Source organism: Poecilia mexicana, unplaced genomic scaffold (genome assembly GCF_051168715.1).
Source record: "Poecilia mexicana isolate PSO_F unplaced genomic scaffold, ASM5116871v1 scaffold_13, whole genome shotgun sequence".
NCBI classification, from domain to species: Eukaryota; Metazoa; Chordata; class Actinopteri; order Cyprinodontiformes; family Poeciliidae; genus Poecilia; species Poecilia mexicana.
This window is the reverse complement of record NW_028263382.1, coordinates 13,189,479-13,292,888: the sequence shown is the minus strand read 5'-3', so window position 1 is coordinate 13,292,888 and position 103,410 is coordinate 13,189,479. Positions and strand designations below refer to the sequence as shown.

Genomic DNA, 103,410 nt, shown 5'->3' with positions numbered 1-103,410 from the left:
TCAACCCGCTAGACATGGAACTAGTGATGTTTTTCTTTACCTTTGTAAAAAGATTTGTTTTGTTACTTTATCATTCACCTGGTGGGTTACAAAAGAAAATAGCATATTTATTGTTCTCAGGCGGTCTGGCATTTCAACAAAACAAGAGCATTTTGCTTGTTAGAGGACAATCATGTCAGTGTTCATTCAAATAAAAGTCAATGTTCAATATACGCCATTCCTAACTGTGCTGGTCCCAAGATGTTCTATAAAAACGGTGTTTGCTTTAATTATTTCACGTTGCCAAAAGTTCTGACTGGTGCTGGGAGCAGAAAAAAAATTAATGTTCCTGAATTCATTAAGAAGGTGTTACTGTGATTAGTTTGGCAATCCCAAGCTAATAACAAAACTGCCTGCTGCAGCGAAAGCAAAGCCAGTCAGCCAGAACTAAAACAAACACCCAACAAAAATACCCAGACTGTTTGCTTTGGGGAGAGCAGCCAGGTTTATAGGCTGGGAACGTTGGCCCAGCTGCTCCCAGTCTGCAGCTAGATCCAGGTTTTCAATTTACCTACATAAACAAATTTACCAATTAAAACCTTTTTAAACAATCCAGATTGGAGTCCCTGTCTAAACTCAACTACAAACTTTTGTTCATATCTGTAGTTCTAATGTCTAAAGCTTTAATTACACAGATCAACATCACCAAGTTAAGGACGTCCATGTCTTAAAGTGGAAGTCATGGACATTTTTAAGAACTACAATTTGATTTTTTTTTTCCACTTTCAGTAGCTCAAAACAAACAAAGCAAAGCACTTTGTAAAACATCCAAAAGATTTGCTAATATTTTGAAATATATATTTTCTATTCCACTGGCCTAAAAATAATTTTTAATTCCTTCTCAGCAGCTTGAACACGGAAATTATTGCTATATTTAGGTGTAAAGGTGTACTGGTAAGATGGGAGGTAAAACATAACTATCTAAGAATTACATCTTTAGAAGCAAGGCCTTAAAAGGTACACATTGGGCACTAATTACGCTCCATATAGTACCCATTACAATAACCCAGAATCCACTGCACAGTGAACCTTATAGATGGTGTTTCCCATCCATAAGGCAGAAACACTCACTCACTACACTCACCAGAAAAAGCTCCCACAACTTCATTCAAAAACAAGTTTTTATTGGCCAATTTACAGAAAGTGCTGTAGTGACCATCCAAAGAAAAACAGAACAAAGAGTCCAAAAAACAAAAACAAAAAGCAAAAAAAATGTACACGTTATACAAGGTTTCAATGTTAATTCCAATGTCCTCTTCTAAAACAAACGTCAGGACAACACTGGGGATCGGGCCGATGCAAAATCCACCAAAGCTTTAAGTTGGGGGTGCGGGAGGGGAGGTGATATCACAAGACCAGGTTTCAAGGCAGATGAGGAAAATTCCTAAACAACATATGAGAGCTTTACATGGAGATACAATAGAGCTTATGGTACACACATACAGTAGATCTGCCCTCAAGAGAAGACCTTGAGACTCACCAGGTTAGAAGAGGCCAAAAAAAAAAAAAAAAAGAAGCTTCGATTTGTCCTCATCAGGCTGGTTTCTCTGCTATCAAACAGTACAACCAGACTGGATCAGGATGGCCGCAGTCAGAGAGTAATGCCCTTTCACTTTGATATGAAACAACTCTCATCTGAGGTCTTTGAGCAAGTGAAAAGTGACTCATGAAATGTGTATTCATTTTGTTTCCACTTCTCCCACAGCTGGACCAGACTATCTCTCCATTTTGTAGATTTAAGTGTAGGCAAATGCACTGGGATTACATATTCCTGCAGCATATACTGCAAAAATATTTATGACAAATAACACGTTTAGATGACTGAATTGACTTTAAATGACTTTGGACCATATGCAGTTGATTTGATAAACGTATAAGAAATAGAACAATTACTTGACAAGTTTAAAATTTCTCTCTCTGATGTCATTTTATTGCAGTTATAATTTAACTTCATGTGTTATATTTCTGTATTTAAGTTTGCCATTTGGTAAGGAAATGTGTAGTGAAATAGGATTCTTCAATTGGACAATTATTTTTATGGCCACCAGGTGTCATACTAGAGCTGCAGATCTTTGGTTCAGAAACGAGAGTCAAAACTAACACCACAATCCGGACGATTCAAGGTTGTAAAATTTTGTCAGAACAAGATTGACTCAAGTTTAATCTTTCTCATAATCTGTTTCAGCTTCCCAACCTCTGAAAGAACATGCGTTTCCCCACCCTATGCTTACAGATCCCCTGCAATGACCCCAAGTCAACATCAGCTTAAAACATACAAATAAAGTTTAACACCAAACAATTCTACTCAAAATGTTCCGTCCTTTGTATTTAGTTACTTGGATCAGTATTCCCTGATCATGCTAATCTCAAGTAGAAGTTAATGGAAAGAAGACTCAGAGTTAGCTATTTTAAGTATCGGTGAGGCGTTAGATAAATGTCACAGGAAGCAAAATAAGAATCTATTAGAAAGGCAACTGTATGTTCAGCCAATGTTTCCAAGCTTTTTCTTCAAATTTCATCAACATAGAGTTAGTCTGCTGGTTGTTTCCCTTCTATTGATGTTTTGTACTTAATCAGTTTTAGGAATCAAACCCAACTTTTTTGCGGCTGCGAAACCCGTAGCTGCCTACCACAGGATGTCATTTGTACCTCAGTGGAATCGTTTTTGAAATGGCAAATAGAGCCAACTTTAGGCTTAAGTTGATCATTTCTTTAACTTCTGACCTTTCAACCTCTGTCTCTATGGTGAATATGCTAGAGACAGCTTAAAACGTCAACTTCAAATCCTTTAGCTTGGGATGTCGCCTAGTATAATTCAAGAAGACTCACAGCTGTAAGATTACATTTTTTTTCCTGAAAGTTGTTGATAATGGCGGCTATAATCTGTATTTTTGAGAGAACATTTCTCAAAACGACAGCTTGAAAATCCTTGACTAGTACAACAAAAGTGCAGCACCTACAGAAGCACTCGCACATACATTTGAATTACCATCAATGTCAGATGCAATGGCCTTGTCCTGGAGCTAAACCATAAAAAAGTATAAAATGCCTCAGCATTCTGCACAAAGCAGGATTTGTAAAGACCAGTTGGTAGCAATTTATTTATATCAATGTGTAAATGGGATTTAAATTTGCAATACCGAGTCTAACTGCAAAGCCTTGACATACATTACTTACTGGTGATACTAAGACAGGATGAAGAGGATAGATAACAATATTGTGTCATTCTAGTGCTAATTCTGATTTCTTAATACTGGTAAAGCTTGGTGTTTTGCTGCTTTTGTCTTGAATTAAGGAGATGTGAGGAAAAGTTTCAGACAAAATGGTCACTTTATTTCACTTGTTTCTCTGAGGTCTCTCCATCTTAGGCCAGTAAAGAGGTTTCTAGATGCTTCACCATTTCAAACATAAAGAAATTCTGCTGTAGATTCCAGTTAGTCTTGGAACCGGTTTGGTGGGGGGGGAAAAAAAAAAGACTTGGGGTTGTATTCCTGCAGGCTAAGGGATCAGAGTGTGTCCGTACATATGAACAGGTGACGTGTGCTGTGTACAGGTGAAGAGAGGAGGGTTGTTGAACATTTCGGGACGGTGATAAAGGAGGAAGATGAGGAGGGCTCACTTACTATACTTGATATTTACAAGAAGGGAGCGTATAAAAATGTACAAGGAGACTCCTCTTCTTTTCTCAAAAACCCAGAACGTAGAGCTGGCTGCTAATTCGACATGACATCTGAAACAGCACATTGATCTTTTTTTTTCTTTGTTTTTTTAAAATACCATTGAAAATATGCTTTTTCTGTAAAATCACCTGGCTTTGCCATATTGGCTAGAATAAAGACAGATAAATAATAAGTATACAAAACAAAAAATAGTCTCATTTTCTTTACTTTTGCGACTCATTTTTTTTTCTTAAATAAAGGCTGTTTTGCATTTTTAATGTGGGGACATCAGAAATCTTACTGTGGAATTTTACACATCAAACTGGATAGATGGGACCGAGTCGACAAAAAATGGGTTTCTTACAACTTGTTCTCACAGAAGACAGTAGAAATGAGGGAGAGCTATCATCTCTCCGAGAATGACCCAGATTTGTGGAGCTTTGTTGTTTGAGAAGCAGTTCTAGCGCCCCATTGTTTCTCTGATCTGCATTTGTTTGTGTTTTCATACAATCTTCCACTAGGGGGCAACAATACTTTATTTTTCAAGCACGAGAAGTCCCTTTTTGTTGTTTACAGCCATCTCATGTGGGATTTCAGCGAGGATGTGTTATAGAATGCGTGCGTGCGTGTGTGTGTGTGTGTGTGTGTGTGTGTGTGTGTGTGTGTGGGAGTGAGCAAATGAGTGTGTGAATGTGTGTTTTCAATAGCATATTGTTGGTTTGTCCCATCTTTGGGGCTTCTCACTCGAGCGTTGCATCCTGGGTAGCTGGACGTCCACTTCCTCCTCGCTGTCATCTGATTCATCGCTGGTGACTTCTTCGTCCTCTTCATCCTCATCATCTTCCTCCTCCTCTTCATCCTCTTCCTCCTCCTCACTGGCCTCTTCCTCCCCTGCAGTGTGGTTCTTCAAATTCTGTGGTGACAAAAATACAACCCTTTTTTTTTTCTTAATGTCCCAGATTAAAGAAGACTAAACTTTCTTGTTTAGGTGAGAGTCATATAAATTATTATATCAGAACAATGAGAGAGATAATATTAATATATATATGTTTACATAAATTAAATTAGTATTTGGTCAAAAACTTTTTTAATTGTAAGAATTGGGTCAAATGTTTTGGGTTTCCTTAAACAATCTTCTCAGAATAGTTTGCTAGATTTGTGACTCATTCCTTGTTTAGGGCTTTGAAAACATGGACCTTGTTGTTTTTAACCACATACTGTTCCGCCCTCATGATGATGGCATCTATTGTGGCGAACACCCCCACACCATGATGCTGCCACCTTCGTACCTCACTATTGGAATGGTGCTCTCAGGCGTTCACCTGGTCTTTTTTTTTTTTATTCAAATGGTCAAAAAACACAATTTTAGTTTCCTTGGACCATAGTGGATGTCAAAATTAACATCCTGGTCCTTTAGTGCCTTTCTAATTAACTGACAATTTCCCCCCTGATATTTTTTGATGCCATTTTATTTTTGCAAGATTTAACTCAACAAAGCAGTGTACTTGTTCTGAATAAATCAATCAGAAGACATATTTATAATCTAAATATTAGCTTCAGACTTTAAAAACAGAAAACTTTTCTGAAAAATATTGTGCTTATAATTCTTGCATTTTTCAAACAGACAATTCTGGCAGTCCTAACTGGCCTAAAATTTAAAAAATTTAGTCTAAATTAAAGTTCACGTGTCGCTTGATACAGTGTGTGTAAATATCTGGGTTTGGGTTGTATTTGTCACACACTTCAGGGAAGATGTACTTCACAGATCAAAGCGGGTAGGGCAGCAATTAAAAAGAAGTCCTGAAGTGAGGGGTTAGTAGTTGAAGTCCTCTGTTTGTCAGACACATGAAACGTGACTGAGTCTTACATTTTTGTGGTGTAATGACTTTCTTTTGTATCCCAAAACAAACAGAAGGGGTGCTTTCTTGTTAGCCAAAAGAAGGTCTGCCAAACTGTTGTGGCATGCTTGCATGCTTCACAACTGCTTGCCAAAGATGAGCCAGGCAGCTGGGTTTTGATCAAAAGACTTTTTCCCAAAATGTTTTTACCAAGTTTTCAGAGACATCGCAAAGCTTCAGGTATGAGCATTCATAATCATACAGAGGAATTGTACTTTTTAGCCCAGATACCCTGAAGAAATCTTTGATGCTCCTTCTCTTTTTATTGGATTGTTACCAAATACCAAATACGGACAAAATTTAAGAAACACAAATGCAGAAAGATGCAATTAATAGACAACAGCATTTTATCCAGATGAATGTCGGGTATTGGCTCAGGCTACTACAGCAGAGACTGAACTTCAGCAGCTCCTGGACATTTTGGTCCTTTCACTGTTGAAAAAGAGCCATCTGCCATAGTACGTACAAGTTAGTATAAGTTTCGTCTGATTGGTGAAGGAGAGGCTTTATCTGGATCCCACTTCAGCAGAAACCAGGAAGGCTGAAAAGCTGCTTTGTTTTATCCTAATTTTCTTCCTCAGTCTATGATGAAACATGCAGGATTTGAACATTTTGGAAGTTTTCAAAGTCTAAGAGTTAAGGTAAGGGGCTACATGTCCTAGGAAGCGTGCATTGATACTGACATCCATAGTTAATAATAATTACTGTGCTTACTATATCGCTAATGTGCAATAGACAGTCTAAAAAGTCAACTCTGCAGTCTTTACGTTTTTGTTATGCAATCTCAGAAAACATGCTGCATTAAGAAAATTGACAACTTACTGCTGGAAGGATTCAGATAAATATTTTGCGCACTGTAAATCAAAATCGTCCAAACTTAAATCAGCAGGTAAAAATGTTATAAAATCTGGAGAATCTGACTGGTGCATCTTGGCTCAGCAACACAGACCAAAGGACATATGCTGAAGTTAGATTTCCCTTACAGCTAAAACACTGGAGGAAGCCTCATTTATCTTGCAGACATTCTGATCATCAACACGCTCTTCACTCCTACCTCCATGGGGTTGACTGTAATCGTCAGAGCCGAGTCGTCCCAGTTTGTGTCTGCCTCCTTCGCCGTTTCCCCCTGCTTCACCTCCTGCTGGTGGGTCACGTGGATGCGGTATATGCCCAGCACCACCACCACCACCAGGGCGGCGATGCACATGACGATCACCACCGTGGCGGCGCTCGGAACACCTGAGGACAGGAGGAGAGGAAGCAGATGAGGTTGATGGGATGCAGAAGCAGCTTCTCTGTTGTAGCTGGACATCATTGAGTCTGGATTTATGTTGCTGTTAGTTAAGAAGAACATTAGGTTAGTTGGAGATTTTTATGATTAATTATAAACACAGAGAGAATCAAGATAAGTCCCAAGTTCTCTCCCCCTGCCAACCCTCCAAGTCTTAAATCAAATCCCAAGTTAACATATGAAGGTTCCGAGCTCAGTCCAAAGTCCAAAGCATGTTCTGGGTCAACTCCAAGTCAGAAACTGAACCTTTCTAGGCTCCATGATTAGAAGTTGTTAAGAAAGCATTACCCATACATTAGTCACTTTGTGACCTTTGACTCATGAAGTGACCTTTCACTTTCTCTACAACTTCTGATGTTGCAGAGAGACAACATCAGCTGTTGTTGCCTCTCTATGGTGGTTGGCAGTCTACATGTTTAGCAAACTAAGATTCATTAATTCATCATATAGAATAATATTTTTCTGTCTAGTGTTATATATTGGGTTATGAAAAATTATCATAAACTGCCTGGCAATTAATAAAGCTATCCTTAATGGATTCTAAAAAAATGTGTTCCTCTTTATTAGTGACATATTAATTAAAGAACCTTTCCACCAGTGTAATTGTCTCTGTTTCATTGAAGGGTGCAGAAGAAAAGCAGGTACAACAGCAGCATGCAGGATGAGGAAACACTAACAAATGGTCAGAACCGCATAGTGGTACTATTGAAATAGTTCAAGCTCAAAATAAATCATAAATCACATGTGTGAAAGTCCAAGTCAAGCCCAAAGAGTTTAATTCTTTTATCTAGTCAAGTCTTAAGTTATTAAATTTGTGACTTGAGTACACACCTCTTCTCTTAAGATATTTTGTTTCAGGTTATGCATCCATTACTCTGTGACCGTTAATCGTCTCCCTAAATCAAATTAGATCGTTATATGTCAGAATGGGCTTCTTTAATAATTCAGATTTTTCTTCTCTACTTTTTTTTTTTTTTTCCGGTAAATTTTAGGCTCTTCCTGAAAAGAATATGTCAAAACTTATCTGATTTTTTGCTTTATAATTGCATTTGTCTGTGAACTCTTCATAAACTCCCTCAGGTGAGTTAAAACATTTATTGCTCTTGTCAGAATTGGGTTGGTGTGTGAATCTTCAATAATCTGTATTCTCTCCTTCTAATTATCCGCGTTCAAACTGTAAGCAGCACATGAAGGTATTTCTCTCTTCTTTTTTTAAATCCATGCCTGAACTGAAGAGTGATGGTAAACGAATCATAAGAAAACCTTAATAGAGCCCCGAATTTCCTACCTGAGCTCGAACTGCCTCCTAATCCTGACCTTTACTGCTTTAGTTGATTCTCATGATAAACATTATGAGATGAACGCTGGTGAAAAAGCTCAGAGAGATGGAAAGCACAATGTAAATCATCCATATAGCAGCTGAAAATATCTTTCAATTGTGACTTTTTAGATATGTTTAGATTGTTCAGCTTGAAAGTATATATATATATATATATATATATATATATATATATATATATATATATAGGCAGAAAAATATCATAGGCTCTTACATTACATTTTTTCCCCTTTACATCACATTACAAACTAAACACACAATGTATTAAACTGGGATTTCATGTAAAAGAAAAGAAATCACTTAAATGTGAAGTGCAAGTAAAAAGATGTATAACTGAAGTTCTCATGACTCAAATTGGTTTAATTTGCTCTCATATATTATTTTGCACTTTGTAATTGTTTATTTTATTTTTTGCTTTTTCTACTGTTAATTTTTAATATATCAGCAATTTATTAAGGTCTAAATTCTGCCCTAGAGTTGAACAAAACAACTGAAGGAAACACAAAAGAAAACAAAAAGCACCTAAAAGTCAGAAGTTTGACGATATGTCAAGCTTAAACTAAAAATATTGTTATTGGCATTGGCAATACCGTCCTTGTATTTAATTGGTATTATATCAATACCAAAATATGCAGTATCGCATATAGGGCTGAAACGATTCCTCGAATGATTCGAGTACCTCGATTACTAAAATTCCTCGAGGAAAATTTACCTGCCTCGAAGCTTCGTTAATTTATGTTTTATTAGTTAGCGCACCGTGTTCCGGGGGACTTCATTTGCGTTGCGCGGAGCTCTCACTTCCGCCTCTGAGTTGTTGACAAAAGCTAAGTCTCAGCGGCATAAAGTCCAATCTTCAAGATTGGCCCGTGGGGATTTTATTGATTGATGATAATGCCCGACTTTTTATCGTTTTTGGGGAACCAATAAGCATCCTTAACATGACTGGGGGAATGCCTGGAGTACGGCAGCATTTCTCCTCCGGGGCTGCTGGTTGAAAGCGAACGGCGGGAAGAGCGCTGAGGTGAGCGGATAGCCTGAACAGGGCGGGCGGCTGAGTAGCTGATGCTTACCGTGTAGCTTTACCGACGAACCGCACAATAAATTTCATATCCCGGTCTGAAGAAACGGGTGGCGGAGCGCATCGTACATGGCTGGTAGATGAGTTTCTGAGTGTGACCAGTGAAGGTGTCGTAAATATCCCGTATTGCTTCCCCCCGTGTTCGTCCCCCGGTCTAACGGTTCGTCAGTCCGCTGGTCTATTTCCTCCCCTCCACCCCATGTTCGTTCATTCGCCCTCTCCTCCCACTCCAGGCGGCATTTCCCGTATTTTCAAACCCAAAGCGTGACAGGTTAGGTGGCAAGGTGAGTTTAATTAATCTATTAAACTCACTGAAGATGAATACATAAACTAAAAGCTGCATTGTAGACATTTTTTATAAGCATATTTATGAGCCTGCCTCTTTGTTATTAAATTCAATAGAATTTCAGATTTTTCTATAACTTTTCTTCTGGTTAACTTAGAAAGTGAGCTATTATTGTTACAGGTTAGTTTTCTAAACTACAAAAAAGCAACTGTTAGGGATGCTCAAATATGAAAAATTGGACTGACATTGATATCTGATAGTAACACCGGTATTATGCCAGATTTACCAATATTTCATTTTAGAAATTTTTTTTATCCGATTACTCGATTAATCGTAAGAATAATCGATAGATTACTCGATTACTAAAATATTCGTTTACAACAGCCCTAATCGCATACCTCTACTAATAGCCCTTTTAGACAAACTTGATGAATCAGATTTTAAGGTTAAAGTCTAGAATTAAACATTCTGAATGAAGTGTGTACAGTGTGTACAGTTCTCATGGTGAGCATGCCAGTACAACTCACCATGTTTGATATTAATGAGGTGACATGATAAACAGCTGAGTGCAAAATATCTTATTCTGAAAATAGACCAGATACTCTTCAGACTGTGTATTTTTGCATCCTGAAAAAAAAACAAAAAACTTTTGTTAAATCAGATCAGGCTGTACCCAAATCTAAACACTGCAAATAGATCTATTGTCTAGAAGAGTTGCTTTTTGCCTCATACAAAAACAATCATATTTAATCTACATTAGACTTATCTCTACTTATGGAAAGCCTGTGACGGAGGGCTACAAAGGCACATCATCATGCTGCAGCACATGCTGAGGCATGGCTCCGGTACTGAAGTTGTTTATTTGGTTCACTCTGATCTCCAGCCGCCTGGAAGATGCGTGACTCCTCTGTGCCGGCCCTCTCTCCAGCAGTCCTTCCTGGTGAGTGGAAGCGTGCGGTTAATGAGACTACGGCTCACAGAGCACTCTTCAACTGATCATTTGATTCAGTCTAGTTTGTAGATTTTCACACCAAATTCAGGGCCTTTGATCCTCTGAGTAGTGCTTCATGCAGAAACTCGAAAGTCTCCATTCGCACAAGAGCATCACCACCTCCTCCAAGTACTCAACATACGGCGAGTCCACAGCAGCAGGCACATGTGCCTAAAGAGTTGGGGATCTCTCTTTGTTGAGTATTTATACGCTGATTGCTCAGCCGCTCTCCGCCCTCTTTGTTCTTCTGACCTCCTTCCAACGACACACACACACACACGCACACACACGCACACGCACACACTCCAGCTATCTGCTCCGTTAACAGCCTCAGCCACTGAACTCTCCAGGACTCTAAGTAGAATCCATTAGAGTCTGATGAATAATTAAATCACATGTGGTAGATTAAGACCGGCTCCCCTCCGCCAACCCGCGCTCTTTTTACCTCGGATCACTCGGATGCTCAGAGGGAAGAGCAAGAGTGGCGTTCGAAAGCAGCCCCTTGAGCAACAGAGTCATAAACAAACTTAGAAAAAGGAATTGAGCATTCTCTTGGATCTCTACAGTTTTACCCCACAACAGACAGCTGACATGATTTTTGATTTATTTGCCTTTTTAGTCAGGCTTTCAGAATTACTTTGATTTCAATTTTCTAAAGATCAAGTGTGGTTTCCCCCCCTCCCCCATTTCATAGCAATGCAATGCTTTGTGTTGCTCACACAAATCCCAATAAAATACATTGAAAATGGAAATCGGAACAAAACTGAAATCCTGCAACCGGCGCTTGCTTTGCTGTTTGGCACTGAAATCTTACAAACGTGTTTTCCTACCTGAAGCATGGTTGGGGTAAAGGTCGCTGATCATGGATGGGTGGTGGACCACCTGCATGTACTGAGGTGGGGCCACCATGTGACTGATGTGTTCCTCTGTTTCTGAGCTGTGCCAGACGCTCACCTGGTGGAAGGACAAACAAAATCAGGTTGAACCAGGATTCCTGGCTTTAAATGTTTAAACCATTCAACCCAAACAGAGGTTTCCTCCAGGCAAACTAGAAGAAAGTGAATTTTTGTTCCAGTCAGGAAGACAAACTGTGACTCACTCATCAGGTAAGAGCCGACAGCTATCATGTGCAAATGTTTTTTGCTGCTAGAAAAGGCTGCCTGAGTGCAGCATTTTGTGCACCTTGAGTTTTTGGAAACGTGTTATATAAATAAATGTGATCTTGACCTGGTGTAGAATGCTTCAGAGGAAAAAGATGTACAAGCTGATGCTCCGTTTCCTTTCTTTATTACATGAAACAGCTGTCTGACTACTGTTGAATATGCAACAAACTCATTTTCTCTTTTTTTCTTAAACTGCCAATTTGCCCAGTTTATGTGACAAAGAAAATATTGTGGATGCCCTTTAGTGCAGTTTGCAAGAAAAATGATACACGTGAGAACTTGCTGTTACTATTAATTTTACATTTACTATTTCAAATTTACCATAATGTTTCCTTGACTATATCATGTCATAAGAAAATGTGTGGATTCTGATGTTTCCTCTCAATGACAAAAAAAGTTAAAAACTCAGAACAAATGGCTTGATTCAGATCTCCAGTAATTCAGTTCACATATTGATCATTGATCTGTATGTTAACAGCTCAATTTGCAAGAAATTAAAGACGAATGGCCCCTGAAATTGAAAAGTCGGACCTCTCCAAGCTTCTCCAAGGTTTATGTCTAACATGGCAACCATAGATAGAAACGTAATGAAGGTCGCAGACAGCGCTCTTTGTGAGAATGTCACTTTAGTTTTCCGTTCTCTGCACCTTGGAACATTGACTCAAGGTGCTTGCTTGACTTATCCACAGGGACTACATGTTGTTATCCTTATATGGTGGCTAAAACCAAAGCACTCAGTAAAATTGTAATAATGCTGGTTTGGACATGACAACTTTTTATTTTGATTAAGACTTACTTGTACCAACAGATTATCTAACATTGACCTTTCTGCTTTCTGGCTTAGTTGCAGATGTCAAACAATGTGATGAAAAGAGAAAACAAATATTTGGTTTCTTGTTATTTTTGCAGATGGCGAACAGCAGCAAATTCTGAAAATCTGTTTTGCTGCAGCCGGTGAAAGTCATGTTCATGTCCTATTTGATGCTTGTGTAACTGCCATTATTGAGCCTATTATATTGCAGTGAGCCATTCAGACCTGCACTCTTTTTTACCTCAGCGATAGAGATTCAAAAGAAGCAGGGAATGAAGCTGTCCTCTAAAAGCGGATTCTTAAAATCAGCATTGTAGTCCTCAAAATGTCTGCCGCGAGCAGCTTCGTTTCTGAGGCTATTTTCATTTAGACCTAAAGCAAACATTTAGTCGTATTTATGTTAAATTAGATTCAAACTATGTACCCCATTTTTGCTGCTTGTTATTGCCTCGGCTATCAACAAATTGATGATTTCAAGTCAAAATGACCCACAGGGGCACAATAACGGCAGGTGAAAAGCATATAAACAATAAAAAGTCTAACAAGCTACAAAGAAAGCAAAAATAATATAGAAAAAAAACTCTATTAAGCTGCTGGATGGCTGACCTCAAGGGTAAACTCGTTGCTGGTGTAGCGGCCGTTGAGCTCTGAGCAGGTCAGGCGAAACCTCCTCTCCGTCAGCTGTCCGGGCTGCAGGTGGTAGTAATGTACCTTTCTGATCACCTGCTCGTAGTTTGTCATGGAGTCCACGCCTGTGGACAGGGACAGTAGAGGTGTTGTTGCTTACAGGTATTCTAAACATGCAGCAGACACAACAGGGTGGTTCTGATGTTGGTCACCTACCATATATGGACATGCCGGACGTGGAGTTGGTTGCGTCGAGGTGTTTTCCCAGAAGCGAGCTCAGCTGCAGCTGGAGGGATTCTTGCTTTGGGTTTAGCTCCTCCCCCAACACAAGAATATCGCAGTAGTCCAAGTTATGGATGATCTCCTCCAGGATGCCGGGTTGATGAGCTTTGCAAACAGAAACATCACGATAAGGTCTTACTGTCTGGCGCTTAAGCATGCAGAAGAGATATTACGCTGGCAGATACCTTTGTTATGAATTGTTCCTTTACAACGCCGGTCAAAAATATTCAGTTAGGATTTTTGAAGATTGTTTTGAACCATTTTTCAAAAGTGGAGAGATTATGTAACATCATTTTGAATTTACTTTTGGAATAGTCCACAAAAAGTCAAAATCATACATAAAAGTTCAGGTATGTATAGTTGCATAATATATTATGAATAAATCAGAATTACATTATTAGTGTGTGGAATATTCATATTGTTAATGTGTGGAGTGCATTAATTGTTGGCTAAAATAGCCCAAAGGTTATGAACTTGCATTTTTCATGCTAATGCAATAATTAAGCCAGTTGGCCAGAGTCTCACGGCAGCAAATAATCACACATGCAAATGATTTTGAACAAATTAGTAAATGGTCAAAGAGGAACTGGAAGCACAAAGAAGAGAATAAGAATAAAAAAAAATCTATCCTCCATGTCTAATCCACATTACATTTTGGAGAAATTCCCCATTTCCAAACACAACTTTCATACACATTTCCACTCAGGTGTTTGTAGCTATTGGACAGTCTTTGTACACTGAAAAAAGAAAGAGCGGAGCGCCAACTTTAAAAAAAACTGTGATAATTTATTAATTATATTCAAATTAAGTTTGTCAAACTTACTTTACTTATGTTACTTATGTTTGTTTAGCATGAAAACTAAATAAACTTAATAAATCTGCGTGGGCAAACCATTTTTGTCAGTGTAGTTATTTAATGGAGCAGCATGTAAATGTACTTTAAGGATCTTATTTTAATCTATACATTCTGGAAATAAATTTCATTTTGATATGTTGGTTCATAAGAGAAAAATAAACATATAGTTTATGATTTATTGACTCTGAACAACAAGAGCCACTCGTGAAAAAATGATATACGTACTGCCATGAAAATATGCTGAAAACCTGACAAAGTTAGCAGCTACTTTTCCAGTTATTTTAGAAGAAAAGCCAATGTTCTACAGCATAAGCACCTGAGTACTACTACTGACTAATACAAACAGCAATTTAGGACTAAAAATAAAACTGCAGGGATTTCTCAGACTAAACCTGAGAGAAAGAAAATATGGAAACAAAATGTAATGCTGGGAATGTTGAAGCAAAAATATGCATCATTGCACCCAATAATTATTCCTTTAATAAACAAAAGTGAAACAAAATAAACTTGGTCAATCAAAATTCCAACAGAACATGACTCCATCTTCCACACACCCTTCAACAGTGGAATCTAGCATAATATAAAGCTGATTGTGGAAAGGATCACAAAGAAAAGAGTTCAGATAAAAAGAGCCTGAGAGAGCAGCTGAACACCAAAGGAACAAGGAAACAGTGACCTCTATAGCAAAGCAGGACATTTGAGACAAGACAGATGGCTGGGGAAATAGTGCCAAAGTATTGAGGATAAAAGACGGTGCCTTTCAGAATCATCTGAATCAGTCTGGAAATAGACATCTTGGGGAATTAGTGGGAGGAAGACGCAACAGAGTGCTGTGTCAGGTCAAGTAGAAGACAAACCAATGGCAAAGAGACAAAGTGTCATAAACATCCGCAGAAAAGAAACTTAGAGCATGTCACGCAAAAGAGATCCGCAGTTTTTCTTAAATCCTTTAAGCTTTGACAGAGCACAAAATCTACCCTTTGTGACACTTTAATGTAACTCCTCCCTGACAAATTCCTATAAACTCTTCCCATCCATCCGTCTTCCGTCCTTTCCATTCTCTGGTTTGCTGCTAATCTTTCCCTCCCAGCCGAAGTTTCCATTTCACTTGCAAAAAGAGTTCCTCTGACTCCCTGAAAGCAATGCCCCTTTCCGCTCCTCTTCCTTCACACATTACGCACAATGGAGGGATAAAATTTCCCTCCCGCCCGCTTATCTGTTCCTAATTGACTGCCAGCGGCAGGGCTGCGAGGCGAGGCGGGTGGTTTCTTGCCTCTGTGGTCTGATCGTTGGACAGAACAGGAGCTGGTGAGATTTAACAGTTGCACTCGTTTGCCACTGGTCAAGGCAGCGCAAGTGAAAGAATCAGCCCTCAGGCAGCTACAGGCCGTATTTAGCAGCAGGAGGTCTGCAGTTGCTGAGTGATAAAGAGGAACTGGAGGGACTAATACCTGCAGACTGGTGTAGAGAGGGATGGACTCTGCTGCAGGTGAATGACTCAACATGGTGGGGAGTAATCAGAACAAAAGGCTCTCGCTTTCACTGCAGCTACTGCTGCTGAGAAGAGCTGCGCTCACCCTTAAAGGGGCATCGTTTAGGTTACAGCTCTCTCAGGCTTGTGTTTGGATGTCATTGTGTTTCCATTTTATGCAGGTTTAAGCCTCTGTGAGCAATCGCAGCGGGACTTTAACGGGAGATAAATTGTTTCGGGTGAATTATGTTTGACTTGCAGAAGAGGTGGAATCAAATAAGTTGTACTTCTTTCCACTTCCTTTCCAATCACATATCCAGCGGATATGTGATTGACTTCATGTTGTTCTTTATGCTTTTGATATTTGTCTTTATTATTTTGTTAACATTTGCATTATAATAACCAATTTGCTGGATCCAATACTAAGAAACGGATCTTCATATTTGTAGTAAAGTTTACAACAACCACTAATAATGGTAGTAACTCACACCCATACTTTTTATTGTCAAAAGGTATATTTACAAAAACGTAGTCTCAGAATAAATCCAGCTGTTCTCTAAAGGCCTCGGACGTTTATTAGAGAACAAATGGCATCATGGAGGCCAAGGATCGTAGCAGATAAGTTAGTGAGAAAGTTCTGAAGACGTTTACAGCTGGGTTTGGTTAGAACGTAATATTCCAATCTTTAAACGTCTCACAGTGCTCCTAGATAACACAGTCTCTCCCCAGACAATCTGAGTTTGAGTTATTCTGCAAACAACTAGCAGAACATTTTGTCTCTAGATGTACTAAACTGGTGGTTACACATCTCCAAAGCCAAAGTTGGTTTTATATTAACTCAGAGGGTCTAAATATGAACGCATACCAAACATTTCACATTTTATTTCCAAATAACACGTATTTGGAAATAAAACAAAGTCAAAGTCATGACTTTGTATTTTTCCCTCATCTCAAAAAACATGCAGCCTGGTCTATTGCAGTAAAAGTCTTACTAAAAAACATTAAAGTTTGTGTTTGTGGCATAATGGGGAAAAGTTCAAAGGGTGTGAATATTTTTTTTTACAAAGTACCGTACATGAGCAGAAACTTGTATCCCAAGTTGGAGAATTTGCCATTGTGAGAGTGAGAGCACGATGGTTTGATGCTTTGACTTGACGGATTGTGCAGATGCGGCGGATGAAAGCAGCATCTGCTTATCCACGGTCTCAGGAGGTGTTATGAAATGTTTATCTTTCTCTGAAGGTTTGCTTAGCGAGACAGGTGATATGTGAATGTGCTGGTGGGCTTCATGAATGAGCGAACACACCATGAATATGAAAAACACTTGCTGAAATATTTACCCAAGACAGATTTCCACCTAGAGGGAGGTACACACTCAATCTAAAAACTTTGTGAGATAGTCAGACCCTGTTGTATGAGAGATTGGAATGCTTGTGTTCACAATGTGAACTTCAGGGGCTTACAAAACAGGAAATGTAACCTTAAGAAATCGTAGTACAAGTGTGTGGTCCTACCTGTGTGACGGGGGGCGGTGTCTGCCCTGGTGACTGTGCTGATAATGTGGAGGTCCTGAAATAGAGAGACGCCTCCTGCCGCTCTGAAATCTGAGGCCGACTGGCTGAGTCTCTCCACCCCACTGATGGTGATCCTGGGCTCACTGGGCTGCAGCACCATCACCACCGCCTCGATGATGGGGATGGTGATACATGTGTCTTCACCAAAACACCTAGAGCAAACAGAGGGGAACAAAGGAGTGAGACGAAGAAGAAAAGAACAGCGGGCTGAATCACCAAGCACAGGTTGGTCGAAATGACATCAAAACTGCGCTTCTTTGTGCTGTGTCACAGTGAGGTTTTAGTTTGTGACTATTATTTGATAAGCGACAGGGGTTCAGGGTCACAGACACTTCAACAAAGCTTGGACCACAGGCAGAGTAAAATAAGAGGACAGTAGGATGCTCCCTCTCTTTTGTCCCCAAATAAAAACAGTAGAGTTAAAAAATCAGTGCTGAAGGAAATGGTTTTGAACTAATATTAGCAATCGGTTTGAGAATAGAAATATTCTGTATTGTCCCCAAATGGGGGCAATAAAGACACATTTTATTGTCCCCCAAATTCAGCCGTGACAGCAGCTTTGGAGCTTTCAGGTTCACACGAGATAAAGAAGCAGCATCCATAAAACCCCTTTAGTGTTCTGGTCGTTAAAACTTTTTACTGGGTTATTTTCAGACTCCAGATTTGGGAAGTTGTTCAATACAGTTCACTAAACTGTCTCCCTCTTTTTCATTTTGCAAAATCAAAGAGGGGGAAAAAACTCACAATCAGTAATGGCAGCAAGAGAACAAACCAAAACAAACAATTATGGCACCAAATCGTACAACTCCTTGCAAAAGTATGGAATCACCGGTCATGGAGATCACACAGTGAGTTGTTTCCTATGGGGAAACATGCCACTAAAAATGCTTGATATTGTTGCATTGATTGGCACATCATTTTTCAGATTATGTGCATGAACAGACAAAAAAAAAAAAAAAAAAAAAAAAAACAGAAACAAATACATTAGTACTTCATCTGAGTTTTATATCAGCTTGAATATTTGGATTCTTCAATTTCACCAAAGACAAACAATATTCTGCATGGTTTTGTTTTTTGTGCTTCATTTCTTGCCATTCCACATGTTAATTTGCCCTCCTAAAGGAGCTTTGTAACCTTTCCACTGTGTAAACTGTTGAGGGCTTGTTTCCTGTCAATCATCTCAGAGTCACAGCTCAATAAGGTCCACAAATTACAGGATGATGATGATTAATGTGAATACATATTTGCAATTGATTGCCACATTAAGGGATGTTTAATTTTTATGAACAGTGCTGCCCAACATTTGCCGGGACCTCTGGTTAAGAATTGTAAAAGCATTGAAATGAGTTATTCTCTCATTGCAGTTTTGAATATTTTAGTAAAACTAAAATGGATAAATATTTATATCCCTAAAACTCTCTTTCAGATAGATAAGACTGAAGCAGTTTTTTAAATGCAGACTTTCCTTCTTTGCTTTTAAGAACATCTCATAAGTAATCTGCAGCTTTCTGTTTATATTGAGCGTATGACATAAAACCCAGGCCTGTTTTTTCTGGGTCTGGCCACTAGCCTGGATAAAAACCCATATGTATCTTATCTTATCATGTCCATATTTAGTATGGTGGGGGATCTGTCATGCTGTGGGCCTACTACTTCAAAAGTTAAGGGAATCTTGAGTCCACGGATTCTTAGAAATCTGGTAGCTTATACCAAAACAGGATAATGGTCCACAAGAAATGGAAAAAGCAACCCAAACGTGGCTCATCAGGTACACAACTAAACCATCTTTCACAGCAATCTATGACTCAAAACTCCAAAGATCCATCTCTGAATGCTCCGAACTTTTTGAGCTCTACCAGTGGGGAAGCATTAACAGCAAGGTTACCACTAGTTGTGTAATCTTTCCTTGTTGAATAAATATACTCAATGTTCGAGTTTATTAGTGTTTCAAAGCATGCTGCTGAAGTTAAATTATGAATATATTTCAATTCTTTGAACCCATCTTTGCCAGGGGTGCCAATAAATGTTGCCTACACATTATATTTTACATTTTACAAACCCAGAAGATAATTTGCAGTCACATTTCAGAGGGTTATTTTGTTACAACAGACTACATTTCATCCAAGAGCTGCAACTCTGCGTTTATTTTTTTGCCAGAGGGTGTAGTAAACCTCCTATCAAACCTCTGATAGTTCACAGAAAAAAAAAAACAAACATCCTAGAGAGATCTGTGCTGTAATTACTACAGTTATTTAGAGGGTAATACATTCTGTCACGTTAGTTTTTATTGAGTAGAATCAGAGCTGCAGGACTATACTTGTTTTCGATACCCGCCTCATAAACACACAGCTTCCACTGGCAACATTTAATGGGTGGGAGCTCGTTGAGAGCTTAGAATTAGCTGTGATCTTACAATGAAGCCTGGGTAAGCGTTATCCGTACCCCACACAGACATACATCTGCCATGTTCACACATGTATGCGTACAGAAACGATGCGAAGCCTGACGGATGCACTGGTTGAAGACTGCAGGTTGAACATCAATCACATGGAAAACAGGAGATATTAAAATGAGAATGGAAGCTGGTGGGCGGGGCGAGGGATGGATGCTGCAGCTGGTGGTGATGCTGTGGTGGGAGCTGAACAAACATGCCGGGTTTTTGTTTTTTCATTTCACCAAAGGCCTTTCAAGCACACAGACGTGTCGGTGGGAGGGACATCAGAGCTTTCCCTCCATACTGTGCCTCTGCGGCAGCTACAGGAAACGATAACATGTTTTCTTTCCTGGATTGGAAACCTGGAACGTACAGTTTACGCTGCAAGGCATTATCTGTCTTTTCCCACCTACGTCCTGATGTAAATTATGCTGCAATACGCCAATCCATGACACACATCAGCATAATGTTTTCCCCATCTCAAGCTGGGATGTTTCTTAGTTGTTTTTAAAAAATGCTTTAAATTTGCATTTAAACTCAAAAATGATTTACAAGAACTTCAAAGCTTTACTTTTTATTTCATCATTCAGAGTTCAGTCAGTTGTTTTTTTTTTAATATAATTACATAAACTAAACCCATAGATTCAAATTTTACATGTAAAATGCCCCAATTTTCTGATTTTTGAAGAAAAACATCTCACACTGATTCCACCTTTACATCAGAACAGAAATGAAATGCTGGGAAAAGGAGTAAATGCCTGGATTATGTTTAAATTTCCCTTCGAAAAAACTAAATATTTTTTGATTGATTTGAAATTTACTGAAATTGAGAAGGTGGTAAAGCCTTTATAAAACCACTGAGGGACTTTAAAAAGGAAAAGCCAGCCTTGTACTTACACCCTCAATCGGAATGACTGTTGCAATAACTTTGAGATTTTAATCATGCATTGTACTTGGCCTTCTTTCAGTTTAACATTATTATGGAGCAAACATATTTAATAAACTGCAAAAACAAGAATTGGGTGACCAATTTAAAATAATACATATATAACATTCACCAACTATATATCATTGTCATATCTTTATTATAGTTGTGTGTTTAAACATATGAGAAAATATGTTAACTGGAATCTTTCAAACCTGAAACTGGTTTAAGATCCAAAATTAGTAGTTTCTGTAATCTCTTTAGATGTTTTCTCTGCTTGGTGCTTGGCAATGATCTGACCCTTCCTACCATAATAACATCTTTTCCACAACTACAGCATGTAGTTGTGGGAAAGAACCATGTGGTTCTTAAACAACCACATGGCTGTTTAAGAAATGAGAAGTTACTCATCGCATCAGTTGGGGTTAAATAACTTGCTGCCAGCTGAAAGGCAGTTGGCCATGCAGTAATTATCCAATAGGATGCTTCGTTAGATCCAGGTGGCGAGGCAATGCATTACATATTAAAATTATTTTGTAAAAAAAACAACAACAAAAAAACATATTCAAGTAAGAACAGAATATATGATAAAATAAAAATCTGGTGGAAAATTAAGTTTGTGCTGATATTGCAGAGGACAAGCAAAAAACCCCCACAAAAATAACAGTTTATGCTGCTTTTTTCTGCTCTTTATGCCTTTTTCTTGGCAAGAAATGAATTAATGTGTATTGTTAGGTTTTGAGATGTGGAAGCCTTAGAATACTTTTGACTAACTTCAGTCAGAAAGCTTCTGTGCATCCGTCATCATCTCCTTCCTCACCAGGTACACTCGCTCACACAAATCTCTATTACAAACAAGCAGAGCACTGAAGCAGCTTGAAGGCAGTTGTGGCATCATTTTGGGAATGGAGCAAGAAAGCTGTGCTGGACCCGTGGAGTCATAATTTGATGTGTGCTGTTGCTCTGCAGCTCCATTAGCTCCATCTGCATGTACAGGCACCTCTCTGCATCAGAAGCGAAGCGGATTATGAAAGAGTTCCAGATTAAGTTTTGCCCATGATATCTTTAAAATGTGCACAAGCCAAGGCTGACTGAGTTTTTCCATTGCTTGGCTACATAGAAAGTCTGCCAAGTTTCCTTGCTGCATCTGATTCTCACACAAGCTTGATGGACCCATGGCTGGAACTGTGAGCAGCTATTCTGTGCATTATGGGATATGTAGTGTGATTAGATGGAGCTCTACAGAACTAATTGGTAGGCCGATACAAAATGAATTTAACTGCACTGAGGTGCGAAAGCATATATTTTTAAAAAGTATTATTTCCTCAATCTCCAAATGTTTTTGTAAATATTCGAAGAAGCTGCGTTTTGTATGACTATTTTATGTTGCAGACAGAAAGGTTGACTTGCATTATTAAAAGAGGGAAAACATGACATCATGCACATGGTGAGTAAACATTTTACTGGCATAAGATACTAAAAAGAAGCTACGTGAATTTTCTGAGAGTTGGTTAAAAAACTATTGTCTCTAATCCTGCAAAATTAATTGTTTGGATTTACAGTAGAAGTGTCCAAAGTGCAGACCAAGGACATTATTTTGTCTTTTTTTTTAATGTAAAACCTCTTTCAATGGAAAATGTCTGCTACAACAAAATGTTCTTTTTTCAATAAAGCATTTTGAGATTAAAGAATGATCCATACCTGCCATACTGTTGATGACAATTGACTAAATCCATCTCCAGACTAACAACACAGAAAACAGCTCACTCAAAATAATAATAATAAATAATAAGGCACACATTAAGAACCATTTTTGTTTCAGGTCTGTAATGATTTACAAGTCCCCTTTTTTATACAAAAATCAAAGTACTTTGCTTTATTAAAATATTCAGTTTTGTTTATAGAGAAGTTTTTTTTAATTGCTTTTTTATTTGGAAATAAAAAAGATGGAGTGTAAGTACTTAAACTTTGCAGTTTAGTTCGGACACAACTGATTCACAGCCAGTAATCTTATTTTGTGGTCAGCCTATTTCCAAATTCAATTGTGTTTACAGTTATTTTGTTTACATCATGCCTCTAATAGTTACTGACAATAAATGGTAGGGGCCAGTGTTTCTGCTGGTCGTTCTTCTGGATGGAGCAGTAAAACCGCTAGCTAAAAATTAGATCAGCAGAAGGATCCAGAACACGCTTAACACACATTTGCTGTTGTTAACTCAAAGTAGATGAAACAGTAACAGAACTATGGCGAGAGGGAAAGTGTTTAGTGGTCTAAGGTTGATAAATATGTAGAATTAAAGGTCATTAGCAAAGCCCCTCTAGGTTTATTAAATACTCAATACAGATGCTCGCCTTTTAAATGTAAGAGCAAAAAAAAAAAAAAAAAAAAGTTCGCCAAATGATGTTAAACCATTTTATTAAAATATTCACTGCCGTTAATAAGAGTTTATGCATTTGTGGGTAGTATAATTTTTCTATCTATCCTAAGGTTCTAATTTCATCATCTGCAGGAGAAAAATTGCAACTGGAGCAGAAGAATATTAGAGGCAGTCTATTCTCATCAAGACGTTAAACCCTAAGGCCACGATTACATGAGACCGCTGTCTGGAAACTGCTGGTATTTCCAGATACAGACCACTAAGACACTCTGAATCCAATATAGTTGTCATGCCGGGCACTATATGGGGCAGTGGTCAGAGAATGTCGTTGGCACTTTTGACCTGTAGCTTCCACCTCATTTAGAAAGCAGTCGCCCTGACACGCCCTATTATTGGGCACTCACATATTAGCTAGTTTATTTTTATTGGACGCTCTCTGGTCATGATAGAAAAAAAATCATCATATTTTGATTACCAACTGATTTTCTTATGTTTCCCTAATATCAGCAACAAAGTTGATGGAATGTCCATGCTTCTGTGCTTTTTTAGAAAAACCTAGTAAAAATAAGCCGCTTGCTTATTTTTACTATGCATTAATGCAATTCTGACACATCAGCAAGAAACCTGCTTAATTGCCAAAAATCCTTCAGCATCTCAACTTATTTCTGCCAAACAATCCTCACCAGACAGGCTTTGTCATGCAGTTGCCAACATTTTCTGACAGGAAGCCAAGTTCCAAGTTTAAATTTGCTTGTTTATAGAGCCATGGCAGCTTTGTCCAGGATCTGCAAGCAAAATTTCATTTGAGCAAAATTTGCCAATGCAATGATGCAAGCTTATTTGCGTTTGCATAATGTATTCCTTAACAACTGCTATGCCTCCAGCTTCAATGGCTTTGGTTTATCACCAGCCACCCATGCAGCGTGCACACACAGTCCTCGGGTCCGTGTCCGCGCAAAGACCCTGACGGGAGGGAAGAGAGATGGAACCCAGGGCTGTGCTGCAGGGGTCTACATATATTTAAAACAATCATGAATTTTAATAGTTACCCGCTGAGGGAGACTGTTTTACAAGCCACTCGCTCTTTCTCCCCCTCCCTCCCTCGCACATACAGATTCACGTTCAGTTTTTTCATCTTTATTTCCCGACTCCTCCAGCAAAACCCGCCTGGAATTATTAATACATGACATGAGGATGTTAAAACTAGCCCCCGGTGGCGACAGCAAACTCAATTTGGTGTGTTAACAGGAAGTGACAGCCAAAGGAATGGCAGCACGGGGACAGGGCTGAGAGAAAGACGTGTGGAAATCGATGTGTGAAAAGAGAGTTACATTAGTCAAGGCCGTCTTCTGTGTTGTTGTTACACTTAACAGAAGTGTTGAGGTGGAATAACATTCATAAGAGAGCCGCAGAGACCCAGAAACAATACGAGGCATGCCAAATATGAAGGAATCCACAGGGAAGACGGGGACACATTGGATGGAAGTCAAAATAACTGTAAGAACAAGTCGGCGACACACTTACTGGACGGTGGTGGAGATCTGCAGGCGGCGGATGCCCGGTGTGGGAAACTGGCGGGAGTTTATGTAGGAAACTTTCCTCACAGCTGTGTTAATGTTCTCCAGATTCTCTCCCTCCATCACCAGAATGGACTGAGCTGGATTGAAGTGGAACTGGGAGATGGAAGAAACGAGAAACAAGTAGATGTTAAATGAACTGATGGACATTTATACAGTGGATCAGTCTGGTTTCTGTTTTGGAAACCATCACTATCCGTCTGTTAGTCACGAACAGGCCAACCTGCCGGAGGACAAAGAGTGATCTGAGTTGTCATATTCTCCTGATGGTAACTTGTCTGCCATTTTCTGAGTTCAAAACTGATTTCAGGTCAGAATCTCCTGGATCAATTAATAAAACAGAAAACAGCGTAAAACTGTAATATTCTGAACACCTGGGGGCGGTGTAGCGAGATGGAAGAACTACGAACCTTGCGTAAAACTGTTGGTGAACATGTTTACGGTCAATTACAAATTCAGCAGGTGCAGAGCAGCATCATTAATCACTTGGAGAGGTATCTGTGGCCACTTTGTACAGAAGAGTCCAATAATCACTCTCCTCTTAACTCTGCAGCAACTCCGGTGGGAAATTTGTGGCTATTTAGCAGCTAAGTGCTCCACTTTGTTCACCAAATAGCTTTGTCTGTCAGTTATCTGATTGCAGCATGGTTAGTGTACAGATGTTTTTCTTCTCTTTCGGATTAACAACTTCTTGAGGCTGCAGAAAAGAAGACTGAAGTTATTCAACAACTTTAAAGTAGCTTGTACTGGTCATTTGTATGTGCCAGAGTTGTGTAAACTATTTATGAGCATAGGGTAGTACCTACAGATAATGCATTTAATTGGTATTGACTATGTAGTCTTTCGAACTCTAACAGCTAGGAGCAGTTCAGTGGCAATAAATGGATATACTGTATATTCAAAAATGAAAGCAGCATTTAGATGGCATACGGATGAATTTTGGAAAATGTTTGGAGTCAGGATTTGGATTTAAAGTTACAATTCAGCTTTCATAGTAATAATGTTTGTCTGATCAGTGTCATTAGACAGGCCATTCTGATTTAGCCAAGTAAAAAAATATGAAATGAAAAAAACAAAACCAAAAAAACCAAAAAAAAACCAATCCTATTAATATTCCTATGCCTGGTTTAAAAAGTACAGGCTGTCCTTATCTAATAAATTTTGGTTTGTTCTACAAAGTTTCCAATTTTTTTCTAGACATTACAGCAACTCTCAATGAGAAGGAGGTGAAAAACCATCAATCAGTGATCATTGTTGGTACCACTGTATGTGTGTCAATATGGATAAAACAGAAAAAACTGGAAAAAGAAATCTATACAATCTCATCCTATTTGTGCAGTCCTTTGACATTTGATGACAGGACCTTCTTGCCCCAAGATGCTTTTGTGTGTTCCTGCTGCAACAGCACTGATTGCTACCCATTCCTTCAAACTGGATCTTGGCGACAAGGTGACACTCCCCAGAGCTCTCCCCTGTCATTTTCCCATCCACATTACCCTTTCTCTTGCTGACTCCACTCAACATCCTGTTTTCTGTCACCACTCTTACTGCCTACCTCCCTCAGACTCCCTCTAAGCAGGATATTATCCTCTGATTGCAAAGTGCCAGCCCTCCACCTCCCTGGATAAACTCTTTCCCCAAGTTCCTGCGCTCTTATTGGAACCACATGAGTGTGGCTAAGAAGAAGATATAATGGTACTCTAAAGATAAACTGCACTGGCCCTTAAGAGGATATCCTCCCCTGCTCTCATATCCCAGCACCTCGTTCCACTGAGTCGTCTCAAAAGGTTGTATCTCTTCACTCCATCGCAGCACAAGGAGACCTATGCAAAGAGTGGGCTTTAGGAGAGAGCAAGACTGAAGAGGGGAAGATGAAAAAGAGAGTTAAAGGAGCTGATGGTGGGTGGTTAAGGGGGGGACAGCTTCGGGTGTGCACAAACCCCCATTTATCTTGTCTGCCCCCTGTCTTCCACAGCACAGGGAGATGGATTAGCCAGGCCGGTGCAAAGGGAAATTTGGGGGGAGAGAAAGAGAAAAGCATTTAAGTTTCATGAAAACCAGCTGGTGATTCTGCTGGTGATTTAAAGCTAAAAATTTCTCTCAAAGCGGAGATCAAAAATGTGTGCTTCTCTTTGTACACGTTCAAGAAGAATGTATGCAAAACTTTGTCTCGGTGGAGACAGGATAGGTTCTGAACGGGAACAAGCTGTAAAGCATCCACGGCTGCAGAAAAAGCTCAAGTTAAAGAAGCAGTTTTTTTTTTTTTTACAAAAGAGAAGGAGGGGGAAGATGAGTGATGCGATTCTCAGGTCTGCTCGCCGCTGGTTCTTTCTGTGTGAGAGTGTGAAAAATAGAAACGGTAGCAGCAACTAGAAAATGATGAATGAGGCCCAGTCGACACAAGCCATTAAAAACAGAGATTCACTATGCATGTTTCAATTACATTTACACTTGTTGCATGTATGTCTTGTAGGTACTGCCTTTTTTACAACTGGGAGCAGCTGATAAGCATCTCAAAAGCTCAAATAACACCTGAATTATGACCCCAAGTCTCAGAGGGGTAAAAACAGAGGCCCTGCTGTCAGACAGAGATTTAAAAAGTATAAAAGCAAATGAGATGGATTAGCAGTGTCATCCAAGACATTTTACTGTGGAATATTGTCTCTGCTTTTTAGGAACCGAGCTTTAAGCATGTCATGTCTGTCATAAAACATTATATTTTCAACTGGATATAATATCATCAATTGAATGTCTTTTTATTTCATAATTATCAGCTGTTCACTGATAGTTTTAATGAAATGTCATCAGTGATTATATAATACTGAAACATGCCAAACATAATCCCTACAATAACTATAAAACATTTAGCCATGGCAAAAACAAAACAGCATTTCATAAGATAAAGTCACACAAAATTTACAATAAATACTATTTTTAAAGTGCTTCTCATTTCCTGTAGCAGCTTTCAGAACAGCTTGTACACAAGAAGTTAGTATTTGGTGTTAGATGTGCTATTGTTCTATCTCTGTCTTAACTCTGCTACAGCTAACATATGTGTTTAAATTTCTACTGGACAGTTTCAGTGATTTAATCTGCCAATAAAAGGAGATTTGTGGTGCTTTCTGTGCTATTTACGCCTGTTCTCTTCACACCAGCTTAAGAACTGTTTCTATGCCAACACCATAAGGTTATTAAACAATAATCACTCAAACGTTTTAGAATAATAAACCATTATTTAAAAAGATATTTAGTTTATTATGGAATGAACTACCTCATATATTGTTATGTCTACCTTTTTAGCACATGGAACTTCATTCATTTATTTAATTTCTACTAACCTAAGTGTAATGTTTACTCACTACACTCTTTTGTAACATGATTAGATGGAGCCATGTGAAGTCTGCAATCAACAAATCAAACAGTTAGAAGATTATTACCGTATCTGGAGGGATCATAGTTTTCAATACTGGATCTGCCAATCATTGTTCAGAGTTGATCAATGGAAAATTGGCGAGTTTCCACCTCTATTCAATCAGATTATACAGTCTCCTTTTTATAATTTGGGTTAGAACGGGAAGTGGAGAGAACTTAAAAGTGAACATGTTCGATTGTTTTAGATCATGTAGCTAAGAATTGAACTTTTCTCCTACTTGGTATCTAAGACTTAACATGATATGAAATATTTGATTATCTGACTTGTGAGTCATGAAGCTCTCATACTGTATTTGTCCCTCATGACAATAATTCTGTGGCACAACAACAGTAAAATACTATCACGACAAACAAGAGCCTAGACTTTTGATTGTCCTTAATGTCCACTAGTTTCTGTTTCAGATACTAAGAAGGCATTAAAGTAAGTAAAAGTGCCTTTGTGAAGCTGTGCAAGGTATAAAACCCCTGAAGGATTCAGGAAACTGAAATTGATGGTTCTAAAGTTTCAGTCTGGTTCAGTTGGGTCGGGCTTTAGGGGAAGGACACAGTAAAAGTCCCATCATTCTTATTCTCATCCAACCATTCTGTGACTGCTAATGTTCAATGGACAAAGGCACCTTAAAGACAGAAAGTCTAATTACAGAATAAGATTTAATACTGTAATTTAGAATAACTATGTGTTCATCTGTATTGGTCCAGTCACGAAAAAGACAAACGCAGTATGAAACATTTATTTAAAATGAATCTGGGCTATAATATTTGTGACAAAAAAATTATTCCTTCAATTAATTTTTTTGAAGATATTTTTATATATTTTTTTCACCATATTATTCCCCAATTACTACTGGCTTCTTTTTCTTTATTCTCAAAGTGTTTTGTGTACCTTTATACTCTTATCCAAGCTCTCCAGGGAGTTAATGTCCAGTCCCTCTTTGCAGGCCTGCAGACAGGAAATGACTTTCTGACTCTCGATCTTCCCTGGTCGGATGGTCAGTCCAGATAAGCTTCCCCGGAAGTACTGAGTGAACCAGGGCTTGGTAACTTCTCCACCTACAAGCACAAATAATAAACATAAGTATCCACATAATTAGGTTATTAGGAAAACCCTAACATTCACTTTGTTTTGAAGAAATATTTTAAGAAATAAGTTTCTTAAAATATTTTTGTATTTTAAGAAACTTAAAATACAAAAGTATTTTAAGTATAAAAAAGTTTTTTATTTTCTTAAAATAAAAAACTTATTTTAAGAAAACTTATTTCTTAAAATAAGTTTTAAGAAACTTATTTTAAGTTTCTTAAAACTTAAAATAAGTTTTAAGAAACTGGGCTATAATATTTGTGACAAAAAATGATCAGAATGAGACAACAGAAGTTCATCTTTTCTGGAAGGTGTGCATGGGAACCTTTGCTCCCTAAAAAACATCACAGTCAGAATAAGGTTTGTCAGAAAGAATCTAAGACCAGAGCATCTGAAAAAAGCTTCTTTGTACTGATGAGTCTAAAGTCTGAGCAACACAGCAGAGGATATGCATGTTCTCTTATCAGGTAAATGTGTGCATGTTTCCTACAGAAGGAGCTGCTGCCCAATTCCACCTTGTATCAAATACTGCTTGAAATAAATCTGTATTTACAAGACCATTGGTAAGCATATAAGGAAAATGATGCTGTGTGTTTTGATCAGTAAAGTTATGGCAAATATTTAACTGATTTTAGTGAGTTAACCTTAACAGTAGCATAGTGACTGCTAACCCCAAACAAGATGTTGGTATACATAAACACATTTGATTCCCTTTTGTCCTTTTCCTCTGATGACATTTATACAAAAACCATCAATTTAAAATGATGAGAACAAGATAACAGGGTTAGGCACAAGAAGAAATGAGCAAAACTACCAGGTATGTTGTTGAGCCTTTTGATCCCAAAGACCAAATAGCAGTTATGCCTCTCCATGTGGCGATAAAGCAGCAGGGCGCTGCAGTAAGTGATATTCAGCCTCCCTATTCAGGCTAAATAAAGGGAAGGAAAAAGTCAATACATTTAAAGTCTGTCCTCTGAACCCCATAAAGGCCAGAACCAGCAATAAGGGCCTCCAAGCCATTCATTAGCTAAAAGGTTACTGTAGCTATGCCTATCAAACTTCACCTTTGCATTCCTTTCATTTATTCCCTCTGTCTTTCTCTGCTGTTCTTTAATTCTGGAAGTAATCCAATGGAGAACTACAAATAACGAACATTTCTTTCATTTGTTATCTGCCTGGCAAAAAGCAGATAACAAATCCTGTCTCACGCATCAAAATAAATAAATTAATTAATTAAACCAAGGGAAGATGAAGCGAAGCAATGACTGATAAGCTAGGTGAAACCAACTTCCTGTATTGTATCTTGTCTCCAAGCAAATCTTTGTGATCTTCAGTCTGATGGTAAACTTCCTCCCACATCGATTGATGTTTGAATTTGTTTGTGATTAGTTTGCAAGTTTAGATGTAAAAAAATCAGAGAATATAATGTACCAGTCAGTGTACATGGCTATAGATTTGTCTGTTTTATAAGACATATTTGACTTTATTTCTAAAATAATGCGTGATGACCACAGACTATGTATGTGTTTTATGTGATAATGTTGGTTAAAAACTAATGTTATTTGATTTCTTTAATACAGTGTGTAAAAGAGATATTGTTTTAGAATCCAATCTTCGTGGCTTATGTTTATAATTAAATAGCGGTCATAAATTATGACCTGGGTGTAAAACTATAAAAAAGCTGAACACTATCCAGCTTTTTCACTTTTTCCAAATCTATCATGCATAGAAACATTGCACAGAAGTGGAAACTGTAGTGCGAATATCCATTTCGTACAGCTGAAACTCAGCAACTCTGGCAATTGCTTCCTGAATTCAAAACATTAGTCTCTACACTGCAGTTGCTGGGATCCTGTATTGTATGGCTATTTGCAGAATCATGTGTGTGTTTCTGCTGCAATAGCGGAAGAATTGTTTTCCATAGAGCAGCTACATGAAAACATGACTATCTCTATCTTTCCTGTGAAGCGGCTGCTGATATCCCACCTCGGTGCTTATGGGAATGTGGGAAGAATAGATTCCGTCCACATGTTTATAAAATCCCATGACCACATATTGAATCCCATATATTAAACACATTCTTTCGGTTATTGTCACGCTTCACCTGCTTCCTCTTCTAGACTCACTTTTTAGCAGTCCTTTATCTTAAGACATCCAACTGTCCCTTAGTCCCACCCTGACAGATGTTATCAATTTACGATGCAGTCAGGGAAGCTATTAAGGTCCCCAACAGCAGATTAAAAGACAGAAAGTTGAGGTGAGGGTATTAGTAAGACACTGCAGAGAGAGAGGGAGAGGGAGCATGATAAGGATGATGAAGGTGATGATCATCCCACTTGAGTGAGAGCTATTTTATTGCTCTGCAGATCTCCACTCTATTATTTTTATTCATCTCCAAAACAGAAGCAGATAAGAGTGAAAAGGCACGGCAGAGCTGGAAACAGGACTGTTACTTAGGTAAGTGAGAAATGGGAGTTCACATTCACTGTGATTTAGAGTATGTGGATAAATGCATCCATGGCTGTGGGCCTATATTTATTCAATTTACTTTGTATAAAGGTATATCAGTTTCAATTTGTGCTCAAGTGCAATCACCAGCAGATCTTGGCTGCATGCTTGCTGCTGGCGGTGGGAAGTTAGGAGGCCAGGCAGCGGCGTGTGATTTCACACTAAGAAAGCAAAGAAGGTGCCAAGATGATTGTGCTACTCTAAATATCAAACACTTCTGAGAAAGAACTCTTCAGAGAATAAATACAGGTGAAAGAGGCAGATTGTGAGAGAAGAGCACAGCCAGCACCTGCTCTCTGGTTTTAGAGGAAGCCCAAGTGGGACGAAGAAACTTTTCAAAAAAGTAGAAACAGGTGAAAGGGTGAAAATGCATTTTCAGAAGGAGCTGCTGTTGTACAAGATAAATTAAAACTTTGCAAGGGAAAGCGTTAAATCAAATTTGTGGCAATCAAAGTTTGTTGAAGTAATGTGTTTATGTTTATGCATGAACACGTTTCAAATATAGTTATGTAAAACAATTAGCACGCCCTGCGACAGCCAGTGTGTTTTCTAACATATTCGAGCACAATACGGATATTTAATATCACTTTTACAATTACTGAGAAAAGTAAAGTGAAGAAAATTACTTTTGAGTACAATAAAAGAAAATTTTTGGCAAGGAATAAATTACCACATGACATGCATAAAGTCACATAATATGCTCATGATAGGAACCTAGTCACCATTTTTCAGGATATTTGCCCTGTTTAAACCTCAAAGATTTAGTCTGATGTGCTCCTGACTGTTGACGTCAAAGTAAACACCATGGTGAGATTAAAAGAGCTATTTGAGGCCTTCAGAAAGAAGATTACAGCGGCTCATGAGTCTGGTATGGGACTTAAAGAATATGAAATCAGCTATTCCACTGTAGGGGAAATAGTCCACAGGGGAAAGACATTTAAAACAACTGCCAACATACTGATGTATGACCAATCCATGCAAGTTCAATCCCGAAAGCAAGCTACAAGCTTATAACAGACTCCAAAACACCCAGAAATGTCTAATAAATCCTTACTCCAACCTCAGGAATATTGTTTTCTGGATATATTAATCTAAAACTGAACACCAGAGCTAGAGACATAATTGGTGTAAACCAAATTGAGCATACCAAGAAAGAAAACCTCACACCAACAGTGAAGCAAAAGTGAGAAAGTGTTATGTTTTAAGGAAGCCCTATTGCAACAAGACCTGGTCAGCTCACCATTATTAATCCTGGATGCTTTAAAGGGTGATAGAGCAAAATATGAGCATAGTCCTTAAAAAATAGAAATAAAGATAAATAAAAAGCTCAAGACAAGCTCAAGACAAAGCATAAATGAGCCTTGCACACCTAAAACATACCAGCAAATCCACCAGGAACTGACTGAGTCCTGGGCTTTCTTTGCTCACACATGCTTCATTTCTGTCTATCTATGTTAGTCAACTATAGGCTTCAAATGTGAGAATGCAAATAAAATTCCAGTTTTCTTCACGTCAGAAAATACGTTTTTTTGAACACACGAATTATCATGGTGCTAAACATGAAATCCCAAATGCTAGCGTCTGCTAATATTGTCAACAGCAGGCTTAATTGCAAATTTTACACACTCAGAACCCTGTCACAATAAACCAGAATGGCTCCTTTGGGTAAACACATGAAATGCAATAATTCCACATGAAATGTATTTGCTATGGTCCAAACAGAATCTGTTCTCATTAGACAATGCTCACTCGCCATTTGTGTGTTATGAACCATGAAATTAAATCATTAAATTGAATTAAATACAGCAGACTATCACGGAACTGTTTAGAGCTGACAAATCTTTTATTTACTCCGCCATCACACTCCATCAAGCGATTTATCGAGAGAACTTTATATCGGTCTCTGAATCCTTTTTTTTTTTTTTTTATATATATAAACCCAACCAGTAAGCTAGAAAATGCAGATAATCACTCCAGCAATTCTACTCTGAAAATGGGTTCAGAGCAGAAGCTTCAGAAGTCAGTCAGACAACAGATGAGCTCATCTTTGCAATCAATATGGCAGATACAAACAGCTTAGTGCTTTGAAAAGGCAATCTGCTGTGGCTAATGGCTTATGTTAAGATTTCGGTAGCGCCTTTATGACTCTTAACTGAGGCTTAGCCTCAATTGTAAAACAGCTGCAATACTCTCTTAACTCGCTTTTCAATTCAAGCCCCTTTTAATCCTCCCAAAAGCACGTCGTGCTGTGTTCACTTAAAGAAAGGGGAGGGGATGGAGGAGGAAGAGGAGGGAGGTGCGGTGGGGCGGTTTCTGCCACAGATGAAAGTGACAAAAGATGACCCTCTCTCGCTCTCACATAGAGGGATATCTTCATCTAAGGCAGAGCATCGCTGAGCAGCTCTTTGGTCTGTCAGATCAATAGTGGGGTGCACCAGGGGTAAAAAGTCCCTTTTCTTCTTCTGTGTCCAATTAGCGGCAGCTATCAGTTTAGAGGACACTTTAATTCGGGGCCTTCATTCAGACTGGGTCAGTCGCTTGTCAAAGACAGACTAAGGGTTCTTCTTAATTACATTGTGCATTCAAGGCCAAAGAGCATGTTCGGCACTCAGTGTCTCTCTGAAAGTAATACTTATTCTGGAGTTTCGATAAGAGGAAGCAGCAGATTCCTTAAAACCCAAATAATGACTTTGACTTTTACTGCGATTAGATTCAACGACTTAATACGTCTTAAAACTTCTAACAGCGTCACACCTTGCCAGCAGGCACCAACTGTGAGCTGCACATCAATCTGCGATGGATGGATGGGCCAGTCATCCGTCACCAGGTAGGGATCGTAGGTGACTCCGTCCACATAGAGCGCCACCACCGGGAACTCCACGTTGATGACGTAGTAATGCCACTCCTTGTCACATATCTGAAAGGAAGGAAGAACATGAAAAGGGTCTATTAATGCGTGGGCTCTGTACCCTAAAGATGTAGTTCATGAAAGTGCCACAAATTCACTCAACTTACTGTACATTTCAAATGCAAATATCAGCCACTTTTTAGGAGACTAACTTCTTTTTTCCTGAAATATATTGTTAAATGTATCAACTTTAACTCGACTGTGACTTTATTGTCTTCAAGGGGAATTCATTTTCATTCTCAGGTTACCATTTGTATAAGAACATCAATATTGTGCAAAAAGGTGTCATCTCTTTTTCTTTCAGTATAATACAGATGGTCTGAATATCTTTTAGGTTTTGAACCATTTTGTTCAATCCGTGGTACTGGGTTTGAATTTTGGCTGGGGATCTTTCTGAATGGAAATGAAAGTTCTTTCTGTGCTGGAGTTGGTTTGGAAAATCCCTTCACTGTATGTAACCACTGTTCTACTGGTGTATGTACTTATGTAAATAATTATTTATTTTTTTTAAATATGAAGTTTTTTGATTCAATGTTTCATAATCAGAATATATGCTCAGAAATGAACATTTCTACAATTATACTTAAGTTAATTAGGTATAACTGTAATACTTTATCAGTATTACTCATTTCCATTCCTTGGTTGCTGAAAAGCTTCATGCCTAAAATTAAACTGTTAGAATTTTCGTCACATATCATCAATTTTAACAATTTAGTCATTAGTAAGCATTCATATATTTTTTTATTGCACAACTTAGCTCAGGGTTAAGACTTTATACTGAGTTTATTGGCGAGTTTATTATGCATCCTGTGTGTCGCAGTTCACACTCTCACCACTAGATAGGCATCAAAGCACTTTTAGTAGTGGATTAGGATAAGAGGCATATGTAGAAGCTAACATTTATAGAATAGACACACCCATTGACTCCATTAATAAGCAAACAGGTATGAAGCTAATTAACTTCACCAGTGCATGGGGGGTTATACTTTACTTAACCTTCTCCTTCTACAGATAGCTGGCTTTGTCTTTCAGCATTTAGCCCTGTCTCACTACTAGACAAAGCTATTGCCTTAGCTTTTGTTACAACAAACTGTATGTGCTGTCTTTCATCCTATACCCTTTCAAACTGTTGCAACATGCTCATCCAGGAGCAGTGAATGCTGAAAGTCAGTGACTCAATGCAGTCTGCTAGATGGAAAGCCTTTAAAAAAATTGGAATAATAACTACATTGTTTGGTAATTAGGATCAACTGCAATTTGCTTATGACTGAAGTGACTTTTTATAGATAAATTAGACAGAAGTATAAGAAGCAAATACTGACTCACCAGCATGACAAACATGAGAATAATAAAGGAAATGTTGCTGAGTGAATTCCAATGCACTGCTGCAATTATAATATGGGAGTTGCTGATTTATTTTTCTTTATTGCAATGGCAATTTTTAATTTTTATTGATTTATTTATTTATTTATTTTTACAAATTCTGAAGCTAAATACAACACATCCCTTCTATTGAGGTAGTTCTAGTTGACATATTTAGAAGTTAAGGCCTAGGTGAGAACATAAAGTTGTGAGAAATAAAACTTATACTCGATCAGAACTGTAAATGAAGAAGCTTGTTTTCCTGGTGTTTTATGGTTGTTTTTACTGTGTCTATTAGTTTTTAAGAAAAGTTTTTTTGCGTGTTCACAAAACAACTATTTTATTTCTCTTTAATGTTGACTATTAATGAATAAAAATCTAGATAAATATAAACCGATCAAAGGCCGTACTGGCCATTTGCTTTTTGATATCGTTAAACTTTCAACCCATTTAAACATATAAATAAATTGGATGAGCTTTGAAGCTTCTCTCAGCAGGCGTTTGCTTTTCATGTTTAAATTGCTAAGTTCAGCTTTACTATTCACTCAGAAATCCTTCAAAGTTGAAAAAAAAAATCAGAGGCTTCTGCCAAGATTGTTTTTGGACACTGTAGTGAAAAAATAAAACAAAACATTAATACCTCAGTGGTTACACCTCTTAGGGGAAATACAACACTGAATGGCTCTCCAGCATGTTTGACCGTTTACCCGGCCTCGCTCTAAGTTTTAATTGCAGCGGCTTGGCCACACCTCCTTCCTCTCTTTTCTACTTATGGAGCTGTACTTCAGCTGTGGCAACACTTATCAGGGCACGCCTCTCCTCTTTCAGCTCCTCTGATGTAACCTGGGACAGCCTTTGAACACACAGCCTTGGGTAACCTCGCTCTCTAATGAGGAGCGCTCGGCAGCCTGCTTATTAACACCATGCTAGCACGGCAGATGGGAGTTCTAATCAATGCGGTTGATTTTTTTCAGTGATGGAGGAGTGAGGTACAACATCTGGCCTATTGATAATCATTCTGCACAGCTGCTTCACACACTCGCAGTGTGTGGATCTGATAAGACGGTTGTGAGGGTAGTCAAGAGGGATAATCCTGTTAAGGTTTTTATGGTGCTACAGATGTGATCGAAACTAATGGGATTGACTTTAAGTAGCTATTTAGGATGTTACGATACCATCTAATACAGAGAAAGCACAACACATACAATTTTTTCGCTTCGTTTCACCGTGATATAATAATTTTTTCAAATTCTTTTGATATGGAGCACATCCTGGATACAGGTAATTCTTTTTAATCCTCAATGTTTCCATAATAAGGATCTTCGTGCCCTTTCTTTTAAATCTGTAAAATCCTATTACTCAGCTCCCGGGTGTAATGCAACTATGTACACTGACATGCACAAATACTAATTCCTCTGACATTTAGACTATCCTATCCTCATGCGTTAACACTTTTAGCTTCTCAGCATTTCAAAGAGATCTCGAACCCATCTGGGATGCGAGGCCCTAGCGGGTGACTTCTTCTTGAAGGCTTCAAAGGAGAAATGGTGCGGCAATATTGCCCAAGAGGCTGTTGCCTGAGCAGGCTTTTGATGACAGCTTGGATAGCTCTCTCTAGAAGGAGGAAGAGAATAGTACGGCCGCATGTGTCAACAGAAAGCAGAAGACCCAAGGGCAAAATAAAAACTAAAATTGAAGAAGCTAAGAAAAAAAAAATCTCGCTATCCAGATATTGCTGATTTTCTGTTCAGACAAGTGTTTACAAGTTGGTTAGTGAAAGAGGTTTTAAGAAGTTTCGACTACTATATGCAATTAGACCATCATTTGCCAATTCATTTTTGCATGGAAAATGTTATCTTAATTTGTACAATAATGTCTAACTTCCTCAGACAAGGATCTTGAGTACCTCTAGATCTTGAGGATCTTGAGTAAGAATGTCGGAAACTGTTTGTAGACATACTGCAGGATGTCTTAGGATAACCTAAGTAATGATGTCATGGAATTAGATTCTTCCTGTTTCACCTGTGGATGTGTTTTAACACGACACATGAAACACACTGCTTCTTTGAATGACATGACGTGAAAAATAAGAAATCGATAAATACGTCAGGGAGAGAATTGTGAATCTTCACAACTTTGTTTATCTTTAATTACACGTCACAGCTGCCTGAAGGTGCCACATTTATCTGTTCAAACAATTACACACAGGCATAAACACCATGAGAACATCCTGCCATTATGGTGTTCAGCAAATGTGAAAATGTGCGTCAATGCCAGAACAAAAGAAAATGACCTTGTGAAGATTTTTCTGAAGCTGGTAGGAGAATGTTATTCCCCTCGATGAAACATTTCCTGTTACAATGGGTTGAAAGGCCACTTAGTGAGAAAGAAGTCCAAAGGCGATACAAAAAGAAAGCTTAATGTTTTCGAACTAACAAAGAAGCAAAAATGGTCTAGAGAAACTCAGAAATGTTTGGCCATAATGATCCTCATTTTCTTTGAAGGAAAAAGAGGAAAAATGTAAAACATGAAAACACAATCCCAACTGTGAAACATAGCATCATGCTGTGGAACTGTTTTGGTTCTGGAGGAACTGGTACACTTTATAATATCAATGGTGTGATAATTAAACGATATATGGAAATACTGAAGCAAAACCTAAAGAATTCAGCCAGGAAGTTAAAGCTCAGAAGCATGAGTACATTTTATCCCCCACCACAAATATTCCTTAGACAGACCCGCAAAACAGCTAACCTGTCAAATAAAACTGGAAACAGCACTTAGCCCATTAAATTTTGTATTTTGTACTCCTTAAAAGATTAATTCATATTTTGCATTCTGAAGTTTTCCTGTTTAAACTGAAGATTTTTATTGCTTATGTGTGAAAGAAATTCCAATAATAATTGCAACCTCAAACTTTTATAGTAAAACTACTGTCCATTTTTGCATGTACACATGCATCCTGCCCTCATCCAACTGCAAAATGTAGAAGAAATACAGAGATAATACTTGTAGCGACATACATCTGCTAACACATTAGTCCAACTCTATTAAGTGTTCGCTTCAAAAACCTAAAAGGTGAAGCTCAGCTTCAGTAGAGCACTCCTCTCGCTCTGCCTGCTTGTGGAAAAAAACAAAGAAATTTCCTGTTCCCCAAGGCCTCCACTTCCCCATGTCTCTGTTTGATGCAAATTGACAGATGGAAGAAATGAATGAAAAGAAAATAACCACACAAACATGGGAGTGAGAGAACTCGAAGCAACCAGAAGACAATGAATAGAAGTGATAGAGGTGGAGAATGAAGACAGCACACATCAAAGGACCCTCCATCATCTCTTGGGGCACTTGTCGGGCGAGACGAAAACAAAAGTTCTATTGCCTCTCTCTGTCTCACTCTTTCTCTCTGCGGTTTATTTGCACTCCTCTTTGTTGCCTGTCTCTCCATTAGAACTTGACTGTGGGAGTTGTTGCCTCAAGTTCTTTGGAGTTGAAAGGCTCTTGGAGATCTGTCGCCCAAACCATCGTCTTAACTTCAAATAGGAGATGGAAAATGAGATAATAGGATGAAGATAAGGTGGTGCGAGATAGGAAACTGGCCCATGGATGAAGGTGGTGGAATCACAGCTGGAGCAAAAGAGAAGGATGAAAAAATAAAATCAAGCAAAGCTTACAGGGAAAAGCAAAGGCAAGAGAAAAAGAAAAGCTTCATTTTAGAAAAGAGAGTTCTATGCAGCTCATAATAAAAAATAATGACATTTTAAGCCTAATTATTATTTTTAGAATGCACAAAACAGAAAATAAATATGTAGCAGGAAAATGAGAAAAGAACTGCATTGCTAAGACTTCTGCAGCTCATAACAGCCTTTTAAAAACGAAACTATTCCTGTCCCTCATAAGATAAACGTTTGCTAGGGATGCAACTGTGAATTTATATCATGATATTGGATTTGACAGATTGACGATTGATGCAGGAAAAGATTTCAGAAAAAAAATGTTTGAAAACACAAAGTGTGTTCCCTTCAAAAACATTTCATCACCATAGGTTAAACCTGGAGATCAACTATTTGATTGGTTCCAATACTGGCTAAAACATAATAGAATTATAACATATACGAACCAATATTTTACATCTATATCCGATGAGGGCATTTCAAACAGATGTATTTGTTTTACCAGTCAAGTACCTTGAGATAAAAATGTCTCTCAATCTCCTCCTTAGTAGCTTTTAGAGCTTCATTTTCTTGTACCCAGTGAAAAAGCAATCTAAAAGCCATGCTAATAAAAAAGAATCTAATTTATAAACAACATTTGTCTCCAGGAATTCATATTTATTTCTTTGCTGTAAACAAGAACAAAATAATAAAGAATAATGGTGCTGAAGGATGGTTTGGGTTCGGAATGAGAAAAATTACATCCCTATATGAGACTACAAAGATTGGTTCACCAGAACAATTTGACAAAAAGATGAACAATTTGTGATTTACGTCTTTAAATATGAGCTCACTTTTAGAAACTGAGGAAAAGGGTGGAGGAAATGGAGGTAAAAGAGAAGTACGGACAGAGCTAAGAGGGGAGTTGGGCCTGTGGGGTGTGCTGCAGAAGAGAGCCACAACAGAGATTGATGAGCATTAGAAACAAGGTGACTTTACTCAGAGGTGGAAAGGAAAAGGAACTAGAAAAAAAAAAGGTGCATTTTTTAGGTTACAGGCGAAATGGAAGCAGAAATTTAAAGCTGAGTGCCAAATTAATCTAAAAACACAAAAAAATCTAAAATAAATAGACCTTATTTTTGACTGGATCACACTAAATGTACATTTAAGAGTAAACTATGATTTTATTGCCTTTGTCAGTCTTTTCAATGACTCTTGGTGAGCACTATATTTTTGCTTAATGAATTAGAAATAGTAAATCAGAACACTTGGTTAAAAATTATTTGCAAAAACAATGTTTTTTCTTATTTGACAATACGGCTTCCCACTCAAGGTGATTTTGCCAAAAGACAAAAAAACATTTCAGTTTGCTATGAATGGCTGCTCTGTGGTTTATTTTCATGTCCCCCTGTCTGGTTTTGAAAATGCTGGTGTCCATTGTGGATGGCTCTAGTTCACAGCTGGTCAGATTTCCACCAAGTTTATTCTACACTGAACACATATTTGCTAAAACATCATTACAGACATTTTCTTGGTACTGGAAACGTAGATCCATCCATAAATCCTTCACATTTTTAATTCATGCTTTTATTTATTTTTGAAGAATCTACTGTGTCAGAAACGTGTGTGTGTGAGTGTGTATGTATTTTTGGCATTAAAAGGAACAGTTTGCACAGAGCATTATCAATGCAACAACCATCACCAAGAACAAAAGTTATTTTGAGAACAAATAATTCCATTAAAATCAGTGTCAGTACAACATGTACAATCTGTCTGGTGTCAGACATACACAGCTATTCTAGATTAATTAAATGTATTGTTTGTTAACACCAAAGTGCCATAAACCATTGCCAGCTCAGTGTCAGTGTCGACACCGTTATCATGTTAAACACTGGAAGCTTGAGAAATCGGAGGTTTAAGAGTCTATAATTACAAAACTAGAAGGAACAACTAAAATAGAAGAGTGATAGGGAAATAATGGTTTCTGATCAGTGTGTATAAATGTGCACAGCATGATTGTCTATGTGTTAAATGAGGACTATCCTTGAAGGTGACTATAAATTACTGGCTGGCTAAAGTGACTAATTAGAGAAGCAATTATACAAGCACTCTAGGCAGAAACCCAGAGTCAACAGCAGAATGACCTCTCTACAAGCTCTTAATGGGCCACACATAAATAGACACACACATGCACTGTACTCATGATACAGTAAGTCCTACACAATGATGTACTCTATGGTTTCGATTTATGCAAAACAGAGCAGCTTAAATAATGTGACATGTTGGACTTTTGTTTTTTTGGTTATTGGTTTTGGTTCTGTGATAAGTAGATGGCATGCATCAGCTTTACATCCAGAAACACTGAAACAACATCAAATAAAGAATCTTTTTTGTTTTGCTGAATTTCACAGTGGTGCATTACTTATGGAGAATCTAAATGGGTGTTCTGACTTTTCTGAAGCTTACAGGAAAGGCATCTTCATTTTTCCCTGAATATTTTTTTATACATCTCAAAATAAGCCACAAAAAGTTTTTTTTTTTTAAATCACTCATTCTCGTGTAACCAAGAAGCAAAATCTGTATTGAAATTTTAAATGGGTTATAGCTAGTGAGGTCTTGGCACTAATCATGATTTCACTTTGCTTAAAATGAGTAGCAAGTCTTATTTTGTACAAGTTTGTCTGACCACATTTAGGGAAAATTTATTGTGACTGAAAATGTTCAAGTTGGCAGTTTGACTCCCAGCTTCAGCAGCTGATGAGTGAGACTGTAAGGATAAACAGTTCTTCTTAAAGCACCCTACAAAATTGCTGGCATTCCTGGTAAAGATGTGCACAAAATGTTAAAAGTAATTAAAAAGATAGTACTCTATGCTTCACATCTCTAACAGTGAGCTTTTGAGTTTTTTTTCCTTTTGTTGCCTCCATTAGCATCCTATTTACTTTGAAAAATGTCTTCATCCATACATCAATTTTAGTTATTTTAAACACTTCAATCGTTGCTCAGACTGTAGATATGTTTATCCAAAATTTAATTTCTTCTTGTAGCCATTTTTTGACTTATGGCCAGTGGACTAGTAGACTTCTATTGAACTTTTCTCACTGACCCCTCCAAGTATTTTAACCTACATATCACATTCATCCTCCATAATCATAAATGTTCCAACATTCTTACACCTGAGAAGATGGAAATTAATTGGGGCCAAATTAGAAGTACATTTTATTCAGTTATCTCTGTTGGACATTTTGCACTCAGAATGAATGGTTAATTTATCTTAAGAGCTTTAATATATAAAAATATTTAATATTGTTGGTGCCAATGAATTTGGAATGTGCTTTGCAAAACTTCAGATAAAAACTCCTACACCAGTCAGTTTAATATAAATTAGATGTTGTAAAGTACTTCAACATTGATTTTATGACCACAGATTATATTTATGTGTATAGATTATTTTTCAGTATTCTGGACCAAAAACGGCAAACATCCAGCTGTAAGGTTAGTGAGAACAGAATAAATTCCAAGGGCTCTAAAAAGAAAGAAACATTTGAGAGATTTCTATTTCTCCTTAGTGACATGCATGTTTAGTCTCATAGGAATACCTCAAGTCTATTCTAGCTGGGAAATGAGAGGCAACAAAGATGGACGTATCAAGCCAATTAGATGACGATACAAAAAAAATCAAGGACCATAAGGTTTATATACAAGACAGATGAAAGAGGAAATATTGTGTAGGGAATCTGAAAAACAACATACCACTATCAAAGAAGACGTTTCACTTTCACCTACGCTGTTTTAGATGGAAAATAAGATGACGCACACACAAATATATACAACTCTTTTCCTTTAAGTCGTTACTTTTCTAAACACCCACTCCCATAATAACAGTATTTCTTGTTTTAGAAACACTTTGGCCCACTTTTGATTCCAACTCTCCCCACAGCATTTTCCGTTGGCTCAGTGAGCAAAGAGAGAACATTCAGTTGCAGAAACTGGGACTGCCTTATTTCACCCCAGTGAGAAACTCTGGGTTTTTGGCGGCTAAAGCACAACCTCATGCTGTGCTGCAGCTTTAGCTGCAAATTACAATGCTCTGCATCAGTATCCACCAATTCAGCCATTATAAAGATGTTTTTGGGAAGCAGGTTGTGAAAAGATTATATCTTGGATTTGGACTCAGTCTTAGATTTGCGTCTTAATGTGTTGCATGAAGGACTTCCTGACTCATCGCAGAGCTTGAAGGATTTGAACCAGACACCATGCAGCCAATAATATGTTAAATATGTCTTTGCCCTCACAGTATCCCACTTCCTTTTATCTCCCTCTTCCTCTGTTCTCAAATCTGAGTGATATGCAAACACAGTAAAACACTTAAGTCTACTTCAAATTCAAACGAGGCAGAAGCTTTCTGATCTGAGATTGGAGCAAAAGGAGAAGGAAATAGCTAAAATGAGCACCAGAGGCTCAGTGTGAATATATAGTGTGCTCAGGTTTAAATGGGGTTTGAAAAGAGGGAGAATTTAAGCCTTGAAGGTTCAGAACGTAGAGGCCACATTCGAATTAAATGCACCTTTTGCTTCCATTTAGAGCAAACTAAATATGTGGTTGGGTTCAAAAATGAAGGAGAGGCAACCTCAGTCCACCGGCTTACACTCACTAGCCACTTTATTAGGTACACTCGATCAGCTGCCTGTTAAAGATATTGGTGAATCAGCCAAACCATGGCACCAACTGAAGTTTAACCTGAATGCCACAATGGGGTGGAGAGTAGGTAATTAAGAAATTAAATGAAAAATGTGGCATTGTTGTTAAGTAAATATTGTGATTTTCACACACAACTGTCCGTCAGGTTTACAGAGTGGTCAAAAAAAAAAAAAATCAAGCAATGCTGATGTCAGAGGAAAATGTGCAGGCTAGTTCCAGATTAGGAAACCGGCCTGTCCAAAGGTTACTCCCAGTAGAATAATGTACCATGTCACAATGCACAATGAGTTCACTGGACTTCAATGGCCTCCACAGTGACAAGATGTCAATCCAACACAGCTCCTTTGGGATGTGGAGATTCACATCATGGATGTGCAGCTGACAAATCTGAAGCAACTGTGTGATGCATTTATGTTGATATGGACTAAAATCTCTAAAGAATGTTTCAAATACTCTCTGGTGTTGTTCCACACTTTGGAATTAAGGCGATTCTGAAGGAAAAGGGGTGTCGGCTGTTACAAGCAAAGTATTTACATAAGAAGTGCTTATATATATATATATATATATATATATATATATATATATATATATATATATATATATAAAAAGAGCCCAGTGAGTGCAGTTCCACTGGTGATGTAAATGTGTTTCCTCATTCTGAGGATAATCGAGAAATAAAACCCCTGGTAATTTTGGGAACGGTTCTGTGTGACTCATTATTTAACACCTGGCCACATATGACATGTTTCTAATTTAAATCTAAAAAGTGAGATATGCACATTTATTTAGTGCTTTTCTGTCAGTCTCACCTGCTCTGGTGTTTTGTCTCTACCACTCCCTACATAGAAAGACAGACATTTCTACACATTCTTTCCAAAAGAGGTCAAGTTCAGTCAATGATTGAGCTTATTAAAATTCACCACAGATGTAGGGTGGATTTAGGCCACATAAATATAATTTAAACTATTTTATCATACCTCTGACTTATCCTTATTTTCTTGCTAGAAAATATATACTTCTCATTAGTCATTGCTTTAGTCTTTGAGTCTTGGCATTCTGTTGAAACAGACCTGTATGCTCCACACCAAAAAAATTGCTAACACTGCCTATTGTTTTAGTTACACCATCTTAATTTTGCCTTCTTTAGTTGATAAACAGTTGGAATGAGATATCTGGTTCAAATACTTTAGGTCAAATCCGAATAATGTTATCACCGAGTAACTGGGACTGCCTTATTTCACATATTTTGTGCTATTAAACCCTGAAATGAAAGGTCTATATATGTAAATATTAGTGCAACCCATGTGAATAGTTTTTCCATAAGGTTGGATGGCGGTTCATCCGTCACGCTGTCTGGTGATTTTGATGAATTTATTAGTAAAGTAACAGGAACTGGAAGCATCGTAGTTTGCTAGAGTTAAAATTACATTTTCTGCAAGGCAGGAATTCATTATTAATGAAAGCATGATGTTAGACTTGGTAATGTCTCTTTCTGGCCGACATACTGAGTGGTGCATGCTGATGCAACGTGTTGGCTGCTGTTTACTGTGAGTGACTGAGGTAAAGCCGATGTCTGAAAACAGGAGAGAGGCGGGTCAAGTCACAAAGCAAAGAGATTGTGAAAGAACTGTGGATGGAGAAAACAGACAGGATGGTCAACATGAACCGAGCGCTGCGGAACCGCAGCAGAGAGACAGAACAAGATGTGCTGCGAGAAGAATCCTCATGCCATCTCTCCTCCTGCCACACCGCATTCATCACACGCCCCCTTTTGATTATTTAAACCCGCACAACAAGTGCATCACTGTTACTCCTACAACAGATTTACCTGCCTTCCACCAGGCTCCCTCACTCCTCTCTGCCTCTCTGTCTTGTCGCTCCTACAATTCATCTTTTCTCACCCATACCTTTCTCCTGTAACACTTAAGGTCAGGATGGGATGTAAACAATAAATCTTTGGTGCACGCTCTGACAGGAGCTCTCAATCCAGGTAGTGCTTTGGCTCGTTGGACACAAGAGCAGCACTTCACCTAAACACTCCCCTCTTAAAAATGATTTGAGTAGGCAGAAAGTCTGGATGGAAAGTTTGGAGAGTGCTATTTGGTGTGAAAGTAAGATAAATTGGTGGAGGGAAGAAATGAGGAGAGGAATAAGTGCAGGAGGGCGAAGGGTAAAGGGACAGATTTTCTGTAAGAGGAGTGGATCCGGCGGGCCCAAGTTGTCGAGATTAATATGACAAATGGCACAGAACAGCTGCTCTAACTGCACTATTATTTTCTTTTATTTGACTTAGGTGCTCCCTTTTACCACAAAACGATATCAAAGGTATTCGATTTCTCACCCTCAAACTCACAAACACCTACACATACTGGAGGCATGACAATGTGCGAACAGAAGCTGTTGTATAGGTGCAGATGGTGCTGTTATAAAGCACTGGAAACACTCGACAATACTTATCCCTATAGTGCCATTTTTGTTTTGCACATCTTCAAACATAAATAAAGACTTACCTTTCACTTTTTCCACATTCACTTTACTTGTGCATGGAAATGTCTGTCTAAATATTTAATTTATACAAAAGTTCCTGCAGGACTTACTCTTTTCTTAATCCAAGCTAGACATCTTGGATTAAGAATCACATATATACAATAATGTAAAGTTGTATATATGTTGTCTAAAATTATGTATATCTTTGTTGAAAATGATGATAAAGGTAAAGCCTGTTAATGCAGTTCTTTTCATCATTTTCAAGTGATACAAGGTTTTTGGGTGTTCTTGTTGAACGCCTGAATCTTTTTAGGAATGCCAGGTGATTAAGTCTTAGTTTTGCTCAGCTCTGCCATGTCTATAAACAAACACTTTCAAACACTCTTCTTGCCAGGAGCAGGCTCCTGGTTGGTGCAAAAGAACCGAGCATGCATACATAACTTGGCCCATTTGTTCAGCTCTGATGGAAAAGTTATAGAACTTCATTTGTTAATGTGAAGGTTAAAGCAATTGAGTAGAATATGTTTTCATAAAAGTTAATCCATTGGTGACAGCTATCATTATGATAATATCAATATAATAATCAATATGCTCAAGCCCAGAATAGTCTAAAAAGTTTTCCATCACAGGTTACTAGTTTTTACAAAACTAGTAACCTGTTTTTTGTACATTCTGACTCAAAATTGTGTCAGAATGTACTTCGGCATAAATCTGTAATTTCTGTATTAACTTCGTATTTTACCTTCACCAATAAGTTGACCGAGGAAGTAATTGGGTCTGTACATAAACATCCTCCCAATGCACAGGACATGCTCTTATACCCCTGAGCACAACAGTAAAAATGCACACCCACCTTACTCTGAGATCACTGCCACTCAGTGACCCACACACACCGGGCGACATAATAAAAGCTATTTCTCCTCTGCTCTGTCATTTAGTGGCCTCTCCAGCACCATTTCCACCCATCTAAGACCCACAGTACTTCCCACGCTCATAAAGGAGAAGGTAATATCATCCTGGGATCCCTGTGTGTGATGGAGATAAAAATAATGGAAAAGAGCATGGATCTGGCTTTCGGAATATGTTTTTGTAATAAAGGTTGATTTCATTTGTGAAAGAGGCTGTGCTTGCAAAGGTTGAGAGATGCCTCGGCACACTATGATAATGCTGACTGATGAATGCGTGATATCTTATGATGAGGTGTGCTGCAAAAACACATGCTCATTACAAATACATTTATAAAATTATCACTGTGCATAATTTTGCCTCTTTATCTAATTTGTTATGTTTTTATGTTGATGCAATGAATATCCATCTACCCTTTGTACATAATATTATGGTCCTCACCCAAACTAAAGGGAACATTTTTAGTAGCACATCAGGTCCTGTTCACACATGGTATATTTTTAGAAATACAATTAAGAAAAATGTGCGTCTACATGACCACTGAAATGGTGTTTTCCAACCTGCTAATATTTCAGTGTTTCAGTCCTGCTTACCTGGTATTTCTGATGTCTTTTAGATATATCACCTTTTCTTTCTCTTAAACAGTTTTTCTCTTTTAACCTTCATCCCCTGAGGTTTTCCTTTCCTCCACTTTCCTTTTATTGTTTCTTTCTTCCCTGTTCTCTGTCTCTCTCCCCTCATCTCCCATGGTTATTGATTGCTGTGTCAATAGAAACATCCACCTGAATTCAAAAAAGGCCATCTACATGCCTCACAATCAATCTCCAAAATCCAGCAGTGGGCACTCTTTATTTAAGAGCAGATCTAACGTTATATTTTTTAGTGCTACTTGACTATTAAAGAGAGGATGGAGATTGCATTGACAAGGGGGGAATTTTTGCTCTGCTTGGTGAAACTTCACAGACAGAGTGGCATGGACTGTTGAGTCTCACTTCTAAGGAGACTCCAAACAGCGTTTTTTAGTAAATAAAGTTCATCTTGGCCGTGTGCAGGGTAAATGGATCCCTGTCCTACCCACTGAGCAAACAGACGGCTGTAAGTGCACAGGCAAACACATTTTGGAGTGACAGTTAAAGATTTTCTCAAGAGCAGTTGTGTTAAAACCTCCAGTGATTAACTCTCTTGGATCTTCATTAGAATAAATCCAGGCAGGTTGCTCCCGGAGGGCGGAGATAAGAGCTAATCAGAGAGGGGCAAAGACAAAGCAGACCTCTACTCTCTTGAAGAACCTATTTTATCGGCTATTTTACTAACCTTTAAACTGTTGTCACATTTGCATTGGGTTGCTATTTACAAAGAAGGCGGTTATTTACATGGGATATGGAGGGTGGTGGTGGCGTGGTGCATGTTATGCAACATGAGTCACAAACTGGACTGGATTCCTGCACCTTTTAGATGCGCCATGGCTCAACACACCTGAAACAAAAGGCCAAATTATCCCTTCAGCATGCAGTCACTGCACTGCTGATGACCTAATATTCGGTTCAAGTGTTGAAGCAGAGGTAGAGTTTAGATCGGGCTTAGAAAATCCAGCCAAATTAAGTTCTGCACTTCCCTTTCTTTCTATACTCAACAGGGTAAACTGCCAACTCTTCCATTTATACTATGATAAGTAGATTAAAACTTTATATTTTGCATTCTCGTTTGCTTTTCTCTGTGCTGTATTTATTGCAGGCTTATTAAATGCACCATACAAGCTCAAGCCCAACCTGACCCGATCATCAAGAAAATAATTTGGGCTCGATCTGGTCTGAATTTCGGGTCCAGTTTGGGCCATAAATCTAAACTCTAAGCAGAGACACATCTAATAGCAGGACACAGGCGCTTGAGGAGTGGAGTTTAAGATCCCTGAGGTAAAAAAGGACCGAAATGAAAGTGGGATAGAAAAATTTGCCTTATAGTGTCCAAGTGAATGCTTATTGATTTTTACAGCTCTTTCCCTTCATGTTAGACAATTACTCTTACTTGATATGCATTAAATTCTCTGCTCTCATTATCTATGTCACACAAAAAGAATCCTGGTGGTGCACTTCCTTCTACCTCCAATTTCTTTTGTAAATCTGCTTCCCTGCCAATGAAAACATGACATAATATATAACAAATACTATGAAAAAAAAAAGTTGTTTTAAGATAGTAAAAGTGTGCTCGGGTCTGTGGCTTCTCCCAGACTAGACTTTAGGTCTACCTAATGAGGTGAATCAAAATGCAAAGAGTTACGTAGTGTTGGTAAGATATTAACTGCTTACAACGAGCCTATAATGAAACTCTGACTTCAAAAGCCATGAAACCGTATCCCTTTAAAGTGTTTCTGCTTTAGAAAAATAAGGAGCGGCAGCTCTATGTAGGCATGGCGACTAAAGTTTATAGACAGAAACAGAATTGGGGCTTAACATACCTGGTTCAAAATGCATGAAGACAGACGCAAAGATGCTTCAAGTGTATGTGTGAATCTCTGCGTGCGTGCGTGCGTGCGTGTTTGTTTGTTTGTAATACCTTGTGGGGACGATTTTCCTGACACATACTACATTGTGGGGACCAATTGCTCCTTGTGGGGACTGGAGCCTGGTCCCCACGAGGGGAAACCCTGTTTTTGGGTCAGGGGTCAGATTTAGGGCTAAGGTATGAATTGAGTTTTGGTTAGGATTAGGTATGTGATGGTTAGGGTTAGAAAAAGGGTAAAGGTAAGGTTTAGGCTGTAGAAATGAATGGAAGTCAATGGAAAGTCCCCACAAAGATAGCAAAACAAACATGTGTGTGTGTGTTTGTTTGTAATACCTTGTGGGGACGATTTTCCTGACATATACTACATTGTGGGGACCAATCGCTCCTCGTGGGGACCGGAGCCTGGTCCCCACGAGGGGAAACCCTGTTTTTGGGTCAGGGGTCAGAGTTAGGGCTAAGGTATGAATTGAGTTTTGGTTAGGGTTAGGTATGTGATGGTTAGGGTTAGGAAAAGGGTAAAGGTAAGGTTTAGGCTGTAGAAATGAATGGAAGTCAATGGAAAGTCCCCACAAAGATAGCAACACAAACGTGTGTGTGTGTGTGTGTGTGTGTGTGTGTGTGTGTGTGTGTGTGTGTGTATGTCCATCAAGCTCGTTGGAGACAGTTGGTGCAGTGGAGCTCTAAATTTAGCAGGCCCTTTAGAAGGAGTCATCTATCATTCAACATGACCCCTCCCATGAGGAGTGAGGTGCTGTGTGAGTGTGTGCATGTCTCACACACTAAGAGATACACATAGAAACAGTAAGATATTTCAAGGCCTGCTGAAAGCTGGAAATAAAAGGTTCAGTCTTTTTTTTTTGTATAAATGCTGCTCAAATGAAATACCATGAGCTTTTGTGCTCACAAATTAGGTGAAAAATTTTTATTTATCCTTTACCAAACTATTACTGGAAAACATGTTTTTAAACATCTGACTGCTCACGATTGTGAATTTTATTCTCATAGCTTCAAATTAAAGTCCCCAGCATAAAATGAAGCATATGGAACAAACCTGCAGAAGACCCTTCAATGCAGATGGGTTTAGTAAAAAACAGAGGCCAGCTGCATGTGCTGCTCTTGGAGCCTTTGGTAATGGTCTGTGCACCTCACACAGGATCTGAGCCTGAGGGTGAGGCTGCGCCATGGTGGAAGAAAGCTGGACGCCTTTCTTTTCCTGTTCGTAATCTCCTTCTTGTCTGAGCCCCACAGATGGCTCTCCACTTCTTGCAACTTTTGGGGCTTTTTTTTCTGCTCTATGACTTTCAGTGTGAAAAATAGCATAATTTCACAACCTTATCAGGTAGGGTGGTCCCATTGCAGCCCATAATTTGTTAACAAGCTGTTTCAAATGATAGCAGTCAACGGTAACACAAAAAGTACCAGATGCTGCACATTCAAATAGCACTCAGGAGATCCTTGTTTTGACAAAGAGTATGAACTACTTTGTGGGAAACTGTGGGGAGGGATAATGGCAAATGGGTTAAGACTTTTCCCAGTTTGCCATGTTCCATTCTTTAGACTATTTGGCTAGTAACCAGGTTTACGCAGGTATTTAACAGTTTTATAGATCAATATTCTTATATTATTTTGGTCATTAGGCATGTAAAACCTCCTTTTGGTGATTTAAATATAAAATAAGTTAACCTCTCAACTGTCACCCCAAAACCCTTAGATCACTGCGGTGTCCCTGAGGACACCGGTGCCCTCGTGAATCAAGATCAGTGGGGCAACTGATGTAGTCATCGTCCAACATCTAAACATGTTGGATGTTTAGGAGACAAAGCCAGGTTGGGATTGTTTGGACATGTTCAGAGGAGAGAAAATTGTCAAATTGATATAAGGATGCTGAGATTGGAGCCACAGGGCAGGAGGACATGACTGAGACCAAAACATAGATTTATGGACATGATAAAAGAGGACAGAAAGTTAGTCAGGGTGAGGGTAGAGGATGCAGAGGACATGAGTAAATGGAGACAGATGATTTTCTGTGGTGACCTCTGAAGGGAAAAGCTAGAAGAGAAGAAGAAGAAAAAGGTTGAGTCAAATTTCATACCTAACTGTAATGAAGAATCTGTGGCAAGACCTAAAAACTAATATTCACAAACTCACTGAATCTGAGTGAATTGGAAATAAGAATCTAAAGCCATCCTGTAAAGGACCAGTACCTTGCATAGCAGGAAATGAGGGTTCTACAAAGAATTGCATTTGGGGACTGAGGTCAAATGTAGGCAACACTTTTCACACTTTATAAATATAAAAAATGCTAAAAAAACAATAAATCATTTTCTTTCTATTAGTTATGAGCAACTTTGCAGACCTGGTCTGTCACATAAAATACTTGTAAACTGCATTATGGTTGCAATGTTGCAAACATGAAAAATGTACAGTACTCACTAAAGTAGTAAGTAATCAGCACACGACTTTTGCTTCAAATATTAGTTACCAAGAGCAATGTTTAATGGGCGTCAGGGAAACCACATAACCATTTAATTTGTATCCAAATATACAAATGTCACGGTACAATTAGTTTTATTCTGCAAAAATACAAAAATTATAGTTATGAGGAACAGTAGAGCTGTGCTGCTATTGCACAACAGGACTTGTTGCTGATTGAATTTGAATATTTTCACAGATGAAGTCAGAGAATATCCCCCCTGGAGTGTTTTTCTGATTGCTTTTGGTTTCTATGGGAGCAGCTGACGGTAATGATATCCTTACCACATTCAATTTAGACTCCTGTTGCAAACATCATTGAGATCTCAATTATCCCAGTTGTCTTTTTGTGTTCGGTTTTTCCATCTGAGCGGGTCGAGGTGACTTCTTATAGATTTCTGCTTTGTGCTGAAAGTACACTAAAGAGACAAATGATGATAACGCTCCAATTTTCTAACTTGAAAGCAAAGACTTCCACTTGTCCTTCTAATTGGTTTGCATTATCCTACTCAACACAAACTTTGCAGCAAAGAAAGAGTATTTATTTGTAAATTAGGATTGTTGGATATTCCCATCAAGTTTTTGCAATATGTAGCTTAACAGATGACTGCTTTTTTTTTTTTTCCAACAGCATATATGGAGTCTCAGAGATGGTAAAAGTATCTACTGGTTTTCACCCAATGTTTCCTCCCATTAGTTCGGACTACCCTCCCTCCTGCACAGGCTACGCAGGAGAAAAACATCAGTCATGGAGGTCAACTCAGTGCCAGCTTCCCTTCTAATCCATAGCTTTGACTGGGTTGGTACTAAATTACACATTGTTCTGGTTTTGGAAACAGAATTTATTGCATGTTTGAAATTTCAAGTGTTTTTGCTGTAACCTTACAACAGAGAAGACACTGCAGCTTTAAATGAATCGTATATCTAAGATATTCATGATAAGTGCTTTTGAGATATCAAAGAGAATTAAATTCAAATGACTTGTTTTTCCAAGTGAACAGAATAATAATATATCAAAAAGCTCTTACAATGTGGATGAACTACAACATGAATCTGGCGTGGTTTCAGGCGATGCATTTCTGTTGCTATTGTGCTTTCCAAATTTAAATTCCCTTTGAGGCTGAAAAACTTGCAGGGCCTATAATTGCTAATGCAGGAAACATTTGAAGACCGACAGCCTTCTTCTTTGAAATGCTTGAGATTGGATCTGTGCTGAAAGAATATGGAACTATGCACAAAAGTTATGATGAATGCCACCTCATTGCAACAATTGTCAGTGATGTCAATTAAAACTTCAGGCGCCAGCTGCTAACAATGCAGACAACAGAGATAAAACTAGTGAAAATATGGACCAGCACTGAACACAATGGACCACAGTGTGCAGAAAGCCACCCTGCCTCCGAATAAGGCATCTGTTATTAAGAAACTGAACTCTCATTTTGTCAGTAGGTAAAATGAATATCTATAACCCTCTCTCTCCGGTTCCACTCATTATGTACCAGCTCACTATGCCTGATTGCATTGTAAGAAAAATTAATTGGGCCTCTGTGATAAACCAATGTAGCGAAAGATTCTTTAGTGGAAGGCTTCGCTGAGTTTGAGGTATTCAGATGTTGTTAAAAAGACATTAGAGGCACAGGAAGTAAAGAAGCCATTAAGGCAAAAGGAGATACCAACTTAATGGAAATCTTCTCCTACACCTCCAAGTTGGAGAAAACCTTTAACAAAAGAGAAAAAAGATGGAAACAAATAAATTATAAAAACTAAAAAGGAATGCAGACGTTCTCTCAGCAATCGCTGTAGAGGTTATTACAATAGCAGCATGGTCTTTATTAATGTTTTCTTGATTGCAGATAAGAGAATATAGTTGGAGATAAAACAATTGGCCCATAAAATACTGGTAATTTGCTCTACAAAGCATTTTATTTCTATCAAATTAAAGATATAATTATGTTTAAGGAGATGCAAGTTGAGGAAATACCACTTTCATACATATCTCACCAAATAAAAAAAAAGTTAAATAGATATGGAAAATTTCTCAGTTTAAGACAAAACGTTGTTGAACCTCAAAAGATGAAAAAATGTCTACACAAACACGTCCATTATTGTTGTAAAGTGGTGCTCAGGTTGTTAAATAGCTCTAAATAGATCTGAATCTCAAATTCTTTTTGACAAAATTAGGAAGAGATCTATAAGGCCATAAATGTCCAAATTACAACATATTTTTCCGTTGTAAAAAAGAAAATCGCTGGGTAACCTTTAAATAACCATAAAAAATTTCCATAGGTACCCAGTTTCTGCAGGGATATTTGTTTTTATTATAGTTCAAATGTTATTTCATGAAATTGGAATAAAATATTACTTTCCAAAGGTTTCAAGACCTCTAAGAAGCATGCCAAAATTAATGCATGTCTCTATATCTTTATACTCTGATTTGTATCTTTGTTCATTGTTTAATTATTTTAATACTTCTTAATGTAGCTTAGCAGACAAAATTTTATTCAGTGTATTTTGTTCTTATCATTACGCTGTATCATCAGCAGTTGTAATAATTGTTGCTTATAAGTTAAAGCAGTTGGACCATTAACACATTAAGTTTTTTGCAGAGGAAACGGAGGTTATCATACATTAAGAAACTTTTACAAACTAGCTTTTTGCAGTGTATTTGACAAAATAAGAAATAACCACACTGTGTTTTGTTCTATGTGTAAGATTTATCCGCTGTAGTAAAATTGGGTTATATTCGATGAGCTAAGTCTCTCAGTTTATTTGGTGTTTGTTTGCAACAGTCATTGTATGCATTTCTTTTTGTTAAGATTGCAAAAAGAATTAAAAAAAAAGAACCTTTATTTCAGAGGAAATAATTTTCTCACAACTTTTGAAGGTTGTTATTTAAAACTTCCTCTCAGAGAAAATATGGAGTCAGAATACTAAAAAAACACAGATAGTCTGAGCTCTTTGTCTAAAAAGCATCCAAAAGATGACTCACACACACTTTACTGTCTGTCAGGTGTGTGACGGATGACCTCGTTCATGCTTTCTCCCCAATCAAGACCAGTGATCCGTCTGATCAAATTAGCTTATGGTTCTCCATCTGGACGTCCAGGCTCAGCTGTGTGTCTCTAGCCTGAATCCAATGTCCTTGTTGGGTGCAAGTGTGGGGTCTGTGGAGTCGAGGTCACCTGTCATACATTTGGACAGCCTCCTTGAGCAAAAGACAGCTGCTGCTGTTAATACACAACACACACACACACAGCTACAAGCCTCTGGAGTGACCATGTCTACTTCTGCAATGCCACCCTGTTAAATATAACTTAAAAGCAGAAGTATGTTAAACAAAATGATAAAAAGTAAGTGTTGGAAATGAAAGATAAAAGGTATATATTTTATCAGCATTTAATTAGCTGTCTTGAAAATCATTCATTATTTTCAATCACATATAAGTTGACATGTAGCTTGAGTTCAGGGCATACAGCAGCTGTTTAAAAATGGATGGAATGGCAGAGGCAACAGATAACTACAAAATAATGCAAGAGCTATGGGAAAAGTCCTTACAGGTATGAAATGTTACCACCTCCCAGTGAATGAATCCCAACTAACAGTACCCTTAACAAGAACTTGCTCAAAGTTCAGTTCATAGGAATTCGTTAACTCATCATCTCTCTTCCATGCTGACAAATTTACACTCCAATCATTTACTACTTTAGGTTCATTTACTAGTTTTTACAACATGGAGTCTTCTCAAGGTAGCTGTATTTGAAATTATGTTTTTTTCCCTAGAGTTTCTCAGTTCATACATGTTGTATTTTACTATAGCAATAATTATATTAGACCAAAGCTAATTTACAGTTTTTTTGTCTTGCTTTGTTACGACAAAGAAAAGAAATCAGAGACTACAACAAATAGGTTCTTTGATGTTATATTAGCAACAGTGAGACACAGAGTTGTTTATCGGACCTAGCAGCTCTTTCTATAACCATAAATTCCATATTATGAATAAACTTGTCCTTTTATATCACATAAGTTCATTTGCCAGAACCACAGGCAGCAGGTTTATGGAGTCAAGATTGTCAGGATAATAGCTCAGCATTCACCTGAGCAAAATGGATGAGATATATGTGGGGGATTGATCCTTTCTGGTTGATTCCTGTCATAGGCCTCATTGTCTTTAATAATAATAAAAAAGATAAAAAAAAACTTGTCCATCATCCTCCAGATTTTACAATTGCCTCATTTGGAGTGAGTCATTCAGTCGTAGGTCCATAGGACAATGGTACAGTATGATTATGGTGGAGTTGGAGGATCACACAAACAACTCATTGGTTGAAGTACAGAAAAACGTCACTTCCTCCCCAGTGAGAGTCCAACTGGTGGTGGAAACATTCTATTGTACCAAACTGCACCAACCCATGTCGTACTGTTCAGAGGAAATGAGTCATATGTGTATCAGGTTCTGCTAGATCCACAGACAATGATGAATGTTGTCTGCCTGTGTGTTGGTGAACAGCTGCAGTTTTTGCCTTATGAAATAATCATGTCATTAGTCAGAAATGGTTTTAGATTTCACACCTTAAGACATGAGTTTGGAACAATGCTGTTTGAAAGTGATGGGGAATGAAAAATGTTATGAATTAAAGGCTTCCACAAACAGAGCTAGATAGATGTGCCACAGTGAAATTTCACAACAAGCAACCAAATCCTTCCCTTAAAGAAACCTTTGCCATCTTTTGCTGAACAATAACCAAGGTTTGACCTGAAGGTTTTCTAGTTTATTGCAGCCATCCATTCTGCTATAGGAAATAAACTTAAATATAGAATATTGCAGTAAATCATAACACACCAGAAAGAAAGTATGTTTTTATGTCCTGTGTCATCTTGAAACAGCACAGTCACATTTTCACATGGCTATTTTCGCACAGCAGTGCAACAACAGCAGGAGTTGAGGTTATTTACCTTGTTTTTCAAGAAGTATAATGGTCTGAGACTTTAAAAAACTAAGAGATTAACTTTTGTTTGACACATTTTAGCAAATTAAATTTTGGTTTTGTTCAAAAAACTGAAAAAAGAAAGAAAATAAAAGCTTTTTCCAAACATCAATACAGATTGAGTGATTTCTTTAGTGTTAAAAGCAGACAAAGATGGATTAAGTGAAAAAAAAAAAAAATAAAACCCCAAAGGATGTCTAGTAAACTACATGCTTAATCCAGGATAGAAGCTTCACATCTCTGTGACAGTGCCCTGTGACCTACTTATTTAATCCACAAAGGGACGATGAGGACACACAGGTTCTTCTGTCTGTCCTTTAAATCTTAACATCAGCTTCTTACCTGCTCCAATTTCCAGTGGAACTCAGCTGGTCTGAAGGTGTCCACCTGAGTAAAGTCCCTCCTCAGCAGGAATACCAGCCGGCAATTATGGACATACAACGAGTAGTGATGACGATTCATCTCTGTAGGAGAAAGACAGATGAGTAGGCACCAGGGAGCAAATCTCACCACACCTACTCACAACTGTCAGGTAAAGTCAGTCTGACATCTGACTTCCTGAATCCACAGGAAACTGGGACAGTGGTGCTTTCACTGACTGAGGCCACCTGTCAGATATTCATTCCCACTTTAAGTGCAAATATTAATATGGAACTAATGCCAATTGCATTGCTGCATAAATGTATTACTAAAAATTAAATAATAATTTTCAAAAAAACATTTCTCATTTGCTGGCTAGACAAAAACTGCAAATGAAAAGAAAATAGCAGTGAAGTATCAAAAATGTAGTTGCTATTTGAAAATCATCAGAAGCGTCACGTTTTTGCCCAGGAAAATTAAAATAGATGGGTTTTATGTATCCAGAGTGTTTATAGTAAAAGTCTATGTAGTGTTAATTTTTTTTTCCAAAATAGAGCAACAAATTCTTGCTGCTGTAACTAAAATCTGGAGTCCGCTAAGGTTGAATATACGTTTCCTGGAGATGGCCCCTAACTTTAGCTCACAGTGCAGATCTTTGTCACAGGCACCTGAGCTAGATGGGCACAATCAATTTGTTGTCTATCCCTGTCTCTTCCAGGCATTTGCCAGGAAGAAACTTCAGAAAAGACAAACGACTCACCGGTTTTGTCAGAGTTACAGAGCAGCGTCTCCTTCTCAGCTCTGAGCCCGGGGCTCGGTCCGTGCTTCATCCACGTTGCGATTGTGAACTGGTCGGTCAGATTCTGGGGAACCACCCAGTCGGGGATTTTGGCTGCCTGACGCCCGTCAAACCTGAAGATCAGGTCGCTGTCCCGTCCATCGTCAGACACGAGGGAAGCTGTCCAGTTGGTGGCGGCGCTGGGGGCCGGGAGGAGGTCGGTGCTACCCGATGAGGCGCCTGGAGGTCACAGCAGTGGGAATGAAGAAAGAGAGCAACACAAGATGTGTCAATAACAATCATGGAAGATACGTAGTGTATATTGCCTTAACCTTGGGTATGATTACTTATGAGTAAGGAAGATGACAGGGCTTAATATGTAATCAATAGAGCAAGATGGATAGAGGATGCAAGTATTGATTCATGGCAGATGAAACTAACTTTAAAAAGAAGAGCGATGCGAGTCATTGTCCATAAATTTGGAGCATAGCTAACAGCTGAACTGTGCCTCTATGGAAGCCAGAGAGGACACCGACTGAGCACTGTGGTTACACAATGAGAGGAGACGCAGCAGGCACTTGCTGAGGAGGACAAAAGTGTGGGATGAATTGTTTACAGCTGACACTTTTGGTATATGATCCCCACAAGTCCTGACAAAATACACCGATCATCACTGCACAGCATTAAGTCATTCCATTCCTTTTCCCTCTGCGAACAGCTCCATCATTCCTTTTACACAATAACCTTAGTGTCTTGAGATCAGAGAGGTCTTTCTTTCTAAGCTGTCACCTTGAAAAAAATATTTTTGCCACATTGCTCATCTTGTGCCTTGACATATTTGACATGCTCTTCAGTGATCTGTCATTTCCTTTCAAGATGTTGCCCTCAATAAATGTTCTGAAGATTTCTTTTTTTTAAATTGTCAATAATGATAGTGCTCCTGTTGCCTTTTATTTCTGCTGTTCTAATGTTGATATTTGGTTGATATCATAGTGTTTGCTGGATCCAAACAAGGAGGAGCTGACGTTTTCTGGCTCAGATACTTCAGCTTTCATATCTGTAACATTTTGCAGATGCCTGTGGAGTGATTTCAGCAGAATGAAGTCCTTGGGATTTCTGGGTTAACTTTATTTTTTGATATTTTCATCCTAATTTAGTCGATTAAAGTGGGAAGGCCTGAGCTGTCTGAATGACCAAATGTAGCGTGAAGTGCTTTGGGGTCCTCTGAACCATAAAGCACTGGCTTGTACTTGCACTATACAAGAACAAGTCATTTACCATTTACCATATGTGACACAGCACACTGAAGTTCAACGTGTCTATTGTGGGCACACGTTATATCTTTGTGTTACAATACTATATTAAGATAAAAAAAAAGTATCCTCCTGATTTTTTAGCCTGTGTACTCTGCCTCATCTCAAGTGTCTCTGTTCAACTACATATTTTAATAATTACAATTTCTACAAACACATAATCATTCATGATTCTAACCAAAATGGGAGTGAGAGTTATCAATTAATCTGTCAGTTTAACAAAGAATCACATTCCTGTTGAGCTATCAGTATTTAATATTCTCTTTATTTTTCCTTGGGCTCTGTCTGGTGGCAAACCCTCGTCTTCCTCAGCGTCTGTAGCTACTTCTGCATTCTTATCTCCATGGACACTACAACAAGTCTACCGCAGTCCTTCATTCCCCCAGGGACGTCTGCATGCACTGTCCCTCAAAACAGTGCTCAACTGACTACATATCAAATTCCCTACACTGTGTAGGTCTTTGCACACTTTGTCTAAACAAAAGAAAAAGGTTACTACCTGTTACTGATACAATTTATTTAACTTCCAATAATTTTCATAAAAGAAATTATGTATTTTCAAGAATAGTTTATTACAGAAGGAGAATTTCTTCCCCACATTCTCCCAAATGTTAACTAATACACAAGACCTTAATTGTTATTTGATGTTAGGGTCTCACACAACAAAGCACTTGGCAAGTTATTTCAGAGGTGTTCAGCATTTTGGGTGACTGCCAGCCATGTGTGTTTGATGTTTTAACGCACTTACACTGGTTGGCTAGTAGATGGCAGTGTTTGGAGTGGCATACGCTAAACCAATCAAGATGCTTTTGACTAGCTGCCCACTCAGCATGAAAGGGACAACAAGGGAGTTATGCACTGCAGGTAAGATATTAACTACTTACAACATTTTTAACAGAACCTCACTTGAAAAATCCCAGACAGTCCCTTTAAAGCAAATTTTTAAATGTTTCTCCACTGATGAATGCTAATGCAGCCCAATGATACAGAAACCACAGCACTGGTTAGAGATGATATTGGACACTGTTGTCCAAATGCCACAGGCATCTGCTCATTTGTGCTAAAAGCACATTAGCACATTAATTGGTGTTTTCCTCCATCTCTAAAGGTCTGATTTTCCTCCCCTGCCTTCTTATGGCACCAGCAATGTTTCAACTCAACTAATTAAATTCCCTCAGTAAATAAAAACTGATCGACTTCTCCAACACCCAGCTGCAAATGCCGCTTTGCCCAATGTCTCTGTACATTATCTGAAATTGATTGTGCTTTAAAAAAGCAATTACAATTTATTCTATTTGCTATCAGATAACGATTATGAGGTGCCAGAAAAGAGCTCTTTTGTGGTAAACCATGCATGGACTGGGAGCCGAGGGGGGGAGGCAGGAGAACGGGGGGTGGGGTTTATGCATTCAGATGAGCTGGAGTGGGGCTTGTGTGAAGGCCGTTAGTCAAAGATGATGACTCCTGCTCCCCTGCTGGCAGTGCGGTGTGGGTGGGGCAGAGGAGACGGGGAACCTGGCTGCTTTGTTTGGACTCTGGGGACTGACACGGCGACTCTGCTGCTCATCAGTCACTGAGGAGGGAGCGTGGCTGCATCTAGGGCGGCTAATGCCCTCTCTCCGTCACATCATTAGTGACACAGCTTTAAGTTGCCTTTCTGGTGCCTTCATTTAGCACAGGGGTTTACCAGGGACATTAAGTGGAGATAAGACTGCAACACAGGCTGAGAGCTTTTAGATGTTAATTTAAAAAGGGCAAAAGGAAGGCGCCTCAGGCCCTGTCTGACCCTGCTTCTCTGAGTGTTGACTTTAAGCAGAAAGCATAATCCTAATTTCATGCTCTAGTCTGCTGCTTCGCTTCTCACGACAACATCAGCTGACATACACAACAAAACCTTCTGTCAGGATGATTTGAAATCTCCAGATGATGTGCACATATATAAGGTTTTGCTAAAGGACTCATAGACGTTGAACCTTTGCATGTTTAGTCACGTTTCAACCACAAAGTAGTGCAAGATTGTGAAGTGGAAGGAAAAGTATGGAAAGTTTTCCACTACAAATCTGAAAAGTGTGGGGTGAATTTGAATTTAAACCACTTTAGTCGGATACACTAAAATGAAATTGTGTACAACCAACAGTTTTCAGAAGTAATCTACTTTTACAAATAGAGCCTACTTGTGTGAAATGTAGGGTGCTCCGGGTGCACCAGAGTTAGTTTTCTCAGAAAGTTCACTTCAGTTGGGGAGGTGGGCAAGCTTTTTAATTCATGTTTTGACAAATCAAGAATTGCCTGAAGACAAAGCTCACTTATAAATAGTCTGTTGACATACAAAGGGGGCTGCACAGTGGTGCAGTTGGTAGGACTGTTGCTTGCAGCAAGAAGATTCTGGGTTCAATTCCCGGCCCTGGTCTTTCTGCATGGAGTTTGCATGTTCTCCCTGTGCATGCGTGGGTTCTCTCTGGATACTCTGGCTTCCTCTCACAGTCCAGAAACATGACTGTCAGATTAATTTGCCTCTCTAAATTCTCCCTAGGTGTGAGTGTGTATGTGCATGGTTGTTTGTCCTGTCTGTATCTGTGTTGACCTGCAACAGACTGGCGTCCTGTCCAGGTGACCCTGCCTCTCGCCTGAAATGTCTTGCTGGAGACAGGCACCAGCACCTCCCAACCCCGCTAGGGACAAGGGTGTACAGAAATGGATGGACATACAGAAGAGAAATAAACTATCTTGTGAACTAAAAAGAGGAACTGAACCAAACAAAGACAGTTATGCATATGATTTACATTTTAATCTTATTTTAACTTCTGCATCTGTGAAAACATGTTAAAACCTCTCACTTTCTACCGTTTGTCCTGGACTGTTGCATTTGTTTCATATATAGTATTGTGCAGTAGAATGTAATACAAAATATGGAGTATAAAAGGGATTTAGTCAATATTTTTCACTTACAGTCTTCAGAAAGTTGGGCATAGGCCCACCTGCATTCAGCTACTTTGGGTACAAACACAATCAAAATACGTTTCTAAAACTGCTACACATTTTTATATACTATATAAAAATACATTATTTATATTTCATTTAATAGTGTGCAGTACATATAATATGTTTTGTAAATTGCTTTTGGGACATTCTTAGTTCATATTAACTGATCCATCAAGGTGAACTGGCTGAAATTTTTATTGAAAACACCAGAGCACCTGCTAAAAGTGTTTGGCATTTATTTAAATGCAGAGAATCTAGTGCAAAGTGGAGGTGCCTTCTCCTCACCCTGAAATATCATTATATATTTATGAATGGATTGTTTAATTCAGGGGTTTGCATGAGGCTCCAGAGACCCAATGTGCCTCGTTGGGCCCTCCACTGTGGTTGTTAAAAAACCAAATAAGAAATGTTTGTAATTATAAAGGTAATTAGAAAGGGTGGTATTAGCAGTTCTTCTGTGTGTTTATATGCACTATCCACATATAATAGCTACACTAAAAGGATCAAGGCTTGTAATTTTTTTTTTTTTTTTGCTTCAAACAATTTTATTTTTTATTTGTGCTACCAATTTTCTTTATTTTCCTTGTTCTACAAAATTTGTTTTTGTTTATTTGTAAAACTTGGATCCTTTGTTTCATTCTGAAATCTGAAAATATAGTTTGATTTTCTTAGTTTTCAAAATAGAACATTTCATTTAGTAAATAGTTATGAAGGTAAGTGTTAGGGTTAGCCTATAGAAATGAATTAAAAATTGATAGAATTCAATGCAAAGTCCCTGTGAAGACAGAAAGACAGACTGTGTGTTCATGTGTAGCACTCAAAGTTTAAATGTTACCAGTGTTTTGAGTGTTCTGTTCAAAAATAAGATAAGTTTAGTAACCTGTACATTATGGATTTTGAAGTAAACTCCTGGCAGCCACCAACAGTTGTGTTCACTAAAAAGGGAGATGCTGCTGCCAACTGGCTTGGTTAGCTGGCCTCTCTGTTGGGCATGTTACCAAAGGAAGCAGGACAACCAGTTTAAAATGCCAAATACAAATTATTTTGGCTTTGTTTGAGGCTCTGTCCACTCAGAATTTTATTATTTATTTCTCTTTTTGAAAAAAAGAGGAATGTTTTTTGCACTGCATCCACACTGAAACAGTGTTTTATGGGATCCAAAGAGGCTGACCAGGTGCTTTGTGAGCTTTGTCAGAAGGAAATGATAGAACACAAACAGCCAGGCAAAAGAAGAAACCAACCACAAAGTTTCTGTAGAGATTTCTCTGAGTAGGTCTCTCGGTCGCAGCCCTTCCCGATGTGGCTGGTCTGCAGCTCCACGGTGACCCTCAACGAAGACAGCGGCTCACCACAGGTCTCAAGGTGCATATTGGGAAACAGCTGCTTACTGCCAGTTCCTGGCTCATAGTCCACTCGTTTATTCCAGCCTGAGAGAAGGAAGAGATGGAAGGACAGAGCTGTAAATAAAAGGGACAGTCTGCTCTTAAATGGTAAATTATCAATAATCACAATGATATGCTGTGCTTTTGCTATGGCACATTTTATGACCCCTTCTCTTGATTTTAGAAGCCTGTCAAAAAACCCCAAAACAAAACATGATTTTCAATTTTTCCTGTTCGTGGTTGTTTTGTTATGACAAGTCAGTATCTTCCTAGGACAAAATAGCTGGCTTATGAAATTGTGCCTCTATTTTTGGAGTGCAGTGCCTGTCTCAGCAGCAACAGTCATTATGCTGTCACTGTCCTGTCAGATGTGAAGATATCATTCTGGTTTGGAAATTATTTTTCATGTTTGATGTCCAATCTTTTCCTCCAGTCTTTGTAGTGTGCATTTGTGTTCAGTTTGCAGCTTGTACTGAAATTAAAACCAGTTCTGTCAGAAGGAAACTGCAGAATTTTAGCCACATCACTGAGCTAACTAACAAATATTGGGAAATTGCATGCAAACCTTTGAATTTGGGGAAAGTGGAAAAAAAAAAAAAGGTATCTAAATAATTTAGTATTTTTGGTCATTCTAACTGACCTAAAACAGAAAGAATTGTTTTGCAAGAGAAAATAAGCATTGAAACATCCTTTTTCACCTGCATGAGTTATATAATCATTGATGAAAGTTTTTCTTCACAATTCTTTCATTTGCAAATCAGAATGAAAAAAAACAAAAAAACTTTCAACTTGCTTGTGGAAGTGAATGGCTGCCAATTCACCAATCAGTATGAACAGAACATGTAAGGAGCTAAAGGCAAACACATGGAGTCTAGATAAAAGCAGCAGGAGGGGATGAAACCAATTCTGTTGTTCAGCAGCCTGTTAAATCTGCCATGTTCGCTTCCTCACACAATCACCATGTCATGCTCAAACACATAGGAACACACCGCATCTGTTTTGTTGCTGATTTACCTCCTCGAGTCTGCAACCACTGTGGGCTGCAGCAGCACTGTTACGACGGGATTGTCTGTGATTGTGATAAAAATGTGCACACACCGTGGGGCATGCTTAACAAGAACAAAAAAACTAAAAAAATAAGTGAGAAAAGGACCGAAGGCATAAACAGGCTTTATTGATTTATTATGGTTTATACCTTTCTCTCCCACATATGTTTTTCTCGCCACAGTGGCGCTGTGTTGTTCTTGGATTTATGGCCCAGCTTCTCACCTTTAGATCACTTCTTTATGTGTCATCTCTTTCTGTAGTCTGCTCTGGGAATTCACAGCTCAAAGGTGGTCAGGTACCGAAAGTAACAATTGGGATGTTACTAGTACGCCGTAGTGTGAAGAAGAAACATCAGGGCAACTGACCTTAGTTTAATGAGATACCAAAACGGATGCAACTAACATTGCAATGAAACAATTTGAATTATATTTTTGATTGTTTTCCATAAAATATCTCATTATTACATTAACAATAATGCACAACAGGCTCTTCAACTGGGTTTACTCTTGTACAGTTCAGGGAATTTTACAAAGGTTTTGTTTTGTGACTTTATTGTGGATTTGCTCCAACAGTGTACACATTTTTACATGCAAATCAGATTTACATATAATCCACCACTACTATTTGGTTAAATGTATCTTAACCCCACACATTTTGCAATTGTCCACAAGCTTCTAGCATAGTTATGGCTGGATATTTTTGTCTATTCCAGAAAAAAAAATAAATAAATAAATAATGGACAGACAAGATGAAAATACGACAGGAATACGCCAATGGCTCCAATGGCTTAGCCTGCATATTGGTAAGGACGGTCATCCTCTTTGTTAATAGCACCCAATAAGCAAAAATTATTTTTACGTTTTTGTTTGCCATTGACATAAGATGAGGTGAATATGCTTAAAAAGTTCATGTTCTGAGTGGTACCAGTCATTTAAATGTTGCCCCTAAATTGTGTTTTTACACTTAGCTTAGCTCAGTACAATAACTTGAAAAGTGGTTTAAAACAGTTACAAAAACTGCCTTTACCAGTGTTGAATAGTCACCTAAAGGAAATGTCTCTAAGCTAAGCTACTGTGCAAAAGTCAATCCCTAAACTAAAAGGAAAATAAAAAGATTTGATTAAAAAACATGGTTTTGCTATAGTTTTCTGCCCTATATCTCTCTTTTTTATTTTGCTGTGTCATACTGGGACTGGGACTGCATCATTAAGCAGTTTCAAGATGGAGTAAGGGCATAGCAGGTTATTTAGCAATAACTTACTCGCCAGAAAACAGAGAAATGACCTGTCTGTGACTCGGCTTTAACTCAATATGGGGCCGGCTTTATATCGTGAGAAATGGAGGAGAATGAGGCAGCACCTGGTTAAGGATTCATGGTGAGGAGTCGGTGAAGGTGGAAGGAAACATGAGCTGTAATGAGCTCAGGATGGAGGCTGCATATAGAAAGCCACGAAAGGCTTGGGGTGTACTTGAACATGAATCATTTAAGGTTTCTGGGTTAGAGAGCAGTGGACAAACAAGAGGTAAGGTCTGCAAAGACAGATAAAGATTATTCTATACCTGTTTGAGTGCCATTGTCATTACAGAGTTGGCTTATTATTGACAGCCAATTTAACTGTCTTGAATTATTATTATGAGAACCTGAGATAAATACAAAGTTTCTCAAATAGTTTCTTGATACAAGATTCTAATACCTTCATCACTCTAATGTACATCATTAATTTATGGAAATATACTGCATATGCACTTCATTATGGCTTTTCCAATAATCTGATACTGCACTAGACATTTTTTGATCTCCAGCTAAATCAGGCAGCCACAAATGTTTTTTAGTCCCACATCACAGAGCTGCCACACAAAACATGAGAAGAAAACATAAAAGAAACTCTTTAGTTGATTATAAATTAACAAAGCCACAAGCCAATCATATGCAAATTTGTAGATTATTCCTAGGAAATACTGCTTTAGCTGAAATTAAAAACAATCATTCATAAGAACACTTTTTTTTTTTTAGAATTTTTAGTGACTTCTCAAAGTCAAAAGTTTACATATATTTGATTTAGCAAAAAGGAATCATTTTGGTAATTCTAACTAAGCTAAAACAAGAAAAGCTTCATCTGATTCAACTTCAGGTAGTGAGAAAAAAAATATTTGTGTCTTTTTTTATTCATGTATATAAATATCTGGTTTAAACTGTATGTAAAAGCCTGAGCCGCAAGTGAGCAACTAGTAGGCTGTGTGGGAACTGACAGAGAACTATTGAGCAAGCGTTTGTGTAATGTAAATGCACATGAATCAAGTTATTGTTTGTTCACATAGATATATACGCAGAGATCACTCTCACTGCTTGCACAGATTGGCTGCTGCTTGCTCAACTTGGAGACACAAAAATCGCGCAATATATTCCTACTCTCAAACCGTCTCATGACAAATATTCACCTTCAGATCTTTCCAGAGTTATGCTTATATAAACAGGAGACGGGTCCAAAACAAACCAGAAGGGACAAGTTGTAGATTGCACTGATTTCCTGTGAGTTAGAAGTCAAATGATGAATTGTGTGCACAGGGTGTGATGTGAACTGCTATCCAATGCGTTGAAGACGTTAACATTAAGAGAACAAAGGACCAACGGTCACGGTAGCATGGACAGCAGTAGATCAGCAGATGTTCTCCCACACTAAAGGGCACATCACTTTCTGAGAGACCAGAGTCAGTGAGTTAGAAAGCAAAACAATGTGAGGCTGAAATGTAAGCTGTTAGAGGAAGGAGAAGGGAGAGGCATTTTCTGCACAAAGATAAAAGCTATTTATTCTTTCACACAAAAACAACCTTGTATCAGTGACTAATATTTAGCTCTGACATTTATCTTTAATAAAGGAGACACTGCTGTAATAAAAATAAAGATTTTTTGCCAAGAACTCAGTGGGGAAAAATAAACTAATTTACCTTCAACATATTTGTTTTTTAAACACTACTGTGTTTACCCTTCACTAATGTGGAGAGTAAAACCAAGCCAAACAAAATGAAAAAAAAAAAACAAAACAAAAAAAAACCTGGTTATAATTAAAATGCAGAAATCTGTTGTAATTTGTCACTATGCACTTGTAGAATTTTCTTACTTAGGAATATAAAGCATTTCCACCCTCAGTGGATTAATTATCTACTCACAATTTTTAGATCAGTCATTGCAAGATAACATGCTTGTAGTAATGGTTTGCAAAGAAAAGGGTAAAAAAATAAGTAATTACTCTACTTTGTTCAATAGTAGTAAAATGAAGTTTTCTGTGTTGCCAAGGAATAATAGTGGGAGCCAGAACCTGAATCCTAGAACAAGACAGGAGCTCTGACTTTGAGCTGTCATGGATTTCTTTACAATGTGCTCTGAACGGAAAAACAGACACAAAGTCAAGTAACAGATCTTGAAGTGTCGATGTTGACCTGTTGTCCTTGGATCAACCTTCCACACAACTCGGGTTCTTTGGTTCAAGTTTACTCTGCATCACCAAAATCGGAACCAAACATGGAGAAGCAGCATTCAGTTTCAATGCTCCAAAAATCTAGAACCAATTTCAGAAAACTGCAGAACAGCCGAAACACTGAGTTTCAAGACTATTCCTTGCTGTGAAATGTAACCCTGTGCACTACGGTTAATCACATAAATTTGAAAGGCTTTGCAGTCGACACCCACTCATCTAGTCCAAGATATTCTTCAATTACATAAGAAGGGCATCAATGAAATTAAGCTCTCTGGAACAGGTGGGATTCATTATCAATACAAGCCTACTCAATGGCTTCTGACCCTTTGATGCACAAGGAAAATTGGAATGAAAGTTTAATAATGACTCAGTCAGGAACCAGAAACTTGTATTGTAAATTGAAGGACAGTTACCACACAAATATCCGCAGATGAAAGGATGTGTGGTTATAAAAAGACAAATGAAAGAAAATGCATTCAAAGTAAAAAATAAGTTACGAGTTCAAATATCTCAAGAAAAATCCATTCATAAAAATTTTCCATGACATCCAAAAATCTTCCAATAGACATCCTGCAGCATCAAATAGAAAACCAAACAGCAACCAAAAATCCTAGCTGACAAGCACCGAGTGAACATTAATGTTTTAATCTTTTGTATGAGTAGATATGAATGATTAACATCAAAAGGGGTTGCAGAGAATTTTAAGAAAATGAGGGCAGAGTCTCTGAGCAGAAGAAGATGTGTTTCCATCCCGATCCACTGCATGCCTTATAAGGAGTTCCTTTCCATCTCTTCTGGCTGTATGTCACTTCCACACATCTCCTTGGAGTTGTGGGAAGCTCCTCCATCAACGACTCCACCGCATGCTCAACCTTGACAGTGTCAGGCGAATCCCTTTCTCTGGCGTCTGCTTGACCTGAAATAGCTGCATCAAATGGTCTGAAGGACACCTCTGGGTCCCAGTCTGGACTGTCTTTTCATTTCAGACTGAGTGGTGACCTCACGTCTGTGTGTGTTTGTGTGTGAGAGTTAACAAAAGCATTTCAACAGATGTTTTGAATAAAATGGCCAGTGAATGTAGTCTCAGAGGAGGAAAATGGGCTCAACTAAATGCAATCTCATTCTCTGGTGAGTTCTTGCTTACACCAACTATTATTTCACAAAGCAAAAACGTATCTGACGTTAAATTGATATTAAGGATATTGCACCTCATATCTTTGGGGGTACTGTGCTGTCAGCTGTGTAAACTTTCCTTCCAGTGAAAGGCATATTAAACATTTAAACATTTAAAATGCTCTCACACTTAAATGTTGATCTATATTCTTTTTAAAGATGTTTCATTAGTTGCTTGTAGACATTAATTTCTGTTAAACTCTTTCAATGAATTTAGCTCATTGATTTGACACTGTAATTTACATTAAAATGTATTAAAATTGAAACAGGTAAAATGAACAAGACATATAACATTCTGCCTTTAGTCATTATAAAAAGAGATTTGTTTTGATCGCTTATCTATAGAACTCTGATTCTTTTCATCCAGATCAACTGCTGACTTGTTTTTATGTGGTCTCTGAATTATTTAGCCCTAGCCAAGTCTCTGAAGGAAGATGCTGATATCAGGAGAAACAGGTACGTTATGCGTGAAAAACAAACAAAATGCTACAAACAGCAGAAGTACAAATACTACAGAGACATACATCTAAAAGTAATGTAGGAAGTACTTTGAAAATGCAAATTTGAAGCATAGATGGCATACCACAGAGCTCTGAGCTGCAGCTCAGCTCCCTTTAAAACTGTGTGGGTTTATTATGAAGCTATTAGGTCTCTACTGAGATGTGTGCATGAACACAGCACAGAACTCACATGGTGGGCCCAAGAGCTCTGCTCTTTGTGAATCTAAGACGAAGATGAGAGAGAGAGAAGAAGCAGGGAAAAATGAAACAACCATGTGGAGTCATTTTATTATTGCAGGAGAACAAAGTCCTCACTGGAGTTGTAATGGTACAAAAAAATGTACTTTCTTGTGTTTCTTCCAGTTTTCTCATTACAGTTTTTGTTGAATCTTACATATGGCAAGACAGAAAGATATATCTAAACTAAGTTAGTTTTGAAGACTCGGTTGTTTTGAATGGAGGACTGAAACTAAAATGGTTAAAAACAAAAGCACAAATATGTAAATGGCCCAACAAATAAATCAGTGCACTTAAAAAATAACTTTTCCTAAAATGTTATAATTTAATAGACCTTTATAATTATTTTTTTCAGGTTAGTTTTAGGAACTTGGAAGCTCATATTAAAAATTTTACCTTTTAATTTTTTTTTTCTTCGTAGTGTAATTACGAGTCCAGCTAATTCAACATATCAACTTATATCAAATGGTAATCGGACTTGTGGTTGAGAAAGCTTCAGCTTTAAAGCAAGAATCTTAGTTTGCATCCCGATTAGCTAGTGTAGCATTAGCGCTTCTGCTAACGTTAAATGTTCTTGGTAGCTGAGCCTCAGTGTTCCAAGGCAGATGATGGATATTAACAGCACAACTTGGTTGTGGTTATTAAAGAAAAGGCTTACGTTATCAGTTAGATTTGATTTAATTTCTACTACATTTTATGCATATCACTAAAAATGTTTGTTAAATTGCAGTATCATACAGTACAAATTTTAAACATCTTCCTTTTTCAAAATAATAATAAAAAAAGCCTTTGTTTGCTTCAAAGTGAAGCTGCACAGATTGTAAATCTTGTGGAGCACCCTGTACAGAGTGCTCTCACTTATTTGCCTATTTAAATTAAGGAAAGTGACAGATGTTCACATGAGAAAATACACAGGTGGATTTATGGTGGCTGTGTTCCACATTGGGGAGCACCTGCTGCTGTTCATGCTGGTTGGTTCCTGTGGTAAACTGGAACACCACAGGGAACAGAACTCTCATTAATTTTATTAATTCAACTCGGGATGTTCCTGCTGTGGTGTGTTAAAAGTTCTGCCCTGAAAAACGTCTGTAAGTTCGCAAACGAGTGCCTTAAATTGGGAAATATGACTAATGCTATTGAGCCAACATTATTTTTTTTTAACTTTAATAAATTATCTCATAAATACAACATAGTAAGACTTATTTTTCTGGAAATTTGAGCGGTTTATTTATTTCTAAAAGCACCTTAAATATGTACCAAATCATGCTTGCTAGTCTCCATGACATACTGTAGAAGTAAAGTATTATCACACCATGAATCAAAAAGTAAACTAGCCACAGGTGTCCTTGCATTTCAAATGACAGAGTTCCAAATGCATGCTGTGTTATGTGAATGCCTGTCCAAAACGCAAAAGCAGAGACTAAAACTTGTCTGCAAATTAGATTTAAGTTTCAAAAACAAAGAGGTGTCGTGTTTTTTGACAAAAAATAATATACTTACAGATATAACTAAATGTAGGAATACCATCAGTGGATCAGAGTTTGTTCGCTGTTTGAGCTACTTATCTCTACAGTTATATCTAAAGACAAATTTTTAGTTATCCACTCCCTCGGACATTGCTACATCTGTACTATATATATACAAGTTTGAGCGTGAGTGGGGTTTCAAATTTATCTGTAATTATGGTAAACTTATGATTTATGTATATATATAAATAAACAAAACAAATAACCAAAGCAAAACAAACAAAATAAAAACCTCATCAACTATCCTGATTCCCATTAAAATGCTCGGCTTCTGAATCAAAGCAAATCAGTTTTTTACTTGACTGTATAACAACAAAATTACATAAATAATCCAATTGAGTAATGCAAAACTCTAAAAACATCTAAAAACTGAAGTTGGATAAAACAAATTAACTCCAATGGCATAAAGTGCTTAATCTTAACAGCGGTTCAGGATTCGAACAGCTTGAGGCTAAAAGTGTATTAGCGCAGTGGATAAGGACTGCTCAGATTTGACCTTTCATGTATTTTAAATGTTTTCCTTTCGGTCATTTTCAAAATGTCCTCCATTAGATTCCAGATCTATTCAAAACAGTTATAAACGTGGCCATGGAGTTATGCAGTCTTCAGCGTTCAAGAGCATAAAACTTTGGGTACGATAGGATTAAAGAAGGAAGAAATCATGCCTCCAGTTATTAATTTTGATTTATTTTAACTGAGTAATTTGATATTATATGAGACTAATCCACATTGATCCAGTTTAACATAGCATAATCTCCCCAATGACAAGTGGTTTGTTTGATGGAAACAGCTCAAAAGGTTTCTGAAGGTGGAAACAGTCTTCCATGTTCTCACCTCTGTTCTTCACTGACCCACTCAGCTCCTTTCACTATCCATCTGCAGGGCCCTCTTGTCTGTCATACTGCAACTGTGGTACCGTGCTAAAACAGAAGTCACTCTCAACGTCATCCCTGTAGCATGACGGGAGTATACTGGTAGGTAGAGTGGTTTGTTTCAATTTCTTCAGAACATGCCGTCTCTGAATGGCACATTTAATGATCTCTGTGGTGTTCCTGAACTAATTTATTATCCACTCTCTCTGTGGCATGATTGTTGATGCTAAAGGACGTGTGTTTAGGTTGTGACCTCCACGACACTGCTATATTGAGTAATGACATATCTATTACAAAATTGGTAACAGGAAGGGGTACATTTCTTTTTATTTCTTATTTTGCAAATCGTTGTGGAAAACAAGAGACCGGTCGGCAGATGTGACTAGAATAGTGGTATGTTGGTTATCTCATGGAATATTTTCTTGTGTGCACACAATTCAAACGCCCCGATAGTTTCAAAGCCCATCTGCTCCTGTAGGCACAAACTCTGAACTGAGGTGAGCTGCCATCATCCTCCTTAAACTTAAGGATGTTAAGCAGAGACAAAGATACATGGTGAGGAAGGGAAGATGGATAGAAGTGCTTAAGAAAATGATGCATCATCACACTTTCACACAGCTCCTCATCTCTGGACGCTTTGGACGAGTGTGTGAGTCAGTGTATCATCAGTTAGTTTTTGCAGACCTTTAAATGTGTATGTAGATGTGTGGAGGTCTGGCATGATGGTTGTGTGAGTATTGCAAGTGTATCTGTGTGTGGAGTCCATGTAAAAATGCTGACACCACATTTAAGTTCGGGGGCGAGGGGGTGTCATCATTACTCATCCCCGCCATCGGTGGAGAGAGCCAATTTTGACTCTTCTCCTCTTTTTCCTCCTTTCCTCTGCACCTCATCCTCCTTCATCTCCCTCCACTTCAGAGAGTGCCATCTCTCCGATTTCTCCTGCTCCAAATTGCCCCTAAAACATTCATTCTAATGCTTTCATGCTCTCTGAGAGCCTTACAGCCCACTTTGTTTCCCTTCTTGAGTTCATTTAACCAGCTCTTCCTTGCTGAGCTGGAGGACTTGAAAAAGATTTTTTTAAAAGTAAGGCTTCTATAAGGGGGTGCTAGAAGACAAACATTTTAAGCAAGATAATAGAGTACATGAATTTTCTTTCGTGAAGGTACAATAACAGAAGATTTTATGTAGCCACCTCATACAGTGCATGAATAAAATGATTATAAGGGTGGCATAAAGTGGAGCTTGTGTACAATAACAAGTTTACTCATTGCTGCTGTTGAGATATGAGTAGTTTATTGCAAAAGTTCGACTGTCAAGCAACTTAACCAACATGTATTCCTTCTTTTTATTAAACATTACATGCTGATCATGTAATGTCTTTGGCTTGTCAATTTTACCCTTCCCCTCCCATTTTCACTTTGTCAGTCTATTTTACTTTGTAGATTAGGTTTTAATTATTAATGGAGAAACATTACAGGTTAATACAAGCCAAACATCTTGATCCTTTTTGATTTGGATTTTGGGATGTGCCATCTGCAAGATCAGAGTTTGCTTTTACTACTGACTTTCAGATCAAATGGATCGGTTCGCACGAATACATGAGGTGACAAAAATATTTTTATTACAGTGTTGTCATTTTGTGAAGAGAATTAGGAAAAAAGTCACAAAATAGCACCGCCCATCATTTCATAGAATTGCCTTCTGATTCATGACCGAAGAATATCGTTGCTTTTTTTGAGGAGCAGATAAAAATGTGTAGACTGAGAAACTTTTCAATAACAACAAGCTAATGCTCAACTATCTACTTTCCCATATTTTTACCTCTTCAGTGTAGTTAATTTCAAGTTCTTCAGCTTAAGAACTAAAGTTCAAAAGCTGCCTAAAAACTATATGTAAAGTCAATTTTCATATGAGTGCTGACAAACTTAAAAACAGAACAATTTACAAGTATTGGAAAAACAGAAACGTTATGTTTAAAAAAATAAAAAATAAAAAATCATAATAAACAGAGTTTAGACATAAAATCAGTGCATTTAACTTAACGGGGTGTCAGTTTTTACAGCGTTCTTTGCCCACACCACTATAATAGTACACTAAACAGACTATTCCATGCGTTCTACACACTCTGTCTCCTCCGAGGGGTCCCGAGGGAACCCAAAGCTTTTTGGGATATATGCTGTGATCTTTGCAGCATATCTGCCTCAGGGTCTGATCTCTCCAGAATGAGGCATTCCAGCCTATGCCTTTTTAGCTGCTATCCAAGCCTAAATGTGTACAAGACGGAGTCAGAATTTCAACATAGTGGATAGTGGTGGAGGAAAAGGTAAGAGGATCTTACAACTTGCTACTAGATTCACTGTTTTATCTCATCTGTTAATGGCAGACACTTTTTTGTTTCCCTTGTCATCACCCTGTGCGTTTTTAGTCAATGTCCCCCTCTCTCTCTAAGTGCATTTCTAAGACTGAATGCTGAATGTTGTCTTGACAATGAATTGCCACAATAAAGAAAACAACAGTCTAAATTGGGAAGAGGCGAGGACTTAGGCAATGCCTCAGAAAATGATTATTGGAAAGAATGCTGCCCAATTGCTCAAAAAAGGATGTACAAGGTTTTGACAGTTGGGCTATTTATTATTCCTCCGCTGGTGTTTCCATTTGTTTTCCATAGTCAACAAAAGGTTGGCTTTTCTTTTATATTTACAGAGTGAGATAATGCCACTGCAATTCATTATAAATTTCTTTTGGCTTTTCATACATATTTAAAAGGGGAGCCAATAATAACTATATGGTGTTTGCTTCTTGATCAAAATAAATCATCTTTATCAATACAACTTTATCACACTACCCACAAAGCAAAATCATGTCTATGATGTAGCAAGGCTGGACGTCTGATTTAAAAATTTAATTCAAAAATCTCTATTTAGTACAAATTCCTACATTGGACTTACTTAAAAATGTATGAGGCCCGGTTATATGGTCTTCTGTTTGATTATTTTACTGATCAACAAACTGTCTACAAGAGTTGCAATCAAAAAGAATCAGTTTGATCACAAAGTTTTCTTGGTTCTCAGGAAGTTAACTTGAACTTTACATTTTTCTGTAGGTCGTCATTTCATATACTTTCCAAAAGCGTTGCATTTATTTTCAGAATGTGGTCTCCTAATTGCTGGAACTAGGTTTTAGACTTAATTAATGATGACTAAACGAGTTACAACCCAAAACGTAACTTGGCCTGTAACTTGTTAGTTAAGATACCACAGGTTATCTGTGATATCTTAATTAACCACGTCTTTACAATGTGCTCCTCTCCTATTTTCAATCTAACTCAAATAAGGCCATGCTACAATTAAAAAACACTTCCAAATGTAATCTAATTATAAACTAGTGGAATGAATAGAGGTCATCAAAGGCTTAATTTAGGAGAGTGTTCTACTCTTGCTTGTTGTGGCGTTTAGCAGTAAATATGCCAGCCTGTTAGGGTGTCAACTGGGTGAGTATTTTCACAAAAAATAATACAAATATTTTGAATAAATTATTAAGTTTGCCCTGACAACAGAGTCTAGGTTAGGGGTCTGCACACGTGCAGAAAATCAGCGTCACAAAAATAGCAGTTACATTTACCAAATGTGAAACCCTTTAAGAAAAATAAACTGGCTATTCGATTTATTAACAAGCATCTTTACAACTAAAACAAAAATGTCCTTGTGTTCTTTGCTCGGTTTGTTTGTTTTTTTCTCTGCCAATCTTGAATATGAGCTTTTACCAGTTTCCATCAGGCAAAGGATTTGTTGTACTGACAGATAAATATACAATGCTTAGATGTAACTAAAGATTCAATGTTGTAGTCCTCAACAAACAGGACTTGTGTAGCTGATGCAGACACGAGATCACTTCAAGTTTTTTATGACATGTAACTTATGTTTGAAATATCATCTCTTCCAAAGCTGCTAAATGGAATATATCAGTTGTCCTTACAAGTTAGCTACAGACTATATGCATTTGTGCCAAAGACCCAAGAGGAATACTATGCTGCTAGAAGTAGACAGCAATTTACATCTCAGAACTTTTACTCAACACCCTCATTAGGGCCTTGAGGTCCCATGATCAAGATCTGTGATTGTCCCCATACAAAACTAAAAACGAAAGGAGACAGAGAGTTTTCTTCTGTGGCTACAAAACTTTGGAACTCCCTTCCTCCAACTCTCAGATCAGTGGACTCAGTGGCTTCCTTTAAAGGAAAAGAAAACGTATCTTTTTAAATCAGTTTTTGCTTAAATTTGTTCTGCGTATTTGCCATTTTGTTTGTTGAAGCACTTTGTGATTTTTATCTTGAAATGTGCCATATAAATAAAGCTTTACTTATTTTAAGGTCTTTTGTATGCTGGTGTTCCAATGGACAGCTCTCAAAACTGCTGGTTTCAACATCAACATATGAGAGCATAATAAAACAAAACAAAAGAAATAAAAGTAGCCTGACTTCTCTACTATTGTTAATACAGAATGTAGAAGTATGTCATAAATTAATAATATGCTGGAATGAAGACTTTGCTTACAGTGACTGTGCTCAGTCTAAAAGTAAAATCAAAGATTTAGCAACATATAACATTTTCCATAACTTCCTTTCACTTTTAAAGTGCCGTCTTAATTGTTTTTGGATGGCTTCACCCCTACAGCATCTTGTCACAGTTTCAGAGTTTGGTAGGATTGTCATAAGATGTTTTTGGGCAATCACCAGTCACTATCAGACGTCTTAAAAGGATGAGTTCAGACAAAGTTCGACAATCCTTCACAGCCAGAAAGTGCTTTCTATTTTCTCTCTTTTCCTGGGCCTGCTTTTGATGTTGTCAGTCACTGTCACAGTTAAACACCATACTTTAAACAATTTTTCCCATTGAATGCATACTTTTCTATATCCTACAACAAAGATCACATAGCAAACCTGAAAAAATGCATTTTATAGTGATTTGAGGCTTTTAAATTTCCTCATGAATTCTTAAACTAAAGAAATATTTTTAAATGATGATTTATTTTATTACTGGATTATTTTTGATAAAATATGTCAGATGGAAAAATAACTGAAAGGAAAAGGGAAAAGGAAACAGAAAAGTGGGCTCAGTCCCGCAAAGGTAAGCAAGATGCAAGACAGACATCCCTGCAAAAACGGATGGAGGAAGTAACGATTGTAATAAGGGAAAACAAGCTAATACCAGAGCGGGGATGAAAAGTGCTAAAACAGCATTCAGACTGAGATTAGAGTATGAGCCAGAGAGGAGGAAATGGGAAAGGGAAGTGCCAAGCCATTTATTTTTCTTCTCTCCTCATTCATTCCTCTACTTTTTCTTCTTATCGCAGATCGGGCTGCTGACTGCCAATACGCACACACACACGGACACGCACACACATTTGTACTTCTACCTATATTAAGACTTCCATTAATTTTAGTAACTGCATTTATGCCTAGCCCAGACATTTTCCCTAAACCAAACCAGTACTATTATTTTCCTAACCTTAACAATAATCTAGCCTGTAGGCATAAGGATGTGTCAGAAATTGTCTTAAATAGGATAATTAAACAAGCGCACACACACACCCAAGATTTGCTGGGGTATGCCAATCAGCAGCAGTTTTCAAGCATGCAGTACATCCAAGTTTCCGATGAAGAGATCACAAAAACGAGATTGTGAAAATAAATATCCTAAGAAGTTGGAAAAACATCGCAAAGACATAAATTGGCTTAAACAAAAACCAGAAGCAAGTCTGATAAATTGAGAGTTTTCTGGAGCTTCTGCAGGGCAGCTGGAGCTACAATCCAGTAGCTTGCCATCATCAGAATGTGAATATGGATTGAGATTGCAATTTGAGACATAAAGGGCATTATAAATAAAATTTATTATTATAAATTCAATCATGAGAAGTTAGTCTGGACCAACTCAAAAGATTTTGATGCAGTTCCTTCGCCTCCTTTATACTCCAATGCAATTCACACAGAAACAGCACCCTAAGTGGTAGAAGGAAATATTTTTTTTTGGTGCTGTCTAAAATATAGTTTCCCATTGGTTCTTTGACCTCTAATACAGTATGCGCCGTCATTGCTTTAGGTGTTAAAGTAAAGGTGTAAATCACAACTGACAAAACACAGGAGGGCTCACTTTGTTACATTTATAGGAAACGCTAGCTGTTGTAGGAGCTGCCACATTACTTGTTAGATTTAAGATTTAAGCTTCGGGTATAGCTGAGCTGTCAGATAGACAACTCCTTCAGACGGAGGGGTGCTGTGTACCACTGTGCTAACACAGCACTACAAGTTCAGATTTGAAGGATGAAAGGCAAATGCCTATCTTTACATTTACAGTTTAATGTAACTTTCACCAAGCTTCTTATTGGCTCAGATTGCAGATTAGAGGTATAACCCAGTTTTTAAAAGTTGCAGCTTCAGTGCAGATACCATTCAGCGTTGCATTTAGATACAGTTACGGTGGCTTTACAATGAATGTTTGTTATGATGCTCACAGACGGTGGTAATTATTGCCAGTTCATAGAGAACCTTTGTTGCGAGTTGGCGGTCACTTGTATATGCTAATCAAAGGATGGAAATTTGTCAACACAGTTCCTCTTTTTAAAAAGAAAAGTCAACATTAAATGTGTAAAGGAATTGATCAGAGTGTCACTGATCATTACTTTTTTAAGGTAATACTGTTTTGAAACATTTACAAACTCTGCTGGCAAAATAAACTCCCAGGCATTTTTTTTTTTACCAGAGTACTGTCAAAACATTCATTCTTTTGACAGTGATCATCATCATTGATGAAAATAAATATAAGAAATACAAGAACAAACTGACTGCTGTTTTAAGAAAAGCAAAACAAGATTACTATAGTAAACAGTTGGACAGAAATAAAAATAATATTAAAGGTATTTGGAATATTTTAAACATTGTTATTAGAAAAAATTTCAAACATGTTAGTTATCCACAAAACTTCACAAACAATGAAGATAAACAATTAAATAATATGGAAGAGATAGTTCATAATTTTAACAAATATTTTGTGAGTGTGGGCCCAAAATTGGCTGAGGAAATACCGCAGCCCACAGGACATGAAACACTAAATGACGCATTAGTTAGAAATCCAGATTCCATGTTTCTTATAGCTGTGGAAGAAAACGAAATTATAGATATAGTAAATAAATGTGAAAATAAAAGGTCAACTGATTATGACGGCATCGACATGATAATAATTAAGAAGGTGATTGTGGAAATTATTAAACCGCTAACATATATCTGTAATCTGTCTTTTCAAACAGGAATATTTCCAAAAAAAATGAAAATTGCAAAAGTTATCCCACTATACAAATCGGGGAATAGACATGACTTCACAAATTATAGGCCTGTTTCATTACTTCCACAATTTTCTAAAATTGTGGAAAAAATATTTGTTGTCAGACTAGAAAGTTTTATTAGTAAACATCATCTACTGACGGACAGTCAGTATGGATTTAGGTCACAAAGATCCACAGCAATGGCAGTTCTGCATTTAATGGAAGAGGTGACCAGTGCTTTAGATAAAAAGAAACATGCTGTTGGGGTATTCATTGATTTGAAAAAAGCATTTGACACAATTGATCATGATATACTACTCAGAAAACTTGAGTGTTATGGTCTAAGAGGAGTAGTGTTGCATTGGATGAAAAATTATCTCAGCAATAGGCAACAATTTGTGCAGTTGGGTGATTTCCAATCCTCATGCTTGGATATTGTTTGTGGTGTCCCCCAGGGCTCGGTATTGGGGCCAAAATTGTTTATTTTGTATATAAATGATATATGTAAGGTATCTAAGAGACTTAACTTTGTACTATTTGCTGATGATACAACCATTTTTGGCACGGGTGAAGATTTACGAAAGCTGTTGCTTGAAATGAATCAAGATTTATGTAAATTGAAGGAGTGGTTTAATATAAACAAATTGTCACTAAACTTAGATAAAACAAAGTTTATGTTGTTCGGTAAGTGTAAAGAGAAGAGTGACTTAATAATACAAATTGATAATATGACTGTGGAAAGAGTGACTGAAATTAGGTTTTTGGGAGTACTGATTCAAAACAAGATCTGTTGGAAACCTCATATAAGATATGTCCAATCTAAAATGGTAAGAAGTATTGCAGTTCTTGCTAATGCTAGAAAATATTTAAACTCCTCTGCCCTATACATTCTGTACTGCTCACTTATTTTACCTTACCTAAGTTACTGTGTGGAAATTTGGGGCAACACTTACAGAACGTTACTACAACCATTATGCACATTACAGAAAAGAGCCATTCGTTTAGTTCATAAGGTTGATTTTTACTGTCATACCCACAATCTATTTATAGATTCTTATTTATTGAAATTTACTGATCTAGTAGAGTTTCAAACTGCACAGATCATGTTTAAAGTCAGAAACAAAATATTGCCAGAAAAGATTCAACAATTATTTTCCGATAGAGTGGGGGGATATGACTATAGAGAAAACCTTAACTTCAGAACTTTGAAGGCTCGTACAACAATGAAAACATTGTGCATTTCTGGTGTTGGTGTGAGGATCTGGAATAAACTTTCTAAAGAGCTGAAGCAAAGTCCAAGTATGAGACATTTTAAGAAAGGTCTCAAGACAGCTATTATTCAAAGTTATAAGGAAGAACAAGGGGGATAATCCTGGTTGGAAATTAAAACTTTAAGTATGATGTCATCAAGTAGGTGGCATGTCGGCGCAGGTGTGGGTAAATATATAAAGGTATGTAAATAGCTGTGTATTTTGTCTATAAGCAGATGGGAGTGTATATGGGTGTATGTATATGTACATATGTTTGTATATGTAAATATGTATATATGTATGTGTACAGATGTGTATGTGTGTGTATGCACTATTTTCATCTAGCTGAGGAAATTTTATTACACTTATTATTTCCTTTGTCAGAAAGGATACTGGATATTGAAAATACTGTGACAAATTACAGCTGGAAACGGGGTATGATTACATAAGTTATACTTCATCATACTCCTTTTCAGACTCATAATCACCGATGTGATGTGTTTTTTTTTTTTTTTTTTATTGTTTTTTTTTGGTGTTGTTTACACTGTCGGTGAAAGGTTTGTCTGAAATAAACTAAACTAAACTAAACTAAACTAAACTAAACTAATTTAATTCTGCTTTTATGTATCCGGCATTCATATAAGATGTACCCGAACAACCTCCAAAGCCAGGGTCTGTTCAGATAGGCAAACCATTTCAGCAGCTTGTGTCCAGGATATTGAGCTTTGAGATTTAATTGATAAGTTATGAACGTAGGTGAGGAACATTGACTCTCACCTACAATAAAATTGTAGGTGAGAGTCAATGTTCTGAGTCAATGCAACTGAGTGTTGCACTGTATGACTCAGCTCTTATGAGAAACTGAAAAAAGTGAGCATTTTATTACAGATCTGTCCCTCCATGGTTACAAATTTATTCAATGTTGGGTTCATTCAGTAGAAAACAACCAAAAATGCTATCACTATCAAATACTCTGATGAATTGGTGAACTTTGCATTATTCCTCTAACATTTTTAGTAAATACATTAGTGGCTGTATCTACTGATAAAACAAGTTGAGGAACCTGACTGAAAAGATTAGCCGATATGCAAGATCTTCCCAACTAATATTTGTGAAGGTTACGTTAAGAATCTTTTGGGGGGGCTGAACAATATAAACATGCACAGACTGATTTGCCAATTTAGAACACAAAAGTCCCAAAATGAAGGAGTAAGTTACCAAAAAATACAAAGTTGCCTATTTGGAATTACTTTGAAAATGGATGAAGAGGTAAATCTTCATCCATTTGAGTCCTTTGCTGCAGTAAAGGACTCTAACTATTCGCCTGATTATGCTACTCAATCAGCAGCAGAAATATGAAACACAAATACAAAAATGACACCCCCAGATGGATATTGTTATTTTTTCCACGAACTTCACCTTTTGGGTTCAATGTAGCATTGCTAACACAATAATTAATAGAGTAACTAATAAAAACCAGAATAAAACTGATCTTTAAAAAACAACCAGTGAAGACAATCGCCTATTGTCGATAAATTTGAGCAATCGCCCACCGTGATGCTGACTGATGCTGTCAAAAGTTGAACAGAATCTAGTCAAAATCTGTAGCAACCTACCCTAAAACAAAAAAAGGGTGGCTGCTGAGCATATTTTTATGGACCAGATCTTCATTACCTGCACAACAGAATCCAAGCTGAATAATCAAATCAAAGGACGTTAGCACCGCTTACAGTTTTGCTTAAGATGACGCAAAACTGTCTAAATAGCTGCTAAATTCCCTCAGTGGTTCTGTGCTTATCAAGACAATGGAAATTCATACTGTTATTGATTGTTTTCCAAATCTTAAGTATGGAGTTACACTGAGTTCTTGAACAAGTCCTCCTGTTTCTTGAACACAAGTTGGTGTTTCCCTCCAAAGTATTGTCTGCTCTCCTAATCCTATAGAATAAGAAATTACTTCAAAGGTATAATTGCAAATCATTTTATATTTTTAACATATGAAGTAAAAATAAATTAATTGCTATTTAAAAAAGGATCAATCACTCAAGAGTCTTGAAATTATTTGTCTTTTCTACAGTAGCTCTAAGAAAACAAATCACAGCAACAAGATTTAAAACATTGGAAGACCTTGAGGTTCGAGGGCTGAGGTGGATGAATGCAGTTCATTTTCATGGTATGAAATAGAATTTTATTCCCTCTATAGCTTGCATAGCTGGTACAGAGGATAATTAAATAGAATGCCACTTAAAATGAAGCAAGGAACAGTTTGATTTCCTGGAGATTTTTTAACAGCTGCTCATTCACAGGTATATTCACATCTGAATTTTGTGGTAGTCTTATGTAAATGTGGAAAGTCATAATATGAATGAAATTTAAGTAAATGTAAAAAAAAAAAGCCTTACATGCCATTGGGTAAATGCTTTATTCTCTAAATTTACAACTAGAATTATGCATGCTACACACAATTTGATCAGTTTATTATTTACAGATTCTCCTGACCTACCTAACTTTGCTCACTATGAGCAAAGGACTGCCAAAGAAGGTCAGGATCAAAATAGCAGAAATTCCTAAATATGTTGGAGAGATCACTAGGGAAAGACATAAAATGGTCATCAGTTGCCCCTCACAAAGTCTGTTAGAATAATAATTGGAAAGATGAACAACTTGATCAATGCCATGCACTAGCATTGATCAAGTTGTTCATCTTTCCAATTATCCAAAAGACAGTTGGACAACAATCATAAAAATCACCCTTCATAATAATCCACAGTGTAATGGAATCAAAATTTTATTCTCTTTCTTTGCACAGGTCTGCCTTAGGTTTTTTAGTGAACTTCTAAATCAGAGGTATTTAAGTCTTAAAAAGCCACAGAGACATTTTAAATAAGTCAAAGGTCAGCCTATTATAGTCTGTCAAGCCACATGCCATGATACAGTTACAAAGTAGCTCAACCATCTCAGGAATTAAAATAAAATGAAATCACAAAATATGTCACTTTCAGCATAACAAAAATAACTGACAGAATTCTTGGATAAATAAAAATGTCAAGATTTCAGGAAACAAAACACAAAGAAAAACAATTTTCCATTTCATGCCACTCAGTGATTTTCACTTCAACTAATCCCTTCAGCTATCCGTGTTTTGCAATCTTTATCAGACACAGTGACAAATTATGTATATTTGTGGGATTATATATAGGTTAAGTAAAGGTGTTAATAAATAAGTAATATACATATTGCAAGATCAGTAACAAAGAGCAATGATTGTAATGCAATTTAGTGTTACAAATGTCCACTTTTCATGAAAAAGCTGTGTCCACACTGTTGTATGAGATCTTACTGTACATACCTTCACCTGGCACAAGTAATGATGCCAAAGATGGGAAAAGTTAAGTAGATGGTTGGAAATAAAAACAAATATAGGAATATAGGAAAATGCAGATTTCCAACAATCCTCATCTTACTATTTAAAAATAAAATCTAATAATGTTCCAGCACTGTGTAGCCCTTGAATTCAATATCCTGTGTAAAAATAATATTGGGTTAAAACAACTTTATTGTCCAATACTGTATTTTCAGACCAATTTAGGGTGGAGGACAAAAAGCCCTTCTTCAAAGTATTACACCAAATAACAATGATAACTGTTACAATGGATGAAATGAGGATTCTCAATAGAAACTCATGCCATTATGAGTTGTTTTTTTTTATATATATTTGTATGTGCCTGTGCCTCTTTGTGGACAACAGAGACAAGGAAGATGAAGAACCAACATATGAGATGGGAAATTATAGTCGGAAGGGTTTTAAATTGTTTCCAGCAAACAGAGAGGAGAAAACAAAGGTTGTGTCCATTTGATTTTCTGTTGCTGTAGCAAAAATACAGGTTTCAATCAAATGTACCCGTGGTTAATAATAGCAAATAGAAAAGGAGAAAAAAAAAATTTAAAAAAGAGTCTTTAGAACATTTAACAATGAAAACAACCAAGAAAAAAGAAAGGAGTCAAGTGATCGTGGAGCAAACACAACAATGGATAACATGAATTACTACTTCATGGAGTGGTGCTGCCACCTCGATAAGGTCAAGATGACAAGAATCCACTCAACCTAAAGAGTGGGTTTTAAAAGCAAAATAAATAAATAAAAAATAAAAAAGATTGCCAATGAGGAGGGCAGCTGGTTTTCTAATAACAAAACTCATAATTTCTCCAGGGAGAAGAAAATTTACAGGCATGTTTACACTCATCTGAATGATTTATCATCTGTCCCTCTCAGGGGTCCAATGAATTTAATAATCAAAATTAAATCAGCATTTTGTTGATCAGAGAGAAAGAAAAAAATGGCTTGTTTTGCATAGCAAATAAAATTCTACGTCAACCTGGTCTTCATTTTTAATAAAAAGCACTTAACATATTCACAAAAAAAACATCACTGTCTTTTTTTACATTTATATTTTAAATGTAGTTATTGAGGGTTCAATGAATTCTTACAGTTTCCCCTTGAGGGGAAAAAGATTGGAGGGAATATGCACAGTTGTGTCAGGTGTGTTTGCATATCTGTCATTATATGTATCCTGTGTGTCCTGTCTGTATCTCAGATGTTTGGATAAGCTCAAAATGACAATAAAACTTATGTTCTGATATATTTGACCACTTGGGGGATATTATACACTGTGTTTGGAGAAAGGAATGGTCAAAAAAGAAATATTCCTGACACAGCAAACCACTATGTATTGCACCTGTTTTGAACTGTACGGAATGAGTAAAAAGACGCAAGTACCCCTAGGCCACCTTTTTTTTCAATAAACAATATGAAAGAAAATGGGGAGATTTTTTTTTTAAATCTGCTGATAAAATATTTTAATGGTAGAAATAAATTTGCCAAAAAAGGCATCTGTAAAGCTGAAACATTAAAAGAGTTACTCATGTTTAGCTTTTAAAACAAACCAATTTGAATAATCTTTGGGGAATTCCTATTGTCTGTTTGATGAACTCTAAAAAAGGAGTATGGCAAATATCTCTATTATCTGAATTTTTTACATTGGAGCTCCATTGCCTTTTTTCAGTGAGTTGGAGCCTAACAAAGGTAGGGAGTAAATCAAGTTGTCGGCTTATAGGCCCTACACAGAGAAGCAAAGGATTATCTTAGAAACTTCAAACTTTTCTCGCTGACTATTTAGCAGTTAGGTATAGCTGAAATAAGATGCAGAGATGCTGTGCTTAATTTGCATTAGTGAGGGTTTTGATGGTTAAAAGCCTTTATAGGAAAAAGATAAGTTGCTGTAAAAGGGATTGCAATTCAGCTACTGAATCTCATAATCTTGTATTCATTAAATACAATTTAATTAAATGTAATCCTGTATGCATCTTCTCAGCATAAGTTAGGGCTTTAAGACTTATAATTAAATATTCAAACGAATGAATATACATAAAAACAACAGGCTTCCAAGGCATTACAGCTGAAAGATGATTAGGATTGTCCAGAAGCTTCTTGCACATTGGCCTCAAAACTTTCACATCATCTACAGTGATGCAGGGCTTTACTGAAAGAATAAAGAATTTTGCATGTGAAATAAGTATATAATTTTAAAAAATACATCAAGTGCAAGTCCAGTATCCAAAACTGGTGCAGTTACATTTACTGAAGATAAAGGTGGACTGTAAGCTAACTTTAAGAGCTGATGGACAGTTTTGTAGATGGTGTGGAACCATTATTTTAAATTGAAAAATACTACACAAGGACTCCACAAATGAAGGAAAGAGCTCCAATAATTCAAACACTGAAATGTTGTTTTCACTGGAAAACAAGTTGAACTGGCGGAAATCTGCAGATGCATTACTGGAGAACAAATTGGATAGAAAACGTGACACTGAGAATGTTTTTCTGTTAAGAACTGATAGACTAAATTTTTGATTAAAACATTCATGTAATTTCCTCATATTGTTGCATAACCTCTGGAGGTTTATGGTGGACTGGGCTATACCACTGAAAGCTAGAGAGGAATATGTGTAAATAAAAACATAATATAATCTCCAATATGCTTGTGAAAACATAGTTTTTTCTGTAATATATTCATGACCCTCACTTTAAACAGCATCATCCATGCAACTGAGTTGGAGGTTATAAGTTCTGCCTCTTCTTTGGAGCTTCATTTGTTGAAGTCAGGTACTCTTGAAAAGTTCTATATAATTAATGCCCAACTAAATAAAGTCTGTCTTACAAAGCATTGTCTGTCTGTTATCAACATGTCTTAATATGGTGAAATGAGTGAACCCTTGATTAGGGGGTGAACGCTTTAAGTTTCAAACTCTGTATCTATGGTTGCGGCTGACATTTTGAGTTATTGAGTTCCATGAAAATATTTGTCACATGTTTATTTACCCTAAATAGGCAGCTAATACTGGTAGCTTAATATAGATCAAATGTCATCAAACTGCTCATATTTTTTAGGATTCTTTTGGTTGTTGAGTTTTAGGAAGTAATAAACCTTTTTATTTGAAATCACTGTTTTCCAGTTAGTAACCAACCCACTGCATAACATAAGTTACTGTACTTGTTGCCAGGGTGACATTGGCAAGAACAGATGTGTCTTTTAAATACATCTGTACATTTTCAGCTAAAAAAACTCAAAGAACAGTTATACAAAAGAGCACTACACAAAAAAAGGGCAGATTATGCAATCAGTTGGGAAAGTGACCTGTTGCTCAGGAAGACAAAGGGAAATAATTACAGACACAGTACTTTTTTGATTGAAACAACAGTTCTGACAATACTACAAATGGGTCAATAATTGTTATAAACTAACAGGTATTCCTACTATTATATGCTTGCTGTATTTGTTGTTTATGCATGTTGTGATCAGTACATACCATAATAGATCCCTGCTTGCTTTGCATAACAGGACCTCTCATTATTATTATTGTCAGAAACCTTTGGCATTGTAAATCATTACTTAATTTGCAGTTAAGTTTTCCAGCAGAGTAACTGTTCTTTGTGCATATATTTATTGGAAGTTTAGTAGAAAGCACACAAGTTTATTTTAGACATATGCTAAGGTTTTATTCTCATGATTTTCTTTTTAAAAAGTATTCCCTTATCTAAAAAATACTTTGTGCATGACAACTGAAGTAATCGCACACAAACAAAAGGATCTTCACACATATTACTTATGTTAAAAGTTTTGTGGGACATTTGAACTGAACTGATTTGAATTTATTTGGTAATAGCCCAAATGAGTGTAGTATTCACACTTCATGACCACAGTCAAGAATCATCACTGAGCACAAAAGCATGAGAAAGCTAAGATCTTATTTCAGTCGTGGTCCTCCAGATACCAACATGCAATACAAACACCCAACAAGTGGAAAACAAGCAATGTGGGTAAAAATGGAAAGGTAGAAAAAACCAAGGGCCCTACAATTAAATTTATGTACAAATTGGTAACCATGTTAAGTTATTTTTAAAAGACTCAAAAAATTACTTTATTTGTTTTGACAATTTAATACACCACACAGCTGCAGTATACAAGACACTGCTCTTATATAAAGACTTAAATTTGTAAGGAACACAATCTGTTAAATTTTCTTGAATGGAATAATGGCGAATATGTCTTACAAATGAAAAATCATTCATCATAGGCTATGTTAACACAGCAGGTCCTTACACTCAATTAGGATTGACTTCTGTGTGAACAGTTTGTGATCTAAAATCGACCCGCATGCGCAGAAGAAGAATGCAGGCGTCACACAGCAGTGAACTATTTACATAAGTAGTAATGGGTGCTGTCATCTATGGGTCAATTTTAAAGTTATTCAGCAATGGAAGCTGATGGTGTCGTCATAACAAAAAAAGTGAGCAACATTTGAAATAGACTGCGGGTTTTCCTACCGTTAAATAATGTGATGCATTGTAAGTGTGAGCATAATGGAATTTCTACAAATACTTAAATTATCTTCCTAAATTATTTATTTTCTGCTTGAAAAATAAAGTTGATACACGTTTTATGTTTTTTCTTTGTAACCGATAACTCCTGTATGAAATCAAAAACACTTTGATCCATTGCAAATTTATCCAAATCCAAAATACCGTTAGTCCAGAAAAGACAGATTGAACAACTGATTAGGGAGCAAGAAAGGTTTAGGGGTATCAGTAAATGACATCAAACTCCTGCCACAATCCTGATTTAGCGCCATTTAACATAGACTCCTATGGGACAATGGAGGGCTTGATGCCAAATATAGAATATGTGACTTGGTTACCAATGCACTCTGCGCATGGTTCTGCCTGGAGATGCATATACTGCAAAGTGTTTGTATCTAATTACTTCTGCTCTGTCCTCTGACAACTGTCCTCATATGCTGTCATCCTGAGTAACGCTTGTTGTTGCAGCACCAGACTGCTGCCAGGGGGCTTTTCTAATGTGTTGGGAGCAGCATTGTTGAGTTGTGATGCTCTAAGTAAAGAGTTGGTTATTACACCATCCTATCTTGACAAGCCAACTCCTCCGGGAGGGCAAAAGACAGGGGTGGCAAAAGGGAGAATTTTGCATAAGGTAAGAAAAGTGAGAAGACAGAAACAGGAGCAGGAATTTACAAACATGTCAGAAATTCTCAGGGTGTAAGCTAAATTTGTGGAAAAATAATCTTGCAGGGAGCTGCACATTTGGTGAACTGGGCAAGGTGCAGCGAAGTACTACAAATAAGAGAGTGTAATCTCCAGTAATCAGGCACACACAAACATTACTGCATTCTTGGATGATTAAACACTGCACAGTTTGCTCACACATGTCTGACAAAGACCAACCTTGCCAGCCAGGTTTGCAGACCGGCTTGACATCAATGTGCACCGGGACACTTTGCAAGGCTCTCTTCTGGCCACAATCCCAAGCCGTCACCTGGATCTCATAGTGTTGCTGTCGGTCAAAACTCAGCTTCTCTGTGTTTCGGATGTTTCCTAATGGGAAGAGAAGGTCAAAGTCAAGGTCAACCAAAAGAGCTTCTTAACAGGGCACACATATAATTGACATGAACAAATCATGAGGGAAGTGTTATAAGCAAGAAAAAGAGGCAGCAGCTGTGGCTATGTCAGTCTATTGTATTCATGTCGTTAAGGGATACTTGAAACAAGAATGAGTTGTTGTATTTTGTGTGTTTGTTGAATAAGGATTTAGGTCAGTTTGCCCTTTGTCAATGAACTCTCCTGTTTCATAAAGTTGAAACCACATAGAAACATTTTTTTTCCCTCACAGTCTGAAAGTAATCAGACCAAACTGCTGCCTTAAACCGAGTTATCCTCATCATTGAGATGAAAATGAACCTTGACCCGGTGACTTTGCTCTTCTGTGAAGGGCCATTTGTTTTTGTAGTTGCCGTTTAGTTTCTCCAAACTCCTTCCTACCGTAAGAATCTTATGACTTTTCTTGGTTGTTTCATATGACTAAACTTCAACTATAAGGCATCAACCTATAGCTTTCCTGAAGTGTGAAAAGTAATTAAAATGCTTCAAAACAAACTTGCAGTTGTCAGCTATTTTCAGTAACAATTAGTTAAAAGTTTATTTGACATCCTTTCAGTGAGCTTTAAGAAATTCACATAAAACATTGACATATTTAAGTCCCGTTTATATACATTAAGGCAGACTTTAAGCTTAATGTATATACTTTTTTATCTAATTCTTTTAATGGGACTGTTTCTGAAGCCTTATCAACAGTATTCATATTACATTAGATCATGATAAATCTATAAAACAGCAAGCGTTACTCTCCTCTATTCTGTTTTGGATACTGCAAATTAGTCAATCTAAAGTTTTTTGTCACTCTTACCACACTTTATGTATGTGCTCCTACTTATTTACAAAGACAGTGTGTGAGTGTTTGCTTCAAGGAGTAATGGTTATTTAATCTTACATCATCATTATGTATCATTGTCAAATTAACTTTAATGGCTTAACGTAATCACTGTAACAAATGAGATCACAGTGGAGATGACAGGTACCTTCTATCTCCTTAAGGGGTCTGATTAACTGTAATGCTTCCCAAAATTGGGTACATGTTTCCATTAAATACTTGTCGCCTCCTCGTGTAAAGACATTGCTGCTTGTTGGCCCCCTGTTCACCTCTCAGTGGTTACTTTTCTGAAAGCAGTAATTACTCATACCCACCAGCATCAACATTAAATCTCTGATTTTATCAACATTCAGTAGTAGAAGTGGGATTGCTGTTGTCCTGAAAATTTGTAAGCTCATTATATTAAGCACAGCCATGACTCAGTGACTAATTCTGCTTAATTCAACATTTGCTACAGCACACCTCTGGGAGAATGGGTGGTTGCCTCGTATTTGAAAATGGCATTTAGGAGTTATGTAGCGGTTCAACAAGATATTGGGGCATGAGATAATTTGATAATATTTCTCTTCAAAGGGAAGTCTGTCTCGCAGCTGCTGACAGCATGACCTTGTCCATAAAAAATAGCTGTTAGGCAGTGATTCCTTTGGACCCACACTGGCGTCATGTCAGGAAAGTGTGATGATGATGATGATGAAGATTAAGTATTCTCTGTATTTTCTGAGTGGATTAGGTGAAGTCTTTCTGCAACCAGAGATTGCTCCTAGGAGATTCCACTTATGCTTTGAGAAACCAGAGAAAGAAGAAATTTCAACGCTTTTTTTGGCATCACCACCATAATGGAGTTAGACAAGTACAAACACATCAACTGTGGTTAAACATGAACTGATCACAGATTCTTTTAAGGACAAATTGTGATTTAGAAAACATCTATTTGCAAAATAATTATGATTTTAAGTTTTCTTCAAAATATTATTAAAACTTCATCTCGTAGTGACAAAACTCAGCTGATTGTATCCTGTCATCTTGTGAGCTGGCTGTAGCTTTGGTAATATGTTTTGTTTTGTTCGCCTCCCCCCCCCCCAACTCTTCCAGGTGTATTTATAAAACTATAGCACCACAAGCCTTGTTTTTGCAGTTTAAATGGTGTCTAAATCACTTGAATTTCTATTTCTAGATGTGCAACAAACTGCACAGCAAAAATCAATGTTGTTGAAAATTAAGTTGTGAGTCTTGGTATTCCTCCAGCTCAAAGTGATCCACTTCATTAAAATTCTGAGCAATGTGCTACAATTAGACCTGCTGCATTCAGGCACATAAATCAATCCAAGTTTGACATAATAGCCTGGCATCTTTGCTTAAATGCATTTTATATATACCGGCAGGTTAAAACTAACAAAGTAAAGATCTTTCTACATACCTGTTTACTAAGGAAATTAGTTTAGTGTTTCGTTGCCAAGCAAGAATACATGTTGGTTCAGTTTTTTGAGTGAAACAGGAATAATTTTTTACATCACTCTGTTCAAGTACTGATATGATAACACTGCACATGTTTTTTTTGCATAGCACCCAATAAAAATATAATGAACATTTAAAAGAAATTCAAAAATCCAGCTTTGTCAAAAACAAATTACAGTGGTCCTCATTTTTTCTCAGAACAAAGGAAAACAAATTCACCTGCACATGTTTGTATTACAGATGGAAATAATTCAAGTGGAGTTTGTAAGTGCTACAATTTTGATGAGATTCTGGCACAAAGCATTCTGTGTCCATGTTGGTTTTCTGAGAAAAAAGAAACTATACTAGATATTTATTTAGAAGCGACTGCAAAATTTAAGAGGATCATTCATACAAATGTCTGTCTATTGTGATTCTCTGCACTTTAATTATCCAAGAAAAACTTTAACTGACCAGAGTACAAGAACAAAGCACTACAGTACTAATTTGAGTGCTAATAATGAAATACTCTTCCCATAAAGAGAACTGGGAATGCTATTCACTTATTTAGGAGAAAATATAGACTGAAAATAACAGCTAAGTAAAAGTAATCACACCATTCTCTTAAAGCTGCAGTAGGTAACTTGAGTTAAGATAAGGTTCTGCACTATGTACAATCCCAACGCTAACCCTGTGTACAGTGACAGCTTTACTTTTTGGAAATGTTCCATCCCTTTATAATTGTGGTCCAGTTTTATAACTGAACTATTCACATAAAAGTATTTAATCCTCATTTTGCAATGTGCTCTGAATAGTCTTTACATTATTAATTGATTTAGTTTATACTGCATATTGCATCAAAAAAAAAGCTTACATATTCAGCACAAGCATGAGTCTGACAAGTTGTAATCATCCTAGATTTCTTAGCATGTCAAAACTGATAAGTTCCTTTAAAAATGTAGATAGAAATAGAAAGTGATGAGATACTTGGCCTTTTTTTTCTCCAGAAACTTCTGTCTCCAGTCGTAGTGTTGTTTTCTTTTTAAGTCTTTAAGACTTATAAGTTGTTAGCATAATAAATGTGTTTTACTACTTCATTTTTTTGTGGCATGTACTGAGGCATCCTGCAATGCTGAATATATTTATTCTCATTTCTACTCACCATTTCGATCTATAGCAAAAGGCGTGTTAGTGGTGGTGATCTGGTAGTTGCAGATCTGGCTGTACTGTGGCGAACAGTCCTGATCTGTGGCCTCGACTTGCAGGATGCTGTCATAAATCTTTCCTTCTGTCACAGCAGCTCTGTACTGTGGCTCTCGAAACACGGGAGCAAACTCATTCACATCATTGACCTGGATGTGTACCACTGCCCTGCAGACAACACACAGACACAGGGGAGGGGAAAGTTCAAACTAAAGTATCATCTGCATAGAGTGCTATACAGGTTAAAACAGTTTTTACTCCAACTTATGGAAATAAAAGTATTCTGCTTGTATTAAAGTAAGATGTAATGCATGCATTTTTTTCTTTATGTCACCGTTGACAAGCTATTAGTCTTAATAATTTGAATAGATTTACCTACTGCTTGTCATGCTTTGCTGGAAAACCAGAGATGTTACAGAAAGCAAAACCAATAGATTATGAAAGTGTCCAAAAGACTGATACTTCACTGCTGTCAAATGGTTTAACTAAAAATATTTGACTTCTTCAAACTGTGTGCAGTCAAAATGCTTGAAAATTAATTGAGAAAAATGTTGCTGATCACAACAGTAAGATGATAAGTGTGAAATATTTAAGATAAAAGGGGTACTGAAAGCTGTGAGGATCACTATGAGTTTGGTTTCAATGTAAAATTCTGACCAAAGATAAAACAGATATTCAAGACTTTGCTGTTCAATTTTTGACCTTTCGTTTTGTAATACTAAGGAAATATTGCATGGTTCTCAAGATGTTTTTTCAAAATTCATTGTTGCCTGTAAATAAATGAATTCAGCTGTATTTCAGCATCAAATAACGTCGAGCTCAACCCATGATGCCATTTTCTTTCTTAGTAACTGTCAGTCAAGAAAATAGTGTTTAATAAAGGTTTGCTGTTTGTTTTCTTCCCCCTGCAACAGCAGATAAAAAAGACAAGAGAGTAAATATAAGCAGAACAGAAGATTTTTTAATGTAACTGATAAAAGGTCATGAGTTAGTTTCAAGTTTTCCATTTCATTTAACCTCATCCCTGCTCAGTCATGCCTTGAAAAGCTTAGCCATAGCTTTTACAAATTCTATAAAACAATATCTAAACCAACAAAGAGGATACATTTTTATGTGTATTAACAGAACAAAAAATGTGCTGCAAATTAATAGCAGGTTAATTTGTATTAAATATTCATTTGAGATTTCCTTAATTAAATCAAAGAAATGTATTCCTTTTAAAAAATGAACTTGCAGAAATAGTCCTTTGTTTAAATAAAATACAGGCAGAGATGACTGATAATTAACTACTCACAAGCAAAAGTAGTGTGTTGCTTAAAGACAAAGGGATACAGATTACCATGTACCTTAGTGGATTAGCAGCTGAGCACTACAAAATCATTTGACTACAAAGATCCCTATAAAACAATCCAGCTACAACTGTAGCAGACTGGAACACTGGGAGGATGGAGACATTTTCATTTTGTCTTATCTTTGTCCAGCATACACAAACAAAGACCAGTTTTTAAGCCTCAATACACTCACAATTTAATATAAATCCATCCAACAAATGGTAAACCAGTACTAAAAAAAATAAATATGTCAGAAAAAGGCAGCCTTGCTGGAAACAAAAAGAATTTAGTCACATATTTAAAGCTGGATTCATTCTAATAAGTTCAGTTGGTTAATTTTTACTTATTACACACACAGACACAACTTTGATCAGGGAATCGATGCTATCTCAGCTGAAACTCATCACTGTCACTAACAGTTATGTTGTTCTACATTCGTGCTTTAGTTGTTTCTTTGCTCTTGTGGCTAGAAGACAGACATTAATAAATTACTTTTAAAAGCTGTTTAGCATTTTAATAACCAATTAAATTAAGTAATTAGGACAGAACAAATAGAAATTTCAGCAGGCAAATTACTTAGTAATAATGAAAGTACTTTCATGCAAATTCATTGCGGTTGCATTGGCTTTCAATATCAAGATAGCTACATATTTTCCAAAGTTTTCTCAACTCAATTTTCTCAACTAAAAATGTACATGTTGGGTAAAACGTTTTATGACATTTAGTCACAAAACTAAATATCATTTAGTTTTAATTATTCCAAAAGTGTGCTATCAGTACCTATGATACCTATAAAATTGCATGAGCTTGCATCTATGTGGATTTTCAATGAATTTATGTTTTCGCATCCACCTGAATAATTTGTAGTTGCGCCCCTGTCACGACCTTCTAATCGCCTCCTCGTGGGACTTTCCCAGCGCGGGTTGGCATCCTGCCAAATTTACCCTTGCCTAATAAAACTGGCAATTATTGACAAAATGTCGCACAGAAACCGTAACACAATGCTACATACTGGTCAAATAAGAGGTAAACATCTTACAGAGTAGTTTTGGCGTGTTTTTATCGTGTACTGACCTGAAAGATAATAAAATAGAAGTCAGCTAAGACAACCAAAGCGCTGCCTTTAGCATCCAGATTGCGTTTGAGGCAAACCGGAACTCCGCCCCAAAACCCACCCGGAAGCAACGCCCCGCAAACAAAAGTTCCGCTTCGCCACTACTGCTCCCATCCCAAACCCCAGGAAAGCACGATAAATGCAGGCAGATTAACATGCCGAAATGTAATCAAAATATAATTTGTTCATTAAAATAAAAATATAATAAAAAAACATAGATTAAATTATACAGAAAAATATTTCAAAATTATAAAACAACCAAAATAATGTGGTTGCATTTTTAGGTGCACCACATACACATGAAAAATTACAGTAAGTCAGCTCCATTATGGACCAGAACAGCAATCAAAACTAACCTGTTTCAGGGCTTGATAAAACAAAAATGTACTTGTTTATAATTGCACTTCAAGTAGAAATAAATTATTTTACTACACCCTCTTCAAGTTCTGGACCCTAGTACAGAATACACAAATGCATACGTGGGTGACAGTGATGAATCGCTGAGCTTTAGGAAAGGTGGAATGTTAATGGTGATGCTAACAGCAGCAGAAGATGGTAATAAGATGCTCTGACAGATGATAGCAGTACCAGTGTGCACAGTAAATCCCTCAGCCAGCCTTGTTTTGTCATATTAATGCAGTTCTCACATAAACATTTCCCCCCTCGAGCTTCGCCTCTCTCCCCAAATAGTGAGTGAGCAAGCATATGCTCCGCTCCTGTGGGACTCACATTTGTGAGCGTCATTATGCATTCACGCACACGAATGAATAGAATATAACTAAATGCAGTAATTGTGAAGATGTCTCTGCGTCCATGTGAGCGTGCGTTCTCTGCTGATGGCGCACATCTGGCTGGAACAGACACCTCGTACTCTGGGGTGACTAGATATTTTTGTGTACTGTGAGTGTAGGAGTTTGTGTTTGTGAGTGTGCATGTCTGTGGCTTATAGTCCTAAAAGCTTGCCAAGGTGGGCCCAGGGCCGCTGTCGCTCCCCATGACAGGTGTCAGTGTGCTTGTAGGGGTTCACAACAAGTCAGAGAGACGCACAAAACAGCGAGGGCCTGTGTGACCCCAAAGGTGAGAGAATGATTATGACGACAACCAAACTGGATAGAAAGTATCGTCAGGGAGATGATTAGTCAAACAGTGTCAAGCTACGTCACATAGTTATTGATAAAGCAACATCGAGAGCCTACTTTTTATTTAGTATCATTTATTAACAGGATGGTCTCAGTAAAACTTTATTAGTTGGAAATGACCTGTACTCTGCATGTATCATGTTCCGTGTTTAGCTTATATTATTTAGCGTGATCTGCCTTTAAAATGCTCCCTCAACACACTGATTTAGAAGACATGCAATTTAGCCCCCCTGGTGTTTTACTAGTTGAAAGATAATGACAATAAAGCATATTTATATTACCCGGGATGCATTATCAGTCAAGAACTGGAACATTAAACCCCCGTTTGGCATCAAGCTGTGTGCTACATCAATTTAAAGATAGTTATCATGTAAATTGATCTTGCAGACTGTGGATGAAAGGCACATTACATTTTTTTTTCTTTGTAAATGCAGTACCTGACTTGGTTTCAAACTCAGATTATGAGTAACTTGCAAGAAAAATGGTAGCAGTCCCAGCCAGAGACTTCAGTCTGCAATATATAATCACATACTTCAGTGTTAACATGAATTCAGTGGTTAAAGTCTGCACTAACCTTTCTGTGACCTACAGTCATGGGTAAAAGTTCTGAAACTGAAAAAAAAAAAATCGCATTTCTCACAAACACAAATGTAATTTTTTTTGACGGTGGCAATTTGCAGTTAGTGGAGGCTGCTATGAGAACAGATAGAAATAACTGTATAAAAAGTTAATAAAATTAACTTAATCGCAAAAGTTTTGCTCTGCCTCAAAACAACCATTTCAGTGAGGTCAGGAGAAAGTGTTAGTGAGGGTACGGCAGCTCATATCACCCTGTCAGTCTGATTGAATTAGAAGAGTAGAGTGGTTGCTCTAAAAGGGAGTGGAGCCTGAAATCATCCTTCATTTGTCAACCATGGTTACCTCCAAGAAAACACATGCTGTCTTTGTTGCTTTAAATCACAACGGCTTCATGGACGAACAGACTACTGCTAGTAGAATTTTATCCAAATCAACAATGTATCATATTGTCGAGAACTGCAAGGAGAGGTTCCCATGCTCTGATGTAAGATTAAGACATCCCCCCAAAAAAGTACAAGTGCCAGGATTGTTTCCTGAGTAGAATTCAACTAAGGTAATGTGTTGCCACCATTGCAGAGCTTGACCAGCAATGGGAACAGAAAAGACCCAGAGGCCCATTCTCTACTGTGACTAAAACATGGCCAAAAACAAAGAATGGGGTAAAAACATTATGATCTTTTGGGCTTTGGGCTTTTTGAAACCTGCTAGTCCAGTAGACTTAGTTTGAACAAGGACCAAAATTGCCACTTTTGTTACATTTTCAGCTGGTGTAATTCACTATTATTTGATGTTTTGACTGTGAGGTGGAGCTGTTTTGTTAATACTTTCTCAGACTTAGAGACAGTTGTGTCTGTGGTCATTCCTGTTTTGGTGAGGAGTTTCTGCATTGAATTCACTCCTTCATGAGAGACTAACAAGCTTTGTTTATGGTTCTGGTTGTGCTTCGATTCAACTGAAAAAACTCATTTTATAATTGAATTAAAAATGAATTATTCAAAGTTATTGACAACTACATAGGCAAACCATTAATGTAAATTCTGATTCCCAGCATTTCTGCTTCCCTGCGGTCTATGACCTTACACACGTTCAGATCCTCAGGCTTTGTTTCAATCTTCTCCTTTTTCTGCTTTTAGGGCATTCTCTCTTTGCAGACCCATCTGGTGGTCAATCTGTGACTCAAGATAACATTTAGCTTCCAATATGGAAGCTAAAAGACAAGGAAGACCAGAGATTAGAGGCATCCAAAGTCAGTCCTTAAGAGTTGGTATCCTACATGATTAAGTTCTCTTTTTGTAGTAACTTTCTCCTCAGCATTCTCAATGTTCTTCTGCAGAGGCCTTCTAGCAAGTCATCAATTTAATTCAGCTGTGTTGAACCAGGGAGAGAACCAAAACATACAGGATTCAGACTGTTTAGGAATCACTTTGGATATCCCTAATCTAAGGTCTTCCTTATTTCTTTTCTTGAGGGTTCAGCCAATCATTGCCAAGGAAAATGAATACCACTCCTGGATTGGCTGCTTTGCAAATGCCAGCCAATATTGCATTTCGGTATTTCAGCTTCCCAATCTGCATTTTCTTTCCAACGCTGTAGATATACAAAAATATCTGCAAATATTTTAGTTACACTTCACAAAATAAATCTGCAAACACTGAACTGCAAAAAAATGGGGTTCACTGTACTACTAAGCAGTGAAGAGTTATAAAACGCTGATTTATCTTTTGCTTCTTCAAGTCTAATTTAACCTGCTAATATGAATATAAAAGGAATAATTTATTAGAGCTGTTGAATTTTTTTGTGGCACTAGTGGCCTTTATTTACAGTAATCAGATAGTAAATGGGCAGGCAGACTTATAGAGGGAAGGCATGCAGCCAAGATCCCAATGTCAGAAATCATAACACAGATGGCTGCATCTGTACTAATAGCCTCTGTATATGAGGCATCTGCTCTATGCTTATTACAGACACCTCCCTGTTATAAAATGTGTTTGTAAGTCGCCTCAAAACACAATGGTCAACCATGTCTGTTAATATCTGACACATTTCCAAGTTGTTCTGCTTGAGACATGTCCAAATCAGACAGAGACAGTAGTTAGCATGACTATGATCAGCAGTTTTAACTAAGCCCGTACCATCTTCCTCGTTTTTCAGTCAAAGCAACTTTGATTTCCACCAAAGAAAAGCAGCTTTTTAAAAGTCAATAATTAATCAGAGAACTTTGAGAGGTTCTAACAAGAGATTTGATTGCTGCATTGTATCAAATTAATCAAACAGTTTTAACCCACATGCTCCAAATATTCAAATATAGCAGAGAAATAATAAACAATAATTTTCTTTTGTTCTTTTAATAAGCTCAGCTCGTTGATTACTGCAGAAATATATATTTTGCTTAAATATTTTTGGCTAAACATTAAACATATCTGAGCTGATACTTAGGGGTGAAAATGACTGAGATCTTTAGAGTTCATCATTTGCATATAGCACTACAGTGGTGTGGAAAAAGTTTTTGGCCCCTTCCTAAATTACTGTTTTTTGCTTGTAACACTTGAGTGTAACAGTACAGAAAATATTAGCATTTGTGATCACTTCCAGCATGAATGTTTTGTATCATCATTCAGAAATTTTGTGGCCCAACTTTGCAGACAATCCAAGCATTTTAGGTGGAAGAAAAAAGTTTGCTGAAATTATTAAGGCCAAAATAACCCTTAATAAACAAACAAAATACACACTAAGAATTGTTTTCTTTTTACTAAGAGAACAATTCCTTCCATTTATCCCATAATCCACAAGAAATGGATCATAACCACCTGGCCAGAGGCAATGACAGTGTAAAAACACCAAACAGGTTAATCACTGGTAGCCTCATTCCCTTCACACTGTTGACATGAGGACTTTCAGAAGACATGAGATTCAGTATCTAACACTCATTTAGCAAAGGACAGCAACTAAATTCAACATGTTTTCTAATGCTCAAAACTCAAATGACTGATGTTTGTGAGGTAAAACGAATCGACCTAAAACAAGCCTATCAAACTTATTTTCCTTCTGGGCCATATCAACATTACAAATGTCCTCAAAAGACTGGTTGTGGCAGAATATATTGATAAAGTACCCATTACCAAACTGTTAAAATTTTAATAAATAGCTGTCTCTGCATTTGATGAGTACTTCTTAAAATTAAATAATATTGAACATCTTGTCAAATTAATGTGATTTGGCAGATTGCAGATAACAGCAGCTGCTTTGATTTGATTGATAAAATTATATTTAAGCACACAACTCTCATCTTGAAGGTTCTATTTATGTGACCCTCCGGAGTTTAAAGGGCCGTATAAAAAGTTGTTGTGAATCGGATTTAGCCCTCTGGTCTTGAGTTTGACACATGTGACCTAAAGGATTTTCTGTTTACATATCACTTTGCAAACACTTAAAATACTTATCCAGTATATTTTGTAAAGATTTAAATATCTCACCAGGGATGTTTAATGAAGGACCTTCGAAACAGGGAAGATCTAGTCAAGAGCCAGGTGAGGTATCAACCCAATCAAATTATATGCAGAGATATTAAAGCCAGGTGATGCATGTTAATGCCAGGCTGGTATTGTTCCCAGCTTATTTCATATGTATCTGTACTCATTATCTATCAACACACACAACTACTCGAACTAAGTCCTCCCTGAAAACCTCCAACACACACCTCCACAGATAACAGAAAGGCAAGGGACTCAATTAATCATTGTCAAAAATTAGCCTGGGGGTTTAATCATTGCTTCTCTTGCAGAACTGGAATGGAAATAAACCACCTCAGCTACAGCAGTGGGATCAAAAACACGACACGGGATGGGAATCCCACTGGTGTGAAGGAAAATTCCACCTTACCTTAAAAAAAAAAAAAAGGTTAAATAATTTCAATATTTCTCTTATTCATATATCAGCACAGTTTTAAATGCTCGGTATCATGCAAAATCCACTTGAGTGTATTATATCATGTCACAATTTTATCCACTCATCAAAAACACAACCAAAGTGTTGCTTTAATTCAATCATGCATGTTTGAGAAATCAGTGAGTCTGTTCCATCGAGCCACCATCACCCACAAGTCATGTGGCATTTGCTTTGCTTCTGATGATCCGATGTGATCTCAGTGTGAACGCTGCATGCTGAAATCACAGGTGTGGAATTTACAATTTTCAACTATGTCTGAATGGGATGCCTTACTTTTCCATCCCCCCACCCCTCCAAAAAAATTAAGAATCAACTGACAATATGGGATTACATTTCAATTGTCTGAGTCCCTCCAAGGGTTCAGGTAAATGTTAGGCAAGTTATACAGGAAGAACATTATGAAATTGAAAGCAGGTTACTTTTAGTTTTAAGCATCCTGCATTCTAATGTGAATGGAAATTTCATCACCAGAGATCAAGTAACGTTGCTTCATTGTTCTGCTATTTGAGTAGCAGTAGTGGTGTTAATGCTGCATCAGTGGCTTTAATGTACAAAATACATGCCATCAAATTATGCAGGGTGTGCTGTTGCACATGAGAAGGTGGTGTAGCATTATTTAACCAACACAATTTATCTTCCTACAAGGCGGAAACACATGCGTGTTTATGTATTGGGTGTTTTTGTGGTATATTAATTTGCTGTGGTCAGTGTTGATACAATGGCAGTTTATTCAACAACACTGGACAAGCTGCAAGAATAAAGAAACACAAATTGCAAAAACATGGAGACATCTGGTTGTGATCTGAAATTGGAATGGAAGCAGCCATTGCTTCCTGTTGTTGGGTAATTGAAGCAGACGGAGACATATGTTCCTGTTCTTGGCATGTTATAGTTTGAACATGTTAACTACGCTCTTCCAAATACATTCTGTTATGTCG

General features: G+C 37.4%; 1 protein-coding gene across 1 annotated transcript; it reads right to left on the bottom strand.

Annotated features, from left to right (window-relative positions):
- Positions 1-1,142: 1,142 nt before the first annotated feature.
- LOC106926667 (calsyntenin-2) lies at positions 1,143-97,463 on the bottom strand. Its single transcript, XM_088011701.1, has 15 exons — positions 96,770-97,463; positions 94,324-94,532; positions 90,686-90,835; positions 64,345-64,530; positions 58,791-59,048; positions 58,013-58,134; positions 34,452-34,614; positions 28,995-29,161; positions 24,627-24,775; positions 17,306-17,517; positions 13,399-13,569; positions 13,162-13,307; positions 11,412-11,535; positions 6,651-6,835; positions 1,143-4,611 (listed from the first exon to the last, which is right to left on the bottom strand). Exons 4-15 carry the CDS (start codon positions 64,469-64,471, stop codon positions 4,399-4,401), a joined length of 2,037 nt encoding a protein of 678 aa, XP_087867827.1. The 5' UTR covers positions 64,472-64,530; positions 90,686-90,835; positions 94,324-94,532; positions 96,770-97,463; the 3' UTR covers positions 1,143-4,398.
- Positions 97,464-103,410: the final 5,947 nt, after the last annotated feature.

Bases quoted from the DNA above. Each gene is read 5' to 3' on its own strand.
- LOC106926667 (XM_088011701.1), bottom strand. From the start codon at position 64,471: ATGCACCTTGAGACCTGTGGTGAGCCGCTGTCTTCGTTGAGGGTCACC. The intron at 58,135-58,790 runs GTGAGTCGTTTG...TTTCTCCTACAG, and splicing joins CTGTAACTCTGACAAAACCG to AGATGAATCGTCATCACTAC. The intron at 34,615-58,012 runs GTAAGAAGCTGA...CCTTCCTTTCAG, and splicing joins TCCACTGGAAATTGGAGCAG to ATATGTGACAAGGAGTGGCA.